The sequence below is a fragment of the Dromiciops gliroides genome, chromosome 1 (assembly GCF_019393635.1).
Source record: "Dromiciops gliroides isolate mDroGli1 chromosome 1, mDroGli1.pri, whole genome shotgun sequence".
Lineage (NCBI taxonomy): Eukaryota > Metazoa > Chordata > Mammalia > Microbiotheria > Microbiotheriidae > Dromiciops > Dromiciops gliroides.
Window position 1 is genome coordinate 710,696,627 of NC_057861.1, and position 144,179 is coordinate 710,840,805.

The window sequence follows — 144,179 nt, forward strand, 5'->3', positions numbered from 1 at the left end:
GACCCTGGGCAAGTCACTTAACCCTAATTGCCCTGCAAAAAACCAAAACAAACAAACACCTCCCCCCAAAGAAAAGAAAAGACAGATGGGGAGAGCAGAGGAAGGCAGGCAGGGAGAGAGAAAGGAAGACAGATGGGGAGAAAAGAGGGTAGCAAATGTTTTAAAAAGAAAAGTGGGATTGAGAGATGAAGACTGAGATAGATGGGGAGAGAGGAAAGTGGAGATGGGGAAACAGGAGATAGAGATGGAGAGACCAACATGGGGAGGGAGACAAATAGAAATGGGGAGATATGGAGAGGAAACATTGGGAGGGAGAGGGACAGTGGGAAAAGGAAACAGTTGGAAAGAGGGAGGGGAACATGGGGAAGGAAATAGGGAAAAATGGGGAGGGAAACGAGCAGAGGGAAAGACAATGAAATAGGAAACTAAAACGGAAATGGATGAGGAAGCAGGGAAAAACTTATTTGGGGAGTGAAGAGGGAGACAGGGATGGGAGAGAAGCAGATGGGGAGAAAGGAAAACAGATGGAGAAAGCAACACGGAGAAAGAAAGGGACAACAGGTATGGATAATAGAGAGGGACATATGAGAAGGGACAGGGAATTGGATGGGGAGAAAGGGAGGGAGCATCATATGGGGATGACAGATATGAAGAGATGGAGGTAGGGATAGGGAAAGTGACTATTACTGAGAAGAGGGGCAAGCTTACCCCCAAAGGGCTGAAAAAATCCCAATGTTGCAACTGAAGAATGAGGATATTAAGCCCCCTGTAAACCCCACTAGTCAGAATGGAATCATTTGCTTGGGCCTGGGCTGTGGTTGGGGATGGGTGGGCGTACAAACTATCCATCCTCCCCAGAAACCATCATTGTGCCTCCCTGGGCCTTTCCTCTCCAAATACTTTGGGACAGGATTTTGCTGGAAATCCAACCCTAACAGGCTGGAGTAGGGGACAGGGAACTGAGTTGGGGTTGTTTCCTTTTGCTGAGAGAGTAGTGAGGAAGGGAGAATGGTGAGCTTCATCAGAGGACAGAACTCCTGACAAAGCTGAGCCCTGTGCAGAAGAGGGAGTTTGGCTCCCCAGGAGACAGAGCTGCAGGGAAAGAAATAATGGCGGTCCAGCCTCTCTGAAGTTACAGCTCAGGGCTGTTCCCCTGGGAGACATGAGCCAACTGAGAAGCCTTAGGAATGGGTTTGAGGGTAGGGGAGCCTTAAGAACAGTAGGCTCCCATGGAACATTGCAGTTACACATAGCCCAGGGGACACAAGTGATACTTTCAGGATCACTGGTTAGATCGGACAGCTGGTGCTTTGGTCAGTGTTATCTAAGTGTATTCGGGGCTGAAGCCCATCTAGATCCCTCTTCCTTGGCAGTCCATAAGCATGAAAGAAGTTGTTGGAGTACTGGAAGAGGAAAGGGTAGGCTCGGTTGGGCTGATTCATTTATAGAGGAACGAGGGGATAGGAGCACAAGGGAACTCTGTCCAGTGTCTAGACTAAGGAAGACTAAAGGGACAGCTGGACCTTGGGCTCCAACGAATGAATGAATACCTGAAAAAGCATTTATTAATCGCTTACTGTGGGCAAAGTATTGGGCTAAGCGCTGGTGACAAAAAGAGAAAAGGAAGACCTGTTTTTAAGAAGCCCACATTCTAATAGAGGGAGACCACGCATATAGGAAGTTTGAGCTGTAAATCACATGAAAAGGTCCTTTGTCCTAAGGGGTACGAGCACCAATACAGATGGTAATGCAATTTCTTCAATAGAGTCTTCTAGGCACATGAGCAGTATAGGGTGGTGCTCATATCTGGAGGAGTGTTTGGAGTTCCAGAGACAACCCTGGAAGCCTCTCCCTTTTGATTGGGAAGGGCCTATTAATCCCAACCCTAAGCCAGAGGTTCTTAATGCAGGGTCCTTGGACTCATGGACAAATTCCAGGGGCGGGGGGAATCTAATGAACTTGGATGGGAAAAAAATCTTTATTTTCACTAACCTCTAACTGAAATTTAGCATTTCCTTTGATTATTTGGAAACATGATTCTGAGAAAGATTCCATAGGCTTCACCAGACTGGCAAAGGGGTCCGTGGGTTAAGAACCCCTGGCCTGAACAGAGGCACCCCAAATTTCCCCAACTCCTCTACCCTGGCCCAGAAAGACTCTGGGAACAGGCAGTGGCAACTACACCCCAAGCCCAGGAAGCTGCCCAGCCTCTTGTACATGCCTAGGTAAGGTTTCCCAAGTCAAGGGGATACGTATTTACCCTGAATTGTGAATTCTCAGAGGGACTGACTTTAGTGGAGAAAAATTCCATTTTTTGGAGACCCAGTGGAAAAGGCTACTCAATCAGGGGGAATGACAGATTCTAAGTTTCAGGTAGAGCCTTGAAAACTCCTCACAGGCCATCTATTGGGATTCATGGCCTGGTGATAGTGGAAGCCAGAGACCTGGAGAAGGGTCCAGGCTTTCATGTTAATAGAGGAAGGAGGGATGGTGTTGGTTGTGTATCAGAACTCAACAGGTTTCTGTAGGGTAGTGCCCTCCTTCTTATGGGATTGGAGTGACTCTTGGGGAAGTGAAGACAAGAATGTCCTTTCTACAAAAGCCATGTCTAGTCAATATCTCAACCAAGTTGGCCCTCCCTCAGTTGCCACCCTCCCTCCTGGCCTGGGGTTCCTGCCAGGTAGAGTGAGGGTGGGAGGGGGGAGCTCCACTTCCCAAACAGCTGGATGCTTTGTCCCCAGTGGTGGTGGTGGTGAGGGTCCTGTGCCATCTGTTGTTAGGCTAGCTTGGTCTTGTGAATATTTCATCAGTCAGTACAGTTCGAGTGTATCTTCACTCTTCATTGTTAGACATGGCAATCTCAGTTTTGGTCCTGGAGCCCCTTTGATGCTGGATTTTAGCTTCAGTGCAGGTGGAATGGTGTTCAATAAAGGAATTTATATCACCAGTTCTGACTGCTTCCTATGATTCAACACTGGCTCCCAGACAGCCCATCGAGCCATGGAATGGTATGCTAGGTGGGTTTTCTCGGGAACTCACAGTACTTCCCCTTGGGAAACCAGCCTACTTTTACAGCTCCCAGTGCCTGGCCATCTTTACATTGGTGCTGGCAAAAACCTACCTTTTCATTATACATTAGAGTCACAAAACTATTCCTGCTCCTTGACTAGGTGATCCTACTTCTAGGACTTTCTCCCAAGGAAGTTATTGACAGAAAAGTGACCTAACCATGCACAAATACTCTGAGGCAATATTTGTGATATGAAGAAACTAGAAATAATCATTATATCTAATGGCAACTAAGCTAACTCAGACCATCTGTGGCATATGAATGTCATGGGATGTTCCATATTTGATCCATAAGAAATTACAAGAGAGTCTGAATGGATAGAAGGTTTGGCCTTGTATGGTGGAGTGGAAAGAGCACCAACTGTGCAATTAGGGGACCCAAGTTCAAATCCCACTTCCGATGCTTGTTATCCGTGTGATGTGGGGTGAGTCCTTTGACCTTGATGGGCTTATAAAATGAGGGGGCTGGACAAGCTAGACTTTAAGGTCTGTTCTAGTTCTAAGTAAGAAAGACCTAGGTTAAAGTCTTGTTTCTGACATAGAGACTGTGTAGCCTTGGGCATGACCCTTAACTTCTCAGTGACACTCTATAAGTTATTGATTGAGATGATAACTGGATCTATTGGGATAGGAAACTCTAGTAAGGAAATTCTCTCCACCAATGCAAATTGCACCTCTTCAAATTAGTCTTAGAGAGTTGCCTAAAGTACTGAGGGGCTAAATTTCCAATTTGTATTGGCGCATGGAATTTATACATAATCATCAATGAAATGGCCAGGCCTCCCACTCTCCCCCAATAATCCTCTGACCCCCAAACATGGAGAATACAATGAAACATATGGAGACTTAAAAGAAGTGTTGAGGACTGAAGGAAACAGCATCAGGGTGATAACACATACCCACTGGAGACAGGTATATCCACAGTGATAGGGTGGGGACAACAGTGGGAAAAGCACAGAGTTCAGAAAGGGAACATGCAAATCAGTGGCATTTTTATTAGTCTCCTATTAAAGGTTAAGGACACATTAAGAAAAACTCCTCCAAACTGCAAATATATATATATATATATATATATATATATATATATATATATATATATATATATATATATATATATATATATATTTTTTTTTTTTTTTTTTCAGGGCAATGGGGGTTAAGTGACTTGCTCAGGGTCACATAGCTAGTAAGTGTCAAGTATCTGAGGCCGGATTTGAACTCAGGGACTCCTGAATCCAGGGCCGATGCTTTATCCACTGCGCCACCTAGCCGCCCCCCAAATAATGTTTTTGATCTTTTCCCATTCTTTTGCATTGATCTGAATGCTTGGTTTTGTTCTTCCTGCCTAACTTGTAGATTCTCGAAGGGAAAAAAAAAATCAGCTGTCATGCCTGAGACAGGTATGTAGGTCTTGATATTTTAGAGATGAAGAGACTGAGGCACAGAAAGAGGGGAGTGCTCCAAATGGCTCTGGTTATAAGTAGCAGATGTGGAATTTGGACATGCATTATCTGACTAAATCCAGAGAGTACATTTTTAAGCTATGATTCCAGGTGCTGTTGCTGTTGCTGTTGCTGTGCTTTGAGAAACAACAACAGTGTTGCTATTGCTTGCAAGTCTGGAGATGCATGGGACAGTTTGACTTCACCACATTGCCATAAAATACTGAAATTGCCAGAGTTGTTATATTTGTATTTGGAGTATTTCCCATTTGTCCACTGCTGAAAGAATAGGTTTTTTGACCTTTGGCTTGTGAAAAAGTTCAAGAGGCTAGCAGAAGTACTATTGGGCCAAGTCCTACCTTGATTAATCAAGCACAGGATTAAGAATCCTACAATAATAGGATTTAGAGCTGGATGGGATCTTGGTCGGGGGCGGGGGGGGGAGGGGGGGGGTTTCATCTAGTTAGGTAAAGAAAACTGAGGCCCAGAAGGAAGACAGTGACTTGAGCAAGGTCACATAAGCATTAAGTAGAAGAGCTGGAATGTGAACCCAGGTTTCTTGACTCCTTCCCATTATATCCTGTTCCCTCTGTTGGTTGTGTTCCCTAAGCCTTTGAATAATTATACTTTTCCAAAAACTATTCTCTTAGCCTTAGATGTTGAAGGTTAGCTTATGGTTTTCTCCCTTAAATTCCCCTTATTATGATTTTTTTAGGTAATTAGGGTTAGGTAACTAGCCCAGGGTCACACAGCTAGTAAGTCTCTGAGGCTGAATTTGAACTCAGGTCTTCTTGACTCTCATCCTGGAGTCCATTGTGTCACCTAGCTGCCCCTCTCCCCACTTATTTTTCAAATCAAATCCAAACAGTAGAAAAAATTCCCTGTAGCTAATCCCAGAAGGGGCTAGCTTTGGGTTTAAAGCATATTTAACTATTACACAAGAGGAAATAGCTTAATGAAAAGAGTTGTACTTTTGGCTCATACATTTGGAGCTAGGTGTTTGGGGCCTTAGAGGTATTCTAGTTGAACTCCCTCATTTTACAGATGAGGGAATTGAGGCCCAGAAGTTAAATGGTTGGCTCAGATAGAGCCAAGTCCAAATTCCAAATCTATCATTCTTTCCCTTGCCTCAATTTGGGTTGGAACTTTGTCTTTGCCACTCAGAATAAACTATGTGACCATAGTCAAGTAGGTACTTATCTGTGAAATGAGGGCATTGGATTAGATGGTTGTAGGGTCCCCTCCAGCTTTAATGTTAAATGGTTAATGAGAATTTAACTGGAGATTCCAAGGCACAATCTCTCAGCTCCATTATCCTCATCTGGAAAATGGGTATAATGCTCATAGCATATAAATGTCAAATCTTATATGAGACAATGATACAAAAGTACTTAGCTACTGTGGTAAAAAAATATGAAAGTTTTTTAACAGTCGGTTAGGATAACTGAAAGACGCCAGGTTTTTTTTAAGGACCACCCTTTTGGGGAGGAGACCAACGGCATGAGCTACGCACGCCAGTCCGCCTGCTGCGCATGTCAGACTGCCTGCTACGCACTCGACTTCTGGGGTGCGAGCTTAAAAGGCAAGGAGAGAACGGAAGTGGAGCTTTTTCCTGCTCTGCTGGTCTCCTGACTGCGCTGCACAGACGGTCTCTCTCTCTCTCCAAAGGTGGCCTTCGGTTTTGGTGAGTTTTTATAAGGAATATAGACTAAGCTTAGACTTAAGACGATTTGTATTGTGTTTCTACTTTCCTATCCTTCTAATCAACATCACCTTGTGACTACCATAACAATAAAAGGTCTATCTAGAAAACCAAAAGCTTCTTCCATTTACTAGTCTGGGAGATAAATTAAGGGAAAGGTTAAGTAGGGGAGATTTATGATCTAATACCAATTTTAAATCTCACACTACTTTTAAGGTAGCTCTAGGCTCCTACAGGTGCTCTTCTGCTGTGACTGTAGTAATAAAAAGTTCTGCGGGGGCAGCTAGGTGGAGCAGTGAACAAAGCACTGGCCCTGGATTCAGGAGTACCTGAGTTCAAATTCGACCTCAGACACGTGACACTTTACTAGCTGTGTGACCCTGGGCAAGTCACTTAACCCTTATTACCCCCTCTCCTCCCAAAAAAAGTTCTGCTAAGAAGCCAATCTGAGGAAGCAGTAATGTGTTACCAAGGTGATTTTCCCACAGTAATCCCAGGTAGTATTCTACTCTGGCACGGGGAAGTCTCACAAGTATATAGATGAGCAGATGGATACACGATCCCAGGCCCAACCAAGTTCTCCTATTCCTTTGTCTTTTTAGTAGATCGGGATGAATTCTGGTTTAAGGATTTGACGTTACAGAGGCTTCATTCAACTTAGGTTGATGGGGAAAAAAAGCCAACACAGCCATGTCATATGGGTGTCTTTTTCTTCATAAAGATCTACTGAATTGGAGACCAATTTGGACTTCTGTAAAATAAAATATACTCCCTGTCCCAACCTCATCTATTGTACTGGATACAGCTGACCACATTGTCCTCTTAAGTCCTCTCTTCTCTCCAGGTTTCTGTGCCCCCTCTCCTGCTTTGTCTCCTACCTTATTGCTCTTTATCCTCCTTGGCTGGCTCCCCACCCACACACACCTGCCCCTAACCAAGGCCGTTCCTTAAGGTTTTATTCTGAGCCCATTTCTCCATCTATACTTTGTAACTTCATCATCTCTCATGGGTTTAACTCATCTTTTATGTAAATGACTCTCACAAGTATAGGATATATCCAGCCCATCTCTTCCCTAAGCTTCAGTCCTGCATCATCAACTGCCTCTGACTTATTGGACAAACTGCATGTCTTGGAGACATCTTAAACTCAATCAAGGGGGTGGCTAGGTGGCGCAGTGGATAGAGCGCCAGCCCTGGACTCAGGAGGACCTGAGTTCAAATCTGACCTCAGACACTTGACATTAGCTGTGTGACGTTGGGCAATTGCCTAACAAAGGAATAAATAAACTCAATCAAGTCCAAAGAGACCCATTATCTTTCTCTTCAAACCCATTCCTCTTCCAAGCCTCCCTTGTTTCTTCTGCTCACAATCCTTCCCGTATTTTAGGGTTTGGAGTTTTGTCATTATCTTTGACTCCTACATAGCCGATCAGTTGACAGAGCTCCCCCCCCCCCCGCCCCTTCATGACATCTCTTCCATGATTCCTCTCCCTTCACACCTTAGTTCAGACCCTTCATTGCTTCAGCTAGATCATGACAAAAGCCTTCTAAATGGTCTCTCCCTGCTTCAACTCTTACTACTTGGATCCAGAGCCTCCAAATAATTTTCCTTAAGAGTAGATCTGACTACATGTCCCTTACTCAAATGACACTAGTGGCTTCTTTCTTATTGCCTCTAGAATAAAACACAAAAAGTCTCCTGCTGAGCAAAGCTTTACACGACCTGACCCCAACTCACTTTTCCAGTCTCAATGGATGTTATTCCCCCACACTGCCATCTAGACAGACTGGCTGCCTTCTTTGTTCCTCACTAATAACACTCCCATCTCCTGTCCTCCAGGTCTTCGCTGTGGCTATCCCCAACGCCTTACCTGGGCCTTACTGTCCCTTTCTTCTTTTATGGGGCAGCTCAGGTGCCATAAAGTTTTTCCAGATGCCCCATTGCTAGTATTCTCCTTCCTGAACTACCTGGGCCACGTTATATATATGTGTGCATGTGTACATGTATGTATTTGTCATCACATTTATGCTATTTTTTTAGATCTCCCATTAGAATGTCTGTTCACTCCCTGTAGGGGCTTTCTTTCTACTTGTATCTCCAGTCCCTAACACCATGCCTGGAACATCAAAAGCACTTCTCACTCATTGGCTAGTTGCTCTGCCTATCTTAGAGCCTTGTTGTCAACAAATGAGATTCTAGACATGAAGGCACTAAGTTCTAATGATTCTGTGGTTCTTACACCTCTGCCTCACAATGCATGAAGTGAAAGGGTCTTATTTTTTTTGGAGAGGGAGAGGGTTCCTGCTATACCTGATGGGCATTCAAATACCTATTAATACTTTGTCTCCAGTTACATTTCAAGACTTCAGAGGGCAGAGATGGCATCTTCTTCACCTAAGACATGATAACCACTCATTAAATCTTTAAGGAAACAATGTTTAGAACAAGGTGCTAATTAATTAGGTCACATGTTCCATAGCTGTGTGAGCCAGTTAAGTTTTCTTCTAACACAACAGCATACACCCAAACCCCACCATGTTTCATCACTATATATCCCTAGGTCGAAATAGGGTCTGATCAGTGCAAATCTATTTCTACTCATGGGAAAACTCTCACTTCCTCAATGGGCCAGTCTCACTTTTGCCATAGGAAGGACAGCATTATTATAAACAGGTTAGAGTGTGTCACACTGAGAAGAAATAAATTTTTAACTTTTTGATTATCAAGGTAAGTATTTTATTATAAAAATTATTACATCTCTTGTGAAAGTTCAAATGTTACAGCAAGGTGTAAACACTCCACTTGAGAAAGAAGTGACACTTCTTCCCTTCCAAGAGTTCTTTCCCCCCCACCCCCCTCCCCATCCCCCAGGAGGTCTGGTCTCTACAGCACCCTGCCCACACAGAGTGGCTGGGGCTTCTGCATGTGCCAGGCAGGTTGAAGGCAGCCTGCCAACTATGCTCTCTCCTCTGCTCACGATGAAGAGGAGAATGTAAACCCCAGCCCAAACGGAGAGGCATTTACACACATTTTATATAATATACAAAGAAACCAGCATCCCAGGTGACATGATTCTCATTCCCAATGCTCTCCCAGACTGATGGGCTCTTGTAGGGGAATGACCTACTTTGTTGTTTCAATTAAAAAAAAAAATCTCCCCCTTTTTTGAGCAAACACCTGATTTCAATTTTGGAAATAGTGAAATTTTGTAACAGTCACACACAAAAAGAGAAGACTGTGCATATGATAGTTGTGGAGAAGGGGAAGAGAAAAAGAAAGTGGAAGAGAGGTGGGGAGGGAGGTGGGGAGGAAATATGGAGGGAGACTCACAGTATTATCCTGTCCAAAAGAAAAGAAGGTCCACTGCAGCACCAGGGATTATACCTGTTGTATATTAGCTAAACCTACTATGGTTATAACTGAATATAAAATTAGATAAATAAAAACACGCCAGATATTACCGTAAACAAGTGAAAGAAATAAGCTAGCAACTGTATGGAATTTAACGATTGTGCTCCCCACGCAGGCTGGCTCCAGAGCTCCCCCAGGTGTGTACAGCAGGCACAAAGCCTCAATGGGGGCATCCAGATTGCTCACATGCTGGCCCCAGACAGCACTGAGCACGTCTGGGTCTGTATGCAGCCTCACAGGGGCACCCTGCCCCTACCATTAAAAACTCCCCCAAAGAAATGCATGATGCCCACACACAATCCAAGGGCTGGCAGTGACAGCCCTGCCGTCACAAATGCACAGTACCCATTCAGGGATGTGTCCTACTGTGCAACCTCCCAGTTACACAAATGCACTGAATGTGACAGCTAATTCCAGATCCTCTCAGACATGGGGGACAGGAAAAATTAAAATTCAGATGATCCCCAAACCATATTGAATTCCAGCCTTCTTCCTGATAAAATTTATTAAGACCTGTTATGTAGTAACACAACTGGCTGATCAGATCTGAATTCTCTTTCCACCCATTGGAGATGTTAATGAAATAAGAATGGCTAAGAGGGGGATCAAGGGGAGAGAGGTGGACAGCAGCAGAGAGTGGATAATCAACCCTTGAATAATCCAGAGCTGGCTGTAGCCTCATCTTTAGAGGAGACATCCCTTAATCACAACACATGCTCCAAGTCCCGCCCCTCCCTCCCCAACTACCCATGTCTTGGTGACTCTAGGATAAAAGAAAGGAAGCATTTTGTTTTCTGTTGACAAACCTTGGCTAGATTTGTTGGTGACTGGAATGGTCATTTAAGGGAGGAATGCCCACCTTCCATTGAGTGTTTGAGAACCTGACCCTATTCAGATGGCTGTGAATTTTGTTCCCCCTTATTTTTTTTCCCATAATTGTTTTCAAATTAAAAAAGATAACCTCACTGCAAAAGTGACTACAGGTTATGGGCACAATGGGAGATGGAGGCTTGACACAAGTCATTGCACTTAGAACCGTTATTAACTGAAACACCATTGGCTTTTCAACATTGTACCCTAAAGAGCAGGGAGAAACTTCTTTACAGTCTCCACTTTAGACAAGATTTACATCTTCCTCCAAGGCTAGAGGCCAATAATGCTCACAAGTCTTGTTCTCATCATCCAGACCCAATCCTCTGGCACCCTACATTCCCCTCCACAGCAACATGCCCGGCCCAGGATCCAGAGGCCATTGGAAGCAGCTATGGGCTCATTTAGTTCAGTCTGCCCAAATCCAGAAGCCCTAGGAAAGTCCTGTCTGAGTTTTGACTCCAGACCCTTGCAGCTGCTGTAGTCTGTATGGATGCACTCCCCCACTACCACGGTGTGGGTAATGCTGTGAAGTGGAAACTGTGGATACCCTGGAGGCCTGGAAGGCAGCTGACTGTCCAGAGCTGGGCAGGTTGATAGTCCGTAAGTCTGATGGCAACGACCTAGAATTTTGGGGGAAGGATGTGGAACTCCAAGTTCCTGTGCTGGACTGAGAAACAGAGTCTGAGGGGAGAGAGTCTGAAGGGCCTTGCAGGGGAGGACTAGCAGCAGCAGAGGGGCAGCTCCTCTTCTGGACACTGCTGCTTCCAGAATGTGGCTGGTTATTGAAATACCCTGGTGTCACGGTAAAGAGTCCCAGTGAGTCTGTGGGTGCGGAGTGGGCAGGGCTGGAATAGGACGTAGAAGAAAGGGAGGATTCCGAGGAACTGTGGGATGGAGTATTTCCAGACCTCAGTGCTGCAGTGCGATAACTGTATCCTGGAGATTGAGTGGGGTGTCCTTTGTAGGGGGAAGAACTCTGTTGAAGGAGGCTCTGTGACTCTGTCCGTGGACTGTCACATTGTAGGAGCTGGAAGGAGAAAATCAGAGGAAAAGTATGAGGAATGAACAGGTATTGTATCAAAAAAAGAAAAAAAAATACTTTAACAGAAGAAAAAATTTACCAGCCCATGCTAGCTAACTTATTAACATGCTCTCAAGGGTGCCACAGATACTGAAAAATGTATGCTATTGGTATATTTTTACTTTGCTTATTACATAAATTTACTACCTTAAATATGTATTTCTAAAGCTGCTCTAATGTAGAATGATTTTTCATGTGATTTCATGCGATCACATGAAGTCATCTCAGTACCTGCAGATGGTAACCACTTGATGAATGTTCCCTAAGAAACTTGCCTAGGCCTATAATATAGTCCCCAGTGGCAAGTCCCTACTTACCTGGTAGCTATATCGGGAAGGGCTATAAACAGCCGATCCTTTGGAGAGAGCAGAGCTTGTGATCTCTGGGCCTTCTCCCTCTGCAGGATCTGCAAGGTAGAGCAGACAACTTCAACTTGGCTTCTTGGAGTGATCATACAAGCAGCCTCTTTTACGGACATGAAATGGACTAGTCTACCTTTGGGGAAGTTCAATATCAGAAAAACCGGTAACCAGGGGATGAACTTGGGGCCATGGCAATGTCTAAGACACAGGTTGGGGGGGGAGGGGGGGAGGAGAAGGAGAATGACTAGGATTTCTTCTGATGAAGGGAGGATTCACTCTGGTAGAGTCATGGGGCCCAGAACTGTCTTCTGCTTTAACGTGTTTTGAAAGTGTGCATTTGTTCCAATGTGAGTGATATATTAGGTAACATTCTGAACATGACTTGAATTCTAAGTTTGCTTCTTGATTTCTCCTTCAAGAATGGAGAAAATGGAACCACTTTACAAGCTGCAACCATTCCGATTCCCACATCTATAAGCAAAAGTTAGGCTCTGTCAAAGTAAAGTGTCACATTTACTATGCATCTTCTGGTGAAGTGGGAGCTGTAGGTGGAGAAGGGCTGGTCTGCATCAGTCATTCTCTTCTGCTATGACCTCCAAGGGACTTTGCAAGTGGGTGGGAGCAGGCCAAAGAGCACCTGGAAGCCAAGGGCACTGCTACTATTTATTTATTGCTCGTATTTATTTCTTAACCATTTAAAAAGTATAAAACTTTGCTACTGTTTTTATTAAGTTCCTCTTTTTTTCAGTGTCCCTAAGTTTTTGAGTGTTGTGCTCCTAACTCCATTTTCCCATAAGCCCCATTGTTTCAGTATGTAATTTTGCACAGTGTGGCACTTTTTGGGAGTGCATGTCACCTGGTAGCAAAACTGACTATTATGTGTCATGTTTCCAGGTTCTCTTGGATAACATTATCCCATTCATGCCTCATAGCTTAAACCTGTGAGGGGGCACAGTACAAGAATAATTTTCTTCCTGCTTTTACTTACGAAGAAACTGAGAATTAGAGAAGTTCAGTGAATTGCTTAAAATCACTCAGATAGGGAATAGAAGCGCTAGGACTTGAATTCCAAATCTTGCGGTCTTTCTGGGATCCTCTGCTGCCTCAACAGGTCATAAACATTTGCTTACCCATTAAAGCCTTTCTTTGGATCCCCAGCACTGAGCAAGCAGGTTGCTTGGTAACAGAAGCACTTATGTTTGTTGACTGACTGAAATCAGCTCATTCTACCTACCTGCTGCTCTCAGAGTGAGTAGAATATGGGAGGAAGGCAATAATCAGTGGTTAACTCAGGGCTTGTACAACAAATGTTTGTTCTGACTCCCTTGCCCTTCTTTGTTTATGGAGAAGGATTTCCAGCTTTTTGAGGAGGACAAAATAAACTTAAATAGTCAAAACTCAAACTCAGTAGCAAACTAGAAGAGTAAAACTGAAAAGGCATGGTGTGTCAGAGGCAACTCCAATCTGATTAATTTAAACAAGCTGTAAATGCAAAAAAAAAAAAAAAGGTGAATCAAATAAAACAGAAACTGAACCATAATCTTCATTTCTTGAAAAAAAAAAGTAATCAATGATCATAACTAGATCAAAAGAGCCTAGAAACCTCCTCAGCCAATAGATACTTGATCTGACCAGAGAGAGAGAGGACCCAAAGGCAACACTGGGTAAAAACATAAATTTGTTTGTAAATTACAGAGAAAAACAGGCTTAGAGAAAGCATGGGCAGATACCCAGCTAGCAGTGTTTCCTGAGTTGAAGGAGGACACTGGACAGTTGACAATAGACAAGAAATGTAAAGATTCTTAAACAAAATAAAGTCTCCCTGTACACCCCCCCCCCAATTAATAACAATGAAACCATCATGTTTGGGTTTAACACCCCAGCCCTGGCATGGGATGTATGAGGATAAATCATCATTGCCCAACAGGGGGCAGCCTCAAGGTAAAGAAGATGTGCATTTTGGAACACAGATGGTATGTGTTATAAGAATTGTGTGGGTTGTCCGCCCCACTCCCCATCGAGGGGGGTTGGTGTTTGACTGAAAGAGGGAAGCTAGGAACAGAGTTAGCCTGTCTTCCCCCCAAAACAGGGGGAGAGGGAGGGCTATGAAAACATTTATTAAAAGTGCATGGGGGGGTGGCAGCTAGGTGGCGCAGTGGATAAATCACCGGCCTTGGATTCAGGAGTACCTGAGTTCAAATCTGGCCTCAGACACTTGACACTTACTAGCTGTGTGACCCCGGGCAAGTCACTTAACCCCAATTGCCTCACTAAAAAAAAAAAAAAGTGCATGGGGTGGCACAGTGGATAAAGCACTGGCCTTGGATTCAGTAGGACCTGAGTTCAAATCCAACCTCAGACATGTAACACTTACTAGCTGTGTGACCCTGGGCAAGTCACTAAACACTCATTGGCCTGCCAAACAACAACAACAACAACAAAACCCAAAAAACAAAAAGAAAGAAAGAAAGAAAAATAAAAATTAAAAAAAAAGAAAAATGCATGGCAGGGGCAGCTAGGTGGCGCAGTGGATAAAGCACCAACCCTGGATTCAGGAGGACCTGAGTTCAAATCTAACCTCAGGCACTTGACACTTACTAGCTGTGTGACCCTGGACAAGTCACTAAACCCTCATTCCTCCCCCCTCCCCCCCCCCCCCCCCCCCCTCCCCACCAAATGCATGGCAGAAGGAAGTTCAGAAGGAAACAAAGATAAGCAGGACTACTTTGGAAGAAAACCCCTTGATTTATTACATACTTTTTAAAAAAGCAAGCTGTATAAAATAGAAATCTGTGGTGTTTTTTTTTCTGTTATATTTAATATAGGAAAATGTTCTTTTTTTGGAATGTTTATGACATGGAAGAAAACAAATAAAGGAAGAGTAGGTGTACTAGAGCAATATACAGGGGAAAGATCTTGGCTCTATTCTCAAGATATACAAAGTTGAAAGAATACTAAAATATGGGAGAAAAAATATTACCTCCCCGAAGGTGATTAAGAGGTGATCAATAACCACTACAAACCCATATGCCAACTTTCCCATCTCTACAAAACTTATGCTATAGACAATAAGGTCCTACAGATGCTACCTGTTAATGACGATAGAATTTATATAGCACTTTAAGGTTTACAAAAGATTTTACAGTTGAGGAAACTGAAGCAGACAGAAGTTAAGGGACCTGCTTAGGGGCCTAATAAGTGTCTAAGATCAAATTTGATCTCAGGTCTTCTGGACTCCAGGCCCAATCCTTGACGCCATGGCACCATCACTTACCTGTTCATTTTTTTCTAGGTGCATTAAGCCCCAGAACACTGCAAGGGTTCCTAAATAAAATCCATAATCATTAAAAGGAGGTTGGTCTAACCAGGGCTGTGCTAGTAAATGTGAAACATATGCACTACACACTTTTAGGTATAATTGGCCGTAACATTTTCCTCCATCACTTTCTTACATCTGGACAATTAACACAACAATAAACCAAGCACTCATTTATAGTTTCTGGGGTATATGCATGATGAAAATGTAAACATTGGGTCTCATGAATCAGTTTGAGCTGGCTCCAGCATAGCTATGGGCCTAACCATCCACAAAGTTTTGAAAAACCAAGTGGATGAAAATGCCCATTGTCCAGACTTTGATACGCAGTTAGATGGACAACTTTTAGGGCTAATCCATCAGTATATACTTTGGACAAATACTACAAATGGATAATAAGCTAGGAGGAAGAGAGAGGGCCAGATGATCATAGAAGCTGGGCTTCTCTTTAAAATAAAGATTCATCTTTTTAACAGTATTATTTTTTTCATGGTGCTATATGGCTCAAAGTCATATAATGTCACGACAACTTCTGAAGAATTCAAAACCGAAGGTCATGTCTCCCAAGGGGGAATGACATATGGTACTACACAGCAATAGTGGTATAAGGGATATCATCACAGAAACCTATGATGGAAAGAGGGGCGAGTCATGTAACCCTAATGAAGGATAATCATGGGAAAGCCCACTGTTTACCACTGTCTCTTGGTATTCTTAAAATGTCAAGTGAACTAGAAGGTCCAATATTCTGGGTGAACCCCCACGAAGGGTTTACGAAGAGACAGAGGAGTCATATTTATGGGCGGTGATCTGCATCAATGAAGAGAATAACTGCATCCACAGAAGGTTGGCCACTCTTACCAAAGCAAACTTATAGGGAGGTATTACTTGGGCAAAGCAGAAAGATCAGAAAACCCAGTGATGCTCAAGAACTTAATGTCGGCAGCACAAAACAGGCCAATGTAAAGCTGGAAATTCAAGTGGACAGCAGATGCCTATTGCTTCTAAACTTTGGCTCCTCTTGCCTACATCATCCCTAGAAGCCATGAAAAAGGGAGGGCTTACTTTGCTCACCTGACTCTTTCTCAGCAGCATTCTCCCAGGCTGGGGAGGTCTCTTCTTTCTGTGACACCTTTACACTGCTGCTACTTCGTAGGACCTTTTTCAGAATTCCCCGTCCCTCTCGGAGACGCTCCACAGATGTGGGAACCATCCTGGGGATTTAACAAGATCATATTTAAATGACAACTGAAGAGTCCTCTGTGAACTAAACTCCCACAATATGTACAACAATAAGTATTCTCTGAATTCCTTTATTTACATTTTAAAATCATGTTCCTTGGGACCAATTTTACTAGATGTGAAATGAACACTATACACAAAGAACCAGAGTGTGATCACTTTATCCCATTCTGAAAGATAGCTTTACCCTCTGTTCCACCTAGTGGGTCCTGTGTGCACAACCATTTTCTCACCACCCTTAATTTCAATTTCTCCAAAAGTCCTTCTCTGAAGGCCCCAGCCCTCTGTGACCATTTCCCCTCTCCTGTTTGTATCACTCATAAAAAAAGAATTTGAAGCTGTAAGGGACCTTCAAAAACATTTGGCCCAGGCTGTTCTATTTCTTAGACAAAAACCATAGACCCAGAGAATAAGAGGGAATTCATCTTATCTCTCTGAACACCCACTGCTTAGCAAAGTGTTCAGCACAAAAGAAATACTCAGTAAAGTAATGACCAAAGAAATCATCAGAGTGGAACCAGGCTAAACTCATGACTTACCTTAAGAGCAAATGAGGAGAGGAAGTCATGGTGGTGGCCACGACCATTCAAGTTAAATGCTGAAGGGCAGTTTCTTGGATTCAGTGGCCTTTCTTAGGTTAGCAGTGAGGGTGAAAGCTGTGGTTTGATACCATTAGACTGACTGACTGAGAGGAGGAAGGAGGCTGCTCTCTAAGAGAAGCACTCCAGTACTTTCCAGGCAAAGTTTAGAATGCCTTTAGAAGAACTCTTCTTACAAAGAATCAAAGTAAATTCAGTCCAATACTTACCACTTACTGCTGATATTCTCTTGAGGTCTGCAGTGAGATGAGGAAGTAGTACCCCTGGGATCTGTAGGGCTTATATCATCCACTGGGGGAACAGAGGAATGGGATGGGGAGAAACCCCTGTGAGGGGAAGATGGGGCTCGGGCTAAAGATCCCTGGACACCATAGGTTTCAGTGTCAGACACTGAGCTATTGCTGCCTTGCCGAGTAGGAGTCCCTGTACACCGTACAGAGTCACCTCCCAAATTCAAAGAGTTCTCCTTGGCTTCCTGTTTCCGTTTACGGTACTCTAATAAAGACACCTGGGAAGGAGACAAAAAATAAAAACAAGGCTTTAAGTACGAGAGCTCTACTGTATCATCAGAAAAGGATGACAAACAGAAGGTTAAGAAATGTTTAAAGTGAGACTATGGTTGGGACAGCTAGGTAGCACAGCAGATAGAGCACCAGCCTGGAGTCAGGGATACCAGAGTTCAAATCCAGCCTCAGACATTTGCTAGCTGTGCGACCCTGGGCAAGTCACTTATCTCAGTTTACATGTTTTCTCAACTTTAAAATGAGCTAGATAAGGAAATGGCAAACCACTCTGGTATATTTGCCAAGAAAGCCCCAAATGGGGTCATGAAGAGTCGGGCATGATTGAAATGACTGAACAACACAACTCAAGGCTTCACACCAAAGGCACTTCAATCATGATACAGGTAGGCAAAAGTTCTGGCAACTTTCTTTGTATGAAAGCTAAAGCTCAGCCTTAAGAGACACCTCACAGGAATGATACAAGAGGAAATAAAAGATTTACTCTTTGAAGAATAATGCAAAATTAGTAAGAAGAACTATTCTGGTTATTTAGTACCTCAGGACATCAGCATGAGGATGTTCTTGTTCAATGTTTTTAAATCCAGACTATTTCTAGGTGTGTTATTAGGTCAATCATAGATATAGAAATGTAAGGGACCTTAGAGATCATGAAGTATATTACCCCATTCACCCTTTAGATAAGGAAACTAAGCCTAGGGTTCACTTTCCATATTTTATAAATGGGAGAAACTAAAGCAAACAGAGAAGCAGTTTGCTCTTTTTACTTTAGCAAGTCAGGCCAACAGATCTTGGTCTCTTATTTTTAAAAAGTATACACGTCGGGGGCAGCTAGGTGGCGCAGTGGATAAAGCACTGGCCCTGGATTCAGGAGGACCTGAATTCAAATCTGACCTCAGACACTTGACACTTACTAGCTGTGTGACCCTGGGCAAGTCATTTAACCCCAACTGCTTCCCCCCCCCCGCCCCCAAAGTATACACTTCTGCTTTGGGTTCTCTAGAAGAAACGTTGTAGCCATATATATGTGTAAATACAGAAAAGGAAAACTATCTGTTGCCTGTATTTCAGTCATAATTCTTTACTGGTGGAAGAAACATAAAATGCTTGCCTTTTTCCTTTGCGGTGGGTTCTGGGGGGCAGGCTTGACTCCATCACTGGCCTTCTCACCACAAGGTGACATTGATCCACGTGATATGTCTTTAATTAGACCGTGTTCATGTCTGCTGGAATACCCTTCTGCAGGAGAGCTACAGTACCTCCCATCAGAATTTAAAGGTTTCCTTTCTCCCACCAGGGGAGAACTTCGCAATAGTCCATCTGCTCGAGGCATAGCGTTCAAAGGTGAGAAGGCATACATTAAATTAAATTCTGTCCGAAAGGCCTGGTCTGCATTTCTTAGAAGGGTTTGTTGTCCATCTCCATTATTGCCTTGGTGGCTGCTTTCAGATGTGGGAAGGATGGAGGGCTGAGGGGCCAGGTCAGATTGACCTGGGTTGAGCAAGACTTGTCTCTCCAGGCAGTTGTTAGTGTTAGGCTCAAGGTATCCTACCTTTGCCAAATCCAGGTCTGTCCGGAGACCAAGCTGGAAAAACAGAAACCAACGAAGACATGGGGTAGGGGAGAAAGTGAGAGGGGCAGAAAAGGAAGGGGAGTAAAGGGTACAGGTGAGAAAGTAAGGCAGAAAAGATGGGGTGATGGTAGTGGAGGAAAGAAAACCATTAATGTCTGCAAAAGCTCCACATAATGACAGTTACACAGGCCAGATGTCTACTAAACCCCCAGCCTTTCCCTACACTGCTTTAAGTCTTTCCAGAGGAAAGCACTCAGGAACTAAGAATTAAAGAATTGGTCAAATGAGACTATCTCATCTGCTCAGCTTGTTGAGTTTGCTGAGTCACCTTGCAATACAATAAGGGACTTGCAGTAAAATAAGGGAATTACCTGAGCCCCATGCACGTTATAGAAGTGAGACTGGTGTCTTAAGATAACTGGCTCCTGATGTATTCATTTCTAAATTAATACTGATGGAGGCTAGGAGGGGGAAGGGCGAAGGAAAGAAGGGTGGGGGGAGAAGGAAAGGGGAGTATTTAAGTTACTAGTTCAATAAAGATGAATGGTATTAAAGACATCAACCAACCAGTACTTCCTTCAGTCATTTATCCATTCATTTTCACTGTTAACCAGGTCTGTTTTACATCCAACTTTGTGATCATTCAATTCTTAGCTTACCATCTAGGCAAACACATCAGCACACCAGAAGATCAAGAGCATAGCCCCACTATAACACACCATTCCAGAACCATCCATGCACCCAAACTGTAGCTCATCGGCTATGTCATTACTTTACAAACTATGTACTGGCTACAAATTGCCATCAAGACATACACGCTGACAGTCAATTTCCAATAATGGATCAGTTGTATAATCTCTACTGAAGGAAGACAGCATTAACTATTGATATTCCTTCTACATAGAATGGTACACCAAGACACTGCATCACTACAGCACCTAAGGGTCTTGAGCACCAAGAAAAGACAGATTTCTCCCTTTCACGTGAAGTGCCCAAACTTATCTTAACTTCCTCTCCATTAGAAAGCCACCATCTTCTCCTTTCAGAGACTATGACATGACAGATCTCTCCCACGGTTTCAATTTTGGGACGATTGTACACTTTTTCATTTATGAAGCTCTGGCACTAGAACCTTCCCATGCTCTGGCTATGGCATTACAGCTTCCAGAAACAACCAGACATGGTTGGTCTTGCTATTTACAATGCTACTTGGTAGTCAAGTCAATGAAACCACTTGGTAAAAGGGTACCAAAGTCATGGATGCCTCATCTCAATGAAGGCCTAGAGATTTATTTAGTACTTCTCTGCAGCATTTGGCACTAGCCATATCAGGTAAAGGCAGTCAGTCAGGGAGGCAGCTCAATCTAAAAGTCAGACGGCAGAATAATTATCTCGTCCTCAGAAAAATACTCAACACCCGAAACACAAGTGAATAAAAGACTTATGTTTTTCCTATGGTGCAGCAGGGACAAGCTATTTTTCACCAAACTAAGACCAGTCCCTTCCTCTCATGAGCCTGGAAAAATAAACACAAAAATAACTTTCAACTTCTGGTTCAGTTAGTTTCTCCTCTTCTAAAGCTGCCTGGGAGCTCCCTTTCCTAATTATTCCCTCTTCTCCAAGGCTCTCAGAAATTTTTCACAGGGCGATTCCTTCACTGTCCCACACGCAAACCACACAATCACTTGGCTTTCCTTGATCTACATTTGGATAATCCTGAGCAGTCACACATTCTAAGATTCATTCAACTTACTGGGAAAGATCAGCCACCCTCCAGCCCATAACCCCATTCACACTCTTCCCTTGGTCCCTCCCCACACACTCAGGTCCACACTCATGCACACTCACTCTCAGCCTCCGAGTGTGATTGAGATGGTGTGATAACTACCTCGGGTGACAGGGACTCGGGCCTATGCGCAGGGGAACTCTCAGGGGAGGATATGTTCTAGAGGAGGGAAAAGCATCTTGTTATTCATCTACTCAAAGTCAAGAAGCAAAACAAAAAAAAAAATAAAGTAAAAGCAAGCATAGATGTTAGCCATGACTTTTCTTATCAGAATGCACAGGGGAAATACTCAACCGTAGAACTCATCCCAATGGTCAATGACTTGGTCTGTTAAATGCTTCCTGGTGCCTTAGAAAGCATTTAAATAAAATCAACTGTTATTTTTTTCCATGCTATAAGTAAATATCCCAAGGGGATACTAGTTAAGAGTTAAGATTGGTACGGTTCTACAGTATGATATTTCTTTATATTCTAGATCAGAGGCTGGCAACCTATGATTTGTGAGTCATGAGGTGGAACCTGACTTAATGATTATAGGTGGCATTCTACCACTCCCCATTATCTAAACTTTCCCTTTATTTTTTTCATTTCCTTCTATCTTTCAGCTGACTATGAGGGGAGGGGGATGGAGGTTAGGAAGAATGCTGCTTAGGTCTTGGTAGCATTCTGGACTAGGGAAATTCCTGTTCTGAATAGGTATTCAGGAGAACTGCAATGGGAATGGGGAACTTCTAGCTTAGAGGTAACCTTTTTTTCTACCCAACAAGTATCTATCTATCAATCAGGTTCCCATATCACCTCTCCCAGATGTTGAAATTCACAAATATATTATTACAGATCTGAAAGAGTTCCAGCATAAGATGCAGGGCCTGATATCCTACATAGATATATTCTTAGTGCTTTACTCTGAAATGACATTTTCAGAGATAAACTTTGATTACTAGGAATAAATCCTCTCTTTTGAATGGTGAGATGGGGAGGGGAAACTAAATGGTTGCAGTAATAAGACCTAGGCTACCAGAACTGGTGAAGGGAAGAGCTGGTATAATACTGGACAGATTTTGCCCAAATGGAAAGTTGAAAAGCAGATGGAGCTGTGGGCTTGGTAGATGGTGACCAGCAGTAGAGGGAGAAATTAATAGTATTTCAGCACAAGAATCTTGATGATAGCAAAATGGAGGATGTGGGGACCTAAAATTGGGGAATTTTGGTCAAACTATTGGATGGAAGGGAGGATGTAGGCCAAAGCATTGGAGCAAAATCTGGGGAAGGGAGGAAGGAGGGAAGGTTGTAGGGATCAGGATTAGGGATAGGTGGGAGATGTTTGGCTTTTCTCTTAGTTTTTCACATTTAACTTTATTTCCTACTGTCCCTACTCTCTATTGATTCCAAGTCTTTTTGTCTTGGTCCTGAATAACTTCATTTCCCAGCCTCTCCCTCCCAACTCCAAATTATTTCACTTCCCTATTATGGCCAGTTAAGTTTATTTGTTGTATTCAATGAAGAAAACATTCATATTCCCTATTCTTTAAAATTTATAAAGTGGGAAAGTTGAAACTGATTTTCTTTCAAAAATAAGTCTCCTCACAAATAAGCTGTGGTCTGTTTTCCCCCATGGGTCGAATCCTTCAAAGAGAAAAGAATCCCTCTACCCCTGGACTAGAATATAGGAAAACATGGCAATTAGTGCAGTGACATGGAACAGGCCAGGAAGGTGAAGTGTGGCTTTACTGATAAGAAAAGCTTTAATTTTCCTTAATTAAATCAGATTTTAGAACAGTTGTTAGTGCTCTCTCCTTCCTAAAATTATTTTGTATTTGCTTATCTCTTAGTAAAATGTAAGTTCTTTGTGTACAGGGACAATTTTGGTTTTGGCTCTGTATCCCCAGCGCCTAGCACAATGATATTGAAATTCTGTTGATTCCAATACTCTGTGGTTTTTGGAGAGGTATTATATCAGTTTATAGAAACAGTTTACTAAATGTTGTTTTTGACGTTACAGTAAGAACAACATATCATAAAATTAGTTTTAGGGAGTGGGTTATAAGACTATCCTGCTTCAAACAACAGGATGTATACAAAATATTAAATTTAATTGAGATGTATGGGGAACTATGCTTCAGTTTCTAAATTCCTTCTTAATAGAGTAAATATTCGATACCACCACAAAAGATTAAATGAATAGATACAACCTAGGCTTATTTGTAGATAACAGGCCCAGCTGTTGAAGCTGTGAAGCTTTGGTGTCACTGTGTCCCAGAGTCAGAGAAAGAAAGATTCCTTTCGAGTAGTGAAAAATGGGGACAAATAGCTAAGTCGATTCTGAAAAATATATTTGGTATTAATTAAACTAAAAGTGATTTGGTTCCTATCACTACAATTGTTTCTCCCCTGGGAGAACTTTATTCTGTGAAATCTTTCTACTATGAAACTTGTAATTTGTTAACTGAAGAGTTAACTTCAACTACAAATACAAGTGAGGCCAAAATTCAAATGGACTGAATTAGAGGAATCTAGTGAAAAGTTAATTGTAGCTTACATGGCAAAATATCTGGAAAAATTAATTGCAACCAGAAATATATATGTTCAAAAGAGTCTTCTCCAAAGTGGTATCCGATGTACTCCATAAACCATTCAATCTGGGCCTAGGAAGGCTAATTCTAAGATCGCAATTTTGTGTTTAATCCACCATATTTCTGACCTGGTGTTATATGATCCACTGTGCTGCAGGCCAAGCACTCACCTAAGCTCTGGAGGGAGAGCAGAGATGCCTGTGATCAGCTAGAACACTCACTTCTAACCGAGAACACCTGGAGGAGTAAAATCTACATACAGGCAAAGCCTTGGGGGCACAGCTGAGCATGCTCAGTTAGAACAGACTTTGCTGAAAAGCAGGAAGAAATGGTGTCTTTTTAGTTTAATTATGTATGACACCTATTAAAGCAACATGCATAGATAGATGTTTAATAAATTCTACCCAGCAAACCTCTTGTCACCCAAACTGGAATACCAAGTGGTTCAGGATTTCCTCAAAGGAACTGCTGAAGTTTAAACTGATACATTTCTATCATAGACCGGGACAACAGATGATAAAAATGTATGATATTGCATGTTGATAGCTACCTGCATCCCCCTCATTTCTAAACAAGACAATGAAATGAACTATGTGAAAACACTCATGTGCCACAATGTTCCATGAAACTATAGAATGAAGCAGCAATATGAAAGTAAAAAAATAAACAAACAAAAAAAAACAACCCCGGGAAGATTCTTCCCTACTCAGTCTAATTGGAATCTTCAGATTGGTGTCAGGTGGCTGGTCTGTGGGGCTAGAGGCTTATTGTTTTTAGGGGGCACACTACAGATAAAGCAGGAAGGCTAGCATGCTCACTGCCAGCAGGACTGAAGGCTCATGAAGTGGCATGCAAAAGAAAGGCAATGGGATGGGTGGTATCACTGATCCTGTTCTGTGGGGCATGGTGGCAGTTCCCAAAATGTGAGGCTAAGAGGTGGCCTTGAGAGTTCTCACTTGCAGAGACAGTGTGAGGCAATGATTAGACACATTTGTGGAATGATTACAGCTGTTGTGGGTATAGAATGTATAGAGTCATCATGTCCGGTCCCTCCCAACACCAAACCCCAATCACCTCAAACTGCAGGGGCGTATTGCAGCGACTAGTAGCAAGAGATGGAATTGGTGAGAACACCAGGCCATATCCATTCCGACATTCCTCCTCTCCTGGCAGGGTCGAGCAGGGCACGGTAAGCTGCGGGCTCTGGGAGCTGGGAATGGAAGGGACGGGAGGCGGAGGTGTGATCGGAGACAGAGGCCTCAGTAACTTGGTAACGTTCTGCTCCATCAGATAGCGAGACTTCCATTTCTTTAATGGGCTCAGTAAGTCTGTGAAATACAAAGCTTGGATGAGAATTTGAAACTGTAGCTTAACAGGAGGATCTGCAGTAAGGCCATTAATCTCCAACCCACAATGCTTTTAAGTTCCTTTCTCCTGGTAGTCTTGTTCCATTAGTAATTCTCCCTATCAAAAAAGAAAGGCCACAAAACCTCTACTTATGTCACCCACTATAATTTTCAAAACTCTCCCAATTTCTCAGGGAAACTCCAAACCTACTCTGTCCCTACTCTGTCACTCAAGTAACAATCTCTTTCAGCCCAAACAAAAAAAGATAACTTTCTTATCAAGAGCCCATGAAACCCTTTATATATCTCAGGCAGAATAAACAGTCAATTTTTAGAAACACTTCACATTTCTTTCCCACATCAACAACTGTCACTAATTCCTACCTCACCTAAGTTCATCCCGAATGTATTTTGGCTCTTGTCTTTGTCACCTTCCTTAGTAGTTTCTTCTGTCTTTTCTGATCTTGGTAGAAAAGAAATTCTATAAACAACAATTTCCCAATTCACAAAGCCCCATAATTTTAGATTACCTCCTAGTTTTAAAAATTATCACTAAGATGTCAATAAATCCTGCAAAAAAAAAAGTCTAAAAAGAAAAAAAGGTAGACTAAACATTCCTTTGAGAATAACCCATGTTTTGTACATTAACTTTGTAATTTATTCATTTATAGCATGTCAGAATAAATTAAAAAAACACACCATTATCTGAGAATAACCCTAATCTTCTATACTTCTTGGGTAACAAAAATGTGTACAAAGTGATAAAATGACTTGTTTAATCACAGATTAAATCAAAGTTTATACCCTTACTCATAGCTAAGATCCTATACTCAAAAGGGCAATATTCTTGTTACCTAGAAAGGGTTCTACTTTAAGATAAAGTTGCTGCCTGATTCTGTTTCCCTCTTCCTGCAGACACTGGGTTCTTTTATGAAACGAAGGCTATGAGAAAAAGCCCCACCTTAGCTTCACCACCTTCCAAATTCTGCTCAGCCTCCATCTAGGTCTTTAATGGGTATATAGCTTCCTGCTTACCCAAAAGTTTTCTTTTGGCTCAATTTCAGTATTTCAAATTCTTTTCTTTTGCTCATTATACATGAAATTGTATGACTTCTCACCTCTATCCTTTCTGGCCTGCAAGAAACTCCTGCAAAAACATTCCTAAGATGAAGGTACAAGGTTAGGAATTATAGCAGGAGCTAAGCTATCATTGTTGCCCAATAATCCTCAATTTCATTCTACTTGGGGTATGTAAGGCCCTCTCACTGTGCTTCTTAATCAGCTCCAAGATGGATTTCTATATACCATAACCCTACTGGCATCTGGGCATTTAAAAGGAAAAAAGCTATTAGAGAAGAGGTCCTATCTGAATTATAATATAATTACACCTAAGTCCATCAATGTCTCAGGATCCTTTTAGCTGAAATAAACTAATGATTTCAATATTTCTTCCTAAGTTACCATTAGTTAATTATTGAAACTTTGCCCCTGGCCTATTTTCATTTAATCTGATTTCAGTAAACCTGTTATTAATGCATAGTATTACAAACATGCCCATGACTCCTCTATCCTCAAAAAACAACAACAAACAAAACCCAAAACACAACAAAGAAACCCACTTGATCCATCAATTATAGGTATCATCCTGTGGGATATCTCTCCTTCCTTTTACAGCAAGACTCCTTGAGAAAGCAAAATCTATTCACAAAAGGGACCTTCATGTTCTTTCCTCTTACTATATCTCATTTCTCACCTGGATGCTCCAATTTGGGATGTTTCTGATTGCCATCCCCCCACCATTATTGGGAAAACTTTATCAACTTGCAAGATCCCATTAGACTTTATATTCCATCCCACCACCCTGAGTCCCTCTGCCTGAAGGGTGGAACCACAGGGAGCGCTGGTCAGAACATGTCATTTCTCACTTGGCTGAACTTCTCTTGGAGTTGTGTCTTTTCTAGCATGCCCTAACACTGGATACCTTCTCTAGTACCCCCACCCCGCTCTTTTCTGCTCTCTTGTGTGTTGTCTTGCCCCATTAGATTGTAAGCTCCTTAAGGGCAGGAATTGTCCTTTTATCTCCCTTCCATATTTGTATGCTCCACCCTTAGCAGAATGCCTGGCATATGATAGGTGCTTAATAAATGTTTACTAATTCTCAACTCTGAAGTCTGACTTCCAACCTTATCATTCAACTGAAATTGCTCTCTCCAAAGTCTGTGATGGCTTGTTCTATAACCTTGTCCTCTTTGACCTTTCTGCGGTCTCTATAGCCGTCCACCCTCTTTTGGTCTTTTACCCTTTTCTCTTCTAGTTTTCTTACTATGACCACTGCTTCTTGGTCTCCTTTGCTGGGTCTTCATCCAGATCATGCTCACTAACCATGGGGGTGGTCCCTCAAGGCTCTGTCCTGGGTCCTCTTTTCTTCTCCCTCTAGATGCTTGTACTTGGTGATCTCATCGGCTCCCAGGGACTCAATTATCATCTTCATGGTGAAGATTCTCAAATTTACTTATCCAGCCCTAACCTCTCTGCTGGCCTCCAATGTCAACTGGATATTCTGAACTGGATGTCCTGTACATCTTAAAGCTCGAAACATTCCATACTGAACTCGTAATTCTGCTCCCCACCTTACCCATGAGTGTCGAAGTTACCATCATCCTCCCAGTCAGTGAGGCTTACAACATGATTGCCATCCTCAACTCTCTTCTTTCTCTTCACTGCTCATATCCAACCTGTTGCCAAGATTTAATCTCTTATATATACCCACTTCTCTTCCATGACACTGAAACCACCCTAGTGGACAGGCCTTTATTACCAGACACCTAGGATTTTGCCATGACCTACTAGCTGTTCTCCCACAAGTCTCTCTTTACTCCATTCTATCCTCTATTCAGCTACCAAAGTAATCTTCCAAAAGAGCAAGTTTGACCATGTCTCCCCCCATGCCCCCCTAAACTCCAATGGTCCCTTGTCACACCCAGGATCAAATATAAAAACCTGTTTGGCGTTCCAAGCCACCTCCCCAGGCACTCTGACTGTCCTCACTGCCATCACCTGAACAAAACATTTCATTTCCCCACTCTGGACCTTTCTCATTGGCTACTCCCTGCGCCTAGAGCTCTTTCCTTCCTCATCTGTCTACTGGCTTCTTTCAAGTCCCAGAAGCCCAGGGCCTTCCCTAGAGATTTTTTCCAGCTCACTGTCGATAATCGCCTGCTTGTCGGCCATTTGTCTGCTGTGCTCATTAGACCAGTGACTGCCTTCTGCTTTTCCTTGTGTCCCCTGTGCTTTAGCACAGTGCATGGCACAGCAAAGGCATCTAATAGTTACTGACTTGAAGAGACTACTCAGACACACCTCACTTTCACTGGGAAACATCATCATTAAAGAGCTTTAGCTCCTTTATCTTAGAATTATATCTGGAGGCAGGAAAAATGTGTAATTTCCCAATCATCTTCAGTGTCACTGATGTTCAGGCACTGAGGATGACTCTAAACTAGTTTCAAGTCTACCTCTCTTAAAACAATCTTACACTTGTTATAGAAATATAATGGAAAATGACTCATTTCTCTTGACTCAATAACACTCCCCACTCTAACACAGACACCTGAGATTCTGACTCTTTCCTCAATATTACTATTTCATAAATTTCCTTGCTCCTGTCTTAAATAAATGGGTATTCCTGGACCTATTACTTTAAATTAATCTAACCTTTTCATAACCAATTCTGCTGTTATCTGTACACTGTCTAGTTCTTGGTCTGTTGTCCTGGAAAAATTGATCCCTGACTTGAGATCTCTCTTTCTCTGAAAAGACAGATGTAAAAATAACTATTTAAGACAGCAATGTTACTTCCTTTTTTATCTTGGCTGAGCATACTTAAGTTCTTATACTAACAAACATATAAACTGCTGAAAAGTTACTAATCTGCACTGGGAGAGTATACTCAAAGGGAGGACATTCTACCCGCAGATACATAATGATGAGCAATTACTTGGCAATTTTTAGTTGCCTGAACTTGTGCAAAGTAACACAGCTAATGTTTGTCAAAGGTGGGATCTGAATCCAGGTCTTCTTGACTCCATGGCTGGTCCTCTATCCACTAATCACATGAATTCTTAACATTTAGTACTTCAAAAATCAAGATCTATGAAAAACCTTTGTTTGGCCCCATGATTTCACATTTGTTAGGAAGTCCCAGAAGAAATTCCAATGCAGAATGATAACTATTCTGCAACTTACAGTCTTCGAGTAGCCTGAAGAATTGAGGTGTTAAGTGGCTTGCCAAGAGTCACACAATCAGTATGTGTCAGAAGTGGGCCTTGAACACAGGTCTCGCTGGCTCCAAAGCAGGCTTCTCTAGCCACTATGCAATGGTACTTGGCTTCCAAAAAACAACAAACCCCATATCCTCTTAATTTTATGATTATTTATTAGAATTATGCAGACTATCTTGGTATTATGAAAGTACAAATTCTTTAGGGGGATAATAACTCTGAATTACCAGAGTTGTACAACAATTGCTATTATACCTCAGTTCTAAGGAAATCAGCATTTTCTTGATTTTAAATCAATACCTTGTCTAGTATATATTTCTGTAATTATACTCAAGCATATACCTGCATTGTCTTTGCAGATGCTAGAAGAGTTACTGTTCTCGTTGCTTTGGTATAGATGCTGAATTCTACTCTCTTGGGGTACAGACGAGGTTTGGGTCATCCCTTCTTCTAAGGCTTGCTTCATCCAGCGCTGAAATAAAAAAGTCCGGTAAATGATCAGTTATAATGCTTTTTAAAAGTATGTTTACCTATGTAAAGTATGTTAACCAGGATAACATGTTAATTAGTGAGGAATGACAATCCACAAACTCACTCAGTTTTGCAAACTAACACATTCACATCCTGTGCTTCAGCATAAACACACTGCCCAAATCAACTCCTTGGAAAAAACAAAAACCAGGAAATTGGCTTTTAGATGGTGTCTGGAATAGTAAAATCAACGGACAACTGAAGTTCTTCTCAATTTTTGTGGACTAGTGAGGCATTTTGAAATTTCCTTGAGAGCCCCTTCTCATACTGAATGCAACCAACTAAAAAACCCCAAGCACTTCTAGGTGTTGCCTGCTCCATGCTGAGAATAGCTCCTGAAGAGGGAAGGAATATGAAGGTAAGTAATTTTCCACTACAGGTACCACAACATGCTCCCACTGATTCAATTCTCATATGTAATATCCTGTGGTGTCTTTCTGACAAGTGCTACAATTGAATTATGCACGATTAATACTAATCACTAGAGGAAATAACCTTTGGCAGAAATCAAAAAGGGAATAAAGTCAAACAGAAAGGCTCTCTAAGCACCTGTAAATGTCTGTAGTGTTTATCAGTGCCTAAATTAATAGTGAAGATATGGAACATTTGGGCCAGATGTATAAGGTTAGGATAGTTAAAATTATGTATCCTGTGGAAGAGAGAAAATGTCTTACCTCTAATTTGTGTTCTCTTAAGATACACAGTTGTAGGATCTCACCACTCTGTGGCTCTCCTGCCCTAACACAAGACAGATTGGATTTTGATAAACATCACTTTCTGAGTCAAACCCTCCAAATGGGAAGAGCAAGAGTGAATTATTATAATTTTACATCTTTAGAGAACAAGAATTATAGGTAAGTAAATATTCTCTTCATCAAAATAGAGTAATTCTAACAGATCTTCACTCTTGGAGACCCAAGGCATGTTTCTGGAAAAAAACTGGTCAAGAAATGTTAATTTTGCCTTGAAAGCATCATGTAGTGTCACTGCTGTATGTCAAAAGACAAAAATAAAACTGTAAACATCAAGATGAATAGAAGTATACAAAAATAGCTCCCTAAAAGGTCATTTAATAAATATCAGGATACCATGTTGTCTGAAAAATACAGGTTATTACCTCTCTTACCTTCAAAAATCACAGAGCTAGATTGAAGTTCAAACAGTTCAAGCACATCATTGGAGAAATGAGGATATTGAAAATGAGTCCAAAGGAAGGGAGTAAGCGATTCTCGTTATTGAAGATGCCCTCTGCACAGGGTCTCATTTTTTGGAGGGAGCAGTCTGGACTCATTTGTGGTCACTATGCTTTGTCCTGATAGAAGTTTGATCTTTTTTTTCCCCTAAAATGTCAAGTGGGCTAGTCTAAAAAAATTAAAATTAGTTCTAATTTTAAGGTAACATGAAACCACTAAGACTTTAGGCAGGAAGGGGGTCCATAGCGCTCAAGTGTTAACATCTGTAGCAAACTGCTGGAGCTTTTCATAGTATTCGAGGACTCTATAAGGAATCCTTATATCAAAAAGGTTCTAACTAAATCTAAAGATTTAAAAACTTGGACTAAAAACTCTTCCAGTTGAAATGCATATTATTTCTTAAAATGTCTCAACTCCCTCTTCTGAACCACTGTAACCTTCTTTGAATTGCAAGTTGTGGCACCGATGCTTATCTATATAACCTGATGTGTTATAGACTGTTCCAAGTATGTCTATCTTGTTTTCTACCTAGATGGTCCCTCCCTGTCCTTCAGGAGCCTACATTATTATCTTACACTTTCTGGGCACTTCTCCCAACCCTGGTCCAAACACCTCAAGTAGTACTGAGCCAACCAGTAGATACTCAAATATTTGCTACTTTGAAATTATGTGAAGGTGAAAACGTAATTAAAATTAATAAGTCTTTAATGTACACTATTAAATTTTAGTTCAAAGGGCTTTGCTTCAAATAAGTAGTGTGTGTTCTAATGAATCGAGAATAATAGCTGTTCCTATTCATAACTTCTTTTTTTCAATGTTATCCCAGAGATTTACAGAGAACACAGTGGGGCATTATTGATAGGATAATGCTTTTCAAGAATCTCTATCCAAATCATAAGACCAAACTAGAAAAACGTACATTCCTACTCCCAGTTTATTTTACTAGTACTCTTTGACAGTAATATAAAGTTCAATTCTGTAAGAATATAATAATTTATATTATACTAAGTACTCTGGGGATCAAAATTATACATATGGCCTGGACCTATGTTGGGTGTATATCAACTAGTGTATCTTTTAAAAGTATTCAAAAGTTTTAGTATAATTTTTACATAAAAATCGAGGAAATGTGCTTAGGTAGCTCCTTGTGATGAATATTTTGTTAACTATCTAAAATATATACCCCTCCTCCCACTTTACCCCTTGAAAGAGTTTAGCTGATTTAAATCACCAAACAGAAGACTCAATTGAATCACTTGTTTTCCTAAAACTGGTCTTAACTGTTTGATAAAATACACATTATTCTTAACTCAGATATATGTAGATTTCATATTTAGATAGTTTAGGCTAAAAATGTATTTCAAAGCAATGGTTTATGCTGATGGTTTTTTTTTTTTTCATATTCTTTAGCAGAGGCAACTTGATACAGAGGAAAGAGCACTGGCTTTGGATTCAGGAAGATGGGAGTTTGAATTCTACCTCTTGCAGTGTGACTTTGGGCAAATCATTTAACTTCTCTGAGCCTCAGTTTCTTCTTTTTTAAAAACTGGGGAAAATAACCTCTCCCTCTCTCTGTGTAAACTATATAAATGTCAGTTATTATTATATTAAAATAATGGTGCATCCTCAAAAAAATTTTTAAATAATTTAATTTTTTCAAAACATGGAGCCACTGAATTCTGAAAAGTGGCTACACATATTCCACATAAAGCAAGACAGATGACAGGAGGATAAAGAAAACATTTAAAGATTAAAGAATTCTGGTCTAAGTGGGAATACTGTCCTTTTGCCAAGTTACAAAGATAAGAGGTAGTTATATACTCAAATGAGACAGCTCAAAGAAATGCCCCTGCCCACCATATGTGGCATGGCCACAACCATATCTTTTTAGTTTCCTCAGGTCTCCATTTAGGTAAGGAAGATGAATACAGGAATAAATGAAAGGCAAAGGGGAGCCAATATCGTAGTCAGTATAGAATCAGAGCTAGAAGGGACTCAAAGATACAATCTGGTCCAGTCTTCTCTAAGAAGGACTTGACTCTTCTCAGATAGTTGTCAATTCTTAACACGTCAGGGAAGGATATTCCATTATCTACCATGGTTATCATTTTAATACTCTCAGGAGTGCATTATACCCAGCTAAAGACATACAAAAGGAAACATTTTTCTTTATGTGCAGAAACCATACCTCACCTACTTTTTTTAGACTAAAGACCGTTTCCTAAGCCTTATCAAGCTGGCTTTAATTCCTATGCACATAGCCCTCTCAAATGCAGAACTTAAACATCTGCAATCTAGTCAGGAGCAGATAAAGGCCAAGTACATGGGCAGACTATTTCCTGGCTTCTGCCATCACATTCCTGTCAAAATATGGTGGGAAGAATGTTAAAGGCAATGGAAATTCATTAAAGTTTTGTTAGGCAAACTTTTTTTTTCTTTCTCAGATACTACAAGAAACTTATAAATATAGTCTTCCTGGTAGTCTAGATATGAGGAAGTTCCTGAGATCAAATCCCTCTTTTCTAGTTTGGTAAATACCCAATAAAAATTATTTTAAAGAAACATTCTCTGGGATTTTCTGTAAAAAGCATGCCACTATTACTTGTGCAAACACTAATGTTGCTCACGGTTACGGTGATCAACTACTGAAGTCTCTCTAAGCTGTTCAAAGAAGTACCTTCAGTTCCACTAATTTCACTTCAGAAATTTTCCCACACAAATTGATGAGTGTCACAAATACTTCAATAAAGCATGCAAGAAGGAAGGAGCCCACACTCTATGGGAGTGCTGCTAGGCTAGCAGTGGGTGCCTTTCCTCTCTCTATGATCCCTGTGCCCTCCTCCCTTTTGTATCCCACCCTCTTTTCTTATCCCTTCCCTACCCCCTTTCCCACCCCCCTTGTTCCTTCCCCACTGCCCAAATTATTTCTGCTCTGCAAGGGAGGAGGCAAGCTGTAAGTGTGGAGGGGTCAGGAAGGACCTGCCTGGAGTTGGAGGCTTCAGCACATCAAATAATTTATATGGAACATCCTCATGTATGTGATGCTATAGTTCCAGTGGAGGAGGGCAATGTGGCTGTCAGCCATGGCAGACATTGAGGAAAGCAGCCTGAATCCAGATCTGAGGATAAGAGAAAAGGGAGTTCCAGGGAACAGACTCTGCCTCCAAGGAAAAAGCTCTCCTGAAGTTCTGGTAACAGGGAAAGGGCATTAAAAGGTCACCCCTACTCTGAGCAGGCAAGAGACCTTCTTCTGAGGAAGAACTCTGGAAAATACCTAGGGCCTATGGGGAATTCACGAAGAATGTGACATAAGCAAACAGGCATCGTTGCAGTTAGAGCCAAATACAATAGGCAGAGGGGGGTGTGTGAGAGGAGGGTCTGGGGAGGGGGAGAGGTGCTCTCAATATACCCCACAGATACTGGGGAATCAACAATTCAAGTAATATAGTAAATTGCATTAAGGGAATGCCAGAAAAATAGGAATCTCACCAATTATAAATCATTTTCCCCCTCTAACCTCTATCAGATGGTAATAATGACTGAATTACTTTTAAAGGTAAGACTTCGTTTTTTATTTATAAGACTGCTATAGAGGACCTAGTTTCTCATAGTAATATAATGAAAATTCCAATCAAGACACCTCTCTCTCTCTCTCTCCCCTACCTACCCAGTCATCAACTGTTATTCACTTTCACCCAGCAATTTCAAGGGATCTCACAAAAGACAACAGCAAATACTCACAAATTTGAGCATCTAGAATGCAGTACACACTCCACCTTGGCCCCACTGATTTCTTGATGCATCAGTACTCATGGAGGGATAGCTAATTCATTATAAACCCACATGTCAAAAATATGGCTATCTGGAGAGTATGTAGTAGTCAGCAAATTAGGTAGGTCAGGATTAGCCCAAGTGAGAAAACACATGAGCCTAGACATACCTTCTTACAGGAGCTGAATGTACCATCCAGGAGAAGGGGCCTTCGACGCCTCTCAGGGATGAAGGGCGAGCCAAAGCGGATGTAGTGTTTGGGGGTGGTGCAAATTAACGGGGAATGGACAAGACCAGGCAACATGTTGAGGGTTGTTGCCAGCACAGTTGGGTCTGTGGTGATCCGTAAAGGGCACTCAACTGGGCACTCGTGCTTCTCCGCTTTATCATTCAGCCACTCTGTAACTAGATACTAAGGCAGAGAGAGAGCATTAGCAGATGCTGCAGGAGAACCAGAATCAGCAGTGCAACTTGCTTCTCATCTGAAAAAAGCAACTACAACTAAACCGTTTTTGAGCACTGTGAAATCAGTTTTCACCCAAACTTGTGAGGTAAAGCTGTGTTTACAAATTATGCTAGCTATGTTTTCCAGTCTCTTCTCCAAGTGAAACATCAAAGGGCAGCAAGATAACCTCAACACTGCATCAAAACCACTTTTCCCAAAACTTTTAAGACTAGAACAGCTTAACTTGACAAATACGCTGATCTCTACTCCCAGGTATTACAGGTTCTCTCTTTCTCATTTGAGACAGGCCTGGCCATGCCAATCTGATGACATATTTCTTACCTTTTTGGTTTTAGGGTATTTGAAAACAGCCCGGTTAACCTGGGTTCCAGCAGCCAATACTACTGCTGGGTCAGACCCTGTCAATGGCCTGCTTTCTCCTATATTGTCCACACTTCCAACTTCAGCTGGAGTCACTGAGCTGCCATTTCCTCCTTCATCCAGAAGAACTTGTGATAATTCCACCTGCTGAGAACTGGCCTGTTTCTGACGCTTTAGTCTTTGGGCTGAACTGGTTCGGTACCGAGATATTCGACTTTTGGGTCGAGGCCTAGAGGGTCTTGATGGAGTTGGCTTGATGATAGGTTTTTCGGCACCAGTAGTATCCTATGATAGCAATGTCAAGATCTTAGAAATGTATTATCAGCAGCTTCCTTCTTCTCTAAACACTTTCTTTTTCTGAGTACCCAAAGATGAAACAGAGAAACGCAGAAACACTCATTTTAAAAGAACCCTCAAGTACAACTCCCACCCCCAAATGGGGATGCACTTCAAAGCAGCCAAACAAGCAATCACTATTTAATTTCTGAAAGGGAATTAGGAAATGAGATTATGTATGTACAGCAGTGAACAAGCCTTAAAGTACTATATAAATGTTAAAGACAATTTGTTAATTTGACTGCTCATGGGTTTTTCTAAAAATAGATGAACCATTGACTGCAATTAAACTTGGGCAGCTATGTGGCACATGTTAAGATTTGCAGTTAGCAAAATCTGAGTTCAAGGCCCACCTCAGGCACCTACTATATGACCCTGGACTTAACCCCCCCCCCCCAGTCTCAGTTTCCTCACTTGTCAAATGGGTACTATAGCACCATACTTCTCCCAGAGTTGTATGGGGACAAAGTGAAATTATCTGTGAAGTACTTTGTATACCTTAAAACACTATAGAAATGTTAGTTACTATTATCAGGCCCCTCATGGAAGGGTATTTAGCAGAGAGGGCCTGGGAAGGACTGTTTGTTTCTTATTCAGGTGCAAAAATCAAGGGGTTTTGAGGCAGCGAGGTGGCACAGTGGATAGAGCACCGGCCCTGGAGTTGGGAGTACCTGAGTTCAAATCCAGCCTCAGACACTTAACACTTACTAGCTGTGTGACCCTGGGCAAGTCAGTTAACCCCAATTACCTCACTTAAAAAAAAAATCAAGGGGTTTTGTTGTTTTGCTAAAGCACAGAGTTTAAGGTTAATGGCAGGAAGGGAAAGTATGTGTTTTTTTGGTGGTTGGGTAATAAGGTCCTTATTATGATACTAAGAGATTCTGTATAAAAGCTGATAGATCTATTGGGAAAGATTTTCTGTGGCAAGGTTTCTGGTCATTACAAACAACCATTCAATTCTAGCTGGCTACCTGCCCCCACCCCCAGTGTCAGCTTCAAGTGTTGAATAAAAGGATCAAACTGCATTGTATATAGTAATGTTAAGCAAAATTATTCTTTTTATCATTATGGGACATTAGAGGTGGGTTGAAGACCTCTACATTATATTCCAATTTTCAATATTATAATGGCAAGCCCTTCAAAGACCTCGTACTTTTGCTCCTCTTACCCCTGCTTGGGCAGACCTCCGGGTATTCACCCCCATACTATTTGGGATGCCTGGGACAGCCACATTGAAAGCTGGGTTCCTGTCTTCGGGTTCAGAGCTCTCTGTTTTTGACTCTTCTAGCACAGGAGCCTCAGAGCCAGGGGTCACCTCTATGTCCAGGCGGCCCCTCTCAAGTGGCTGTTCTCGACGCCTTTTCCTTTTCTCTAAATTTTCAAACATATGCATGATTGCTTCAACCTTCCTCTCTTCTCGAGACTAGGGAAAGGAAGGGGGAACAGAGCATTAGCTAAGGACTTCAGGAAATAAGGGAGCAGAACAGGAACACTGGCTGAGATAGAAAGAACACATAAACTTGGAAGACAGGGAAAACCATCATCAAGAAAGTCAAGATGGAAATTCACATGAAACAGTATGACTAGAGTGAGAACAGGCACTGAGATGGATCATAAGGGACAAAGAAATGTGTAACCCTGATCCTCAAAGAAGTTTACATATACTTGTGAATTAAAAATATTCAGAAAGAGGGGGCAGCTAGGTGGCACAGTGGATAAAGCACTGGTCCTGGATTCAGGACGACTGGAGTTCAAATCCAGCCTCAGACACTTGATACTTACTAGCTGTGTGACCCTGGGCAAGTCACTTAACCCCCATTGCCATGCCAAAATAATAATAATAATAATAATAATAATAATTCAGACAGAAAAAAAAATCAAAAGAGAAGATGACTTTCTTAAAATTGCAAATTTCAATGAAAAAGAGGATAGGCAGATTAGAGAACACAAGTATTTCTCAACTTAAAAAGTATTTCTGAATTTGAAAGGAGACCCCACCAATGTAGCACCAAAATGTAGAAAAAGTTGATAAGGCCAAAGAAATGAAAAAGGACCTGTAAAGGGGTACTTACCCGCCTGTTAGGGCCCAGGATTCCCTGCTCATCCACAGCCTCTTCTGTCTCCTCTTCTAGCTTCTCTTCAGGATTGTCTATGTCCTTTAAGACAGAGGCTCATATTCAGTAGTATTCTTGAACAATGGACATAAGCAGTAAATTCGTTTTGGTAGTCTGAGAGCCACTAGAAACAACTTCCTGTACTTTTAATGAAAAAGGTATTGGACAGAGGGCAATATGGTTCCCAATACAATATAGCTCATTTCCTGGGGAAACAATTGAAAGGTAGTAAGTAGCCTAACTATAGATGTTCATGATATATCACCCATCTTGACATCAAGGGCACTAAGCATGACAATGCAACCCTATAGCTTTCTTTTGAAAAATAAGACTATGTGAAAACCCAGGATCCTCTTAATTTACAGGCCACACCTGTTAACAACCAATCATCATGCCAAGAACAAGGGAAATCACCTCATGATCACTGGCTCCAGTCACTCCTTCTGGAGCTTCCTCTGGCTGCTGGTTATTGCTCTCATCCAATACATCATTCTGCTGCTCCATCTCCAGCTCCTTACGACGTGCTTTCCGCCGTCTTGTCTCAGCTCCAATGGAGAGTAGGCTGAGAGGAGGGGGGGGCGGAGGATCTGCAGCAGCATTTGGATTCCGTCTCTGTATAGGGCAATTCCGATTCCCCTTGTGACATGCACAGTCCACTTTATAATTACTGCTCCAAAGAAACAAACACAAGTGCTCTCCTCAGTGTCCCTGAAAATAATTTACATTACTGGTCCATTCTCTTGAAATACTGGTAAAGGCCTCTCTTGTGGTAATCTCTGGACAAGCAGTGCCACAGAGACATTGAGGGGGTGGGGAGAGACGGCACACCGAATAGTTTCAAAATCCTGTACTCCTTTTATGTAATGGTTTGGTGTCCTCACAAGGTCAGAGGCTAGTATTAAAAGCATCTCTTAGTCTTGTTATTCAAATGCTTACACACACACACACACACACACACACACACACACACACACACACACACACACACACACACAGTTTTTAACTTTAATAGGTTAAAATTTCATTAAGAGGTTGGGGACTGTGTATATAGCTTATGCAAGTTTTGGGGTTTTAGGTACTTATTCCCCATCCATCATCACAATTTATTCTCCCAATCACTAGGCTGAAATTATTATCTAGTTACCTGAAATAATCAAGAAAGGGAAAACAAAACATACACTTACAGGGAAGGAAGATAGACCAAATATTTGATAGTATATCTTGTCAATCTATTCAATTTCAAGTCATTTAGTGTTCTACTATGTACCAGATAATAAAAAGACAAAAATAAATCAGTACCTGACCTCAAAGAGCTTATATACTACCATGTTTTTCTAACCTGGCCAGTTTGTATAACACTAAAAATGTAAGCTCTTAGTGGGCCAGTGGTCACTTTAGCAAAATTTTGAAGGTAAAGCACTTGTATGTCATAAAGGCTAATTACTGGTGATAGGTTCCCTCTTCAACTAGTAATCCATGCAACCAACCCCCAGGAGCCTCTTTTAGGAAGTTTCTATTAATATCCCTAAAGCACAATATTCTTGGCACAAGAAACACATCCTTGAACTTTGGGCTTGGAATCAGAAAACGTGAGCTCAAATCCTAGATCTGCCATTTACTACTCACTACCTATGTGACCCTGGATAATTTTTCTGGGCCTCATCCTCCTCATCTGTAAAACAAGAGGGTCAGACTCTGATTTTAAGCTCCTTTTTAATGCTAGAGCATCTTTTGCTTAGTAAAACAGTCATTTTATCACCTGAAAGCCACTGGCAAACTTATTTCCCTTAATTCTGACTAGGTAGCACAAATAACTGCACAAAAAATGCTTTTAAAAATTAATTTTAGCAGGAACATGTCAACTATGAAGAAGGGGTCAAAGAACACGGAGCAGAACGAAAAGATCTTCATCCATAAAAAGAAAACCATTGTATCAGGAGGTGTTTGGGGAGGCCTTACCAGTTACTGTATTCATAATCAAAGGCAATGGTAACTTCCGCATCCTTGGTGATAGCAGAGGCTGCATATATACACAGGTGGATCATTCCATCTGCAATCATGTGGCGTACCTTCAGAAACAAAGAATATAATCACCAAAAAAAGTCTTTGGACTCAGTGTAAAAAGGAAAACAGCCTTTAGAGGAATGATTCCCAAACTTTTAAGAACTCAGATTATTATTTTTTCATTGATTGCACAATCTTCCTCAAAATTGATGTATAGCATTAAAAACAAAACCCCAACCAAATATATTACACACGCATGGGCCAAATCTGTTTGCTAATTTGGAAAGCAGACACAGTAACACACAGTACTTATCTTTAAGGGTCATCATGAGGAACAAATGAGAATGTATACAATGCACTTTATTAACTTTAGTAAGCTATATAAATGTCAGTTACTGTTATGTATAGTATCTTGCAGTTTCAAAGCACTTATACATGTATTGATTAAATAGTTATGACAATCTTGAGGGAGGCAGATTAGTTATATTATTGTCCCCATTTAACATATACAGAAATTGAAAGCTAAGTTCTTTGTTCAAGATTATACAATTAATAAAGGAAGGCCCAACATGGCAGAGTAACCCAAGTCTCCTGAGTCCTAGTGCTACCCCACTGAAATAACTGAAGACATGTTAGAGGTCATAAAACCATGCTTGAAAATCAATGTTCTAATCTTTAAAACCACCACCATTAATACATTTATTTCACTCTCTACCATGGAACTAAAATTTATTTTGCTATAAGCAAACATTTAGTGCCCTTTGTTTCAACGAATCATCTAATAGCAAGTCTATTCCGACGATTTTATTGGCTAATGAATTCTATCTGGAAAAGTGTAGCATACAATAAGAATCAGATGTCTGAAAAGTTGTTGCTAAACTATGTCTTTGAAGCTGGATATTAACATTATCTACCATTTATTTGACTATGTTTTTCATAGCTAATTATCTCCTACTTCTTACTAATTTAGTCTCTAACAAACGTTCTACCATTTTTTGACTTAGAAAATTCCACTTGCTGTTTCTATTTTTTCTTGCTGGATAAAATTCAGTTTCTTCCTGTCAGGATGGAAACATCAGTGTTTGAGACCTCCTCAAGAAAGGTCACAGACAATAGTGTGAAACTTCCCCAGGAAAGGCCATAAACACCAATCTATAAGTACCTCCATGGTTAAGATCAGCAGGCTATTTCTGTAGTTTGTTCCGGATGGCTTTGTATTTCCATTAAAGGAAGAAAAGCCTAATCCACTGAAATCTTACCTCTGCATTTGGGGTACAGGATCGCCTGATGAACCGAGCATCATTACCAAAAGTGCGGGCATCAACACACATCTCTACACCATTGAATTTGGAGTAGAACAGCACGAAGGGGTATGGTCTAGGGACACAATGAAAATTCTTGTAATTCTTAACACAAATGCAAAGGCCACCCCATTACTCCAAATATGAAGCATATACTGACACATCCTTTGTGATGTTCTAATTTACAAAACATTGCATGCTTGTCCACTTCTTGTTAAAGAATAAAGATAAGCCCATAGCGGTGCTTAACACATAGTACATACTTAAGTGTTTCTTGGTTGATAAGGCAGGGCATATCTGCTGCAGAAAGGAGTCGCATCACTTTATATATTCAAGAATTTCCAGATTTGTTTGCACTTCCCTATAAATGGGCCTCAGCAGCTAATCTTCTCCCAAAAGCGAATATCTTATCATCTAGGATGAATTCCTTTCTAAGAATATTGGTCAATCAAACCCTTATTGGCCTTCATCATAGTTCAATGAAAGATGCTCTTACTTTTTGAAGAAATGCCCATTGACCTCAAATTGCTGCCGTAACATGACTTTCCCTCGATATTCTATTATAAGGGTATCCAATGCCAAGTCTCTTGCTGCCCTGAGGATCTTCCGGTGTTTTTGAACACGAGTAACTCTTCCCAGCTGGAGCTGAATAAAAAACAGAGTACAAACATTAGATATCAAAACAGAACAAAAAGCAGTAATATAGGAGAGGCTTTAATATTTGGGGTAAGAATAAGGCCAGTACAGGAAATGGTATCAAACAGCTTAGATTTCATCTGTTCATTACATTACTTAGCCCAATGAAGAGAAATTTTGAAAGAACTACAATGACCTTGAAATAATTCCTGTTATTTTCTAGGGAATACCTCCATCTAGTGAAGTTGCCACCTCAAAAGGCAAAAGAGAAAGAGAGAAATAAATATTTGGTTGATTTTTAATGAATTTCCTTGCATTCCTAACCATCTATTTTAAAAAAGAACTAGTATCTTCAGAAATAGTCCAAAACAGACTTATCGGTTATCTTTTCTATTTTCTGCCTAATGAGTGCCTCATTCTCAGGATATAAACTAATTATCTACATTTAACTAATAAAAGCATAGCCTCTAACAGGGTTTCCAGTTGAAATAGCAACATCCTGGTTAAAGAAGATCAATGTTTAGCTTGCTATTCTGAGACCAGTGACCAAGAAGGAAGAACTTGACATAATTGAAGGCAAAAAAAAAAAAGGACTTCTCTGCCAAGGTCAGTGCTGGGTCGTAGTTCTGCATCCCTCCACCATTTTCTTAAGAAACTCTACCCATGCAGATCCTTACCTGCATTTGGGAACCAATCACTGTATTATTACAGGCCAGTTCAGTCTTATTGATGGTGTCTAGGACAGCAGCTTTGCCCACAAATTCCTTACTGGAATTTAGATGCCGTTCAAGGAGATTTTGTACATCTGCACTGTACTGATTAGTGAAAGCTTCCTCATACTGATCAGTCCACAGTCGTATTCGATTCTCCCAGCCTTCAGTTGTATTCTCATCTAAAGCATGTGCCTCAGAGGGAGAATTCTGTAGAGAGCAAAGGTTGAGTAACATCAGGATGACAGTCCAAAGAATGAAAAAATAATACTGAATTTTTAGAAGGATAAAAAAAAAATGGTTTCAGTTGAATAGTGATTTGGTTAGGAAATGGAGTATCTCTAGGACCTTGGATAAGTCACATAGTTCTCTAGGACTTGTTTCTTAGTTTGTAAAATGATAGGATTAAAGGAGATTAACTTTCTTCTAGTGCCGTGACTTTTTTTTAAACCTCTAAACTGATGTATTGAATTTCTTTTATAGTTAAAAGCATTAGAAATGTGTTCTTCCTATAAGACAACAAATTTTTACATAAGAATCTTTAGAGAAGTTAACAATGGAGTTTCCCAAACATAAAAAGAATCAGGTTATATTTATTTTCTTAATGAAAATATTTAGAAACATAAGGCAGTACGGTTTAACAATAATTTAAGTACCCAGACTTTGAAGGATGGGGGATAGAAACCTTCTATCTTTTGACATTGTGGTAATAAATATAATTTAGCATTTTAGTGATAAAGTTCTCAACTATTGTAAGGGAACAATGCAAAATATATTTGTGCTACCGTTCCTTTCTCAAATATCAAAATATCAATGATTTGCAAGAATTATTATATTAAATGCTTCTTTGTATGCTCAACTTCAAATTCTAAGTCTCTACATATGCCCTAAATTTGAGTGAAACTGATTATTTAGCCCTTCAAAGTGTACAAGTAGGACCTTGAAGTGAATAATAACTAAAGGCTACTTCTGAAGATAAGTTTACGAAGATGGACGGGCTAGTGAGTAGCAGGGCTCAATGGTACAGACTCCTCCAAATGCCTGGGCAAAAGCAGTGGTTAGCTCACTGTCTCCCCTAAACCCAACCAGATGCAGCATAGTGGGAGTAGAAATAGCACTGGCTCTGAAAGGAACTGGGTACGTTGTTAAGAAATATCTGTTAAAAAGTTTGAATTTTGTAAAGGGCAAGATGCATGGCATACCACCGAGAGCTCAAAGTTGTCTCTAATGTGCTTAGAAAACCTATACAAGCTTGTTGGGGGTTTTACACTTTTGTCAAATTGCCACCTCTGGCTTTTGCTCTCAAAAATTGTATTGCTGTTCTACATTATCACATAAATAATCTTAAACAAGCTCCTCTTCAAATATGCTGCATATACTTATAAACAGTCAAACTTCTGTAGTCTTGGAGACACAAACACTTCTAGATTTAAAAAGGAATTGAATAATCAGGGAATCACAGTCACTTTTCAAAGCCAAAGTTCAACTAGAAATCAACTATTTCCTTAAAAGCCACAGACTTAACGAGAGAAACTAAGGTGAGAGAAAGGTCAGGTAAAATTTAGGTTAGCACATAGCCAATTCTTTTTTTTTTTCTTTTTTTGTGAGGCAATTGGGGTTTCGACTTGCCTAGGGTCATACAGCTGGTAAGCGTCAAGTGCCCGAGGCTGAATTTGAACTCAGGTCCTCCTGAATCCAGGGCCGGTGCTCTATCCACTGCCCCACCTAGTTGCCCCGTGCCAATTCTTAAAAGAATGCCTTAACATATCAAGTTATGAAAACTTTCAAATTGCTCTAGTTCTAAGTGGGCTCTCCTTTCCATTCTACCTTACCCTGTAGCACTTGTGTATGCTCTATAACCCTTATCAGATTGTAAAGCTTCATGATGACAGAGGTTTTTTATCTTTGGACTCCTTGTAGCCAGCAAAGTGTCCTGCACACAGATGGTACTTAACAAACTTTTTTTTTTTAAAAGGCAAGATTCCATTAGTGGAAAACTTTCCTTATATTTAGTCCAAATTTCCTTTATGGAAAAACTATACTAATCACCCTGTTCTCAATATGCCTTTTAACTATGCTACATAATTTCTGTTATTCAACCTCCTTGAAAAATTGTAGAGTACAGAGTTGAACATAATTTATTGGATTAAAAAAAGGGAGCACGACCTGACATTATATGGGTCTCTTAAAACCAATCTGATGTGCTATAAGCATTATAAGAGTAAGAATAATTCCTACCAACAAAATTCACCCTTATTATATCTCCCTTGATGGTGGGCTGGCCAAGAGCTTCTGTATCAACACACCAGGAAACATTTGCTCTTGATATTCAAGTCCATGATAAGGACAGAAAAGATGAGTTCCATTTTGTTTGACAGATTTTTCCCTTACTCAGAAAAACAAATGAAAGTCAATTTCACTATGGAAAAGTGTTTAGAAAGTGACTAAGGAAAAGCCACTTTGAGATGTCCAACATAGAAAAGGAACACAGTGTCAGAACACAGGATAAATTAGATGGCACCTATCTGACATGAATGGACAGTGAATTCCAAAAACCCATGACTAACCATGTAAAAAATTTAATCAAAAATCAATTTAAAAAGAAATAAACAAAAAACTACAAACCAAAGCAAGCCCACGATTGACTGTATAACATCATCAGAGAAGATGACCACTCACCTTCATCCGCAAGGACTTCCGGGATCCTTCTCGAAATGCCTATTACAAAGAGAAGAAACAAAATAAAAAACAGAACAAAACTTATTATCAAGAATGAAATATCGGTTATGTAAGAGTCTTAACATTAAGGTAAAATTTCCTAGCTTATTATTAGTGAAAAGAAATTTATCAAATACTACACTTATGAAATTGTGAAAAACAAAACTCAATTCCTTTAAATGAAGTGCAAAAGACAAATTGTCTTATAACACCAAAGTTGCTTTGATAAAAAAAGTTTATAACTATATATTTCCTATGAAAATGTTGGTGGATCACGGTAACATCACTGAGAAGGTCTTTATTGTTCACATATGGGAAGAAAAAAAGGAAAAGAAATTCAACTTCAAGGCATAATGGGAAGTGTGATAGGTGGGGATATGGATCACAGTGAGCACTGGTGGAAGAGCTAGTGGTTAATAAAGAAATTGCAAATGGGCAAAACCAGCTAGATGTGCTCCTGGGTCAACCTGTTCAAAAGACTACTGATGATTTCTCTATCACCTGAGCTATTTCAACTATATTTCTGTATATTTTTTATACCTTAATCTTTTTCGTCTTTGGTGCCGTACGACCTTTTTCTGGACTCTTTTTCCTTTTCTTAGGTTTAGTTCTTCGGACCCGGTTAACAGTCAAGGTGATACTTGTTGGTGTGTGTTGTGTTGCTGTGTACAACACAGTGGAGGGAGATAGCTCTTCATCCCAGCTTTCAGTTGCACTGCTGTCCCCACCTAAAAAACATATAGGCATCCTCAAATATTCTGTCAATATTCCCAATCCTTTCAGAATTTACTGGTACTCAAAGATAAATGTGTAACCCACATTTTCTATTCTTACCCAATCCAATAAACATTGTATTCAAATCATAAAATTTAGGTATCCTCACTGGATACATCCAGTTAATAAAGGGAGAGGGAAATATAGACATGAAATCTTAAATGAACCAAGTAAGGATAGTAGCCTTAAAGAGGATTTAATTCAACACCCAAACCTTGGGACCAACAGGATTTACAAGAATGATTCTCAGAGGCAGATTTTTTAAATCACCAAATACTTAGAGGGAAAAAATGCTTAGTCCACATCACACTTACCTGATACGTTGTCCTGTTTCCTCCGATGAAGTCTAATAACCTTCCCCCTGCTCATTCCCCTACAAAGGGAAAAAAACTTAAAGTAGTTCCTCCTCCAGTATGAAGAACATTGCAGTACATATGGTAGCAGTGTCTGTGCATGCACTACACCCGCCTGTCCCTCCCACATACCAAATGTTTCTAGGACTTAAAATTTTCATATAAAATGCAGTATCTTTAACACTATTCTCTCATTCTTTGTTTTTATTGATTCCAACCTAATATAAAGAATGTGAACCAACTTGAAGGAACCATCTATATCATGAATATAAAGAACATTTTGATTTACTCCCTTCAAAACAGAAAACTCAAATTTCAGCAAGCCAAGCTTGAATCAGGGTGGGGGGTGATGGAGGAATGTGAACTAACCTGCACTTGTCACATTTAAGAAGAAAGCCATCCTGAGAAAGTCCACAATGACACCAGGTAGGAATAGATTCCCCTTCAGAGCTCTCACTGTCTCCAGAATTTTCCTCATCAGGTGAGTGGAGGCCGTTCAACTCTGCATGAGGGATGATGGTCTGGACAGGGGGAGAAGCAGGAGGGGTCGGAGGAGGAGGGGCTCCATAGTTATGATCCTGAAAAGGAGATTTTTTGAATCAATAGTGTTCCAAACACTGGTCCCCCCTCCCCCAAATATCACATATGTTAAAATCAAGAATAAACTCGTATCCCTAAAATTGTCTCAATTAAGAAAGTGAAGAAACAAAACACTGAGGTCAACAGGTAACAGAATAAGGGGATACTGGGCTAAGGTCTAACTAGCAGCAGGACAGTGCAAGAGGGGCCCCGCATCCTGCTGCTAATAAATATTCCAAGAAAGCCCAAGTGCACAGAAGTGGGGAAGACAACAGCAGATGAGCAGTAGCAGAAACGTGTACTCACAGCGTAAGGTAGTCCTCGGTACCCATGCCTCTGAGCGGTCCCATAGTTATGAGTGGAATACACGTTCTTCTCACAAACTGCTGGACTAGCTTCCACAGATTCAGGACTGCAGAAATTTGAAAAGCAAGGCATGATAGCATAATAACTAATCCTACCCAATCAATTAATATTCCACTTCCCACTCTAACCCCTCCTCTTTCCACAACCACCAGCCCCTAGAATAGGAGAAAGAACTTAGTGAAACAAAGTAATCTGATGAACATAACCAAGCCTATAAATAATAGTGGGAGTGTTATTAACTGTGTGATGTGTGTGACATGAAGCCAGTACAGGCAGATGTCTGAAGGCAGGCACCTGGGATACAAGGTGTCCCTAATGACAAACATAAACGTACCAGCTGAGCGGGGAGTTTCCCCTAGAGAAGCCACTCTGGGCTGGTTTAGACTCAGAACTATTCTTCTTAATTGGATCTCTTAATACTTCCATGAAACCTCACATGACATTTGCAGTGAGTGAGATGATGAAAGTGCCTTCTGCACTGCCCCAGGGGCCAGGCCCTCTTCCATTCACTACCAAGACAGGATACCCTGAAGAAAGTACAGGTAAAAACAATGGCATCTTATATTTATAGCACCTCTTATCTTGAAGAACCCCCAAACACCTTCCAAAAATACGTAAGAGTAATAATTTCTCAACCATCAGTAGTGCAACCAAATTAAGGGTACAAATACTTAACAGCTGCATGGAAAGCCTATAAAACTTTTCACAATAATCAATATACTGTACTTGCAATTTGAGGTAGTCTGGGGGTAATTACCCAATTTGGCCAGGAAACTAGGATAACATCTTCTCCTTAAAGAAAGTTATTTGGGAACTTTAGTAACCAGTCTTAGAACTTCTTGTTTAATGCCTTTTGAAAGATGTTACCCCTAAACACATACCAGTTCCTCTTATTCATGCGAACTCAGGTTTCAAATTAGTAACATACAGTAAAACCACAAGTCACAACTTAAGCTCAGGAAGAACTTAATTCTAAATGAAATTAAATGAAAACCAGAAGTTTACTTTAGCATTTATGATAGAGTAAAATAGGCACAGGCGGCAACAGTTAAAGCTCAAGGCACTTTTGCAAAGAAGAAAAAAACATTTAAACCCTAACCATCATCTGGATTAGGTTTTTGGAATTCAGAAATAAGAAAGAATGCAATTTTGGTATGACTATGCACAACAGTGGTGTGCTTATAATTCATAAGTTAACTAGAGGAGCAATGAAGTAATAAAATTCACAAACAAAACACATAAGGCAAGAATAGTTCAACTTTAAGATGCAATTTTTTGGGAGAGGGAACTAGACCTGTACAGTATAGTGCATAATATTGATTTAAAGTGATAATGCAGGGTTTAGGAGGGTTTTTTGGCCATTTAGAGACATAACATATACAATAGCTTTTAAAAAGTATAAAATACAAAAGCCTTAAAAGCTGTTGACTGAGAAGGAAGGTCTGTAATTCAATGCAAGGAGACATCAGATAAAAAGTGAGGGATAAAATAAATTTATGAGGTATGTATCCAACTCACCCAATTTTATGCTCCGAAACTGTGAGAAGAGACCTTATTAATAACAGCAAAGGATAATTTCTGGGTGAAAAAGAACTTAAGACATAGGAAAGGATTCTCTGTTAGTGAAGGGCATGCATTTCATTACTGAGTATGTTTGCAAGGAGCTGGGGGATACACCAATAACGCAGGTCAGTAGTCTTAAGGAAAAGAATGATTTAGATAGACATAGCTCACTGAGAAGTAATTAACTAAGACTATCTGGAAACAAGTGGGATTAGTAATAAACCCAACAACCAAGGTGAAACCAAAATGTAAAACATGAATTAAGAGAAATTAAATAGAATTTCATTTTTATGATGGACAGAGTCAGAGAAAGGTATATTTCATAAAAAGTTAATAAATGACATTTACCAGATACACAAACATTCCATAGTGCTACACTTACTTCATGTGGGAGTTTTTGCCCCACTGAACATATGGAATGAAATATGACAATTATCTATCAGAAAAGGCATTTTTTTTGGAAGGGTAAAGGAAAAACCGCATGGAACATAAGATGCCTAAGGAGATGGAATTGCGTTGGTTGTATCTCACCCATCTCCAAAACAGGCTAAATATGAAGGTAAATACTTCATGTACGAGTCTAGGGGACAAAAATAAAATGTACATAGTGGGAGTTAATGGGCCATCCCACTGGACAACAGCTTCTAAAACACAGCATAACATCTAATACATCACTAATGCATGCTCAATATTGAGTTTTAAGTAGTTATCTTGCAACTTCAATTTCAACTGGTCAAGTATAGGTAATCTAATTTTATTCTGACAATTAAGACAACCATACATAGGTTTTTATCCAAGACATTCCTTGAAAGGTGGTCTTATATCACCCGTATTTTAAAATTAGCATTTAGCAGAAATTTAGGCCACTGAGATATTTTTATTACCCAGTCACTATGATCTAGAAGTTGATACAATTCCCTTAAGCATAATTTTATACGAGTTCAAATCCAAATAAGTATGACAAAGGCCATATTTGGAAGCTTCACTTTCCTCATCCTTCCCTAAGACAGTGCCTTTATAATATGCACCCACCTGTTCAGGCCTCGTTATTAATGCCACATCTTTAAGAACATTTGCAGTTCTCTGCTATTGTAGATCAGATCAGAAATCCAAGCAAGCTTTCTTTGCATCCATCAGACCCCAGCCCTAGAGCTGGAGAAGAGCTCAGGGGCCAAGCAATCCAAGCCCTTCATCATTTTACAGACGAGGAAGCTGAGGCTCAGCAAGGCTGAGGTGACCCGCTCAAAGTCAGCCAGGCACCAAGGGGCCGTCCCAGCGTCTCTGCCCTGTACCGTCCTGCCTCCCTAACACTGCCTCCGTGGGTTCCATGACAGTTTTCCACAATATCGCATCTTTGTTGCAGTCAGTTTTTAAATCCTAGGAGCAGGGTTTGGGTTTTTTGCTTAATTCTGTACCACATGCAAGTTACAATAGGACTTAATTTTAGGCAGTGCCTAGGAAATGTCATGGGCACAATGATACTTAATAAATATGAATTTAGCAAGGTGGTTCATTGACAACATCTATATTTTGTTGAGACAAATTTTCCACTTATTCTGTAAAGAAAATTGAACAGAATGGTTTATGATTAGTTGTTACCATAGTAACAATTCTATTAAGAGGTTATAAAGGTTAAGTTTCAGTTCATCCAAGAAGTGTGTGGACATAATGGAAGCACTTTAGTCCATAACCTATCTTGATCCCCAGGTTGGTTAAAGTGTCCCATTTACTGAGACCAAAGTATTAAAGAGGGACATGTGAACTCCTAAGGATATAGCAGTCAGGCTTCTTGCCAAATGTCTTGACAATAGTAAGTTACCACGATTTCAATTTCACAACAATGCAAGAAATATTTCTTAAATACCTATTATGTGTGAGGCATTATATAAATATTACCTAATTTCCTTGTTTATTTTCACAAGGTTTTAAAAATTGAGTTAAGACCAGAGCCTCAGAGATAAATGTTAGTAAGCACTGTTGTTTGTGACCATCCGATGTAGTAATGTGTTAACAAAAGCATGGACTAGGCTCTGACAACTTCACCTCAGAAGTAAATTAGCAGCATTTTGTGGTCTGCAACTGACTCCGTGTATTTGTGGTTCTATAGGAATAATGGCAGTGTTGAACTAAATAGATTTAAATGTCTCCTCACTCCTCTGGCTTTACAAATCCAAATAGCATGGGTTTAACAGTCTTTTTTGTAACTCCTCACAAATGCTAATAATCTCAGCTACAGATCTTAGATCTAAACTGGGGTGGGGGAGAGGTCAGAGGTTAATTATTTGCAAGGTAAATACAGTGGCCATACTTTCCATCCGTGATGCTTATCATGTAGTTAGTAGGCCAAGTATAAAAAGCTGTTTTAAAATTCCATCCCAGTTTATCACTGGGGTAAAAACCTCCTGAAATTGGAAATCTTGGCAAAAGGAATAAATAAATAAATCCCTCTATGTTTGAAAAGGAGTCTTTGGAGAGGAATCCACCCTCCCCTCAACCCAATTCCATTCTTTAGATATACAGAAATAGCCCCCAAATTAATTTCTTTCAAGTCAAGGTAAACTTATAGTCCTGGGGAGCTAGTTCTTTAAAGTACCCCACCAATGGAATTTGTTATGTAGATCAGCTGAACCAAAGGGTATAGAAAAGTGTAAGTAATATGTATAAAATGTTTTTAGCCTTAGAAAGAAAACTTATTAGCTGCTCAGGGAGTTACAGTAAAGGAGAAAGACCAGGAGGGATTGGAAAGAGAAGCAGCTAGTGGACAATCTAACATTTTAACACTCACACCACTAGGATCGTCCCTGGCCATAACCTCACTTCTAGTACTGCTGTAGAACAGATCTGGATGTCTGAGGATGAAGCAATCATCTAAGGATGAAGGAATCCTTCAGTCCTTTCAGTTTTTCACTGGACTGTCACAAACTATTCTAGTCATAGTGATCCTTTGTCTAGAAATGAAGAGAGTTCCCTCTTCTTTTCCCAAAGTAAGTAGTACTGGATTAAGGGCAGAGAAAAAGAAAAGAGGGGAATCTATGAATATGAAGAAACTGGAGTAACTCAGGAAGCAGGGGAGGGGAGGGGCAGAAGAAGGTTATAAAAGGAAAGGTGGGTAATGAAGGCCTACCTTCATATTCATTTGGCAATTAAATTCTTCATGGACTGACAGTCTATTTTAGGGACTGGGCTTTTGGTTTTCGACAAACTCTGTGAATTCCTAAAGTGGCTCACAGCTGAAAAAAAGTTTGGTACCACTGATTTTGAAGGTCCTCTTTCCAGGAGACGGTTATAAAGAACAAATAGATGATATGGCTGTCCTGTTTTCTTTCCCAGATGTCAGAAGTTGCAAGTAACCTGCCATAGATAGTCTCAATGGGTCAGTCCCTTTACCCTAAGATGATGGGAAGTACACAAGGTTTGAAGTTTTCAAGATAAATAAGAAAAAGGAAAGCAGTCTACCCCCCAACCAGAATAGGATTAAATAATCAGTTAACTCTAAAAGTAGGGTGGCATATCTGCTTTATTCCAACTTGTACCAAAAAGAAAAAAATTTACCTAGCCACCACTCCTAGGTGAGGAGAAATGGCTTATTTTCTCTCCCTCCTAAACTGCCTTTCCCCTTTTGCCCCTGTTGACATTCACAATTCCAGGGAAGTAGATTTACTTTAGAAAATCCTAGGCTTTAGTTCCGAGATCCTCCTAAAAATCTAAGCTTTCCAGGTACCTGCCTAATTTCCCAAAAAGGGGGAAATGGCACTTACTCTGAACCAGCAGCCATATCTGAGTAGGATGTATCTGGTGTGGTGACTCCCAGAGGAACTGCAATGCTCATGACGTCCAACACAGCAGTAGATGGAAATCACGGGGTCCAATTAATGGAGACTGGCCACTCTGAGAGCGGGGGTGAGCCGCAGAGCCTCAACCAACATGTCAGGGACATGAGGAATCCTGGGATAGAAGGGCAGGGCATTTCATGAATATTTCATTTTTTAAGCAGCATTAACTAAAAAACCCCAACAAAACAAAAACAACTGTAGCTTATTCCTCCTGTCCTTCCCTATTTTTTTTTAAATTAGAGATTCTAGGGGTTTTATAAATGTTTCAAGTGGGTATCTAACCTTTCTTTTCATCTTAAAGACTTTTTCCACACAGGAGAGTGCCTACACAATTGCTGAGCTGGCTCCTAAGCTCATTTTCTAGTCACTTTCCATGCTCTGTAACTATTCACTAGCCCTCAGGACCTTACTTAAAAGTTTTTAAAAGTAGCCTTTTGTGTTTGCCAGAAGAAATGTCACAACTTCACTTAGGTTCCTAATGGCTTATTGTCTTCATTCAACTCTTCACTTCTTAGCAAAAATTAAATTCAGCTTATGCTAGCAACCAATAATGTCATTTTTTCCCAAGTTAGTGTTAATTAACACACATCAATCTGCCTGTAGTTTGAATCTGATTGGAAACAGCTGTTGTTTCTTATAATTTTGTTTCTCACAGACTTCTCCCTCATATTCTCACAATTCTACTTTAATGATTCCCTGAAAGGGCAGAGGATTAATAGACTCAACTGCTAGGTCTTTTGGCTAGCCAATATTGCTGGAGTTGAATAAAAATACATAGATCACAAAATGGCACTTTTATGATAAAGAAAAAGGGCAAATTCAAAATGAAAAAGCATTAAGATAAAGAAGAAATGGAGAATGGCTGAGATGTATTGATTCCAATGAACTACTGGAATCTAGCAACATGAAGGAATAGATCTATTAAACTGAAGTAAAAGGGAGGGTGTGATATGAACCATGAATCAAAAGGAAATTAAAAGATTAAGTAAAAATGGGAATAAGATGTACTTGGTAGTGACTATGAAAAGTTCTGATTAGGTATAAAAACACGAGTTTTTCAGAATATAAAAAGTACTCTCTGCATGGCAATTAAGTTCAAGGTGAATAAGATCAAAGGTTCATAATAAGACAAAAAAGATGTAAAGAAAAGGAATCCATGCAGAAATATTGCATACGTGCAATGTGATGTATGAAAGCACTGGACTGGAAGTCATGCCATCTGAGTTTTAGCCTCAGCTCTACCATTAATTTATTTTGTGGTTTATCATTCAGCCTCTTTAGGGCCTTAGTTTTTTCATCTGAAAAATGAAGCAATTGGACAAGACATTTTCTAAGCTCCCTTTTGGCTATAAAATTTTAGAATTATAGTTTTTAGTATCACACACTGAAATGCCAAATGGCCACTGACAAGAAGACGACAAATCAACTAAACCGATTAAAACTCAGTAGATAAAAACAAAGAAATTAAAGCCACACTTAGAATAGCTGACAATTTAAATTCTTAAAACTCAAAACACAGACACTTAAACAAATGAGACTGGACAATACCAGTTTAGGAAGAAAGAAGAAAGAATCTGTCTCTATATCAAGCCAGAAAAAATTTTCTGAAAACCTTAAAAATTTCAAAGGCTTCAAAATCTTTGTGCTACTCTACCAAAGTCCCACTCTGAGAATGCCTCATCCTGGAAGAGGTGGAGGTCAGGCTTCTCAAAAGTTCCATCAGTATAACACATGCTTTGACAAGTGCAACCAATCAAAAAAGTCTTCAAGTACTGGCCCATTAACACTGTGTGTCTGTTTTCTTAGCTAAGTGGGTCAGTTAAAACTTGCCCGTCATCAAAAAGTTGGTTCCAAAGTCATGGTTTTGGGGGAGGGGAAGGCACAGATGCTCATAAATTGGTCTTTTAAGGAATGGCAGGATTGTGCTCTTAGTGGGAGGGATAGTCATATCTTAATGAATACTTTAATTATTTCTATATTAAGAAAATGGGAAAAGGCATGGCTGCTTTTGATTGTTACTTCAGAATCCTAAATTTACTATAATCAAGAAGCTGCCCCAGGCACAGGGCACAAGACAGGAGTAAAAACATTCCATTTAATTTCCCTGGATTTCCGTTGATTTGGGTTCTTAGTGGGGGGTATGCCACTGGTTCTACCTATGTTGTACTCAGTAGCAGGAAGTTGAGGCATCCAGGCAAAAAAAAGGGGGGGGGGAGCATGAAGGATTAGAGATCAAAGAAGTAGATTGGAAAGACCATCGTACTTGAAGCAAAAGACTTCCCTTTTACTCTCTTCTTCTTCACGTACTAAATGCAGCTATTTCCTCATTTGTAAAATGGGGATATTTGCACTACCTACCTGATCGGTCTAGTATAAGCTAAGGGTTCTATAACCTATAAGTGCTAAATAACTGTTAAGTATTATTATTACCATGTCACTTCTTCCTCACAGTTCATGAACAGGAAGGAGTTGATATACGTTTGTTGATGGATTTCGTCTGCTTTTGGAATGAATACATAAGCTTGTCTACAAGTAACTGTTTACTCTAACCCCAATTATCCCCCTTTTCCTACCATCATTTACAAACAGAACCTCAAACAGTTTTCCCCACCCCACCCCCACCCAATATTAGATACTGACATAGAATTTCCCACAACAGACAGTAGGCATTCTTAATATCACAGGGGTATAGCTGGGTCTTGGAAAGAGTTGATTTCTACTCTACTTAAAGATCTTGAGCCAAATTAATTCAGTCAAAGTGAAAGAGAAGCTGTCCAAGATAGATAAAACAAACAGAGGAAATTCATGACCATACCACCCTTGATCAGCACAGCAAATTTAAGAGTCATGTACTATAATTGCAGTGAAAGAAAAACCCTTGAATTTACTAAACATCTTTTCTTTCACTCAACCATGTTCTTACATGCCAAAAGAGTCATCTAGGGTCCTGGGTCAAATACAGCCCTGGTAAACCTGAACTGTTGCTGGATACTTTTCTTTTGGAGATAATTTTTCTGAAGATTGGCTTAACAGAATAAAACGGATGAGAATTTAACACTAGCAGTCAATTGTTTTTAATTTTTAAGTATTTAATGGAAATTCAGCTAATAATCAAATCTCTCCATGTTGCTCTCCAATGGAGATTCCATCTCATTTTGAAGCACTGACAGAAGAGAAGCATGTCTCCATCTTTCCTTCTACAAAAATTGTCCTAGATTATATGAGTCTCATATTCCCAAAACAAGTGAACCATAACAGATCAGCTGGGCCATTCTCATTCTAAATCATAATCTCCCACTGTGAATTAGATGAGGGACTGGTAAGTCTACACTCAAATCCCATACTTCTTTGCAACTGAGAAATGTGTGCGCTCCTATATCTTGACCTCAATTAATCAATTAACAAGCATTTAAGTGCTTCCATAGTAATGGGTACTATCAGGTGCTGGGGGAAAAAGACAAAAAATCAGACAGTCCCTGTCACCCAGGGGCTTATGTTCTATAGTAGATACACATATAATACAAAATAAACACAAAATGTATACCAAGTAAGTACAAGGTAATTTTAACGGGAGAGGTACTAACTAGCAAATGAAGGAATCAGGGAAGGCCCCATGTAGAAAGGGATGTTTGTGCTCTCTAAAATGTAATACAGGTAACAAACTTTTAGGTCATTAATAACATCTTTATTTGCAAAATCAGGCATTATAGTTACTTGAGCTTTGTAAGTAAATGAGAGATTCCCAGGATGAAACACCAGATTCAATTTCTAGAAGCCATATATATTTCAAACATTTTAGAGATACTTTGGAGAGAAGGACAGGAACGGCTATATATAATATACTCTCCTCATCAGTTACACAGGAGATTTCACTGAGGTCACTGAAAAGGCATCTGCTAAGTAGCAATATGTCAATTTAAAGGACGGGAAAAAGGAAAACCAGCCAAGGGATTTTATTTGGCTCAGTCACCTTTATATTGACCAGCAGATGTGAAGTTCCAATAATCTCTTTGCCAGTGTCCTCTGAAGATCTGGAAAAAGTTGACAGACAAATAATTAGTATTGAAAGGAATGTCACTGGTGGACATAATACTGAACCCAAGACAGTTCTTTCCAAGAAATAATATCTTTTATAGAATTTTGTTTAATTCCTCTTGGCCCTCCATTCCAGACCCACTAATGCTCTGTTTACCCTCATGCCCAACTGAGTGCTACAGATTTTTTTTGAATTCTTCAGTGTGATACCCCAAACAAAGCCTGGCACAAAGTATGAAAAAGGGAAATAGTCTTATTTGAACTGAGAAGATCGACTACTGTATGTACCCTGTTGTTGGCTGGTACATTAACAAGTTCTTTAAGTTTGAATCGTTAGTTTCATCTATATTTCCCACATTATCCTTCCTTTTATTTATCATATCCTATGGAAGTTTCCTTTGCTTAATACCCTTTTCCAAAACCCTGCTGTTTTCCTATGATCAAGTCACTGAGAGTTGACAGAAGGGACATAACTATTATTAGCATATCTACCCACCCCATCTCCCTCTACCATATTTTATCTTGCCTAACTGCAGAAGGGAGAGTGACAGAAAGCAGACTCCTGACATGGAGAAGTCCCTTGAAACTTATGATGAGTTTGTTGCTGTCTTGGTACTGGAATCAGGGTCAAAATAAGGCATCTACCAAAAGAAAAAAAAAAAAGAATGAAAGAAAAGGTGACTAGGGCTTTTAGAGAAAATAGTTGGTCCTTCCCTTCAGGATCAAAACAGGTTCACTTTTCAGTAAACCAAAAGCCCTCTAAAGAAGTGTTTCTCCAAATAATCTGCCAAATTTAACACTAGTCAGAATCATCACAATAATACCTGAGCTCCAATACAGCATATTAAAGAAGTCTTCACCAGATTTCAATTATCATGCATTACAGATGAAATATATTTTATAGATTTCCTAATCCTAAGATTGGGCAGACGCACTATACCTTAAAAATAACTATTGCCAAGAGGATAAAAAAGTATGAGAAGATCAAAAGCATAACTATCCTCAGAATTTCCAAAATAAAAAAGTAAGAATAAGCAAAAAAACACAAGGAAAAGTATCAATAGTTCAATCAGAAGGGTGTCAAAATCTCAAAATCCAAAGGCCAAAACATTTATTTTGGTGGTTACAGGCAGAATAGGTACAAGATAAGTAATTTACTGAAGCAGAAAAATGAAAATTATCAGAGGGAATAGTATCCTTTATGTGTGATAAGCAATAAAAGAAGAATAAAGGACAGAGAAAAGGAGAGAGAAAGGGAATACATGTATATATAGTAAGGGTAACATGGCTGCCGAAGAATCTGAACTTCTCATCAGCATCACTATTCCCAGAAGAATCCATTAGAATCCACATGGAGCCACAGGCAGTAGTTGTCTGATCCGGCTGTAGAACCAGCACATCTCTTAAGACTGAACACTCTTGAGGAGTCGTCATACTGGGGAAGGCAGTTATAAAGAACATGCCAGAAAATGTTGATAGTTGCCCCTGTCCTTTAGAACCAGGTTCTTCCTTATTGGCTAATTAGCCTCTGCTACTGTCATTCTGACACAACTTACTGAATGTACAAAACTCATGATCTTTCTGGCCACTCCCAGAGAAAACAAACAAAATGTGTTATAAGAGCAATTCCAACAGAGATTTCAGAGAAAGAAATTGCATCAGCCAGGTGAGCCGGAAGCAGCTGGGAGACAGAGTCCAGTGAAGAGCCAATCCAATGAAAGAAATTCAGAACAACTGTGCTTCAGTAATGCTGTGAAGAGGACTGGCAGGAAGAGGAGAGCCGCTTCAGAAAAAGATCAGGCCTCATCTGCTTCAGACTGTCTTTGTACCGGGGCTGCGGACCTTGGCCATTCTCCCAGAGATGATGCAATCCTGATGAACAAGATCTGCTGCCAGAGAAACAATTGTTAACAGCCTATGCAGACAGCAACTCAGCCAAGGAGCTATCTCAGATCAACTCTCTCCATAAACCACTTCAAAATCTAATACATATGCCCCCATAGCTCCAAATATCTATCAACTCCATTCTCCTTTAAGAAATAACAAAATATGTATTAGCTCACATAGCTGTGCACATGCATTCAGACAGACATAAGCTCCCGTAAGAGTTCTAGGTTACCACTTCATACCTTCCCTTTTAATTCCATCTATCCCCAAATATCATCAGACACATACTTCTGAAAACTCTCAGAATTTTTTTTTAAATCTGGGAACCCTATAGATCTTGATTTATTCTCTTATAAAATAAAAATTGTATAGAGAATATTTTTAACTTTATGAAGACAGAGAAGGAACTGAGTGAAGTATTTATTCTCTCATTTTCACTTACCTTCCTCACTTCTATTAAAAAGAGTGGAGGGAGGAAGTAGTTGTCTTTTTTTTTGTACAGTGGGAATCCTCTGAAATTTAAGGCTGGCTTCTATTATCTCAAAGCCAAAATAAACAATCTCACTCAAATTCGTTCATCTTGGAGATAAGTTTACATTTAGCCCAATTCCTTTATACTTAAAAAACAAAAAGGAGATCTGATTTTGAAAATGACAAACCAGAATGCCACAGAATTAAAAAAAAATTAAGGTAATTATAGTCCTCTTTTAATACAGACAGAAAAAAGGTACATTTCAGAAAGGCTTTCAGTGAAGTTTGAAACAAAAAGGGGATTCTGGTTAACTCATTTACCCAGAATTTCCAAAGCAACTGGTGCTAATGAAGATTTTAGCACTATTCATTTAGATTGAATATAGTTTAACAAAGCACTTATCTATACTTAATTTTTCCCCTTTTGATTGACTATGTAAAGCATAATGAGTTTATGGAGTGAGGGAAATGTTACACAAAAATATTTGTGTGAGGGGCAGCTAGGTGGTACAGTGGATAGAGCACTGGCCCTGGATTCAGGAGGACCTGAGTTCAAATCTGCCCGCAGACACTTGACACTTACTAGCTGTGTGACCCTGGGCAAGTCACTTAACCCCCATTGCCCCCCCCCCCAAAGATTTAGATGGCTCCTGGTCCTTCAAGCATCAGTAAAGAAAGGAACAGGTTGCTTTCCTCATCATCTGCCAAATGACTATAAATATGATTTTAAATATCTTTTTTCCTCACTCTGAATTTTATAGTAATCTTTGAGGTGATAGGGAAAAGGGGTAGAAAGAGGAGACAGGATGGGGAAAAGGACACGGGAAGATCAAGAAATAATAAGGGAAGAAGGGAAACTAGGTGCTAGATAATAGAAGGTTACTTTAGGAACATATGGTAATTTTTTAGAAACAAAGGGTTGTTGCAGAAGAGAGGAGATGGATTTAGAAAAAGAGAGACTTCAAGGAGAACAAGGAAAGACAAGTATTACCTGAAACCAGGGAAAGTTTAGTAACAAGCTTGGACAAGGTGAGTCAGAATGGATCTAAAGTGAAAAGTGGAAGTAAGTATGGGTAGAAGTGAAATCAATAAAATGAAATGTGTTAGGTATTGTGCTAAGAACCAGAGACACAAATACAAACAAAACGGACCTCAAGAAGCTGACATTCTAACAGGGAAAGAAAACACATATACAAAAGCAATAATTAGAAGGGGCTAGAAGGTGTTGTGCAAAGTAGAAGGTCCCCTCAAAGTGGTGTGGTTTGGCAATGCCTAGGAAATTGCATATGGCACCCCACTCTCCCATCCCTGCTGGCATGTGCGCACCCTGAACTATGGCAGAATATGAAAGCTCACTAATCAGAGCCCAGTTCTCAGGGGTAGGGAAAAGGAAGATTAAATACTAAAAGGACCAGAATACTGTATCTGGAAGCACTAAGCTGTGACACGAGGAGCTTTTATTTATTTTTTAATTCATAAAGCAAAGAAAGAAATAGAATGAAAAATTTATTTCTAAGTAAAATCATAATAAATTTTTTGTGTCAATTTATGTGCCTGGTCTTTCTAGTGTTAAAATGGGCTGGGTGGAAAGAACAGAGTAAATTTAAGCCACAGTCCAGCTTTGTTCACATCCCTTTCCCCCACTCCCTACCTCATTTCTCTGTCTCCATTAACTTACTACTCCCTTGTCTGCATCTCACTTTCTCTCCAGTTGCTACCCAAATTTGGCACAATAAGCTTAGTAAAACAAAGTTTAAAAAAAAAGCTTCTAAACTGTCTAGGAATAGTTGGAATAATTTCAGCTTTAAAAAAGTCTAATTTTAGCTGATAGTTATCACCTTTCCTAAGAAATGTTTTTTATCAAAAGCAAACCTAAATGTCAAAAACACAGGTAATAAATAAGAAAAACAAAGTTGTAGATAAAAATTTATAAGGTGGATTAGAAAAATCCTTAAATAATGTTGACAGGAAGGGGGAAAAACATTTAAAATTCTTTGAAAAAATAAGTATATTGGCTACTAACCCATAAGACAAACCATTCACTATCCCTGAAGCCTAAATTTTTGGAAATAAGTAATTTTGGTTAATATTACATTTAGGTGACAACCTTTTAACGATTTATATTATCATTTATCTAACAAAACTACATTAACCCTACACCAAGATAATCATTCTACCTCAGCTTCTGACCTTCCAACTCAAATAAGGCCTAGTATATGAGGTAACTTTCTACTGATCATCCTAAAAAACTGCACAGGTAACAACAAAACCCCAAGTGCCTTCCGACTTTTAGTTGCCTACAAGCTCATTTTCTTTCAGTCACTTTGTCCCACAGAAGTGTATTCTGAGGGATTTAACAGCTGAACACTTGTTGAGCACTACGTTAAATCTGACAAGAAAGCACTAATTCCTTTATTTATTTTTTTAACAGCTACAGCTCCAAGTCAAACTTCATTGTCAGGCCAAAATAAAATTTAAAAATTTGCTAAAGTTACTATACTATTTCATGAGCAAATATCTTTCTTGATTTTTTGCTTCATTTAGTCAACAAATATTTTTATTGATCAATACCGTCAACAATTACAGTGCTATGTGTTAAGGAATAAGAAGGCAGAAAAGATTAATTCTTTTTTTGGAGGGTGGGGGTGGGTATGCAGGGCAATGAGGGTTAAGTGACTTGCCCAGGGTCACACAGCTAGTAAGTGTCAAGTGTCTGAGGCCAGATTGAACTCAGGTCCTCCTGAATCCAGGGCTGGTGTTTTATCCACTGAGCCACCTAGTTGCCCCAGGAAAGATTAATTCTTGCCATATTAAAGGGAATTTCCCCTCCTACTTATGTAGTTTATATAAGGGGTTTGTATATGACAAAATATGTGTATATAAATACATATAAAAGTAAATTCATATGAAAACAGTGCAAAACTGGTGCATTTGGGTTTTTTGTCCTTTTTCTTTTTTTCAACAACAAAGATAAAAGCAGACTTTTAATATTCTGCAGTTAATTCTGAGGAAACATACATTACCAATAATGCAGCAAAGACTCCTTTCTTAAATTCCTGAAAAGATTTTACTAGGAATTTTGTAATGTCAAGAGACAACTGATAATATAGACAATACTAAGAACACATAAATCAATAACTTGATTATAGAGGTTTCTCCTCACCTGGCAGACTAAGAATTTCACTCAGCAGAAAAAGAATTCAAAATTTACCAAAGTGATACTGAACAATGTATGCTATAAGACTTTTGAGAGAAAGAAAGCTAACTTTCCCTCTAAGTCTTTAGAATGACAAGTGAGTTTACACTGTCTTCTATTTCTACCATCTGTCAGGCACTGCACCTCAATGCTTATGAAGACTCTTCCAATAGTCAACTTCAAAATAATTCTATAATAATCTCCACTTTATAATTTCTAATGATGTCTGTATAATCCTTTCAAGATCACTTGTATTGGGGAAAAAATATTACAGGCTAGCTAGATACAACAGCTTTTTAAATTTTAAATTTCTGCAGGCTGAAGCCTGCAAAATAAAGCAGACAAAAACAACATTCTAGAACCAAAGCCTTTCCCCCAGCTGTCCCAGGAGAATTGTTTTTCTTTTAATACATTCCTTTAATGAAAACTAGTTTGCACCAAATCCTACATTTTCTCTTTCTGAAATGGGAGAAAAACACACCACAAAACAAATTTATTCACCTATAATCTAGTTGGCTGCTGAAAGATTCTAGATGAAAACTAGGTAAATTATCTGGAAAAACTTTGAATTTCAATTCCAAAGAGGTTCTGTAAGCACGGTCCTAGCAGCTCTGCCTTAAAAGAATCTAATATTATGTCTCACCGTCAGTTACTTGAGGACAAAGAAACTGCATTAAACCAAAATCCATAAAAGGCTTATCTATACTATTTCCCAGTTCAATTTTTCAATTCAACTTTACACAGACAGACAGACAGACAGACAGACACACACACACTCTCTCTCTCCCCTATTATGTACAAGGTGTTGTCTACTGAGGGATAAGGATGGAATGTTGAGTTAATCTATGCCATACTCACTTACTGCTCAAACTTGCACACTTTGTGGACCCTGAAGAAGCACCTAGTAAATCAACAGCTTAAGCACAGATATCTAGAATCAAAGACAATTCCTGTCAATTCTTCTTTTGATCTTTTTCCTGGATTATTTCCCCCTCCATTCTTTCTACCAACATGGGCAGGCCCTTTCCCATTCTAAATTTATGACCTTCAATGACTGTTCCAAGTTCCTAACTCTTGGCTTTTTGTTTTTGGACTCTTCAATCCATTTTGTATTCTGCTTCCAGCTAGAAGCCTACTTAGCCCTACAGACTACTTTGTTGGAGTTGTGCCTCACTCTTTGTGACCCCTTTTGGGTTTTCTCGGCGAAGACAGTCAAGTAGTTTGCCATTTCCTTCTCCGGCTCATTTTACAGATGAGGAAGCTGAGGCAGGCAGAAATTAAGTGACTTGCCCAGGGTCACACAAATAATAAGTGTCTAAGGCCAAATTTGAACTCAGGAAGTCTTCCAGACTCTGGGAGACTTTATAAGCCATCCAACGGCTCTAAAAGACTACCACATAAACCCAAACTTCTCCAAGATATCACAGTTCTCTTATTAACTAGTGTAGCTTATCTTACACTGTATGTCTCTCCTCCTGGTCTTTGTTCCTCCTATCCTTATAGGACTAATCCCAATCCTATTTTCTTCCAGGCTAGGTCAAGACTTACTTTCTCCACAAAACCTTTTTCAGATGAATCTAACTCATAATTTTTCTTCCTTTATTCTGAATATAAATACCAAAAACTTGACAACTATAAGGTTAATTTATAACCTTAACTAATTCCTCCATACAAAGTGATCATCTGCTTTCCTGTCTGGTGAAATCTCAGAAGAACAAGCTTTGATGGGAGCACAGGAACTCAGCAAGAAAGGAAAATGTCCAGAAGCTAAGGGGGGAATAGGTGCTGTTAAATATAGAAAATCTTCTCTGCAGAGTTTTTTTTTTTTAATTTTTTAGTGAGGCAATTGGGGTTAAGTGACTTGCCCAGGGTCACACAGCTAGTAAGTGTTAAGTGTCTGAGGCTGGATTTGAACTCAGGTACTCCTGACTCCAGGGCCGGTGCTCTATCCACTGCGACACCTAGCTGCCCCTCTGCAGAGTTTTAAAAACGAAGTAGACACTAATTTGCCAAGTAATCTTATCTATTCTCCAAAATACAGGGATTTGCACTAATTAAGCCAATCCTTCCTAGTGCTATAATTAAGTATTCGAACATGTAAACCGTCAACAAAATTGCTGGGGAAAATCGCTTCATACTGTGCCTTAACATAGATGCTTAAATACCAGCCAGGTCAGATATAATGAAAGTTTGAGCCTGGGCAAGCTTTCTGCATCTTTCATTCTTAAAGATCACCCATAGTCCAATATCCAACACTAGGAGGAAAGTGATCACTTCTACTACATAATTCCTTTTAACACTAGAAGGACCAGGCCATCAACTAATGTAATTTGGGGGTGGAGGGAGAGAATTGATCTTAAGTGGTTTGCCCAGGGTCACACACAGTTACTAAATGTTTGAGATCACATTTGAACTCAGGTCCTCTTGACTCCAGGGACAAATGCACTTCAACACCTAGCTGCACCAACTCATGCAACTTAAAAAACAATTGTATTATACTCTCTCCTTTAAGTACTTGAAATACAAATAATTACAAACATATTGTAGTTTTACTCTGAAATAAAAATTTTCATCCTATTTTCTTTGCCTTATGAATGAAGAAAAAATGTAGTGTAGCAGATTGTTCCTTTGAGGTATTCTTAAATCCCAGTCTTATTGTTAACAAAATAAGCTTACTGTCATTTTTTTTTAAGTGAGGCAATTGGGGTTAAGTGACTTGCTCAGGGTCACACAGCTAGTAAGTGTTAAGTGTCTGAGGCTGGATTTGAACTCAGGTACTCCTGACTCCAGGGCCAGTGCTCTATCCACTGCACCACCTAGCTGCCCCTTACTGTCATTTTGAATGAATAACATAGGACAAAAATTAAGGTGGTACTCCCATTTTATTTTTTATTGGTCAGCTCTAGCACACTGTAATTTGAGATCCGTATTTTGAATGTTATAACCAACTCTGAAATTTAAAGAATGAAAATGATCAAAGTATGGAAGCCAACATTTTATACTTGAAGGACTAGAATGTAAAATACCCTGAAGGGCCAATTTGGGTGAACTGAGAGGGCATTTAAAAAATTTCATAATACAAAGAAAATAAAGATAGGGTAAACATTTTTATTTCAAAGTAAAAAGTACAATATCTACTTGTAATTATTTGTATGTAAACTGTGTTTACACACATAGGAGAAAGGATAGTGAATTAATAGTAAAATTTTTTAAAATTGTGAGTCAATTAATGGATTTAGTCCTTCTGGTGTTAAAGTAACTGAAGCAAAGTAGGTACCCATTAACTGGGGAATAGCTAAATAAACTGTGGTTAGAAATAAATACAACAGATTATTACTAAGTTTTTTAAAAAAAAGATAAAAACGAATTCAGAGAAATATGGGAACTTTTTTTTTTTTTGCCAGGGCTATGGGGGTTAAGTGACTTGCCCAGGGTCACACAGCTAATAAGTGTCAAGTGTCTGGGGCCAGATTTGATTTGAACTCCGGTCCTCCTGAATCCAGGGCCAGTGCTTTATCCACTGCGACACCTAGCAGCCCCAATATGGGAACCTTTATGAACTTATATAAAGTGAAGCAGAACCAAAATACCCCTGTATATTACAATGACTAAAACAAAGTAAAATCTAACCCCATTCTTAACTCTGTGTAATTATAACCAAATGTGGCCCTGAAGAGATAAGAAAACATTTTTTTCTCTTCTATGCAGAGGTGAGGGACTATGGTTATGGATCAGCATGGCATGAATTGTTAGACACAGTTACTGTGTTTATTAATTTTGCTAAATCACCCCCCCCAATTATAGGGGATAGCTCTCTGGGTGTATGGGAAAAGGATATATTTGGAAATGAAGATATTTTTAAAAAGATATTAGAAACAGCTGTGTCCTTTGATCTCTGGATTGTAGCTCATCTTGTAATTGGGTCTTTCTGTCCAGAGAATACATTATTTCTGTGGAATTTTGCTGTATCTGAATATTCCTATTTATCCAGGACATTCTGAATTTTGATCCCCTTTTCTTTGCTTCAAGTACCTCTATACTAACCCATTCACTATCTACCTTCTTAACTTCTATCTAGGGGAGTTCCATTTGATATTACTTTCTCTTTCACTGTTTTGTCTGGAAAGACTTTTATTGTTAACAAACTGTTCTTTAAATTAGCCTCCCAACCCTTGCAATTGCTTTGTATATATGTGGTCATATTGTTTGCTCTCAATAGAATATATGCTCCTTGATGGCAGTAACTGTTCTTTGTATAAGCTGGGTTGGCAAACTACTGCCTGTGGACCAAATCCGGCAGCTGCCTGTTTTTGTACAGCCCACAAGCTAAGAATGGTTTTGACACTGTTAAACTGCATTTTAAAACAAACAAAAAAAATCTTAGCTCAGAGGCTATACAAAAACAGGTGGTGGCTCCTAGACCATGGCTTGCTGAGTCCTGTGCTTAGAAAAGTGGGTGGCCCATAGTGGGCACTAAATAAATTTTTTAACTAAATTATCTCTCAGATATAACTGATGAATTCATAGATTTCTTTTGGTCTACTATATCATTAACAACACCCAGGTCCAGGAGTGAACACCTTTGCAAAACGCCAAAAGGAATGACCATTAATCACTTAAATACCTAAGTAAGATCCTCCAATAAGAAGCTATTGTACATCCATCAGTTCAGTCTGGGCAGTGTTAAGATTTGTGCAAACTGTGACTAAACTGGGTAACAACTTAGTAGAGGTGTCAAAAATGGAACCTCTAAATCTAGGAATGAAAGAAAAGAACCTGGGGGCGGGGGGGAATATGAGTTAAATAGCCACTTTCTATACTTTCAATGGTCGTACTGGGAGAGGAAAAAAAGCAGAGTGATACTATTAATTTTGGCTCCTTAAACAGTCTAAGATGAAGTGTTATTTTTCCTGACTGTACCAAATCAAGAACTGCAATCAATTCTTCCAGACTGGATGCTGAACCTACTCTTTCTTTTTCTTAAAAAAAAATTTTTTTTGAACCTACTTTTTCAATGTTTGCTTCTACTGCTTCCAGAATAATTTTTCTTACACATGGATCTGGTCAGGTGAAACCTGTTTTTAAAAATCTCCAGTGGCTCATTATTGTACCCTAAGTAAAGTTCAAATTCCTCTGGCACTTAAGGCCCTGCATAATCTGTTGCTAACCTCCCTTTCTAATTGTCTTGAAACTGGCAAAGTTGGTTTCTGGAACCTAAGGGTAAGACTATACATTGCTTTCTCATAAATTTCATCTTATTTGATTAGGCCCAATATTGTAGCCAGTGGAGACTTTCATCACAGCTCTGTGACATCTTTTTTGTTTGTTTGTTTTTGTGAGGCAGTTGGGGGTTAAGTGACTTGCCCAGGGTCACACAGCCAGTAAGTGTCAAGGGTCTGAGGCCAGATTTGAACTCGGGTACTCCTGAATCCAAGGCCAGTGCTCTTGGCACTGTGCCACCTAGCTGCCCCTCTGTAACATCTTTAACTTTGCTAAGAATTCTATTTATATCTTTATCCAAATGACAGATAACAGTGTTAAATGACATGAGCCATATAGATTACACTAGAGTTCCCCTTCCAAGCTGAAACAATCATTAAAGAATCCATCATCATTAACTCTGTTTGGAAGGCTTTAGTAGGCTGCTCAAAGAAGCAATGTTTCATCTAACTATCTTATGTGAAGGTTTATAAATTATTTTTGCTTCTTGTGCCATCAGTCCAGTATATGTTAAAAACTTTTGCACACAGAAAGTTAGAAACATTACATAATAATGGCAGGAACCAATATTTAATTGTAGGAGTTACTGTTCTTTCTACTATTTTTGTAAAAAATGAGAATTACTTTAGGCCATCTGGCAACTTTGAGATATCCCATTATTAACTTTATTAATTTTCTTAAGTTTTCTTTTTTTTTGGGGGGGGGACCCCAACTCTCTAACTCAGCAAGTAGTCTTAAACATTTGTAAGTGTATTAAGTGATTACCAGAAGTATCCCAGGCACTAATTTTCAGGAGCTTAGTTTTGCTACTTATGTGTTCTTTCTATTTTTCCCTAAACAAGAAAAAATACTTAAATTCCCATACCTAAAACTTAATTCCCAGACCATGTTTCATTCATTGAGGAAAAAAAGGGCTTTGATCAAGTAATTCCAGCAAATTCTTCCTGTTGGGTAGTTTAATAGAGTAGTTAGTCACTATATACTAATTTTTCTGGGCTCAATTAATTGTTTGGGAAAGGTGGAAGGAAATATTTGTGACTCATCATCTGTGGGGGTCTTTTAAGAGTGGACGAATTGCTGAAGAGTTAGGTGGGGGTGGGTTTGTAATTCCCCTTTCTACCCAAGCAGCCTATCTTTACAACTCTTATCTAGAGACAGATAAGGACTTGGTTACTTTTTGCTTCCTTTCACAAATAAAGTCCTTTATGATTCTCAATTCATATCAGTCTTTGAAATGGCAAAGGAAAAGTACAAAGGGAATCTAATTACAGATATTGGTAATCTATGAGCGGAAGACATACAGAGTGGGGCTGAAGAGGTAAATCTCTAAATACTCTGGTTGTAGGGACAAAAGAGAGACCAATTTTCTTGTTATTTCCATAAAGCTCAATGAAAGAGGAGGTTGAATATGTCTTGGGTTGGAGTGTTCAGGTAGTCCTAAATAGTATAATTTCCCAATACCTTGATAAGGGTATCTCAGACTCTGATTTTACAAAGTCAGTCTGGAATACAAAGATTACATCATTAAATAGAGAGGGAAGAATCAATATATAGAGGTACACTTACAAGCAATTAGAATAAAATTTCAGTTTCAAGGGACCTTAAGAATCAAGTTTATTTGTTCTTAAAAATAGTCTTAAACTTTCAATTTTACAAGCAACACTGAATACCAAATCTCACTTTGTAAGACGTTTTGCCACAATTTTCATTCTCCATTTATGTAAACCAGTATTTTCTTGAGATAGTTTCAGATCACACAAGGTTGTCTTCAGTCTTCTCATTTCTCTTCCATGGTTTAAATTAAGATCACTGAACTCATAATCTTACCTCCAAATCTGCCCTTTCATGAAACACTCATTTCTTTCTACTGCTCTTCCAAGCTTCAAGTCTAGGGTTGAAAGAATATCCTGGGGGCAGCTAGGTGGTGGGGTGGTTAAAGCACCAGCCCTGGATTCAGGAGGACCTGAGTTCAAATTTGACCCCAGACACTTGACTTACTAGCTGTGTGACCCTGAGCAAGTCACTTAACCCTTATTGCCCCACCAAAAAAGAAGATCCTGGCTCAAAATAAAATAAAATAAAATAAAAACTAATCCTGGCATTTAAAATGCTCTGCAGTCTGGCTGTGGAATACCTTTCTAGTACTGTCAAAACCTTTTTTCCTTTAATTTCTTGTTCTAGCTACATCAGACTATTCACTCTCAGACTGAATTCTGCCCTTTCCTCCCTCCTTTGTCTTTCTGAAAGCTTTCTTCAATGCCTAGAATGGTGTCCTCCCATGTCTCCATCTGTAGCAATATTTTCCCCTTCCCTCAAAGGCCCCAGGTCAGCGATTTCCTACTGGACAATCTCACCCTGGAGATTATACGATCATTCTTTTTAGCAGGTTCGGACTTGATTTGCATTATTTTACTTCTAAAGCCTAGTATGCAATAGGTATTCAATGTTTCATTAATATAATATTTGTATTTTTTGTCTCTCATACTCAAAACTAGGTTTGAGGCCATATTTCATTGCCAGAATCCTGGTTAACACATTTGCTTCCTTGTCTCTTTAGACTTTCTGACACCACTCTATCCCCATGGACAAGGGTACAAAAATACTGACTCTAAAACTCTAAATGCATGATCTTTTAAATACCCCATCCTGAGAAAGCCCACTGTGCATCAAACATCATTGGGTATATTCAATGAATAATAATAGAAAAGAAGTCAATTTTTGGACACATGATTGAGCATGTCTAATCTTCGATGTTTGTTGTTTCACAAAGGTGAATACACTCTATGTAAGCAACCAATTTTTAGACAGCAAAGCAAATGGGTTTACTAGATATGATTGTCTGCCATTATAACTTTTTCCTTCTTGGAACTCCATGATTCTGAGAATTTGATCTAGTCTAACCACCTCATTTTATAGATGAGAACTGTGGCTCAGAGAGGTCATGATCTGCCCAAAGATAAATATCAAGTGTTGAGGCTAGGACTCGAAGAATGAGAATGAGAAATTTATTACTGTAGTTTTTCTGGAACACAAAGGTAGATGGATCTTGAAAACCCAAAGCTCACTCACACACACACACACACATAATTTTGCTTGATAAAAAGGACATTTGTTTTATCGAGGCATCTCCATCTTGTTCATCTTTCTCTTTTCTTGACATAATTCCAATAATCATTTCCTTAAATGAACAGAATTCAAACTAATATAAGATTAAACTTCGAACTCATAAAAAATGTTACGGGCTCTTTAGTTTGCTAACTTCAAGCTCCTGTGGATACTCCTGGAATGCAGAAACTTTGGGAGAAGAATTTATGCCCATACAGCACTTTAAAGTTTGGAAGGCTGTCTACCACATTTGATCCTCACAACAACCTTGGAAGATAGATGCAATTACTCTACTATTCTACCCAGCTGCCCAACTTGCCATACCACTTCAAATAGGTTACAACTCTTTTCCTCCAACCTGACCTGATTAAAATGTGTATTCAGTCTATAAGCAGTGCTATTTTTCAGTGCATAACTGAATATTATTTCCTTTTTCATTTTAGGAGTGATGTCTACATTTGGACCAAAACACAAACTAGAATGAGTGTCTAGAATTTAAACTTATAGAAATGATAATGGGAGAACTTGTTCATTTTATATAATTTACTGCTTAGAATTTAGCAATTTTTAAGATATTAAAATTTCACAGGCATTTTGGAACCCTGATTTTTACTGAAGACTAAAAATTCAATCTTCTTTCCCATAACTCATTTTGTCAGCATTTATAATAACTAAAGAGAAATTTAAAAAGAATTTTAAAAATTTAAATTTTTAAAGAAAAATTAACAGTTGAAAGAAAACATATTATCATTCTTCCATGGAATCAATGATAAAGTTTCAGCATTGCAGTGAACCACTCAAGAAATAATTTTATTGTGGAATTCTTAAAAACAAAGTCACTCCAGTAAACTGCTTAGTTGATTTAAGGACCTAGACTCAACAGTAAAATCTTTTTCTTTTGGAGGTAGAGAAATGGTCTTGAAATTAATAACTTCATGGTAGATTAGAATTCATTCAGTTTACAAATGAAAGCTATATTATTAGTCTATGAACATACATATGAACAAGTAAGTACATATTTGGTATAGGAAATGGTGAATAAATCAAACTTTTTGGAATAGTGATTTACATCAAATCTACACTGACTGACAAGTTTTTGGAGCTACCAATAGAAAGGTATAATGGAGAAAGTACTTGACTTGAGTCAGAAGACATGAATTTAATCCTGCTTGAAACAATTCCTACCTGTGTGATCATGTAAAGCACAACCTCTAAGAATCAATCCTTCATTTACAAAATGGAGATAGTAATACTTTCACTACTTTATGGGACTGTCAGGAGAAGCACTTGGTAAATCTTAACTGTTACATAAATATGTTGGTATCCCAAGACATGGAATAAAACCTACAGGTCCAGAAACAGCTTTACTAACTTCATAGTAGCAGAATAATCCTGGACTTAAGAACATTTTACAAATGAAAAGTAAGTTGCTAGGAGAAAAAAAAATGTCAAGGAGAATAATACTCTGAAAAAAATACCCAATTTACTATGGAGATTACCTTAATTACTTTTCCCCCTTCTCCCCGAAAGTATTCAATAGAGTTAGGTAGAAATTTTCTTTTGATAGGAATGGGTTTTTAGTTCATAGTAAAGGGAAAAAGGTGTAAAAAACTTCACAAAGCCACAGAATTTGAGACCTAACAAGGACCAATTCTTACTTTTTAAAATGATGAAGAAACTGCTAAGGAGAAAGGATAAATGACTTGATTGAGGTTATGTACACCCATTTCATAAAGTGATTAATACTTCTTTTTTTTAGAAAGACAAGCTTTGATTTTACATGTTGTTTTTTTTTTGGTGAGGCAACTGGGGTTAAGTGACTTGCCCAGGGTCACACAGCTAGTAAGTGTCAAGTGTTTGAGGCTGGATTTGAACTCAGGTCCTCCTGAATGCAGGGCCACTGCTCTATCCATTGTGCCACCTAGCTACCCCTTTTACATGCATTTTCATACTTTTCTACAATAATTTTTAAAGATAAAATCAGGTACTTAACTTCAATCCTGATTCCCTCAAAGTATGAACTGAATAATGGACTCTCCATGATGGGGTCTGAAGCTGGCACAGCCAGTCCTCTCTCTTAGCTGACCCTCAAATGCATTACTAACATATGTTGGCCTCTAAACATTGCTGCTAGCAATATTTATAGTCTTAGTAGCTGGGAATTAACTAGAAAAGGATGGGGTGAAAGTATTTGGGCCAGGTCATCCTGGGCTGACATGCCTTATGCAAATTAGCCAACTTTAGATCCTATCTGTGATACCTTGACAATGTTTTCATCTTTGGAGCTTTGTGAACCATTAATAATATTTATTCAATGTTTCTATAACTATTTCAATATAATTACATTTATTTTAATTTAGTAAGTAACTTTCCATCAACTGAACAAAATAGGAATATAAATTTATACATAGAAGTAAAAACATTTGGACTCATCAACATTTTCTACGAAGCTCTATAATAAGCACTGGTTCTAGATTTTTGCCCCAGCCCACATCTCCTTTACTGACAACTTTGAGAAAAAGGCTCTAAGTGTAAAAAAATAAAACATTCCTACCAGGTTCAGAATAAATAACAGACAAGGGTCTTCTACATTTAAGTTTTGCTCTCTCTTTTTAAAAGCAGTTAATCTTTGTTCTTTAGGCCCTATGATTCCTATTGTATGAATCGAACAAATCATAAACATTTAGGAGACCACAAAACAATTCAGTGTAAAAATATTTCTTAAAACGACTACTCCTTTATTCCATTTGACTGACGACAGATTCTACCCTGACACAATTAGACTAGAGAACAAACTTAAATAACCATACCCACACTGCATATTTCCTATTCTCTGTTGGGTTTCCTTATAGAAAACTAAAGTCAATTCTTAATTGTTGCTATAAAGTAGAGAGGATGGCATAGAAAGTCATTTTAACTAATAGGTTGTCTCAGTTTTTTTCTTAATAAAATCTTCCTAGGTTCCTAAGAATGTTTAAATAGTTGATTATTTAACCACATATGTATATATCATATATTAGCTATCTCAAAACACAAGTCAGTGCTGCAGGGGAAAAGGCAGACTTTTCAACATAGGACTCAGAAAACACAATTCCATTCAAATACAAGATAAAGAATATCTAGGGAGGTGAAAGTCCAAAAGAACAGTTCTGTGGGACATAATAAATTACAAACTGAACACGTCATTATGATTACTTAAATGCTGAAATGAGATTAGCTTCTTAACTAGAGCATTAGTTTCCAATAAGTAATTTTTGTACTGGGCAGCTAGGTGGCACAGTAGGTAGATAAAGTGCCAGGCTCTACTAGAGACAGGAAGATTCATCTTCCTGAGTTTAAATCTGGCCTCAGATGCTTCTAGCTGTGTGACCCTGGGCAAGTCACTTAACCCTGCCTGCCTCAGTTTTCTTCATCTGCAAAATGAGCCGGAGAAGGAAATGGCAAACCACTCCAGCTTCTTTGCAAAGAAAAACCCCAAGTGGGGTCACAAAGAGTCTGACATGACTAAAAAATAACAATCTTTGTACTACACCCCCATGAAGACAAGGTCTTCAACTGGGTTTCACAGGTGCATAGAGCTAGAGCTGGATGAAATTCCTGTGTCCCTGCTTCCAGGTTATCTAATCTGATTCTCTCATTTTCTAGATTAGGGAATGGAGTCTCCTGGAGGTTAATCGACTTACCCAAGATCACATAGAAATTAATTTAATTGGCAGAGCGATTATGAGTCCTCCAATTCAAACCTGGGCTAATAGTATGAGGAACTGGAGGGGATTAATAGTGATAAAAGGAGAGCAATAAAATTGACCAAAAAAAGAAAAAAAAAAAGAGGGGGTATCTGAGAGAAGGGAGGATAGCCAAAGGAAATGACACTGTGAACAACCTGAGGGGAAAAAAAGGCTTAAGAATAATTATCCTCAAATAAATAATGATGGCTAATGGCCAATCACTAATCTCATCTCAATTAATATACAGAAATATAGGTAAAGGCATAACAAAAGCTTTTCTGAGTATAAGAGGTATGAAAATTAATACAGGTCCACAGACTTCGGGACTGATCATACTGCGGGTGAATAAAAATACTCATAAAAATCTAAAGCATGAGCTATAGCCTATTGGAGTTTTTCTATAACAATACCAATAATATTCATTTTGGCATCTAATCTTGATAACGAATATGTGAATAGGTGATGAAAATTGAATGCATAAGAATCCTTCCCCAACCCTGTTAAGACACTGGGATTCATTGAGAACATGAAGTTGTAAAATCTCTCATACTAGGAAATCTTTAGAACAAATCCTTTATAGATAAGTATGCATATGAACCCACACACCCACATCCACACCCATGATTAACATGTTTACTAGCCACTCTACTTTTCTTCTGTCCTCTCATTTTTTTGTTTACAATTTCTTTTTATTTGTAGCAGTAAGAAGGTAGGACTGTAAAGGAAAAGATTGGTGGTGGGGTTCACTGATCCATCTTAATTTTAGACTGCTGCTCCTACAACAAAGGTTGTTGATTAACTCCTATAGTCAGTAGAAGCTTTGAAAGTTAAAAAATAATACTTGGTTGGGAGGGAAATTTCAGTCCTTCCAGTTATTATAGCCCTTAAAGACATCATAGGTGATGATCCCCAAATTCCAGTTTGTGCCAAGAACTTTTCCAAGGCTTTAGGCAAGGTTTAGACAACAATGGGTTCCAGTATTTCCAATGGAGAAGGATGTTCTCCCCTGTCCATATGGGATGTAGATTTCTGCCAGGTGAGATGACTAGCCAGAATGGTTTTGTTCAGTGGTTTCAGTTGTGTCTGTCTCTTTGTGATCCCTTTTGGAGTTTTCTTGACAAAGATACTGGAGTGGTTTCTAATTCCTTCTCCAACTCATTTTACAGATGAGGAAACCGAGGCAAGCAGAGTTAAGTGACTTGCCCATGGTCACAGGGCTGGTGTCTGAGGCCAGACTTGAACTCTGGAAAGTTTTCCAGACTCCAGGTCTGATGCTATATTAATTTTTTTGGTACCCAGAATGATTTAAGGATGATCCTATTTAGATGGTAGGGAATGGAGTACATGATTTCCAAGGTAATCCTGCAAATATTTGTAGTTATCATCTATGTGAAAGGACTATGAAACTACACTGAAATTCTTAGTAATATAAAAAGATGCTATTTTCATTTTAATGAAGGAAAAAATGGAGAAGCTACTTAACTTACAGCAGGAATATCCAGGAATATTAGAACCTCAGGTACTCACATTCAGGTCAAAATATAAATGCAATCAATTTTGATGCTTGGCACTAATATAGCACTCTACCAATTTCCCTACGTATGCACATATAATGTGAACATCACTACACTCATATCAGAGAGGAAAATGCCACAAAAGCTAAGCAATTTACTCACTAACACAACATACATTAATGGCAGACAATCTTCTGGTTAGTCAATTACGCCAGAATATCTCTATTTAACACAATTTTGCAGATAGCTAATAATAATTTTATTCATTTAACTTCTGATTAAGTTTATTGGAAAGTAGAAAGACTGAATAACTTATTTTACAACTAGTTTAATGGTATGAAATAAATTTTTATATAGGTGTGCCTCAATTTACCAAGAGCTTGGTTTTGGGGGGGAAAATGTATAAGGGGAGTTTTCCATTTAAATAAATTTTGCAAAAAAATAATATTTTAGAAAGGTAAGCAACAGTCTAATATCTATAAGTATGCATTTCTTGTATTTTGGGTTTTCTTAAAGCTAAAGCACGGGGCAGCTAGGTGGCGCAGTGGATAAAGCACTGGTCCTGGATTCAGGAGTACCTGAGTTCAAATCCAGCCTCAGACACTTGACACTTACTAGCTGTGTGACCCTGGACAAGTCACTTAACCCCCATTGCCCACCAAAAACAAAAAACAAAAAACAAAAAACAAAAATTGTCACTCGGGGCAGCTAGGTGGCGCAGTGGATAGAGCACCGGCCCTAGATTCAGGACTATCTGAGTTCAAATCCAGCCTCAGACACTTAACACTTACTAGCTGTGTGACCCTGGGCAAGTCACTTAACCCCAATTGCCTCACTAAAAAAAAAAAAAAAGCTAACGCACACATTAAACAAACAAACCCTGAAGATACTGTTCAGCAGTCTAAACCAGTTAGGGTTTAGATGAAAGCAGATTTCTCTACATGGGTCACAAATCTTGGGAATGCTGGGGGTGATTTAGGCATACCTTTGCTTAAAGGCACAGTGATGGACCAGATTTCTTCCAACCCCATGATTCTTTGTATTGTGATAAGTAGGCTACAAATATACTACCTTCAATTTTGGGCTGAGACGCAACAAGTCAAAAGAGGCTGGGCCTGACCTAAAAAAATAAAATGGATGAGTAATCTTCTCTAGGAAAGGGTGATGAAAATGAAACAATAACTGTTCCTCTCAGTGATCCAACACTGAAATGTTGGAAGATGTTCAGTTCATTGATTTAAAGTAAAACCGGAACCTAACAATATGTAACTTTTTCACAAAGGGAAACAAATTAGCCTACATGTTCTGGTCCCAATCCCAACTAATGACATTGTATGTCTCTATATCTCCCGTAAGTTTCATTTGGACACAGTATTCCTTTCCATTTCCTAATGAAAATTGAACTGAGAATTGCCAGAGAGCAGTCGGTTTAGTACTGATGTTACATTTAGTTGGAATGAAGGGTGGGGATTTGGTTTTACCTCAATCTGTAGTGGACTATAGTTTTATTTTTTCCTTGGACAGAAAATTTTATCATACTACCACATGCTCCCAGACAATTTTGGGGTTAATAGTACACAGTTGGCACAAATTCAGTGCTCAAGTAGGAAACTGCAAATGATTTCTTTAATTGTATGCCAAGTTGAATAATCTCCCAGGGAAAAGAACCTCCTCCTCCTGCCCCTCCCCCATCAGCATCGCCTCCCTGCTGTGCAAAGAGCCCTTTGTCCAGCCCTGCACTTATCTAGCTGTTTGGCCATATTGACAGGCCTACTGGAGGCATAATAAGGGAGCTAGTCTGACATCAGCAGCTGGCAGTTTGAAACAAAAATCTTCCTATCCCACTTTCAGCAAACCCTGCCATAGTGGTGTTTGGTTCCCCTCATGGTGTCCAAATCTCTTCTTCCTGTTTTATCTCAGTTTCCAAATACAGTAGGATAGGAGCTAGATATATACCCACCAACCCATAGTATGGGGGTGGGAATGTAGGAGTTAGCAGAAGAGATCAAAGCCTTGACTCTCAGCTATAAACCAGTTCAGTTATTTAACTCTCAAAATCTTTTATAATTTTGTGCTTCCAAGTTTAGGCAAATGGGAAACAACAGGTAGGGTATAGTGTGTGTGTGTGTGTGTGTGTGTGTGTGTGTGTGTGTGTGTTGAAAAGGACTAAGGAACAGATTCCATTACCTCAGTTACTTCCCCAAGGCTCCTTCTCTCTTTGAATTTGACTGTGGTTTGGGGAGGGCAAACTGGGCAAAAAGATTACAGTTTCAGGTATCGAGGAAACTGGCCAATAATCCAAGAATTTTACAATGATAGAACATCACTACATTTCTCCAATGAGAAGAAAAGTCTTTTTGTCTTCATTTCAAAGATAGTGGATTGACTCAATCAGGTATTCTGAAAGCCAAACAAATGATGGAAAAACTGAGTGGACAAGTTGAGATTACATATTCTTTAGTCAGTAACTGACGTGTAGTAAAATGGATTGAGGTTTAACATCATTATATCTTATAAATCCACTGAGAAAATATAAAACTGAGTTTGTTGAAAATAATTTAAAGCTCTTGTCAGAAGAGCAAAATTCTCTTAAGTATCAAATCTCAATAAAGGTGCTAAGAATAATTTTTATAAGAACCCAAATGATAGGAAAAATCGTACATGGACAACAGATGTAATATGACAATACTGTAGAACCCAGAGTATATACACCTCTCTTTCCACTATTCCAACATAAGCTTCTCTATACCATGTGAGTCTCCTTAAGGGAAGAGAGAATAAATTGAGACTGAATTCAATACTAAAAACTTTAATAGTCACTTTACCTCATAATATGGACTTCTCTGAAGAAGGCCATCTAAACTTTCTAACGAAAAAATTATACTTATTTGCAAGAAGCAATCATCTTCATGTAACTGGAGTGTTTAATTTTCTATCAAACTCCAAGTTTTATTTATTATTACCAAGTTTTACTATGAAGTTTACTTTCTTTTGGGTCAAGTTTCAGTCAAAATTATTGCTTAATGGCTGTTAAAAAAATGCCTTGCTAGAAGGATGAAGCCCATCAAAAAAGTTTTAGTTACTAACATCTGAAAATAAATTATTATTTTAAAAAATTAACTAGTAGGGAGGGCTTTCATCTTCAAATTAAGCTGAGAGCCACCAAATTTGAAACCTAATTTATGAGACAAATGTATCCTGTTCATGATCTTTCTACATAGATATTTTCAGTGACCTTTGATGGTCTATAATTGTGAACTAATGTTTCATAAATCACTTCAAATGCAAATGGGATGACAATGTGGAAAGTTCATTCTCTACTTGAGTATTGCTTTGGTATTTTTCTCAAAGGCAAGAAAAAAAATAAATGGCTATTCATTTCTCTAAAAAAAGTAGGTTACAGCAACATGGAAGTAATACTTAACTGCCAACTGTGGATGCAAGGTGTGTATATATACATATACATATATATATATATATATGGTTCTAAGGTTTGAAAAAACTTTAAAACTGTGTATAATGTATATTTGAAGATAACAGACCCTTTACCTATGCACGTTTCTAAGATTCTTTTATTAGATTACAGTGTGGTTCAAACAACAGGCCAATACAAGTGAAAAAGCACATTTATTTGATATGGCATCTTTTACATTACAAAGTATTTAAAAAAAACCAGTTACAGTACAAAGTACTAGAAGAATCTAAAAATATTCTTTTAAAAGGTTCTCTCATTAGTCTGCTTGGATGCTTGGTCACTGGCTGGCAGAAAACATAATTCACATTTGTGAACATCAAAAACTCATTTTCATTCATCTTGGTTCCCTGCCACCAATATTGGAGTCACCACTATACATCATAAATATTTGTTTGTGGGACTGAAATACATTCACATGAATTCAAACAAAAATTTTTTAAATTACAGTATCACTGATTTTAATACGTGAGCTCAAATTTTAAAAATAACATGCCACCACTAGCCTCTGCTAATTATTATATTTAGTAGGTTGCAGTTCATTTGAGTAGTGGTTCTTATCCAATTGTACCACCATACTTAGCAGACTGCTCTGGTGAAGAGAAGCTGGGATGGGGGGTGGGGGGTCCGCACCATAAGTTGCTCTGATGCAGTCTTCTCAGGTGTCCAGTACTAGACAGACACTTCCTGCATATTCCTTCTGGTCTGTCCCATCTCTTCCTAGATGGGTCCAGGTGTATCATGGTCAAGGACTGTATCCTTGTAATGTCAGAAGACTAAATATACCCAATGAGACAATTATAGTCAAAATTCTCTAGTAGACATATTTATCTACATTTGTTAGTCTGTATAAACAATTCAAGTAAAAAAGGGTATTTGGTATATTAATCACCACTTGGAAAGAGGTAATTTCTATTAGTTTATCCTCTTAAGATTCCAAAGTCTGGGTTAACAACGTGTTACTCTATAATCTGCAAATGGAAAAATCCCTGAATAGCATGGTATGATACTTGTATTCACTCTACAGGGCAGAAATTTTATTCAATAAAGATAATAAGGCCTAGTTAATGGATGGAAAGAAAAACATAAGGAGAGCACGTGGTTGTATGATTAACTGGAAGGAATGGAGAAAAAGAACGTGAGTAGTTAGGAAAAAGGGCTACCTTTACATTCCCCCCCCCTTCCCTTCCTCCCCAAGGAACAACAACAATTCTCCCTACTCTGGTTTCTCAGGGGCTCAAAAAAAGTACAAACGAAATACCTGGGATTTTTCAGTAACAATCTAAAATAGTTCTCTATGGATACCAGAAAACTCAGTAAGATTCATTTTTTACCAACTACTGATATAAATGAGTGAAAGGTTATGAATTGTTAATTTTCCTCCCTGTATGGATACAAAAATTTTTAGCAAACCAGATTACCAGTAAAAACTCCCAAGAAACCAGGGTTCCTTCTCAGTAGAACCAGCCATCTCCTAAGTGCAGTTCCCTGCAGCCAACAGCATTAATGGACGCTGCACTGCTGTCCTTCCCTGGAGACAGCAGCCAGCACTACTCAAGCTTCTCACGTAGCAACCAGAGCTCCAGAGCCAGCAGCTGCTGCTGCCTTGTATACTCACCCCTGAGATCCAACCCAAAGGAACAACCCTCTTCTCTCTTCACCCCACCCCCACTCCTTACACACTTTCCTCCCCATCAGTGCTCCTTGCCAAGCAGACTGGAATGATACTCCCAGAAAGAAACCCCAAGGTTCCATCTTTTAGTTATTATTAGAAGATCTTTATTAGAAAACCAAGATTTATGTAAACCCAATTTAAAAAATTATTTTTAAACAAAATTAATGTTGGAATAAAACTGCCTTTCAGAGCAACATTTTTTTCAAGCATGTTAAAATCCTGAGTGTATGTTTGTTGCTCAAGTTACAGACTCTTGTGCCATGTTCTACAAAAGGAAATCATATCATAATTCATTCTTCTGCCCACATTGACAGCCTAAGTCAAGCTTAAACACTCCAATCTTGACCAGAACCCTGAAAGGCAGCTATCTTCTAAATGAAATTGGAACAGCCTTATTTTAAAAAATTATTATTTCTGATTCTCCAAGGACTGCAAACACCAGACTATGAAGCTACTACTACATAGTATATTCTTAAAAGCTCAAATTTCCCACGATTAAAAAAAAATCACCATTTAGCATTTTTCCTTTACTGACACGCAAACATTAATCATTACAAATTCATTTATGGGATCAAAATTCTCACCAAAGACGCTTAACTTGGCATCTGGGTTCCCAATCAATTGACAAAAATTTTCTGAAACATTTACCCAACAAACAAGGATGGGGATCTGGCGACACAGAGTGAATATGACCTTGCCCGCAATTGTATGTCATGAAAAACAACTTGTTTCAGTCAAGCGCTGAAGGAAATTGAGGGAGTAGCTGGGGAGACACCCAGACCTGTGAACACATTCACTGCAAGTGAAAATGGAAGAGACGGACTAGAGTATAGGCAAACCTCAAATGGGGCCTGGAGCTCTAGGCGAGAAATGAGTTATTAGCGAACACATTGCACAAGTGATATGAGAAAGCAGAAAATGCAGGTCCAGCACGCACCCCCGCCCCAGACCAGCAGGGCCGGCTGCAGCATCAGGACCGGGGGAAAGAGACGCCCCCTCCCCTCCCCTGGAGAGAAGTGAGATCGTCAAAGGAGCCGAGGAATAGATTAGCATAGAAGGGGGTTTTCCCACAGTTCAACTTTCCCTCTCATCCAACGATCCTCCCAATCCCGATTTCTGCTCCCACCTCGAGCCACCCGCTCCTCACCTCGTTCCTAACACATGGAAAAAGAATGCCTAAATCACACGTTACTGTGCCATAAAAAAAGGGGGGGGGGAGAAGGAAAGAAATGAGAAAACGTCCCTAAAACGATGGCCCTCCACGCCCAAGGCAGGAAAAACGACACGAGCTGGCCGCGCTCCAGCCTGGAATCCTACAAAACCCAAGCCCTCGGCTCCCTCCTCGGAGATGCGAGGAGCAGGCCGCGGGAAGTCCAGGAATGTGCACGGGGGGAGGGGTGGCGAGAGGGCCCGGAGGAGGCCGCGGCTTCCCTGTGGGAAAGGAAGCAGCCATCGGAGATGGGAGCCGACACACGGAGGAGGAGAGGGTGGCAGAGCCAGGCCCCGGGGGCATAGCCCGGTGACCGCGGAGCGGGCGGCACGGAGCGCAGCCCGGGCACGCTCGGGGGCACCCGGGGCGGGGGACCCCCGGGACCCTCCCCGGGCGGGGGAGGGGGAGCTGGGGGGGAGGGGCGGGAAGGGTCCCGACCCGGTCCAGGAGGCATCCTAGGGCCGGGGGGCGCTCCTGGGGGGAGGGGTGCGGGGGTGGCGGGCGGCGAGGGAGGGAAGCATCCTCCGAGGCTTCCTGCGACGCGCGGCTCAGGCCCCGAGCTCGGAGGAGGGCAGGCCCGGGGATGGGGGAGGGGGTGGTGACCCCACGCGAGCCAGGCCTCTTTTCGTCAGACCCCTTACCTGTGTCCCTCCCAGGCGCGGGGGCCCGGGCCCGGGCCCGGGCTGCGGTGTGCAGCACTGCTGGGGAGAGCAGGACTCGAGCTAGGCCCAGCGAGGCGCCGCGGTGTTTCCTGGCCGGGGATGGCCCGAGCCTGTGAGGTGGGGGTGGGGGTAGGGGCAGAAAGGCGGAGCGAACCGAGGGCGGGCGCGCGGGTGGGGAGGGGGGGGGGGAATAGGGGAGGGAATGTGGGCGGACTGGCGGGGCGGCTGCTGCTGCTGTTGCTGCTGCGCGAGAGTCTGTGAGAAAGCTGGCGGGCGGCGGCCGCCCCTCCCCCAGTGGCGGCGGCGGCGGCGGCGGCGGCGGCGGCAGCGGCGGCGGCAGCGGCAGCAGCTCACTCAGCCCGCTGCCCGAGCGGAAACGCCACTGACCGCACGGGGATCCCCGGCACTGGCGCCAGGGGCACCCGGGACACGCCCCCTCCCGCCGCGCCATTGGCCTCCACGCCCAGCGCTCCGCACCCATTGGTCACGCGGCCGCCAATCAGAAGGAGCCGCTGGGGTCGCCTGCAGAAGAGGCTGTGCGCGGGGGCACCGGCTCGTCAGAGAGCCAGCTGCTAGGTAGGGGAGCGGAACTCTTCAGGGGGTGTGGGGTTGGCCGGTTGATGGGGGAGATGGATGAAGCTGTTAGAGGTGGAGGAGATGGAAATCTTAGTGTTTCGCTCAACGGAAACTGAAAGGCTGGGCCTGTCTGCTGCGCTGGAGGGGGAGGGAGAAGCTGAAGGGAGCGGATTAAAGCAAGACCAGAGCCCTGCCATGGCTCCCGCAGCGGGAGGAGCTCTTCTGGCCCGCCTCCTTCTCGTTGATTGGGCACCTCGCCTCCCGCCGCGTGTGAAAACACAAATGGCGCTTGCTGGTTGGAGTGAAGCTCCTGTCAGTTACGGCCTCGAGAGTACGCCGCTGCCTAGGCGATCGGACTGCCCCATGGGCGGGGTAGGTAGGTCGGGGAGGGGGAAGGGCGACCTAGAGGGGGACGTGAAGGTGCCTCCCGCTTCTCCCGCCTCGCTGCGGCCGGGAGGGGGTGGGCCTGGAGTGCGTTGGTCTGGAGAGCATCTCGGGTGTCTCCGCCCTTTTCCGAAAGAGTTCGGTTACCCGCCGCCTGGGCGGTCGCGGGGGCTGATTGGGTGTCGGAGCTGGGAACCTGCTCGGCTATTGGCTCCGACTTGAGCGAGCGAAACCACTGCGCTCGGCGGCGGGGGCCGCGGGAGGCCCTCCTGCCCCGCGGCGCCCGCGGTGGTAGGGTCTCAGCCCAGCGCCGCAGTGTCTGGCTCGTCGCCGCTGCGCAACGTGGCAGGAAGAGGGGCGCGGGGAGGGGGGGGTTCTGGGGAAGACTCCTGGGTGGCGGCGGCCGCCGCTGTGGAGCCGGGGGAGGAGGCGGAGGGTGAAGAGGACGCGGGGACACCGCCGGCCCCTGAGAACCAAGCAGGGCTTGGCTGCCCGAAGCCCCAGATTCCCAGGCCTCGAGGGTCACGCTTGGCTTGAAGGGCGTGAAAACTCCAGGTGGTGCAATGCGGGTTGGGGGGGGGGGGGTTCTAGTCATCTTGCGGCCCCTTCCAGGAGCGGGGAATAAAGGGAGTGGACGGGGCTGGCTTCCGAGGGGCCCGTTGTAGAGGGCTGCGCCCTTTCAGCCGAATCTCCCGCGACACCCCGATGGGGAGGCGCCCCAGTTGCACTTTGCCAAGCTCCTGAGGACGTGAGGTCGCGCAGAATCCAGACTATGCAGGCGTCTCCATTTTTTACTTCCTTTGTTAGATAAATACGTGCGCATTAGCTCCCCGGATGGGGCAGAGATTGGTCCGGGGTGTTGACCGTCACTTAAGCACGCATAAGTTTTAAAACTAACCCCAAGAACTCATAGAATTGAGCAGGCACATATAAAAAGTGAAAAATGGCGATAAGAAAAAAGATTGTCTAAATTCCACTAAATGGGACATACCCCTCCCTCGAAATACTTTACCATGTACTGTAGCTTCATTTTCCCCAGTTTTTTTTTCTTTTTCCTGGGAACAAAGGCTTCTAAAGAGATTGAGGAAGGAAACAATAAGGGACATTCCCTTTTGCAATTTACTGCTGAATTCTCCTAAGTCACCTCTGTACCCCACCCCACTCCCCATAGGCATGTCCCACACTGACATCTCCCTAAAACTAGAATATACATGTAGTCTCTGGCACTTGTCAGACGGGCACACCTTAAAAAGACACCATTTTGAAAATCTAGTATGTCTTCCCCACCCCCATCGAGTGACCAAATAGCCATCTTCCTTTATTACCTTAGGGCCTAAAGAGTACCAAAAAAGCTTTCCCCTGGGGCTTAAACTTCTTAATCTTCGCTACTGTTTCTGTACAGGTGCTGCTGCTAATGTAATTTTTCTTGCTGCAATTTCAGAAGCCTAAAATGGCTTCCCACTGTTACTTGTTTTAGAACAGATTCCTTAATTCCTAAGGCCTAAGGAGAAGCAATACATGAGGTGCAAAGTGGATAGAAGGCCAGTCTCAGAGTAAGGTCCAATCTGACTTAGCACTGACTTCATGACAAGTCACTTAACCTCTCAGTTCTACCATATAACTCAGAGACAATAAATTACAGGTGATTTGCTTATCTTTATGGTTAGAACTAGTTTTCACCCCAGAAGTTCCCCTCAACCCTTAAAGTCACTCTCTCCCCTTCTTTCAGATGCCCAGCACCACTCTACCTCTGGTCTTTTTTCTCCTCAAAATTTCTCCATTCCTTCTCAACATTTTTGGTGATAAACTTATTTCTGTGTTCCCTTTATCTGATTTTCCAAGTCTTGTTTTTTAATTGACCTTTTTATCTAAACTTGACCTTTCCTGGTATTTGGCAAGCTCTGTCCTCAAGGTGTATCCTACTTCCTTCCCTAAAGTTTCCTAGATTGGATGGAAGATAAAGAGATAGCTGGAATTGGCCAACATATTTTACCCCTTAGAACAAAATTTTTAAAATGTTAAATACTATGATTTACAGCCAAGAATAAATAAAAATCAATAAACATTCGTTTACTAAGTTGAGCATTTGTAAATCATGTAATAGTATTACCCTTTCACTTTGAAATAAGATTAATAAAACTCTTTTTTGGTTTTTTGCGGGGCAATGAGGGTTAAGTGACTTGCCCAGGATCACATGGCTAGTGTCAAGTGTCTGAGACTGGATTTGAACTCAGGTCCTCCAGAATATGAGGCCAGTGCTTTATCCACTGCGCCACAGCTGCCCCCAGATTAATAAAACTATTCTGGCAACTTTTTAAATAATTAAGAACTCCTTGGAATTATGCCTTCTTTCCAGGGACACAGTCCTGCCCCACAATAAGATTGCTTCTTCAACTGGAGAAGAAAAATTTGTCACGGACTTCTAATTTAAGTTTTTGGGAAAGAGCTATGGAAATCCCTTCTTAAATGAATTCCTTTCTTTTTAGACTCCTGTTGATTCGATTAAGATGTCATTTAAAATTCTTCTAAGAATCAGAAAATTGTGAGATGCCATGTAAGAACATTATAGGTTGATATTTATTGCTTTTGTCCAAAGACCTTTGGAAATGGAATATATTAATATAGCCTTAATTTTTTTTTTCCTGGACCAGGGCTTCTTAAACTTTTAACATTCTCAACTCCTTTTCACTCTGAGAAATTTTTATGTTACCCTGGGTATATAGATATGTGAAATAGGTTATACAAATCAAACATTTATTGCCAAATTTTTCATGACTCTATATGGGGTCGAGACCCACAGTTTAAGCAACTTTAGTCTAGACAAACAGCACACAAGTGATACAGATTTCAACTGAAAACAGGTCTGAATAAATCTGGTATGTGATTTTGTTTACATTTTTGCATTTTGTTTTGCTGCATATAGTCATGTTCAATAACTATTTGATATGTTACAAATTTAATTTCAAGTAAATAGACCTGAGCAGGTACTGCTTGTTTATGGTACTCCCTTTTTTATCTTCTGTTAACTAATGAAGAGTATAGCATTACAACAATCTACATAACAAAATCAGGCTATTTATGGGACAGGTCCAGTCCTAGGATCATACTTAGGCTAAGCTTATTGCCCTTTTCATTCTTCCTTGAATGTTTCCATTGCTCTCAATTGCAGGTTCCCTTTTTACTAAGCCTTTATACAAATTAAATTAAAGCTTTTATCTAGGCTTTTGCTTCAGGGAGGTTTGTGGGTCCATCAGAATTAGCCCTACCTGTATGGTCCAACCAGGCCACCTCATCTTAGCCTGTCCAAAGCAGCAAGGAGCAGCAACATCTGGATCTTTTATACCTCAGGCCCCAGAACGAAGCATTAGGTAAACTAAATATTACAGATCTAGATTTCTTCTTAGCCCCTTGGGCAGGACCTGCCTTAACTCCACCTAACAGTGCTGACCTTATTCTCATCCAGTGTTTTGCCATCCTCTATGTGGACAGCCTTACCAGCAGCCTCTTTGCAGTGGACCAAGTGTGTCTTTGGGTGTGTTCTGAAGTGGCACCTTCAGTAATCTTTAGTTAGTCCCCAGCTTGCCAGTTTCTGCAGCACCACCCCCAAGCTTCCCCACCAAATGCTGCATGAGTAGTCAGTATTTCCCTCCACAGTATCTGCAAAGGCCTCCCTCCTCACAGTTCCCTCAGTCTGCTGTTTACCCACAGGGTGAAGAGGGCAGTGGACCATGGCAAGAACATTGAATTTTAATTTAGAGGACCTAGATTTACATCTCCATGTGGACTTGGATAAATCTTTGCACCTCTCTGGACCTTATCCTCATCTTTAAAATGACAGTTGAACTAGACAGTTCTCTGAGGTTCCTTCCAGCTCTGATCTATTATCCTATAATCCAAGTCCTGGGGCTAAAACCACCAATTATATATATTTTTTTAAATTTAAAATTTTACAAAGAAAATGAAATCCCTTTCCAAAGTTTACAATCTAATACAGATAAAGCATGCATAAAATAAGATTGTAATGCAAATTAGAATGTTTTGATTAGATAATGTCTCTTACAGACCTATAATTTCATGACCTTCCAGATCTATAATATTAGTGGAGGATATTTGGCATTATAATTAACTGTTGGCTAATTATCAAACTGAAAGGCAAATTACTCAGTTCTCTGGGATCAACCAACTATGGGTAAGACTTGGGTAAGGTTGTTTATGGTCAGTCTGTGGTCTTGTACTATGTGATCACCATTTATAGTGCTTCAGCTTGGCAGATTCAGAAAGTCAGTTGAACATAAAAATATTGGGTTCTAGTGAACTTTAGTACAACCTGAATGCTAGAACCTTGGTGGTTAAGTAGCACTGGTAATAGGGGAATCGATCCAGATAGCTAGTTGGTTTGAAATCTAAGATGGATTTTGTCTTTAAACATGTATTGAGATAGTACGCTGGGTACCATAAGTAAAAATATTTAATTGTAAATTAGGAGCTCTGGAGCATGGGAGAAGGGATCATAATGAAGATCATTTGTGCTTTCTGAAAGACACATGAACTGAATATAGGCAAAGAGATTGGTAAAACTGATGGGTGATAACTGAGGTGAAGCCTGGTACTCAGCAAGAACAGTAGCAGATGTGGTCCATTACCAACAATTGTTCCATCATTTGGGAAGAAGGCATATGGAGGATGTATATTTTTCCTACTTGTGCTTGTCTTTTAAGTTATGGTGGCTTAAATCCAAGGCATTTCTCCTATATCATCAAACTAAACTAGATGAAATTTTTTATTGTAAAATTGTGTTCTAGACTGTTCTCTGCCATATCCCTACTATAACAATAATTCACATTTATGTAGTGTACCTTTACAGCTCAGTTCAAATGCCATCTTTTTTTTTTCTTCAAATGCCATTTTCTTAGTCTTTCTTTGATCCATTCCTCCCTCTCCTACCCCCTTGAAAGTGCTCTTCTCTCCAGAAAAATACTTTGTTTTCATTCTGTATGTTACTTTGTCTTCACTTACTATATTCAGGAACTCCCAATAGAAGTTCCTTGAGGACCCCAGACCCTTTCCCCCCCCTCAATTCCAGCACTTCATACAGTGCTTAGAACATACTAGTTGTTACAAGAATGCTTTACTTTCACAACACTAATTTTATGGGGACAAGGAAACTGAAGTTCAGAGAGACCATTTATTTGCCTATGATCTCACGGCTGCTAGTCAATGTCTGGGGCCGGATTTGAATTCCTATCCTTTGACTTTAGGGCCAGTGCACTTTCCCATTACAATACTTTTACCTATTTCTTGTTAAATCTATAATGGAGACCTCAAATAAAGTCAACAGTCATAACTTATTTACTTCATATCTATCCCTCCTTTGTCATTCAATTTGTAGTTTTTTGGCAATTAAAGAGAGCATGCTTTTCTTATTAGATATTTTATAGAGTACTGAAAACATTTTCAAAGTGCTTGGAATTTACATTTTTGCCTGTATTCTTGATTTTGGCATTAGAGATCTCAAGATTGTGCTTTTCCATATCTGACCTTAACTCAATTTTCAAGTTCCTACTCTCATGGCAGTAAAGTTGCTTGAGCATTTTACCATCTCAAAGGTTTAGTTTCTAAGAAACTCCAGCCTGAGCCCAATAGCATTGGCAATTTATCTTGCACAGTAGTACAGGCTGAATGAGGGTTTTCATCTCTCTAAAATCTGTTGACTCCTCGATGAAGATTAAAAAAAAGATAAAGTCTAGCTATAAGTTAGAAATTAGGATGAAAACTCATGACTGTACTCTTTATATTATAATAATAACTAATTACAGCTCAAGACACATGAGGGTAGCACTCAGACTCTGGAAAGATAAAATCCAAACCTCCTCCTTTTGCAGATGGGGAAATTGAGGCCCCAATTTATGATGCAGCAGAGCTGGGACTTAGGGTTGCAAGTTATTTGCAAAATGTACATTCTGGTCAAGAGGCAGCAATTAAAGGGGAGGTGGAAAAAACAATCAAAATTAAAATGGAAATGTAAAACTTAGAACAAGCTGAAATTTAAGCTTTGACAAGAAATGCTATTAGGATCATACAGTGGTACACAGTGGATTGGCAGCTAAGGGAGTTCTTTTGGGGGTGGGCCGAGGTTTAGGGGAGGAGGATCTACATCTACCCCATCCTTTAAAATTTTTGTCCTTAAAAGGAAGCAATTCGGTCAGAAAGAAGAAAAAGAGTAACTCTAGAAAGTCCTAATTTAGACAGTGCAATTGGTATGAAAATGATGTTGACCAGGTCAGCAAAGTCATGGGCTTAGATTCATCCTAAATTATGCCAGGCTTATCAAGGAAGGGCACTATATAATATCTGCAAACTTGCCCTTGACTGACTTGATTTGTAATTTGGATGAATCGATTACTCTTTCATTTATTTACTTATTAGGTGGGAATACCATCACCAAGTTATAGGAATTATTTTAGCCCTACTAGATTGCCTGCTGATCCATGTCATGGATGCAAACTATCCCAAGATAAGTACTTAACAAAAAGCCTTCAGTGAATATTACTGCACCCATAGCATCCTTTAAAAACTGGAAACCATCTCAGAAGAGTTGTTAGAAATTTAGACCTTGAACAAACTGAATGGCACTTTTGTTATTTTTTGGCCTTAAAGCTCCTTATCTAATGAGCTTTCAGCTCCTTCTGGAGGGGTGAGTGCCTCAGTTCTGGGACAAGGCCATGAGAACAAGCCCAATAAGTTTGCAAAGTCAGCCATGGGTGACTCACTCTCCGCCTCCTTATCTTTCTCCTTTGCCCCATCAACCAACTGCAATGCTCAAAGATCCCATAACCTAGATCTGGGAGTGGAGACAACAGGTGGCAGCTTGTTTTTCTCTAGAACCTGTGGGAAGCAGAGAGAATTGTTGAAACCTCACTGACCCAAGTCAGGAAGTTCTTTATGAAAAAGGAAAAGATGTGAAGCAAACCATTTTTGTGTCTGTAGCTCCAAGAGTTGATTTGACAAGAATGCTCTCTTCAGACAACTATTGATATTGCCTACTTCAAAAGGAATACCCTAAAATTTGAGGTTTAAGGCTGTAAGGAAAATCCAATAAATCTCATTTGGGAATTAGAATGCTTTTTTTCCTTAAGTGTGAATGTTAATTTATATCAAAATTACTCATTTAGTCAAGAGTTTGCTGATAAAGGGAACCTAAGAAAATGAGTGCAAAGAGATTACTTCTTCATGTATCCCCTGGAAGTAAAATAAAGAGCATTAATTCACAAACTCAATTTCACCAAGGTAAGATAGAGAACATGGTCTGCATATTTTTAAATTAATGCTTAAAGAAATACTGGCCTGAAAAAGAAGGACCAGTACTCCTCCCTGCTCCATCCCTCCCCCCTTCTCTTTATCCTCATTCTTCAGCATCTCTCCACATTACTTGACATTGCTAACTATATTTTCCTTCCACCCTTTTTGACTACTAGTTTTTCTTTTTTCTTTTCCTACCACTGACTACAGGTGTTTCCAAGGAAATCCTTGATCCTTCATGCTTTGTTTTGGTGAACTTTTTCTTTCCCCTGGTTTCAGCTATCCCCATTTAAAGAATCTCTTGCATTCTTTAGGATGTGAGACTTAGATGCCAATAGTCACCTAAAATGGCCAAAACCATCTTTATTCCTAAACCAACAATTTTCTTTTTCAGTTAGCCCATTTTAATCAATTGATGCTACCATCCATCCAATCATCTAGACTTGAAACTTTTGTATGCTCAACTCCTTTCTCTTTTATACCAACAGATCACCAAATTCTGCCTTCTTTTTCAATGTCCCTTACACAAATGTGTTCCTTGCCATTTTGACTAACCTGGTCTAAGCCCCAATTTATCATGTAATACCACTACCACTCAAACAGCTTTATGTGGTCTCTGGGCCTTCTGATTTTTCTGTCCTTCAGATACATTTTATACATCCCTTTGAGAATGCTTCCTTAAATACCAATTTCTTTCATTATTTTAACCAAGTTCTAAACTATTAGAAGAAATGACATCCCCTTTAAAATCTGAAAGAGGAAGTATAGTATAGAAAAAAAGGAAAGAAATATTCCACATTTTCAATAGATGACTGAGGTGATATGATAGTTATATAACCTCAAGTACTTAGTGCTGTCATATGGGAAACATGAGTAGATATATTCAGTGTTACCCCAGAAAGCAGAACTCAGATATGTAAGTAGTTAGAGGAAAACAGATTCCTGCTGAACATAAAGAAAGGTTCCCTTGTGTCCATCAGTTTATTCAAGTAGAAACAGTATTTTAAGAACCTCATTTAAGACTATTGTTTTGCATGACTTCACATATATCATCGGTGTCAAATTGCTTGCCTTCACAAGGAGGGGGGGAAGGGTGGGAGAATTTGAAACTCAAAATTTTTTTACATGACTGTTAAAAGATTTTTTTACCTGTAATTGGGAAATAATTAACACAATAAATAAAAATATTGAAAAAAGACCATAGTAATAAACTTATTACCTTCAAAATATTTTAAAATATGCAAATAACAAAAAAGCTGGAGTATGTCCAAAGGAGGGGTGTGTGTCTGTCTGTCTCTATTGGAGGAGAACCTGAAGCTATTTAATCCTGAGAAGACAAAGAGCTGAGAGTGAAAGCTGTCTTTTTGAGAATCTTGATGGGCTGTCATCATGTGGAATATTAGATTTGTTGGCTTGGTCCCAGAGGGCAGAACTAGGAGAGGCAAGAGTTCCTGTCAATGGAAATAAATTTTTCCTGATAATTAGTTGTCCTAAAGTAGAATGGGCTGCCTCAAAAAAGTAACTCATTTTCTATTATTGTGGATCATCTAGAAAATAACTATTGAAATAAATTGATCCGGGATAATTCCAAAGAAGTTATAATGAAAAATGGTATTCACCTCCAGAGAAAAAACAGAATGTAGATCAATATACTTTTAAAAATTTTATTATTCTTTGGGATTTTTTTTTGGGGGGGGGGTCTGTGCTCTCTCCTGCAACAAAACTAATATGGAAATGTTTTGCATGACTACACACACATAATCTATCAAATTGCTTGCCCTCGTGGGGAGGGGGGAGACAATATGGAAATCAAAATTTTTGTTTACATGTAATTAAGAAAAACTTTAGCTGGGGGAGGGGAGGGGCAGACAAGACATTTCCAGTTTATTTCCAGTTCTTAGCTAACTCTATGCTAAACAAGCCCCAAGTCAAACATATCAATCTACCTATTCAAGGACTGGTTCTGATGACACCCAGTTATCAAAAATGAGTTTTAAAAAAACAACAAAAAAACAAATAGCAAAACAGTACATACAACCACCATAGAAATGTTAACAGAACTAAATGTTATAAAATTAAAATAATAAATTTAGTCTTAAAAAATTGAGAAAACATCTCATTTGCTGGCAAAGGGGAAGAGGGACTACGGGTGTGCAGCAGTGCATAAAATATCAGGCATTTTAGATACTGGTATGACACATTGGAAAAAAAGTTGTGTAGAAATGAGAATAAAAATTTTTTAAAAAAAATTTAATGCCTCCTCCATTATTCATTAAACATTAGGTACTTACTAGGTACCAGGCATCGAAATCTTGTGTGATCACTGGTGACATTTCTATGTTGTTCCTTTTTAATGCACTTACATGTATTATAAGGAGCTAGGTGGCACAGTGGATAGAGTGCTGTGTTCAAATATGACCTCAGATACTTATTAGCCGTGTGACCCCGAGCAAGTCACTTAACCCTGTTTGCCTCCATTTCTTTATCTGTAAAATGAACTGGAGAAGGAAATCGCAAACCATTCCAGTATCTTTGCCAAGAAAACCCCAATGAAGGTTACGTAGAGCTGGAGATGACCGAACAACATGTTGAAGCCAGGGGAAAAATTTTAAGTGATTGTGATTACAAAAGTGCCTTGTGATGGCAGTGGCTGGTTGATCTCGTGACCTATAAGATGTAACCCACAATTCTAAAAAACAAAGGATATCTTTAATATCACTAATCTTTATTTTGTTAGTCTTAAAATATCAGGGACCTCCCCCATCCAAACTGCCCCCCAATACAATACTGTATAATAAAGCCTCGACCAATGTCAACAGAAATTACTTTGCAGTTCCTTATTGAATGCTTTTGAAAAGCTCACGTTTAAGATAAGGCTAAATATAATTTTATTTTGTATTTTGTCATCTTGGGGAGGAACAATTTTCTTCCTAAAAGGACAATTCTTTATCACTCTCATTTCTCTTTCCATTTTTTCCTCTACTTCTAATTTTATCTTCAAAGTACTTTTTGAGGGCCTCTATGGCCTGAGAGCAATTCATATTTTTCTTGGTCTCTTTAGATACAGGGACACTGATGTTGATGAGCCTGTGCCCCTCCCCCACCTGGGCCACAGCTACTCAAGCTTACCTCCTGGTTTTCAGCAGGGGTGAAAAACTCAAGTTCTGCCTCAGCACCCTCACTAGACTGAGATTAGTTCCAGATGACACTGGTGCTTCTTCAGCTGATTCAGAAGCTGGGGGGGGGGGGGTGTCTCCTTCTCTGGTGAGGCCTTCCTGGGACTGGATCTGTGTCAGGGTGACTGGGGTTGGGCTCCACTCCTGTCTCAGCACAGCAACTCCCTCCTCCTGACCTTCTGAGACATCCTTGGTTAGAAGATGATTTCAGCACATCGTTCTGTGGGTTTTGCTGCTCCAGGCATTGTCCTATGGCATTATTTGGATGTTTTTTGGAGCGATTGGTCATGAGTTCAAGAGCTCACTGCCTTTTCAGGACAATTCTTTACAAAGCCCTTTTCCAGTTAAGTCTCAGGTGAATTACAAGTCACATTTCAATTCAAACAATATAAGTAAGTATCTCATTATACTGAATATTTCTCAAATTAAATGAGACTACATAGAGGTTAACTATTTTACAGATATTTTTGTTGTAATGGTGTTTGTCTTTAAGATTAGATTAGACTAATCAGACAAAATTTATGTATTTGCCCACAAGCTCAACCGATATATGCAGATAGTATATCTTTATGCTGCTTGCACTTCTGTGGCTGGTACTACTTTGGTATGAATTTCAAATGATAATGTTAATAACTCTGTCAGAATTTTATGTTTAATCTGTGTCAAGGAAACAACTCCGTTTAGGCTTGGACTCTGATAACTCTAAAATCTAATGTAAGACAATGCTTATTTCCAAATGAAGATAAGCAAGTCTACAGTCATCAGCCATATGACTAACTTGAATTGTCTAAAAGCAAGAAATGATTCCCTTGCCCCCATGTGAGACATCAAAATCAGATAAATAAAACTTTATTACAGTAACACTGCAGTAAACATTAAATTGAATGCTTCTGCAAACTGGAAAAAAAACCAACTGAATTAACAAACTGACTTACACCAACCTTCTTTGTTCTGACCAAGTATATGGTCCATGGGGAGGATTCACTACCCCATCCTTTTCAAGTGGGAGGCATTCAATTGTACAGACTTGTGTAGAATGCAATGAGAGATACATGCCAACATAAATACTGCTCATTATGGAGAAAAGGCAAACAAAGAACTCCCAAATTAAAGCTTTTTCCCAACACAATGTGATCATAATGTTATTACTTTCCTTCTTTAAAGTGACAAAAATGGTTTCCAGTGTCAAACAGATCCTGACAAAATGACATATTTGTTTGCCTCATTAACTTTGGTATCTGTACAGCTCAAGTATGAAGTTATTTAAAAACAAAATTAGTCTTAATAATCTGACCTGGTCCCATGACTTAATTCATCTATTAAAATGACATCTTTGTTATAAAATTGAAATGGTTTAGCACAAGTTAATCAGCACCTTTTCAAAACAATCTTTGAAATTACCCAGGTGAACAGCATAATATATTATACTTCATTTTGTAAGGCAGATGGCAACTTTCCCTAAATGTCCTGTGACTTTTGCATTCTTCTTGTTCTAGGGTAGTATGTGTATATTGTCTGAAAATGAATTGATGTTTAGTTGAGGTAACAAGAAAGAATGAGTGTCACTTAAAGTAAGGCTATTTCTTCAATGAAATAGAAAGTGAGGCACTCTTAATAGGCATCTTCTCAAGAACTACAATGTAAAATCTGTCCTGTGGAGGTAGTCCTAAAATATAAAATGCTCTAAACACAGAGAAAAGCATTTAAGCAATCTTTATAAACATCTTAAGGCTATTTTAGGAGAAATACAAGTTATACAGCCATTTCTTGGTTCACTGGGAAAATGTAACTTAAGTTTACCCAAGGAATCAAGTTCCTTCTGAGTGCTAGGGATGTCTTTTCTATCAAAATATTCACCTGCTACATTCCTGTTATATGAATATCTTCAGACCAGTTTGGATGCAGGGCCAAACTAGACTTTTGTTACTATTTCTGTGTGTTTTACATCCATTTCCTCATGCTGCCTCAGACATTTTCAGTGGTGGGAGGCACATTAAACATCATTTTCAAAGACATGAAGGAAAAGCCAGTCTTCATCTTCTGTATCTTCAAGATGTTTCTTTTTCATGCTCTAGTTCTGAAGGCTCAATGAACACTTGACCAGTACGTTTGAGAAGATAAACTGCAGCATGAAGACCCCCTATGTTCACCCAGACAGTATGTACCTTCCGCCATACATGCCCCATTCTGGATAATGCCTGTTTAAACACAGAAAACACTTCATTAGATTAGCAATGCCCTTGCAATCCAAAGGTGCTGCTAGGTCCCATCTGGGAAAATTCAAACAAACAAATAAAAGCCATTCCATCTAAGATAACCAAACTAGGAACACTCCTCCAATCCGGCTTTAACCAAAATGTTTTCCTGCTTATATCTAAGGACCCACAGGTGAACAATTTGAAGAACATTACCTTGGCAAAGCATTTCCTGTCCTGAGTAAGTAGCACAGCCCTGCCTGTCCCAGGTCTACAGACCCGGCTCATCTCCTGGAGACAAGATGGATAGAGGTTCCAGTTTCTCTTCTTAGATCCTATCCTACAAAACAGTTAAGGTTAAGGACCAGCATTCCACTTCACAACAGATTAAAATAAATAGTCTGTACTAAAAGTGATGAGAAGTCACTGCCCTAAGACTAAGCAAAGCAGGAGCCAGAGCCATCTTACATGCTAACCTAACTACCAGAGTACTTAGAAATTGGCATGAATTCCGAAACTTTTGTATTTTTTTAAAATGATGACTTGGAGATGAATATGTAACAGCTGTATAACAATGCACTAATGAATGTAATGAGCAATCAGAACAAGGGAGTCTCAGAAGCTAAATGATGGAAAGATACCATTAATTCAGAAGCAGAGGGCAAAGCAAAAATTATCATTTGGACCAAGAAGTCCTGACTGTGTGTATGTGACATACAACAATGCACATTCTACAATTTATTCTGTACAGCTCCTTTCATGAACTCTACTCTGCCACAACCGACAGACAAAAGATGGAGGGAATTCCTATACAATGAGAATTTAAGAGAATGTGAGGCACAGCTCCTTTTCTATTTTTTCTTTTAATCATCATTGCTTTTTCTATCACAATGAAGCCTCTTTCTTTGCTCTTTTTACAGTAGGAGCCATGTTTTAAAGCTGCAAAATGTTATAAGGCAGCTAAGTGGGTTAGTGGATGTGCTTATCCTAGAGTCACTTAACCTCTGTTTGCCTCAATTTCTTCATGTGTATGACAGAGATAATAACACCTATCTCCCAGGGTGTTTATGAGGACTAAATGAAATCTTTGTAAAGCACTTTGGAAACCTTAAAGCACCATGTAAATGCTAGTTATTATCTCCACTAGTGTCAACAACTCTTAATGATCTTTAGTTGCTTTCCTCATTATCTTTAAAATGATGAAGAGAATACCTGTCTTAAATTTAATTTCCCCATGTGGCCTGAGAGAAGGAATGTTTATAATCTTCCTAAATTTCTGAATCATAATCTGAGAGCATACAATTTTATACAAGAATATAATATTACAGCACCTTACAAATGGAGATCATTTAACATCTTGAGCTTAAGTGCAAAAGGGATTGTCTCTTTGGCTTTTCTTTGATTTGGAACAAGTCTTGGGATCCCTTGAAATATTGCTGTATTAAATGAGACTCAAGTGTCAGCATCAGAAACTATCTTTCAGTTTATACAGTCAATAAATTCCTGCTTTACTGAAACAAAGTAAATGAAATGGGTGACTCTATCACATCACTATTTTTTTTTTTTTGGTGGGGCAATGGGGGTTAAGTGACTTGCCCAGGGTTACACAGCTGGTAAGTGTCAAGTGTCTGAGGCTGGATTTGAACTCAGGTCCTCCTGAATCCAGGGCCGGTGCTTTATCCACTTTGCCACCTAGCTGCCCCAAATCACTATTATTTATATGAAAAAGAGCTCTACTGACCAACTGTGCTGAGAATGCCTATTTTTTTTTCTGTTGTGGCTGTGAACTAATACAAGAAAAATAAAAGCAAACCATTTCCCTTTAGATATGTGGGTGCTTACCATAAGAACTGAACACAAAGCTCAGCAACATTTATATTTATTTCTGAAATCCTACCTTTTTCCAAATGGCATATCTGTGACAATAATATCCACAGAACCAGTTCTCAAAGGCAGATTGCAGATATCCCACTGAATAGCATCTATGGGCAGGCCCCAGAATGCTTTGCTGTGGGATGAAATGAAAGATCCTTTAAAACAGCTGAATAGGAAATTCAAAATTTAAACTGGATTCTCATGTAGCATATTTATTGTGTTTGTAGAGAACCATGTTAGAAGTAATTTTTTTTCAATAAACAGCTGCTAAGTTACTTAGTTTGGTTTTATTTTTACCTTTCTTTAACTTGACTCTTTGTCAGTAACGACAAGATGTTATTTGCTGCTCTTTTCACAGCCAGGGGATTATTGTCACCAGCAATATGATAACAATTAGGCCATTCAGCAGCCCCCTAAAAACCAAAAGCAAATATTGTAAATTCATAAATGGAAAAGAAATGTGTTAAAGGATAAGCATTTAACATTCTAGTTATATTCTTCCACAAACAAAGCATTATTCTTTAGTAGGAATAAAACTTTTTAATTCCCCTTCAGCTTAATTACACCAAATACATCCTATATCTATTGATGGTGATGGAAAAGTTTACATTATCCAAGTATTTGAAAAAGTCACTGTGCCATGCCATTTTTTGTAGGGTTTGTTAATGCTAACTTAAAAAAACTGTAAGAATTTCTCTTTAAGTAAAAAGTCAAATCAGAAAAATATGATTACCATATTATGTTTAACCAATGGTTAAGGACATGTCACCTTCTAGGAAATCAACTTCAGAAGCAAGGTGTGTGCAGTAAACTGCCCTGAAATTAAAAATGAGTCTGACATTGAATAGCAGGGGAAACCACATTAATATTACCCTGTTCTGCAAGGTTCCTTGCCTTTTCTTCCTAGTTTTTGAGCAGGTTAATTTAAATTCAACGTTAGATGCATTTAATGAGCACCCACTACGTATATAAAGCACTGTGCTACATGGTAGGGATATAAATACAAAAATGAAAAACAGTCTTTAAAAAGCTTTCTACTGTCTGGTAATGGGCTAGATAGAACACTAAAAATTCAGGAGATCACAAAAGGTCTTCTGTAGGAAATGACATATAAGGTGAACCTTTGAAGAAGCTAGGGATTCTAAGAGACAGAGTATAAAGAGAGTATATTCCAGGCATGGAGACAATCTGGGCAAAGGAAAAGAGGTCATGGGATGCTGAGTTTAAAGAACATCAAATATAGGGCAATTTGGCCAGATTACAAATGTATAAAAGGCAATGATGTGAAATAAATCTTGAAAGGTAGGGTATAAAAGGCTTTTAAATACTAAAGTAAAGATTTTGTATTGTATTCTTTTTTTTTTTTTAGTGAGGCAATTGGGGTTAAGTGACTTGCCCAGGGTCACACAGCTAGTAAGTGTTAAGTGTCTGAGGCTGGATTTGAACTCAGGTACTCCTGACTCCAGGGCCGGTGCTCTATCCACTGCGCCACCTAGCTGCCCCTTGTATTGTATTCTAAAGGCAATAAGAAGTTATTGAAAATTTCTGAGCAGGAGAGTGATGTCAAATCTGTGCTTTAGAAGAGTATTTTTTGCGGCTATGTGGAAGATGGAAGGGATTATCTTTCTGAGATGAAACACTTCCTCCTTTATTTTATGGTAACTTCATTTTTCAAGGACCTTTTATTGTGGCATATTTTATACAGTTTGATGTAAAAAATGTCTAAAGGGTTTCTCCTTGACTCATAGACATCCCTTCAAAGAACTTAATAAAGTGTGACCCTTCTGGCTGAAATCATGCCAACTTTTTCAATAAATAGATTATGCTTATGTGTTCAATTATTTTGCTCATTGCTAACAATTCTATCTAAGATATATATGTGTGAGGTTAATCCTCAGGGACTCTTCTGGAATCCTTATTATGAATAGGACTCATGCTGGCAATTTACCAATTCTCTGGCACAGTAGTTAAACTAGCTTTATATGTTTTGGCCAATAGTGCTACAATTTCTATCCAGAGCTTCTTTCAAACTATAGATTTGAGCCTCCCAGTTTTGTTGACTTATTTATATTCAAATATAATAGCCAAAAAAGTATGTGTGGTGACATTGTAAATAGAAAAGCAAGGAAAAAATTACCTTTCTGATCTATGGATAGGGAAAAGGATCCATATTAACGAAAATATTTATAGAAGCTTTGTGTGTGTGTGAGAGAGAGAGATAGCAAAGAAATGAAAGTAATAAGGTGGTGCTTATCTACTGGGGAATAGCTAAACGTTATGTTACATGAATATAATGTGACATACTGTGACATAAGAAATGATGAAAGGTATGCTTTCAAACCTGGGAAGACTTGTATGAACTGATGCAGATGAAAAACAGCAAAATAAGAACAATTTATAAAACAACACTAAAAAAAAAGAACTTCTAAATACTAAAGTGAAGAATTTGTATTGTATCCTAAAGGCAAGAAGAAATTATTGAATATTCCTGAGCAGAAAAGTGATATCATCAAATCTATAATTTAGGAAGAAGATTTTAAAAATTAAAAACTCTAACACAATGACCAAAGTGATTCTTCACCAGTGTTGTCAAACTCAAATAGAAATGGGGGCCATTATACCGGACTTAAAAATTTCTGGGAGCACATACTGACTTTTAAAAAATTATTCTTTTAAATATTTCCCAATTTTATTTTAACCTGGTTCTGACTATAGTCAAGGACCACTTCTGGTCAGACACCTTTATTCTAGAGGACCAATGGAACACATTAACCATCCACTCAACCTCTTGGCAGGCAGAGGGGACATATACTTGGGGCATAACGAAACAGTTTTTCAACTAGGCTAATACAAAAATGTTTTGACTATGGATTTATGTAACAAGGATTTCCCCCCCCTTTTTTTGCAATGGGGGTGGGGGTGGGAAGGGAGAGAAAATTGACCTGTTAATTAAAAAAAATAAAATTTAATTGAAAAAAGTGTAAGAATCTTATGTATTTACCACTATTTAATTCAAAAGCTAGATAAAAGTTATTACCTCTATTGGTATGGCACCTGTTCCACACATTGGATCTACTATTATGTCAGTGGGCTGAGGAGAACAGAGCCTAGGAAAAAAAAGCAAACAATCTAAGGGAACAGAATTTTTGAAAATCAGGGACTTTATAAAATGAACTGTGAAAAGCAACAGCATCAATACACTAACACTACCAATTCCTTTTCTAAAAAAAAAAAAGCAAAGGCTCCAAATTCATTAAGACATTTATAGTAATATTCCTGTGATATCAAAGAATCAGAAACCATGTGGATGCTCATCACTTGGGGAACTGTGATATTTAAATATAATGGAATACCACTGTGTTGAGATAAACAATGAACATAATACTGAGAAGCATGGAAAGACATACATGAACTGATATAAAGTGAAGTAAGCAGAACCAGGGAAGAGTATTCATGATGCCTTGTAACAATGAAAATGAAAAGAACAACCACTTTAAAACAATCAAAACGCAAAACTTTAAAGAATAAACTGGCTTGAAAGAAGAGATATGGGAAGACACTTGCCCTCTGTCAGATTTTTTAATGTTGATTATTTTTGCATTTTTTTCTTAAAAAAAAACAACATTGAAAAGAGATAGCTTTCTGGGAGGGGAAGGACAGATACAGGAAAAACAAAATATATCAATTATAATATATTATGGGCGCAGCTAGGTGGCAAAGTGGATAGAGCACCGGCCCTGGAGTCAGGAGTACCTGAGTTCAAATCTGGCCTCAGACACTTAACACTTACTAGCTGTGTGACCCTGGGCAAGTCACTTAACCCCAATATCTTTGTATTTAAACAAATACAAAGTGGGTTTAGGAGAAAACATTGAGACTTTCTCAATGAACTTTGTAAAACACACATAAAAGACAAAGAAAACTCTTGAAAACAATAAAAATCTTAAGGATATATTTTTAGAATAATGAAGCAAATTTAAAATTCTAGAATAATGAATTAATATTCAAGATTCAACAGTGTCTCTTGGACAAGGTTTTCATTTAAATATCCAGGACAGGATGAGGATGGTAGAGGGCCTTGAGTCCCAGTCAGTTGAGGGACCTGAAGATATTTACTTAGTAAAAAAGAAGATTCAGAGGGGGCATGATAGTTGTCTTCAAGTATGTGAAGGGTTGTCAGAGGAGGAGGGTTAGCCTTGTTCTGTCTGCCCTCAGGTCAGAATGAGGAACAATGGGTGGAAATTGCAAAGACATAAATTTGGAGCTAATGTCACGAAAAACTTCTAACAATCAGATATGTCCAAGTGGTATGGCTTGTTCAAAGACATGATGAGCTCCCCCTTCTTGAGATGTTCCCTACATAGCCATTTGTCTGGTATTTTATAGTGGGGATTCCTTTCATGCGTGGGTTACACTATACAACTATGGTTCACTTCCAATTCCCAAATCCTATGATCCTGTGACTTTAAATAAATTATCTATGTGCCCTGATTTTAACAGGAGATAGTTTATATATTTGCCAGTTGACTTTTTGTTGAGTAAAGCTTAAGCAGAAGCAGTAGATGAGCTGATGTGATTAGAAATCTGTCAAGTAACCACACCTGGCAGAACACAGTTGAAAATTTACAACTGTCAAAGAATCAACAAATTATGCATCAGGGGTATGAGAATGAAGGTGTCTTTCCTGAGCAAATGACCTGATTTTTCTATTGCACATGCCAAGATCAAATCATGAGGAATTGTGTAGAGAGACATGGGCCTCAGTTCTCTAATCGTGGAATTAATCTATGAAAAGGTGAAAAAAGCAACCAAATATAAAGAGAGGAAAAAGGAAAGGGGTTTCCTATAGGGAGACAGAAAGATAGAATTGACATTCTGAAAATTGACATGTCCCATATGGAAATGTAGTTAATTAAATAGCTTGCTCTACTAATCTCAAAGGACCCATAAGGTTCGTGAAGATCAAATGAGGTAGTAAGTGAAAACACTTTGAAAAGTAGAAGTTACTACGCAAATGAAAATTATAATTAATTCTTTCATCATGATCTACTGTCTATAAAGCACTCTAAATGCAGTGCTAGCTCAGTAGTTATCACAGAAGTTAAGTCTCTGCTTACATTATTACTGCATTAAAATGGAAATATCTACAATAATTTCAAATAAAGTTTATAGTCCTATGCCAATTTTCCAAAAATCAAATAGGCAATCTTACTCAGTATCTAGATAGATGTGGAAAAATATATTATTCTTATCTTATGAGGAAAGTGGTTCACTGACTTACTAAGAATCATAGGTAGTAAATGCTAGCTACTATTATAGCAGGGTTATATTATACTATGACTATAATAATCCCCTCCTAAAGTCCTCTTTTGAGGCTTCACTGTGATAGGGCAGCAACCATGAATTCTAAAGGCCAAAACAGTGAAATACAAATTCTCACAAGTTCTCTCAAATTGAAAGGACTTAGTGAATGAACAAACGGTATGTTTGTTGGCCCAGAATCACCTAAAGCTCAGAGGCTCTACAAAGTGATAACTGTGAACTGCTTTAGTGCAGTGTACTCACATGAAGAATTCATTAATGATTCCAGCCCAAGCTGTCACCCAGTTTGGATGTCAAACCCACTCTCTTACCTGAGCATACCATAAGCAAGAGTGGACCTTAGAGTTGTAGGACCAAAATGTGTAATATTTCTTCGATGGAGACTCTCTTCTGTTAATGCAATGCCCACAACTATTTCATTATTATGAACATTCAAGAGAACCTAGGATAAAGTTCAACCAGATAAATAGGATTGTAGGCATGTTCAAACTGTATACATCACTGACACAAGTCCATGCTTCAAATCTCCATAACTTGATTTATCTGGAATAACTAGAAAACTTATGAAACATATTTCTGCCCCTTATATTAATAGAGCTAAAAGTATGTAAAGGGACCACTCATAATATTAGTAAACAAAATTTTGGAGAACTATGTTGTAAATTTTTGAGCCTAAAAGGACACCACCTCAAAATAATCTTACTCTAGATGATATTTTCTCTCCAGAGTGTAAGCGTTTCTATTTGCAATTTGCAGCAGCACCATGGAAGAGGTAGGTCAATTAAACCAAACTCTCTGTTTTATACACCCATGGACTCTACCCACTAAAGAAGGTTCTTATAACAGCCTAACCTACAGTGGGACCTTACTCTTTGGTTCTTTCAATGTCATCACAAATCAATTAACTCCTTAGACAGCAAAAGAACAATAGAATCATAGCTGGGAAGAATCTAAAGGCCCACCTCCCTTCATCCCTCCATAATGTTAGTCCCTTCTATAATATCTCTGGAAAGCTTCATGTTGAATACATCCAGTGACGGAAACCCACTGGCCTCATATGACAACTCACTCTACATTAAAAAGGCATTCCTTTTATTGAGCTGTGATAGTAATAGCTCATGGTGCCTTCCATATTCCAAGAGGTAAGCAGTAACAACAGTAACTACTTATGTTTATCTAAATAAATGAAATATATGCTTTTACAGACGGAAGTGAGCCTCAGAAATCATTTTCTCACACCCACACAGCAAGGAAGTAACAGAAGTTACATTTGAATACAGGTCTACTGTTCAAATCCAGTTTTCTTCCCACTATATCTCATGCTGTCTTAACTTCTATGAATCAGACCTTTTTTGTTCTCTAAATCTACAAAAATCAAGTCTTCCTCAAATATGTGAAGTAACTATCATGTTCCCAGGAAGCTTTTGTGGTTGCAGGTTACAAACAGTACTTAGTTTCCCATATATTACATGCCTTTGACACCATCCAGACTGTCACCCATTCCAGGACATCTTTCCAAATTAGCAATGTGTCTCTTTAGATATGACAAACAAAACTGAGCAGCACACCTTCAAAACATGGTTTGACCACTGTATAGTGAGACTATTACTTTCCCTGTTCTGAATACTGTACTTTTATTAACGTAGCCTAAGATTACATTCACTTTTGAGGCACTAACATCACACTTTTGATTCTTACTTATAGAGTTGATTTTTTAAATTAAATTAATTTCTACAAAATGTTATTTTAATAGTTTTGGCTCAGCATTCCAGTCTGTTGAGCATGTTCAGGATTCTGATTTGGTCCTTCAATGGTACTTATGTTTCAACTACAAATTTGATAAGCAGGTCATTTATGTTTTCATTCAAATTATCGATGACAATAATAGCTGGCATTTATGTGGTGCTTTTTTGTTTACAAAATACTTTACATATATTATCTGATTTTAACCTTCCTAACAGCCATGTGAGATCAATAATGCAAGTAGGACCACCTTCATTGACAAAGAAGGAAACTAAAGCTTGAGGCAGTGAAATTAATGCCCATCATCATACAGATAATAAAAGGTAGAACCTGGACTTGAACCAGGCCCTCTCATCCAGTTGTGTCAATATAGGAGACAAACTGACATAGTTGGAAATACTACATTATAAATTAAGAGTTAGGAAGTTCTTTCTTTCCAGACCTAGCTGTCACTAATTGTGATAACTCTGGGCCTCAGTCTTTTCTAATGAAAAAAGGATTTGAACTAGATGCCCTTTATGGTCCCTTCCAAACAATTCTATGATTCAAGAACCCTGAATCTTTTAAATAGCCACAACCCTAAGGGTCCTTTGCTATACATACACAAAAAATGTAAAGAGATAGGTTGTACCTCCACATCAAAGTTGGTCATGTCAGCCTTCCATTTGAAATAATCCTGAACAGCTCCCCCAAAATCTCTTGCTGCTTCATTGGATGTAAAGCTATGGTTTTCGCCTGCCCTGTTGCATGTGACTCGGAATTTGAGCACTTGAGATTCAGGTTCCTCTTTGGGGTTCTCATTAACTCCTTTTTCTTTCTCAATGGCAGAGGGTAATTCTGATACTTTTTTACTGTAAGCTAATATGGGGGTTTCAGCAAAGGTGCCATCTTGGTTTTCAATGGTTTCTAAGACATCCTCCATAGTATAATTGGTGATCTGCTTCTCAGCTCCCATGTCTCCTTGTCCATCATCCAGCATTTCTTTGTTCACAGTATTTTGCTGAGTTAATTTTTTGCGTTTTGTCTTTTTTTTCTTAAAGTTGGTATTGATTTTCCATACTTTTAAAGGGTCTGACCAAGGAAGCTTCCCAGCCAAATCTTCAAAATCCTTTAAAACATCTTCCTTTAAAAAATAAAAACCAAAATGCAGGCATTTCTCAGGTACTTCCATTTAAACAACAATTAAGCACTTCCAAGCATCATGGGAAACATAAAATAATCACTGTTCTCAGAAAGCTTATAGTCCTTGGGAAAACAAGATCCACTTACATGAAATAACACATGGTAGCAGATGATTAATGGCCATATGAATGCCATTGATAGTGTTCTAGGAATTCAGGAGTGATTAATGCTGGCTGGGGTAAGAGGGAAAGCTTTCTTTGGAAGATGTGAATTTGGATGGGTCATGAAGGATAGAATAGGACCTGATAGTTTTCTTTTTTGTGGGGCAATGGGGGCTAAGTGACTTGCCCAGGGTCACACAGCTGGTAAGTGTCAAGTGTCTGAGGCCGGATTTGAACTCAGATCCTCCTGAATCCAGGGCCGATGCTTTATCCACTGTGCCACCTAGCCGTCCCAACCTGATAGTTTTAATTTTAGAAACATGAAATCATTTGGATCATCTAAATTTTTGTAATGTATCTAAAGAATAAACTATCGTGAAGTTCTAAGCAAGAGGGCCAAGAAAAGAGTGGCAAATAGTGAATGAGGGAGAAAAAGGAGAGGAAGGAAAAAGGAAAGAAGGGAGGGAAGAAGAACTCTCCATAGAGTAGTTGCCACAGGAAAAAAGATAGCAGAGAATAAGCTCCCTGTTCTCTCCTGAGTATGACATACCTTTGCCCTACTTCCTGATCCACAAAGTGGAAGCTAGCAACTAGAGAAACAGAAAGTTGCTGGAATGACTTAGCAAATGTGATGGTCCCACACTAAAGACTTTCTCTAGCAACCCTAGTATTTGTTGCTGCTTTTCAGTCCCCCTTATTGTCGATTCAAGCAGACTTCTGGAACCCTTAGCAGGCTGATATTCATGAGTTCACCAAGATCCAGTGCTCTAGGCAAGAGAAGTCAGCCAGCTTTCCCTCTGGAGAGAAAGACCAGCTGTAAGGCCTGCTTGAGCACTATCTGGGAACAAAGAGAGTTATGTTTTTTCTCACAAGAAAACTGAGTTCCCCCTCAACATCTCAAAAACAGCTACAAATATAATAGCAAGGAAGCTAAACAACATGAATTCAAAGAGAGCAAATAAATTCCCGCAAGGAAGTCTTAATAGGAAAAAAAGCGCAGAGAAGCTGAGAAAAAAAATGAACAAGCAAAGAAACTAATACAATGAAGAAATACTATCAAGTAAGATAATTCGGCTAATACAAGAGAAGAAAAAAATTCAAAAACAACTACACTAGAAGCCCCCCAAAAGTGAATGGAATAGCCACCAGAACTCTAAGGAAGTTCTGATAGAATAAGATAATGAAATTGCAGTCCTTAATAAAAAACTAAAAGGAAAACTGGCACTTTTGAACAGAAGCCTAAAGCACCTAATGTAGTTGTGAACTCCTAGGGAAAAAATTTACAAAAATTATAGAATTAGAAAATTCAATGATAGATCAAAAAATATTTGAATACGATCAAAGGATTAACAAAATTGGAACAAGTTGTCAGTAACTTATGGTTTGGTAAATTTTAGTTCTCAGTATTTCCAAAAAAAAGGGCAAGCTATCCAAATTCATTACCTGAATAATTAAAAACAGTAGAATTCCATTATTAGTTGTAATGATTGGAATGACGCCTCCACATTTAGAATCTTAAATTACACATAGTATAAAACACTGTCAATTCAGGACCATCTTCAAGATATACCTTGTTACCATGATACATCACTATGTATACAGAGAACATGATTTACCTGTTGTATAAACAGGTTTTAATTGTTTTAAGTAAAATTCACAAGGTTAAGATTTTTGGAATTTTTGGCAGTCACAGAATACTTTTCCCTTCTATAGTTCTGAAATTTTATCTCGATCCTGATCTGTTGTCCCTTTTCTAATCCAATTTAGAACCTTCCCTTTAGTTAAATATGAGGCAGTTCTCTAAATTAGCCAAGTGCTTCATAGGAAATACAGTGAACTCAGTATAAATCACAACATAACCCAATCTATTTCCTAAGGGTCTAAAGCAATTTGTTTTTATTTTTTATAAACTTTACTAAAAGTTGACTTTTGGAACAGAACTGTCAGTAAACCTCAACCTTTTGAATATAATTTAAAAGTCCCCATAATGATCCCACATGTGATGTCACTGAATATATGAACTGAAAAAGACTCCGTGGAGACAATAATTTACTTTGGAAAGCTCACCTTAGTTTCTTTGAATCGATAATCTCTAAACTCCTGAACAACAACAAATAAATTATCAACTGATCTTAGACCATGAACCTGAAAAAAAAAAAAGATAGGTTTTAGGTTAATTTCTCTGAGGCGGCTTATTTATCCAACTAACGTTTGCTGTGTGCCTACTAAGTGCAATGTAATACTGGGCAAACAAAGGCAGCTATGAAGCCTCCTTTCATGGAATTTAATCTAGTGGGGAAAAGATAAACTTATACAAATAAGTTTCATATATAGCATAATGTGAAAATTCATTAGTAAGAAAAGTTCCAAGTGTTATGGAAGCTATATTCCAAGTGTTATGGAAGCTATAAACTGAGCTAAACTGTCAACATCGATAAGCTATTACTTCAAGGCAAGTACTGCCTATGCAACTCAATATATGGGTTGGGATTTTTTTGGAATAGATGCTGCCAAGAAGTTCATCAGCCTATAGCATAAGTTGAAACAAGCTTCTCAGAATTTAACTAGACTAGTTCTCAGACAGTGCAGAAATGCAATCCAAGTCCATACTTGAAACCTTTGTAGTTTGGTAGGACCTGCCAGAGCTTGCATTTCAATGCCACTGCCTTTGAATTCAATCACCTTCATGACATGAAACACTAGATGAGGACAATTTAATAGAGGAACTATATCACTAGTTAAATATAAACGGGTTTGGTGATTGTAAAGCTATCTTCATATCCTTTAACAAAAACTTTAAAATACAACCAACCTACTTTCTAATTCCTTGGTTACCAACCTGCTTCTACCTTTCCCCAAGGGAAGGGGAGGGTAGAATTTGGCAGTGGTAGGTAGCTTGAAGACTAAGAATAAAAGGTCTGGTTGGAGAAGTCAGGGACATGGCCTTATTCTCTTCAGTCACCTACACCAATATGCAGCTTTATGAACTCATGTCCATTGTGATTCACAATTATTTCTTTCATTTCTTTCTCCTTTTATACCTCAGAGATAATAGTTGTAGTCAGGATACAGATGAATTCTTGGGTACTATGCTGGACATCTAGAAATTTTTTTAGTCTTCTGACTCATTTTGAAAACACAATACAGTGGGGAAAATATTGGAGTCAGAATAAGACTGAATAAGATTGAATCCTAATTCTGCTACTCATTTGTGACATTGGACAAAGTGATCATCCTTTTGGGTCTCAGTTTTCTTATGTGTGAAATTAATGAGTCAGATCTCTAATGCTTACTGCCTGTGACCCTGGACAAATAACTTATTTCTACTGGTCTGTTTCCTCATTTTAAAAATGAGGCAATAGGACTAGCTGGCCTCTAAGGTCCTTTCTAGTTCTAGGTCTATAATCTTATGATTTAGATGAAGGGACTTCCCAGTTTTATATCCATGAGACTATTAATTTCCTTTTTAAAAATCAGCATTTAATTTTGAGGGCAGCTAGGTGTCACAGTGGATAGAGCCCTTGGAATTAGGGAGATTCATCTTCATGAGTTTGAATCCAGCCTCAGACACTTACTAGTTCTATGACCCTAAGCAACTCAGTTACTCCATTTATCTCAGTTTCCTCATCTGCAAAAATGAGCTGGAGAAGGAAATGGCAAACCACTCCACCCCAAATGGGATCACAAAGAGTCCAACATGACTGAACACCACCACAAAATTATGGGGGAGGCCTAGATTTGTGATTAAAGAACTTCAAACCAGCAATTCTTTCTCAACTTATAGTGTTAAGGAAATCAACTGGGGGCATTCAGAAGTCAGTCACAAGAATACTTGTCCAGGGTCACATGGTCAGCATATGTCAGAAGTAGGACAAGGCTCCAGGGCACATCCTCTATCCATTTACATTACTGTCTTTCAAAGAAATAATTTAAAACAGATGACACAGAACATAAGCAGGATGGCTGACTGGAATACACATTAGTTCAAAATAATATTTTAAGTAGTCTATGTGCAAACCTTAGACAGACTCTCCACTGAAATGTCAAAGTAGATCTTGCCTCTGTCTTTGCTGATTCTGGACTGGGAGCCCAGTTTCTCCCTAACTTCATCTGCAGCTGTCTGCTCAAAGCCAGTTGGCACAGTGGCTCCAATAGTAACACAGAGATACTCCGGGATGTCACCGGGGGAATTTTCTACATTTTCTTTGGCAGGCTTCTGTTTCTCGGCAAGGCTCACTTCACTGAGCTGGTCAGAAGCCCCTTCAACTTCAGACATGCTGGCACCTCTTCAAACTGTCAATACGGCTCCTCACCAGCTGTACTGAAAGGAAAAACATTCTCTAAAGCAAAGCTTATTAAACTGGGGGTCCAGATCCCATATGGGGTTGCACGGAATGTGGGGGTGGCAAAAAAAATTGGCAGTAAATGTTTGATTTGTATACCTACTTTATATACTTCTATACCCAGGGTCGTGTAAAAATTTTTCGGCCAAAAAAGGGGTCCCAAATGAAAAAAGTTTAGGAAGCCCTGGTCTGACCAGAGGCTACGCACACAACGGTATCGGGTGAAGTAGTTTCGTGGGGCCAACACTATAGGCAACACACTAGAGATGGGGTGGAACAAGAGGAACAAAGTCTCGGGGGCGGGGTGGGGTGGGAAGGAGACACGTGGGCAAGGCCGCCTAACCAGATCGGCGGTTGGTGTTTTGTTTTGTTTTTTGTTTTGTTTTGTTAAACACAGGGTGTATAACGGCAGAATTATCCCTGCCTGCAAATAGTGAGGTGGGGCGGGCAGGGTCCAGGCGTAAAAAGAATCACAACGGCTACTCGCTCCTCCGTAGCACCTGGGGTTGGGCTAGGTGACCGCCGAGATCTCCGGCCCGCCCCCGAAGCGTGGGAGGCCAGACGGGGGCGGGGAGAGCGGCTCGGCTGGCCCCGATCTCCTCCGGACCAACGGGCTCCCCGCGCCCCCCCCGCCCCGCACCGTCCTTCCCGGAGGAGGGAAGTCGGACGCGGAGGCGAGGCCACACCGGCCATTCTCTGCTCCCTCCCTCTTCTCTTCTACGGAGCTGCACGCGCTCGTGGGCACCACGCGGCAGTCGCGGCCGCGTCATGCGGGAGGAGCGAGGCCGACTGGCGTGGGAACCCGCAGCCTAGGCGCCCCAACGGCTCGGCTTCCTTCCCTCCTTCCGTTCCTCCCGTCCCGGCGCTAGCTCCACCTCTTCCCAGCCCCGCTATTCCCGTTACCGGCTGGTGGCGCCTAACACCCAACGACCCTCGGCGAACTCCTTCCGGCTAGGCAGCGCGTGAGCCGAAGCATTTCCGGGTCACGACACCGGCCGCTGCCCCGGAAACGGAAGTTTCGGGTTTCCCTGCAGTTTCCGAATTCTTCCTGCTGCCAGGCCAGGCTCCTGCGGTGTAGCTGCTTTTCAAGGTTGCTGTGCTTCCTGGAGGCTCGCAGTCCAGAGGAAGCGCCCCGCCGCGCGCTCTCGCCCGTTCTCGGGGTCTACTGGGCTCAGGAATCTTCTCCATGACCTCCAGGAGGCTTGGAGGAGGGGAGCCCTCCACCTTTGGGGAATCCCCGCTCGCTAAGAAGTTTTCCCTGACGTCGACCCAAATTTGCTTCTTGCAGTTTCCACCCTTTGCTTTGTTCTCGGGCCAAAAAGAACAAGCCCAACCGTTCTTCCGCATGGCGGCCATCCAAATTCTTCAAGTCAGAACATTTATTAAGTGCTTACTATGTGCCAGGCCCTGAGTTAGGCTCAGGGGATGCAAATACAAACGAGCCAGATCGTCCCTGCCCGCAGAATGGGGTGGGGTGGGGAGGGGGGGGTGCCAAGGAAGGGGGGACGGGCCTGGAGGTACGGGACGCGATAAGGCCGAGCTCGGCTCTGGGGCTTGGGCCTCCCCACGCCTTTTCCTGGATCCAGTGACACCGGCCTCGGGAATGACGCTCCAGTCTCTTGGCTCCCTCCTTTTGTCCCCCCTGCAGGAAACCCTTCCCTACCCTTGCTTCTGGTGCCTTCACTTAGGCGATTATTAACTGTTTACCCTGGGATTGCGCGCTTCTCTCTTGTTTGTTGTCTCTCCCGGCCTGGAACTAAGACCCTGCGCCACTCCTGGGGGCAGAGCCACCCAAGCTCTGTTTTGTTTGAACTCGTTCCTTGCTCCCACACTCCCTCCCATGACTACTCCTCACCCTGGAATGTCTCCCTGAAGCGCAGGCTGGATCTGGGACCTGGGACTGGATAGGGAGCAAGAGTCACCAGTGGGTGCCTGATTCTGCATCTTGCACAAGTCAGGGCCCTCCTGTATGGGTCCAGCACCTTCTGGCTGTGGCGGGCAGGCTTGGTTCTCTTTGCATTCCTATGCATTGTAATGCTGTGTGGCTCCGCAGACCCCAGTCTGGCTCCCTCTTGCTGACCTGGGCTTTTTTCTTGGATTTCCCAGTCAGGACTTGGCCGGCTGTTGAATTTTCTAGATCTTTGTGGAGGAGTTATGTTAGGGGAGCTGGGCCAGACTTGTTACTACTCTGCCATCCTGGCTCCCCCACCTCTCCCTATTTACTGGTTTCTTACCTACTGCTTTCAAACACACCAAAGTCTTCCTCATCTTCATAAAACCTTCCCTAGACCCCGTTGTTCAGTCATTTCAATCATGTCCGACTCTTCACGACCCCATTCGGGGTTTTCTTGGCAGAGATGGTGAAGTGGTTGGCATTTCCTTCTCCAGCTCATTTTTGCAAATGAGAAAAGTGAAGCAAACTGGGTTAAGTGACTTGACTAGGGTCACACAGGGGTTAAGTGACTTGCCCAGGGTCACACAGCTAGTAAGTGTCAAGTGTCTGAGGCCAGATTTGAACTCAGGTCCTCCTGACTCCAGGGCCGGTGCTCTATCCACTTCGACACCTAGCTGCCCCTACTAATGATTTCTTAATGGACAAATCAGATGGTCACTTTCCAGTCGTTGTGTAGCTCAACGGATCCGTTGCACTTGACACTGTTAACCATTCTCTCCTCCCGGGTACTCTCTCCAATTTGCACTTTGCAAACATCTTTATTATTATTATTTTCACAACACTATTTCCTGATTCTCTTCCTACTTTTAACTAATTGCTTCTCAGTCTTTGACCATTTTTAGATGTTAATGATACAACTTGCTTGATTGCTGGTTTTGTTTTTGTTTAGAGGAAGAGGGTATTTGATAGAAAGGATGCTCCCATTCATTATTTAAGGCATAACTAAAATGTAACTTCTTCCAGGTAAATCTTTTTGGACTTAGAAGTAGGAGGAAGCTATTTCTACAATCCTACTCATAAAATATTTAGGTTAACTTTTATGTGCTTGTATTTGTCATATGTATATATGTGTGTGTGTGTGGTTTTGTGTACATGCTGTATCCCCCATTAGAATGCAAACCTGATTGAGAGTAGGGGCTGTTTTGCTTTTTGTCTTTATATCTCCAGCACTTAGCCTTATCCCTGGCTCAGGAAATGCTTGTTGATTGATTGGTTGAGTCTGTTATTCTCCAGAACTAGTAGATCCAGCTGTACTTTGCACCAGTAGCTGTTGGCTATTGTAGTGAAAATAGGTTTTCTATTGTTTGGCCTGAAAAAGATAAGATTTGTTCACTTTCCAAAGCTCTTTTACAACTGAAACCTGTTTTTAAAAATCCAAGAAATCCTCTTTTCTAATATAGTCCCTTTGAGATCTTGTTCATAGAATTAATAAAATTATAGAGAATTTTCAAGAGAGTATATGAGAATTTTATTACTTACATTTCCTTTTAATAAGCAACTTCCATTAAGGAGAAGCAGTGTAGTACAGGGAAAAGAACACTGCTTCAGTAGTTTGATGACCTGGATTCAAATCTTGCCTCAGTTGTTTACCTCTTGTATGTCCTTGGTGATGTCGCTTTGGGCCAGAGTTTCCTCAGCTCTGGTATGAGTGAGTTGGGTAGACTGGCTTGTAACATCCCTCTGTGCTCCAAATCTACTATATGGTGATCTCAAGGTGCAGTTCCTTCACTTTGAAAGGAGGGATATCCTCACTCAACTCATACTACAAAGTAGGCCCATTTCTAGCCAGAAGGTGCTGCTGTAATGAAACATATCTGCCACCTAGTGGTCACTTGCACTAGTTATGCCAAGAACTTGTATTTGTATTGTACCAATGTAAGGGAAAGAGTATAGTATATATAGATTTATACAGGAAACTCCCGAGTCCCACTCCCTCTCTTTTTGCCCACTGCTGTCTGCAGCTATTCTGAGCCAAGATAAGCCCTTCCTGTTAAAAGCTAGATTAATGGCCACTTTCATCGTTTGGAGACAAAAGCTTTGTTGCTGTGATTAGTAATTTGACTCTGTGGCTCCTTTGGGGGTTTTCTTGGCAAAGATACCGGAGTGGGTTGCCATTTCTTTCTCCAGCTCATTTTACAGATGAAGAAACTGAGGCAAACAGTAAAGTGACTTGCCCAGGGTCTCACAGCCAATAAGTGTCTGAGGCCAGAATTGAACCTATGAAGATGAGTCTGATTTCAGGTCAAGCACTCAATACACTGTACCACTTAGCTGCCTAATTAAAAGCTAGGAAGTTTTAAAAAGAGATATAAAGATTATATTTGATAGAGGCTCTATATATTTATAAGAACTGAAATGTAAGACTGGAGAAAAAAATGCCGTCAGCTATGTAAAACTTGGCATTTGCTGTGTCTTTATTAGAATCAGGGAGGAGAAACAGCCAGTCTTGGAGAGGGTGCCAGGAGCTATATCTTCAGGAGAAAAAGGAATTTCAATGTTCATTAGAAGATGGAACCAGAGCAAGAGATCCAGGACCATAGGATCACACATTTAGAGATGAGAAAGGGGGCAGCTAGGTGGTGCAGTGGATAAAGCACCGGCCCTGGATTCAGGAGGACCTGAGTTCAAATCCGGCCTCAGACACTTGACACTTGCTAGCTGTGTGACCCTGGGCAAGTCACTTAACCCTCATTACCCTGCAAAAGAAAAAGGCCTTTTTAGAAATGAAAAAGGCCTTAGAAGTCATTTAGTGTAACAACTTTGTTTTCCAAATCAAGAAACAGGCTCAGAGAAATGAAATGACCTACCTAAGAACACGAAAATGGAAGAACTTAGGTACTTGACTCTAAACCAAGGAGTCTTTCCAGGGAGGGATAATGTGAGGGAAGGCAGTAGTTTCAGTCATCACCCAGGTGGTTCTGTTCCCTGGCATCCCACATGTGGGTCCCCAGGTTAGGTGGCTTACTTACCAAGAGTAGAGGTTAAGGTGACAAGGTATTCCAAAAGAGGAACATAAGCAAAGAAGGGCGTAATGGCCTAGCACCATAGGAAATGGGAGCCTGGCCAGAAAGGGGAGCAGCCAGGTAGAGTGGCTGGCGGGGGGCCGGGGGTAGGGCAGAGTATGGGGAGAATGAGAGATCATGACCAATTCCTACCGCTCTTCCCATGTCTACATGTTGTTACTAGTTTTGACTCGGCCTTTAGGGCTAAGGTTGCTGACCCTTGACTCAGATGCACAAATGTACTCTAACCTGGGTTATCTGAAGTTTATAGTTGACCTTAAATGCTGTTCTGTAGAATCACATACTGTCAATGTTGGAAGAGACTTTTAGAGGCTCAAGTCACCACCACATGTGGCCCATTTCACTTGTGAATAGCTCTGGAATTTTCTTCATCTTTTAGCGATGGCTTTAAAATGTGCCCCCTGAGGATAAGCAGAACCTGCTTGTTCCATGTTAACAGCTCTTCAGATACTTAAAAACAGATACTCTGGGGGGCAGCTAGGTGGCGCAGTGGATAGAGCACTGGCCCTGGAGTCAGGAGTACTTGAGTTCAAATCCGGCCTCAGACACTTAACACTTACTAGCTGTGTGACCCTGGGCAAGTCACTTAACCCCAATTGCCTCACTAAAAAAACAAAAAACCAAAAAAAACCCAGATACCCTATTCCCCAGTAGGTCTTCTCTTCTTTAAGTTAAACCAGTTCATTTCCTTCAATGGATCCTTGTGGGCATGTTGCTACATGGCAGATATTCTAGGATGTATTGAGAGGTTTGTTGTTGTCGTTGGGTATAAAATAAAAGATAAAATGTCCTATATAGCATCCCGGTATACCTGTCTGTTTCCATAGGAGCTGATTCCATTATACCAAGGATGTGTGAGTAGGACCCACTCAGTAAAATGCATAGGTTCAGGGAAGAGGTGAGGTCTTCCAGAAGGAGGTGGCTCAGAACCATTCCAGCTGGATGAAGGCTACCCAGAGAGAAGTAGCACTGAAGGGGGATGGTCTCTGAGAACTAGAGAGAGATCTGTAGATTAGGACCAGAATAGTGGCTAGCAAGTGGTTAACTTCATACTGAGTTTGTCACTAAAAACTTGGGGTTTTTTTCTCCCCTCCCACTGCCAATTATTGTCTGGTCATGCTCCTCCCATCTTGTGTTTGTGAGCATAATTTTTTAAACTATGTAGGATTTTTTTTTGTTGTTATTGAATTTGACCTTTTTGGATTTTATACCATACTCTGTCCTATCTAGATTTTCTAGATCCTGTCTATCAACGTGTTAGCTTTAATGGGAGGCCTGGAAGCTGAGAGGACCAAGAAAGGCCCTTTGCAGAAGGTGGCCAGTAATAACAACTGACAGTTATGCATGTTGCATTTTACAAATATCATTTTGTTTGAGCCTTAACAACAGTTCTTTGAAATAAGTAGTAAGGGTATCATTATCCTGATTTTTACAGGTGAAGAAACTGAGGCAGAGAAGTACAGTTAAAAAGGAGGCAATGGTAACTCAAGTCTCCCTGACTCTAGGTCTGGCTCTATATGCCTTTCAGCTTTATGTCATGTATAGATTTGAGCACGCAATTATCTTAGTCATTGAAAAAAATACTAAACAGAATGGGGCCACAAACAGCTCTTTTAATCATTCCAAGTCTACATTGTGCCATTAATAATTTCAGTCTACTTCCAGTCATTCAACCAATTCTAAATCCACCTAATTTAGATAGATATAGTATATATATATATATATGTGTGTGTGTGTGTGTGTGTATAATGTCTGTGTATATAAATATATATCTTTATACATAAAATTATCTAGCATTTGTTTCTCTATCTTGTCCATAAGAATAGAAATGCTTGACTGAGATCCAGGCAATCTATACAGCATTTGGGGCAGCTAGGTGGCACAGTAGATAGAGCAACAGCCCTGGAGTCAGGAGTACCTGAGTTCAAATCTGGCCTCAGATGCTTGACACTTACTAGCTGTGTGACCCTGGGCAAGTCACTTAACCTCAATTGCCTCACCCCCCCAAAAAAATCTATACAGCATTTATAGGCTTAAAAGTAAGTCTCTTCAGTTCTGAAGTACCTATCATATGCAAGGCAAAGGAAGTGAAAATAGTTTGTTTTGACCTGTTCTTGATGAAGCCAAATTGACTCTTAGTGATCATTTATTCACTTTCTAGATTAGAAGTTTGCAAACTATTTCCTTAATAATATATTCTGGAATTTAGTCAACCTCGATGATCTATAGTGTGCATGCAGTATATCCAATCTTGCATTTTTTGAAAATTCAGTAATTCTGAAGCATTTCTCCTGTACTAAATATATAGTATATAGAGTGCTGGATCTGGAATCAGATAGACTTAGGTTCACATTTTACCTTGAATATTCCTAACTATACTTGACCTCTCAGCCTCAGTTTCTTGTAAAATTAGGATAATTATACCTGTATTACTCATTTCAAAGAATTGTTTTTAAGGTTCAAACAAGATAACATATGTAAAATGTTATATGATTGTCAGTTGTTATTACTGGCCACCTTCTGCAGGAGACCTTTCTTGGTCCCCTGAGCTGCAGTCCTCCCTGTCCAAGGTTACCTAGAGTCTGCCTTGTGTGTGTTTTGTATATACTAATAGATGTATATGTTGTCTTCCATTGTAAAATGTAAGCTTGAGATTAGGAGCTGTTTCATATTTGTCTTTGTATCTTCAGTGCCTAAACAAAACATAGCAGATGCTTAATAATGCTTGAGGATTGATTGATTTTTTTCAAAGATTGTTGACAGCTCAGTCATTTCATCTACCAGTTCTCTGATTACTTTGGGTTCATACAAGAAAAGAGATCTAAATTCATCAAAGTGAGGTCTGTACTCTCTCCTAGGCCTGGTATCACTGATTATTTTAATCACATGTAGATTATAGACAGAGGAGCCAGCTTGTTAAATTGTATCTTAGAATATGTCAGACTGTATGTGGTTGTGAGTGTTTGTGGCTGTACACATGATGGTGCATGTTAGAAATTAACAGTTGTCCTTGGCGATAGGAAGCAGAATCAAGCAGGAATGACAGCTGTGAGGGAAAAATTCATTCTCTTCTCAATAATTCTCAGGAACTCAGCAGCGAGGTGACAAAGGCTTTATTTTCTTCTCATGAGAAGGAGGCACCCTAGTGTGCAGCTAGTGGGTGCCCAGAAAGGGGGCTCGCAGGCCCTGTTTTATACCCTAGTCCCTAACGCAAATGGACCTTCCCCTTTTTCATCACTGGTCGGGGTTACAATCTACGCGCAAAAACTAGCTAATCGGAACGCAGTATTCCCACCCCTCTTCCTTGTATGGGCATAACTCAGGACTGGACCTTATACTTCCTTATATGGACAGAACTCTGGAGAGGACCTAATTGAGACCAGGGCTCCTTGAACCATGTGACCTTGCTAACCTGAGGGGGAGGAGGGGATCTGAGACCTCTGAGACCTTTGTCCTACAAACAGGTCAGGGCAGTAAGACTGACTGTTATATCCACATTGAGAGGAGACAATTACCCATTTCTCACAACAGCCAATTTCCTTTTCCCCTCTTTCTCCATAAGGAAATGGAAAAGTACCACACAAGTAAAATGGCTCTTTCATTGCTGATGACATTAAGGAATCCCTGTTTAAATACAAGCTAGGCTCCTGAAAATCAGATTCCCATCTTTCACTAAAAGCTGTTCAACAAGGTAAGACTTAGGCATTTTAGGATCAAATATCCTAGGAAAGATAAATAAATTGCTGTAACCCATTGCCAAAGGCAACATGACAGTATTTTCCACTGAGCAACTACGACCCTATTTAGGTCCAACTCTTTCTGCCTTGTCTTCCCTACAACTATTGCACTCAAATCAGTGAATTATAGCCAATGGATTATATTATTCTGTGAACTTTATAACTGAATAAAGTACTGAAATTTGTTTATTTATAAAGCAGTAGTTTATTAAAGTATTGACTGAGCTAAATGTTGTTAAAACCTCACTGTTTTCTTCAGAGCCATATGGATGCAGTGGCAAGATATAAATCAGGATGACTGGAGGTGGCCCCTCATGTTTAAAGGCAATTGGGGTTAAGTGACTTGCCTAGGGTCACACAGCTAGTAAGTGGCTGAGATTTGAACTCAGGTCCTCCCAACTTCAGAGCTAGTGTTCTATCCACTATGCCACCTAGCTGCTCCTATGAGTGGACAAATTAATAAAAAACGTTTATAGTTGCAGCCAGATGTTTTTTTTTTGGTGGGGCAATGAGGGTTAAGTGACTTGCCCAGGGTCACACAGCTAGTAAGTGTTAAGTGTCTGAGGCTGGATTTGAACTCAGGTCCCCCTGACTCCAGGGCTGGTGCTCTATCTACTGTGCCACCTAGCTGCCCCCAGATACTTTTAAAAAAATGTTGCCAATAAAACTCTGTTTGGAAATTCTTTTTTAAAAAATCATTAAAGTATTTTATTATTTTCCAGTTACATGTAAAGATAATTTTCAATATTTGTTTTCATAAAATTTTTAGTTCCAAATTTTTCTACTTCCCTTCCCCCTCCCTAAGACAAAAAGCAATCTGATATAGGTTATATATGTACAATCACATTAAACATATTTCCACATTAGTCATGTTGTGAAAGAAGAATCAGAACAAAAGGGAAAAACCTCCAAAAAGAAAAAAACACCTAACAGTTGAAATGGTATAGTTCAATCTGCATTCAGAATCTGCAATTCTTTTTTCTGGCTATGGAGAACATTTTCCATTATGAGTCCTTTGGAATTGTTTTGGATCTTTGTATTGCTGAGAAGAGCTAAGTCTATCACAGTTGATCATCACACAGTGTTGCTGTTACTGTATGCAATGTTCTCCTGGTTCTGCTCACTTCACTCAGCAAGCCAGATACTTTCAGAATTTATCATATTTTCATGGAAACTTAACCAAAAGGTAATAGAAAGGGAAAATGTAACATATTTGATTTATTTTTTACCCATTACCTACTGCTGCCCCTACCTTCCCACATTGGCCACCATTCTAGGATCAAAGACCCTTTGAATCCTTTCCTTATTCCATATAAACTGCTCAACACTGGAGTGAATCTAGATGCAGAACCAACTTGACTAAGCGTTAGAAGGTGAATATTTCAAACGTTCTTCACCCCCAACAATCAGCTAGATTAAAAGATTCCATTGACTTCTATCTCCACCATCAAACAGACTCTCCCCCAACCACAGGGGCTGATAATCAAATCAACGTTACCACTTTTCCTGATACTGTGAAGGGCATGCTAATCTATTCCCCTATGGCTCTGCTCAAAATCTATGATCCTGTGTTTTGTGTTGCTTAGATCAAAGCTCCCTTTTTTGTGCTCCACTTCTATATACCCATTCACATTGATTCCATTCCTCCCATGTCCCCATCCAACTCAATTCCACCCTTCCTGGTACTTTGTTGGTCAGTCATTCAGTCATGTCTGACTTTTTGTGATCCCATAGACTGTCTTCCACTATCTTCTGAATTCTGTCCAAGCTCAGATTCATTACTTGTTCATGGGGTTTTCTTGGCAGAGTTACTAGTGGTTTTCTACCTTTTCTCCGGATATTGCTGCCCTGAGTTTATTCTTCTGATTCTCATGTGTCCTACAATGATTGCTGCCTTTGAAAGCTCTGTCTTATGGTCTGGTATCAAAGGATGGGGCCTACTTTGCTGGGGTGGTTGAACCACAGCTATCACTAGTAATTCTGGAACCTAGGTTGAGCAGCATAGAATGCTTCAACTTTTTAAGACCAAAGTAAGGGGGCAGACCCAGGGAGAGATCTATTTTATGACACAAGGTCCCATTTGGGGGAAACGAGACCCTAGGACATACTACATTGCAGTGAACATTTATTAAATTCTTACTTATGTGCCAGGCCCCGTGTTAAGCCCTGGTAATACAGATAAGAAAAAGAAAGAGAATTCCTGTCTTCAAGGAGCTTACAATTTAACAGGAGAAAACAACACACAAGGGGGAGCTGGAAGGGGGAGGAGGGAGAAGATATGGGCATGAGAACAGTGGAATCCAATCCAAAGAGTGCATCTGGTAAGAAATGGAGAGTTAGCTGGCCTTCTGCACCGTTTTTAAATGGAGGCTTTGGGAGGAATTTTTGTTGTGAGGCTCCCAAGGGAACTGATGAGGTACAGATATCCAAACCGAAGAAATCTCCATAGTATGAGTTTTCTGGGCTGGAGCTTTTTTTTGGGGGAGGGTGTTAGAGGGGAAGAGGGCACACAGGATAATGATGGTGCAGTTAAATCCAGAGTACAGCTAGTAGGAAATGACAACCCAAATGGTACACAATGCGGCTGCTATTGAGAAGGGGAGTAGGAGGGCAGGCCAGGAAGGACCTCATCTGGGGTACAACAGGCATGGCCCTGTGTACAGGGAGCACAATGTCTGATGGCTTGATTTTCACTACTCTCTTTAACTAAGAATTAAACCGAGTTTATTTCTGTCTCCTGGAGAGGTGTAAGCACAAGGGACTTGAAACTGGAGAAACGGTACTAAATAAGATGAAGATAGTAAATATTAGAGAAGGAATAAATCAAGGGTGATCATCACACCAGGAAGTTTTGAGTGAGACTCCTAGCCCATTGTTGGTCCTTGACATTCTACTAGTTTAAATTAGATTAATACATGGGCAGCTAGGTGGCGCAGTGGATAAAGCACCGGCCCTGGATTCAGGAGTACCTGAGTTCAAATTTGGCCTCAAACACTTGACACTTACTAGCTGTGTGACCCTGGGCAAGTCACTTAACCCTCATTGCCCAGCCAAAAAAAAAAAAGATTAATACAGCCCTAACATAAAAATGTTTGCATCATATCTCTCCTTTTCTTTGCATCCTGTGAGAAACAAAGAGGGAATAGTGTGTTCTTCTCAGAGAAACCATATCTTGGTCATATATTTTGTTATTTCCTTAGTGTCTAGCTTACATCCTGTCATTGTGTAACTTCAGGGACATGCTGACTATACCATAAATCTTGCCGTGCCCCCCCCACCCCCCCATGAGCTCTGATCACGAGCTGATCAGAGCTATAGATCGTGCTGTTTTCTGATTGGATTAGATGTCATGTATAGATTGTACGTCCTGATGACCAGCCAGTGGGAGTCGGACAGGGGTGGGAAGGGGTATTGCATTAGGAACGTATAATAATACTTGTTTCTAAACTTGGGCACGCACACTTATCATACACAGGTGTGTGCCCTTTTTCCCTGACTCCAGGTATTTATTTTGAGGAAGTGGTCTTTTGTCCCACTCAGTCCTAATAGCCCTGTCACATCTGACTCTTATTTCAGTATACACAGTATAAAAAGACAACGCATTAGGCTATCACATGTTCTTTCCTTTGGAAACAATAGACAGTAATAAGGAAATGTTACACCAAGCCTCTATGTGAATGATTTAAAACCAGAAATCAAGACTATGAATGGATGAATAAACCAAGCATTTATCAAGTGCCTACCTTGGACTGTGTTCGCTTCTGCACTTCGTCAGGGATAGAAAAACAAAAATGAAGGGTTATTCCCCTCAGGCAGAAACAACGGTACATATATAAGCAAATGCAAATATGCATAGAAGATAAATGCAAAGTTCAAAGCTCCCTTCTCTGCTCCCCACTTCTGGATACCCATTCCTACCAGTCCCCATCCAGCTCTGTTCCATCCTTCGAGTGTAATCCCTGCCCTGTTATTAACAAACCGCTCTCATATTAGACTTGTGCCACACTGCCTCTCCCCCAAATTATTTTGCATATAATTTGCATTTAATTTTCTGTGTCATGTTTCCTTCTGATGGAATGTATACTCCCTAAGGACAGATACTGTTGGATTTTGGTCTTCAGGGTGGAGGGGGCACTAACGATGGTCCTCTAGGAAGTGGTACTTGAGCTGAGGTTTGAAGAAAGCTAGGAATTCTGAAAATAGAAGGCATTCCAAGGATAGGCCCAGGCAGGACTTAAAGACTAGAGGAGTAATTAGGCCTTAGGTCAGTACCTGGTAGGTTCTTAAAACAGTGACTATGCTGAGTAGATACTAATAGAATCCATGAGAGTCAAATGCATTTACATATCTCTTGATGGGAATGACCATCCAGGAAACTACAGGCATTTTCTCAACCCTGGCTGTATGAAATTAGCTAAAAACCCTTTTGTTGGTGGAGGATTGTGTAATATGGGTTGTATTCAGTAGAGGGTACTGTTGGCATGTAATAATTCAGGCCACAGAGCTTGTCTTGTGGTTCAACAAATGCCTTGTGTAGACTAGAATGGAGAAAGAGTCAGACATTTATTATTTCTCCATCTGCTGGTTGTTCAGTGACTTTGCTCCTCTGCTCTCTCCAGCTTCCAGGGCTATGGTCTTTAAGTTACTGGAGGTGGATCTTTTGGGCTGATAAAGGAAGGCTCATTCAAGCAAATGTTGGCTTGGCTAAGGGAGATGATACTACTCTTGCTATATGATTGGGTAGAACCCTTGTGCCCTTGTCCCTTTCATCTATCCCACCTCTTCCTGATTGCTTCTGTCTCCTCCCTCTCTTGCATTTTTAGCTTCTTCCTCCCTGCCTTTACGCTTGGCCCCCCTAGCAGGAAAACCTTCATTTGCTACTGTGGCCACCTCTAGGCTATTTCTTTCCTCTCCAAATAGGCTTCATGCTGTGTCCTCACCACCCATTTCCTCTGAGACACCCTTAGCATATTTGTGGTTCACCCTTCACATCACATTCACATTAAATCAGATGAACACAGTTTAGTCCCAGCAATGTTTCCATCTTACTCCTGCTTCAGCCCTTATTTCATATGACCACATTCAGCCCTTGTTTGAGTATACCCAATGCAAGTTGACAATCTGGTAGGAGATTGTTCTTCCCTCCAGTCACATTTAATATATGGGATGAAAGATGATGCACAAAGACTGCTCCTCCAGTCATGGAGAAAGACAAGGGTTATCAGAGACAAACCTAAAAACACTGCTATAGCTTCTTACTTTACCTTGTTCCCTTCTTAACACTTGTGAAATCTGACTTCCATACTTAGTCCCCGGTGATCTCCCACTCAGTGGCCTTTTCTCAGTCTCCTGGATTTCTTCATGGTATTTATCATTGTTACTCAGTGGAAATCCTTTTTGAACCTTTTGCTCTCTTTGCCTTTTAGAACACCATATTGTTCTTTTCTTTTTCCAATATCCCCAATGACTTCTTTTCTATTTTTTAGGACCCCTTCTTTCTTTCATTCCCCAATTAAGAGTCTTTCCCAAGCTTTAGCCTTCCTTTTGCTATACAGTCTCTTTCCTACTGAGATGATGTAGTCTTGCCTATTGCTTTATATATCGCTATGTTCCCAAATCTCCATCTTTATTTAGGATTACAAAATAATTTCTTTTTTTGCAGTCCGAAGCTTTTAAAAAATTATATTTTATTTTCCAATGAAGATTCTCTTCTCCCTACCACCTTCCTCCCCCATACTCCTTTCTCTCCCCTTCATTGAGAAAGCAAGAAAAACAAAACTCCTATTAAAACATATAGCAATGGGGCAGCTAGATGGCGCAGTGATAGAGTGCCGGCCCTGGAGTCAGGAGTGCCTGGGTTCAGGTCCGGCCTCAGACACTTAACACTTGCTGGCTGTGTGACCCTGGGCAAGTCACTTAACCCCAATTGCCTCACTAAAAAAAACCCCAAAAAACCCTATATAGCAAATACATTCCCAAATTGTCTTTGTCCAGAAAAAATGTCTCAGTTTGCACTTTGAGTTCATCACCTCTTTTTTTTTTTTTTTTTTTGGTAAGACAATTGGGGTCAAGTGACTTGCCCAGGGTCACACAGCTAGTAAGTGTCAAGTGTCTGAGGTCGCATTTGAACTCAGGTCCTCCTGAATCCAGGGCTGGTGCTTTTATCCACTGTGCCACCTAGCTGCCCCTCATCACCTCTTTATCAAAAGATAGGCAGCTTTTTTCATCAAGAGTCCTTTGTAATTGTGGTTGGTCATTTTGTTGATTTATTTTTCCTCAAAGTTGTTTGTCTTTATAACATTATTGCTATTGTATAACTATCCACTTTACTCTATATCGGTTCATACAAATCTTTATAGATTTCTCCAAAATTGTCCCCATCATCATTTCTTATAGCACAATAGTATTCTACCATATTCACATGCCATAACTTGTTCGGCCATCCCCCATTTGATGGGCACCCCTCAATTTCCAATTCTCTGCCCCCACAAATAGAGATATTATAAATATTTTTACACATGTGGATATAATCATATGATTTTTGTTACTTTTGTTATGAATATAATCAATTTTGTTCATTGTTTTCCCTATATTAAACCATCCCTACACTCCAGGTATAAATTCCACTTGGTCACAGTGTATAATCTTTGTCATATATTGTTGTAGTCTCCTAGCTAGTATTTTATCTAGGATTTTTGCATCCATATTCATTAATAAAATTAGTCTATCAGTATTTTTCTTTCTTTCTTTCTTTTTGCAGGGCAATGAAGGTTAAGTGACTTACCCAGGGTCACACAGCTAGTAGGTGTCAAGTATCTGAGGTCAGATTTGAACTCAGGTCCTCCTGAATCTAGGCAGGGCCAGTGCCTTATCCACTGCGCCATGTAGTTGTCCCCTATAAAATTAGTCTATAGCTTTCTTTTTTCTGAATTTCTATTTAAAAATTTTAAAAATTTCTTTACTTTTTCATTTTAAACTTAAATGCAAAATGAGAAAAGAAAAAAAAACCCTTTTCATGGATATAGCAGAACATAAGAGGGTATTCAATAGAAAACAATACATTCCATTTCAAGAAAACCTATGTAATAAATACTACATATTGTTTTCAAAACTACCCAGATTTTCTGTGCTTTCTTCTAGGTTTTTCTTTGTTCTCTCCTTTGCACTTTTTATTTTCTATTTTCCCCTCCCTCCCTCCCCCCACCAGAAGGCTATAATTAAACATTTGCCTACATATCTATAAACATACACACATGTGCTCTCACACACGTATATACATAATACATATGTAAGAACATACCATGTACATTTCTATTAGTTCTTTTTCTGGAAGTGGATAGCATCTTCCTTCATAGGTCCAAGTTTTTCTAAATCAATCAGCTCATCATTTCTTATATCATGGTAGTATTCTGTCACAATCATATGCACACAGCTTATTTAGCTATTTCCTAATTGAAGGGCATCTATCACTTTAGCCTATCTGATAGGTGTAAGATTGATGTGGGATGGAATTAGGGGTCAAATTGATCGTGAGTCATTCCAAAAGAATTACAAGACTTGGTGATTCAGTATCCCAAGTTTTATTGCAAGACTGTTGACCATAGGGAGAGAACCAAAAGAAATATAGAAAGGTATCTCTCAAACAAGGAAAGTAAAGATAGTTATATTTATAGTATGGATAAATTGATTATCTGTCTCATTATAATAATCTCCACTTTAGGGAGGTACAGGGGAGGGCCTATCCTAATTTGGAGTTCCTGGGGTCCTAAGCCAACCTCCAAGGTGGGTACCTTTTTCTGTGGGGGTGTGTTTTTGAGGTTTACATGTCATAACGTGAATCTGGGGATAAATTTGACCTTTTCTGCGCATGTCTCTTTCTGATTCCCATGTGTAGTTTCAAAACATCTTCATTTATCTTTTTTTTTTTAATTGAGGCAATTGGGGTTAAGTGACTTGCCCAGAGTCACACAGCTAGTAAGTGTTAAGTGTCTGAGGCTGGATTTGAACTCAGGTACTCCTGACTCCAGGGCCAGTGCTCTATCCACTGTGCCACCTAGCTGCCCCCATTTATCATTTATTTCTAATCTAAATTTTCTATAGCTTGTCATTTAGTCTAAGGTCTTCATAGCCTCTCTCTCTCTCTGTTCCCATTATGAGTATTGATTTATGTGGGTAAGAGAACTTAGCATCCTGACTTGTAAGTTATCCATTAATTGGGGTCTGAATCCCTTTTAGGGCTCATGCTTGGGTCTTAGATTTTTCTGTTAACCCTGTTTTGCCTCCTACATCAAGATGAGATCTCAAAGTTGGTTTAATTTACATTTCTCTAATCAATAATGATTTAGAACACTTTTCGTATGATCATATATAGTTTGATTTCTTTATTGAAAAACTGTCTGTTCATATCTCTTGACCATTTATTAATTGGAGTATGACTTGTATTCTTAAAAATTTGATAGTTCTTTATGTCTTTGAGGAATGAGACCTAAACAATATTGAATAATATTGATGACACATAATGTAGTTTCCCCATTTTTCTCTTTTAATTAAATCTATTTTAGCTTTAACTTTGAAATTATGATTACTATGCCTGCTTTTTTCTAAAAACATAGTAAATTTTACTCCAGCTCTTTATTTTAACTCTGTGTGTATCTCTAATTTTTATTTTGTTTCCCAAAAGGGACATATTGTTGAATTCAAATTTTTTAATCCATTCTACTGTTTCCATTTTATGGGTAAATTCATCCCTATCCTCTCCTTTTTACCCTATCCTTTCCCATTCATCTAATTTACATCTACCTGCTACCTTGTCCTCCTATTCTACCCATCCTCTAAAGAGTCCCTCCACCTTTCACCTTAATCTAAATTTCTCTCTTATCCCCTCTCCTCCTAATTCTTAATATAGTCACCCTTTTAAAGTCCCTCCTATTTCTCTCTAAATTTAGAAGACATTTGTACTCTTTTTGTTTGTTTGTTTTGGTTTTTTGGTTTTTTGCAGGACAATGAGGGTTAAGTGACTTGCCAGAGGTCACACAGCTAGTTAAGTGTCAAATGTCTGAGGCCGAATTTGAACTCAGGTACTCCTGAATCCAGGGCTGGTGCTTTATCTACTACGCCACCTAGCTGCCCCCATTTGTACTCTTTTAATGTATACTATATATTGTTCCCTTTTTAACCCATTCCCTATGAGAGTAAGGTTCCAGCAGTACCAGCCCTCCATCCCCACTTGCTTCTTCCGTATCAGTTCTTCCTTTAATGCCTCATTTGTATAAGATCATTATTCCTTTTTATCTCTTCTGTTTTATTTTTGTTTTTAAGTTTTATTTTTTAGAATCACCCCATCATACTCAGTGCAGCCCAAGCCTTTCTTTCAAACTACCCAAATAATGATGACTGCAATAAGAATACTGTTATGGGGAAATTGGATGGGTTTGGGGTAGGGGTCCTTAGGAATTCCTCTTTAAAGAATGACACCCTCTTGCACACAAATCCAATTAGAATAAAATAATAGTTTATTTAGGTGCTAGGGAAAGGAAACCAAGAGAGAAATCCTTGGACATCTTCTCATAGGGAGAAAGCATGGCACAGAGGTGTGGCTCTCTGAGATACCTATCTCCACGAGCAGAAAACAGGCAGATACTTTTATAGAGGGCTGATGGTGGTCTGAGGTGATTGTCTGACCGTGGAAAGTTTCCATATTGGGGGAGGACCATCCCCCACTGGTGGTGGCTGGGGGAGTTGGGTGAGGGGTGACTGTGGATCTCTCAAGCCATCTCTCTCCTCCTCATTCCACCAAGGCAGCAGCCACACCTAATCTTATCTTCCCAGGGGTGGGGGAGGCTGGAATGAAGGGTGTCAGTCCTGATCCTTTTGATTTACCCCAGAAAACTTCTGGGGTATCCCAGTGTTAAGGGCTAAAATTCTAGCTAAACTGTCTAAAATATCTAGTGAGTGGTTGCCAATAAATTATAAGCTTTAGCAAGAGTTAGACTTTTAAGCATTTATTAAGAAGAATAAGAATTTGATAAAGAGAGAAGAAAGGCCTAGATTCCTATCTATTAAAGGGAGAGCACATTTCTAGCTCCGCTCTCCACCAGAGTCCAAAGGAAAGAAGCGCGAGACTGAGCGCCAGTCTCTTCCTTCCTCCTCCCACTAGCCCGCGTCACTTCCTGACATCAAAGAAAAGACTCCTGGTCTTGCCCTCAAAGACCTTTGCTTCATGGTCGGAAGTCTTCTACAGTAAGTCTCTAGCAGGTGGCGTCATTCCAATCGTTACACCAGCCCATTCAAATGAGGTACCCTAGCCCATAACAATACTGATGACATTTTCACATACAAGAAGTAAACAGTTTGATCCTATTGAGTCCCTTATAATTGGTCTTTAATGTTTACCTTATACTTCTCTTGGATCTTATATGCTGAATTTTCCCATTAAGTTATGCTCTTTTTGTCATAAATACCTGAAAATCTTTCAATTCATTAAATGTCCATTTTTTTCATTCAGAATTATACTTAACTTTGTTGGGTAAGTTATCCTTGTTGTAACCCTAGCTCTTATGAAAAATAGTATTCCAAGACCCACAGTCCTTCAATGTAGAAGCTGCTAGGTCTTGTGTAATCCTGATTGTAGCTCTGTGGTATTTAATTTTTTTTCTTGGTGTTTGCTATATTTTCTCTGCTGCCTACAAATATGTCTGTGTCTCTCCAATATTAAAAAACACCTTACTTGGACCATTTTTGCTAGCAATCATCATATTTTGATACTTCATTTAGAGGCTACATTTCTTGAGAAAGCCATTTACAACTGGCACCTCCACTTGCTCCCTCTTACTCTCTTCCAAACCCCCTGAAGTCTGACTTCTGCATTATTCAACAGAAACTGATCTCTCCAAAGGTTCCAGTTTTCTCTTAATTGCCAAATCCTTTCTTAGTCCTCATCCTTCTTGCCGTATCTGCAACACTGGGCACCTCTGACTCCCTTCTCCTCTTGGATTCCCTCTCTTCTCTATTTTTTCTTGGATTTCCTTCCCCCTCAATGACCACTCCTCAGTCTCTTTTGCTTCATCTTCATCCATCTCATTACTCCTAATTGTGGGGACCAATTTTTAATTGGGGAGTGTTAGCTAAGCGGCTCGCTGCAATATTGGGGCAAGGAAGGAGACTGGCAGCCTCCCTCAAAACAGAACAGGATTTATTTTAACAAGAATGAACTTTTAAAAAAAACCACAAACAGGATCAGTAGGATCAAGGGAAAGTAAATAAAATGGGGAAAGGGAAATTATACAACCTGAAAAAATACCACCGACCAGGAATCAGCTGAGAATACACAGCCCCGCTCCTGTCTCCTTCCAGCTTCCAGCTAGAATGGCGACTTCTCCCTGTTCTCCGAAACCCCACACAGCCCCCAATCAATTGTCTGGCTGCTCTGACAGTCACATGATTGCCCTCACTAGGCTTCCAATCATTATAATTTTGCCAGGCCCATGTAGGCGTCAGCGAGTGGTGATGACGTGAGGTGCCAGCGCCATGGCAACGGCTACAACCAGTGGGTGGAGCACGGTGCGGTTTGCGGAGCCCCAGGCCAGTGTACACCGAGGCATAAAAACCTCAAATAACAATTCTTTATATTCCCCCTTTGTTTTGTCAAGAAACATGGGGTGTTTCCTTGATGGAACAATAAATAATGAACAATAAACAATAAATAAATTTTTAAAACTAACAGAATATCATAACTAATGCTAACAAATGATATACTAATAATAATATAGGAAAGGGAAAATACATACTACAGAAGATGTATATAGTAACAGAAGGAAAAACAAAAATGTTCATTTAAAGTCCTTAAAATCTTGTCTTTGGGGCAGCTAGGTGGCACAGTGGATAGAGCACCGGCCCTGGATTCAGGAGGACCTGAGTTCAAATCCGGCCTCAGACACTTAACACTTACTAGCTGTGTGACCCTGGGCAAGTCACTTAACCCCAATTGCCTCACTAAAAAACAAAACAAAAAAACCAAAACAAAACAGATATAGCTTCCTAGTCAGCTAGATACAAAAGAACCAGATCACGAGGAGGAGCATCAGCACCAGGACCAACACCAGCCTGAGGAAGCTTCTTCATTCAGCTAAATCAATGCTAGACCCAGGCTGAATATCCTTCCTGTCTTGAGGCTAAATAACCTTCCTTTGGTCAAGTTTTTAGATAGACTATGAATGCCTTCTCCTCTAAGACTACCTTCCATCTACTTTATATTGGATTTATGTGCAAGTCTTCCTGACTTGTACAAGATTTATGTGCAAATAATCTTCCTTATTAGAATGTAAGAGCCTTGAGGGCAGAAAGTGTTTTTGCCTTGTCTTTAACACAGCAGAGTGCTTAATAAATGCTTCTTGTCATTGTTGTTCTTTGATCTTTTTTCAGTTGTGCGGGGCAGCTAGGTGACACAGTGGCCCTGGAGTCAGGAAGACTTGAGTTCAAATCTCACTTCAGCCGCTTACCAGCTCTGTGACCCTGGGTAAGTCACTGAACCCCTTCTCTTTGGCTCCTCTTAGAAACTGGGCAGCCCGAGGGACCTTCTCTACCATTCCCCTCCGTGCCCCACAACCATCTAGCCCAGTATCCAGAATCTCCTCCTCCCTTTTTCAGCTTCCTTTTATATGTGATCTTTCCCTATTAGAATGTAAACTACTTGAGGACTGGGCTTATCTTTCTGATTCTGTTTGTATTCTGCAAACTACGTTAGTTATTATTGCCCCTGTTTCTACTGGGGAAGGAACCTTCCATGTCTGCTTTTTTAGGGTTTAACCATTAACATTAAAACATTAAAGATGAGATTTTCTAAAGCACTTAGCACATAGTAGGTGCTGTATCAATGCTACCTACTATGATGATGATGACTACTTAAGTGTTCTCAGAGGCTTGTTCTGCTTCTTTTAAAATAATAATGCAACTTTGGGGGGGATCCTTGTTCAGGAACAGATTTGTTTAGATAGCCTCGGAGGGTTTGTGATCTTAAGGCCTACATTAAGCAGTGGGGCCCAGATGAGGTTGCTTTGGCCACCTTGTGCAGAAGAAGGTAGGGGATTGAAGTTTTTAGGCCCACTGCCCACAGTGGGTAAATGAGCTCTGTAAAGAGACATGCCTCTGCCATTGTGGAATGGGTGCATGGCCATAGCATTGTTTAAAAACAAACCACACTTTTTTTTTTCTTTCCAATGGTGTTGCTACAAAATGACACCTTGTCACATTTCCCCATCAAACAGCTGATTATTCCTAATTATTTTTTTAATTTCCCCATGTGTACTTCAGGGGCTGCCCCTTAATGTTCCAGTTGTGACTATTACTTGCTGGAGAGTCTGTGTTGGGTTAAAAACAGATGCCGTTGAATTCTCTTCTCTCTATGCCACTCCTCCTCCCACCCTTAAGGGACGTTGTTTGCTTTTCCTCCTTTATCTCTGAATTGGAGAGAGCCCAACATCCACATCTGTGAGAAATGGAGGAAACAGGGAATTGCTGGGTAACCCGATCCTGACTGAGAGAGAAACTCTTTCATTGTGTTAAATATCAGAGAAATGGAGAAGAGTCATGTGAGTCTCTGCTATGCTATTTGTGTGTCAGAGGAGGGAAGAAAGGAAAGCGAAAAGTATCAGGGAAAAGAGAAAAAGCAATTAGACAGGGGCCAAGTGATTGGAATCAGTAAAGGAAACCGGCCAAGAAATATGAGAACCACAGAGGAAGGAAAGTCAAAGTGGGAACAGTGATGATAGCCTTGAAAAGGGAGTAAGGCTAGGTGACCTGCTGAGATGGGGAGGACAGTGGAAGGATATTATTCTCTTCCTTGTGAAAAAAGTATTCTCTCATCACAAGAGGAATGGGACCTAAAATGTTTTTGTAGCTTCTGTTTTTAAAATAAAATCGAGTTCTATAATTTTATCTTAGAGTTTCCCAATCCTTTGGGAATTTTGACGTTTTATTATTGTTCTGTTCCTTGACACTTTCCCCATTCTTAAGGTATCAGCTGAAATTTACATAGCCCTTTGTGGTCTACAGAATGCCCTGTCTACATTATTTATGCACCTTACCACAGTTATGCAAAAGAGGTATCATGACCATTTTATAGATGAGGAAACCAAGGCTCCAAGTAGTTTAGTCACTTGTCCATGACACTTATTTAGTGTCAGACAAAGAATGTGAACCTAGGTCTCTCACTCTTACCACTATGCCACATTTTTGCTAAGGGATTCTTTACAATTTTATATAACAATGTATGGGTTTTTGTTTTTTTTCAGGGCAATGAGGGTTAAGTGACTTGCCCAGGGTCACACAGCTACATGTCAAGTGTCTGAGGCTGGATTTGAACTTGGGTCCTCCTGAATCCAGAACCGGTGCTTTATCTACTGTGTCACCTAGCTGCCCCCCTAACAATGTATTTTTAATGTAGAAACTGCTAGATCTTGTTCTTTCCTGACCGGAGTTCCACAGTACTTGAATTCTTTCTTTTTGGCAGCTTGCAATATTTTCTCCTTGGCCTGAGAGCTCTGGAATTTGGCTATAATATTCCTAGGAGTTTTCTTTTTGGGATCTCTTTCAGGAGGTGATTGGTGGATTCTTTCAATTTCTATTTTACCTTCTGTTTCTAGAATGTCAGGGCAATTTTCCCCGACAATTTCTTGGAAGATGATGTCTAAGCTTTTTCCTTGATCATGATTTTCAGGTAGACCAATAATTTTCAAATTATCCCACCTGGTTCAATTTTCCAGGTCGGCATATTTTCCAAGAAGATAGTTCACATTGTTCTCTATTTTTTTATTCATTTGGATTTGCTTTATTGTGTCTTGGTTTCTGATAAAGTCACTAGCTTCCATTTGTTCAATCCTAATTCTTAGGCAATTATTTTCATCAGAGAGCTTTTGTACCTCCTTTTCCATTTGGTCAATTTGGCTTTTCAAGCTATTGACTTTTTTCTCATGTCTTTCCTGCATCACCCTAATTTCTCTTTCCATTTTTTCCTCTTTATCTTCAAAGTCCTTTTTGAGCACCTTTATGGCCTGAGACAAATTCATATTTTTTCTTGGAAGCTTTAGATCTTGGGCCCTGACATTGACATTTTCCTCTGAGGGTGCACCTTGATCTTCCTTGTCACTAAAGAAACTTTCTATGATCATTACCTTTCTCTGTCTGCTCATCTTGCCTTTCTTTTACTTGACTTTTAGCTCCTGAAAGTGGGGCACTGTTTCCAGGCTGCACTATCCCAAGATTCAGAAGGTCCCAGGTGGTATGATTTAAGGAGGAGCAGGTTCTTCACTCACCTAGCCTGTTCCCTGGTCTGTAGATGACTCCAGGCCAACTTGCTAATCAACCAGCTTTGTGTGTTGTGGTTGTCAGCTCCCATGAGCCTGTGCCCCTCCCCTATGTGGGCCACTGCTACTCAAGCCTACCTCCTGGTTCCCAGCAGTGGTGAAGAACCCAAGTTCTGCCTCAGTACCAACATAGAACCCCTGTAATCTCTTCCCTGCCAAAGGCTCAGCCCTCTCATCAGACTGTGAGCTTAGTTCCAGATCACACTGGTGTTTCACCTGATTCAGAGGCTCTGGGGGGTCTCTTTCTCTGATGAGGCCTTCCTGGGACTGGATCTGTGTCAGGGTGACTGTGGGGTTGGGCTCCACTCCTGTCTCAGCACAGCAACTCCCTCCTTCTGACCTTCTGAGACATCCTTGGTTAGAAGATGATTTCAATACATTCTTCTGTGGGTTTTGCTGCTCCAGGAATTGTCCTGTGGAATTATTTGGATGTTTTTTGGAGCAATCATGTCATGAGTTCGAGAGTTCACTGCCTTTCCTCTGCCATCTTGGTTCTACCCCAGAAGCCCAACAATGTATTTTTTTTTTTAGTGAGGCAATTGGGGTTAAGTGACTTGCCCAGGGTCACACAGCTAGTAAGTGTTAAGTGTCTGAGGCTGGATTTGAACTCAGGTCCTCCTGACTCCAGGGCCGGTGCTCTATCCACTGCACCACCTAGCTGCCCCCCAAAAATGTATTTTTAAAACTTAAAGTAAATCAACATTTTCTTTACAGAATTTTGTGACATTTTCATTAAATGGTATGATATCCCGTGGCATAAGACCAGGCCAAGATTCTCTGCCTGAGCTTTGCACAATGCGGGGAAGCTCCCTACATTCAGCTATATAGGCTCTGCTGTGTCAGTGTGGATATAAACCATGGTGGCTTGTAGTTTACATCAGCTTTGGAAATTCAGGTCACTTTAAATGATTGGGGAGACATTTCTCCCTTTTTTTTATGGGACAATGGTTGGGGTGGGAGGAAAGTGGTATAATATAAAGAATCCCATCAAAGAAATGTATGACCAGGGGAAAAAATGATGAGCCAATGATGTAGAGTGATGTATAATTGATGAGAGGATGAATATGTGGGAAAGCATTGTTAAGTGCTTACTTCGTGCCAAACACTATGCTAAATGGTGGAGGTACAAGAGGAAGAAGACTGTTTCTGCCTTCTAGGAGCTCACACTCCAATCACAAATATAAGAGAGGCTGATTCAGGGCCAAAAAAAGATCTTGAGGTCCTAAGGGAGCAGTTGCAGAGAGGAATCCCAAATTACTAATGTCATGATAATTTGAGGAAGGCCCTGAGCCCTTTGGGCCAGACTCCTATACAGATTTACAGAAGTGGTTGAGAGTTACACTGGATAAATAGGCATGGATGTTTGTGATCAACATCAACTGGGGCCACAGTTCACTTCAAAGAGATAGTTCCTTGGCAGTGTTGGAATATTAGAAATCTCCTGGTGACTAAAGGGTACTTCCCCTAGCCCCACCATTGAGCGAGGGGCTGAATCACATACAATTATGGATCAGTCACAGAGTGAGGTGCTGGGTGGGCAAGTGTGCCATTGACTGTAATAAAAAGTCAGAGTAGTGACTTACAGAGATTATCCACTATTTTGTAGCGTTATCCGTGTCTCTTCTCTCCTGTGTTAGCATGGGCCATGGAGACAAAAGATTCACTACAACAAAAGATTTTTCTACAGGCCCACATCATTTTGTTTTATTATTCTATCCCCTTTAGTGGTGACCTTGGTAAATACATACATACATGCAAGAATATACACACATACATGAATAGAGCTGACATTTACCTAAGAGATCATCTGGTTCAATTTTCCAACCCCCTCAATTTATAGGTAAATTTTTCCTCTGTCTGGAGAAAATTCTTTTGAATGTCCTCGGTAGGGGCATAACTTTATCCTTTGATTTTTTGAAATAGCTACAAGTCATTTGGAGCGAAGGCTGGTGGACAATTAGGTCAGACATTACTATCACAGGTCTAGAATGAAGTTGGGACTGTAAAGCAAGGAGCTTTATTTCCTTCTTTTATGTTCTAAATTTTAGAGAGATAACTACATGGCATGGTGGATAGCACTCAACTTGCAGTCAGGAAAACCTTAATTCAAATCTAGCCTCAGCCACTGACTGTGTGATCCTGAGCAAGTCAGCATCAGTTTTCACATCTGTAAAATGAGAGTAAGAGCACCTACCCCATAGAGTTGTTATGAAGATTACCTGAGTTAACATCTATCTATCTATCTAGATATCTATATCTATATCTATATCTATAGTGCTTAGCTAACAAAAAGTGATACATAAGTGATAGCTATTAAAACTAAATGGCCCTGGGGCAGCTAGGTGGCGCAGTGGATAGAACACCAGCCCTGGATTCAGGAGGACCTGAGTTCAAATTTGGCCTCAGACACTTGACACTTATTAGCTGTGTGACCCTGGGCAAGTCACTTAACCCCAATTGCCTCACCAAAACGAAACAAAACAAACAAAAAAACTAAATGGCCCCTAGAGATTGCTTCCAAAGAGGAACTCTCAATTTGTGGGACCAAGGCATTCTCATGGGAACTTTGGCATCATCTGTGACTCCACTGATGCTTAGAGGGTTACTTGTGTAGCGCCTCCTCTAAAGCTTTTTTCCCCTACCCCAGCTCAGCCGATGTGATAACACATGATTCAGTTTGAATGTCTAATAAGATCTGACCATGTCTGTGATCTTTTTGTGAGGTATGAACTTGTTTGATTGAGCCAAGAAAGCATCATGGTGATTGCTAACCAGATAAACTATCTATACTTCTGGGGCCTTCAAACAGAGGGATTTCAGCAGTCAGGATCAAATAAGAGAATACTTGTAAAGTGCTTAGCTCAGCGCTGGATGCATGGTAGGCTCTTCGTAAATGGTGATTCCCTTCCCTTCACCTTGGGCAAGTTATTTCTCTGGATTTTACTTTTTTTAAAGTTGTAAAATGTAAGGTTGAATTGGATGACCTTTAAGGTCTATTCTGGTTCTAAATCCCACGGTTTTGATGGTTTTTGGTTTTTTGGTGGTTTTTTTTTTGCTTTGCCCACTGTGGTCTGACATCATACACTGCATTATATGTTCCTCCAGAGTACTTCCATTGGTCAACATTCCTATTTATACTCAATATTTATTTCCACGCTTCAGTGGATATTTGATTTTTATTGATGCAAGGACTCTTTGCATTGGTGTAGATTGCAACCCATTTACACTTTCTCATCCACTATAATTCTTGTCCATGGCCTCAATCAAGGCTTAAAGGCCTTCCTCTAGATCTTCCTTACATTTCGAGACTAACGTGTCCTGTCCATTAATATTACCCTTTGTTCTTATTGGTCTATCTCTTTTTCCAATCATACATTTCCTAGATGAGATACTTTGCTACACTTATTGTGCATAAGTCTCTGTTGAAAAAAATGCAGCAGCCTACTATACCCTAGATGTAAAAAATAAATAGGTTTTTTTTGCAGGGGGGGGGTGGGGTTGGGCAATGAGAGTTAAGTGATTTGCTCAAGGTCACACAGCTACTAAGTGTCAAGTGTCTGAGGCCAGATTTGAACTCAGGTCCTCCTTACTCCAGGGCTAGTGCTCTATCCACTGTGCCACCTAGCTGCCCTCAGTAAATAGTTTTAATAATTTATACTTTAGCAATATTTCTTTTCTTTTCTTTTGGAGGGCAAGCAAATACTTCATCTATCGTTCATTCATTCATTCATTCATCAAACGTTTACTCTAAGTACCTATCATCTTTCAAGGTATTCTGTTCAGGCCTTTAAGACAGAGAGAACACTGGCAGAGTCTCTGCCTTGAAGAAATATATGGCATGTTCACTAAGAAGAATTGTAAGAGATAGGGAATTATTGGGACAAAAGAGAGTCTAGAAGTATTCTAGAAAGAGGAAGAGAACACTTAAAATTGAATGAATTGGATAAGGCTGGTAGGACATGGCACCTAAGTGGAGTCTTGAAGGAGGATAAGATTTTTGAAAGGTGTAGGCAAGGGTCAAAGACTATACAAAAGTATGAAGGGAGGTAAGAGATGACACATTGACTTCAGGAAATAACTGAAGTCCAGTTTGACTGATATAAAGAGTGCACAAAGGAATATAGTGTGAAATAAGACTAGGAAGGTAGGCTGAAGCCAGATTATTCGGTATTACTTCAAACCAATATCAGAATCTGTTCAAATGATTAATCTGGAGTCCAACTGCTTCTAACTTGATTTGTATCTCCTTGCCTGAGACCTTATTCCTCAGATATGGCTGTGGCTTTTTTCCTGAAGTAGATCTTTCCATTTTGAACACCATGGTCTGGGCAGTTTTCCTCCAAGCACCCCATACATTGAATTCCCTAACAGCTTTTCCTACAATCAGCTTAATGTGTTTATTGAATAATTCAATCAATCTAATCCACATTTATTAAATGCTTACTATGTGCCAGGGGGTGTAGAGTATGTTTAGGGAAGACTAATACCTCTGGTGTGAGGGCTACTTTTCACCTTTGGCATCTACATGATCCACCTAACTCTCACCTGCGACTCTAAGAAGCTGTTACATGTGCAGTGGCGACACCCCGGTAACTGAAGAGTCTTAAACCCATCGGCGAGTTTCGAGGGTGTCTACCCCAAGCATGTGGAATGGGTGGATGAGAACAATTTGTTCCAGTGGCCTTGAAGACAGCTGAAGTGGGCACTGTCCATCCACTGCATCTTGAGCCATCACCAGTCATCTTGACTCTGTCCTGTCACTGCACTGTGACAGCTCTGGAAGAGAGAGTGAGGTCAATGACTTTGTGCAACTCTGCCTCACGTAAGACCAATTTATTCACGAGTCAAAAGACATTGCCCATACTATTTTACCATTTTTCAGTGGAGTGAAACAAGGCTGTGTGCTTGCTCCCATGCTTTTTAGCATGATATTTTCACCCATGTTGTCAAGTGCCTTAAAGGAGAATGAACATGGCATCAAGGTCAGTTATTGCACTGACGGTAAGTTCTTCAACTTGAAAAGACTACAAGCCAAGACTAAAGTGGAGGGAAGTGTTTGTGCATGATTTTCTGTTTGCAGATGCTTGTGCACTCAATACAGCCTTCGAAGCTGAGATACAACAAAATATGGACCAATCCTCTGTTGTTTGTGATAATTTTGGTCTAACAATTAATACCAAGAAAACACAGGTGCTTCATCAGCTAGCACCACACCATCCATATGTGGAACCATCAGTTGCAGCAAATGGAGAAGTTTTGAATACTGTGGGTAAGTTTATTTACCTTGGCAGTATACTTTTTCAAGGATGTACACACTGGTAATGAGGTTGATGCACACTTTGCCAGAGCTAGCTCAGCATTTGGGTGGCTCCGAAGGAAAGTATAGGAGAGAAGAGGTATTAAACTGACTATCAAACAGAAGGTCTGCAGAGCCTTTGTTCTGACCTCATTGTTGTATGCCTGTGAAACCTGGGCAGTATACCAGCACCATGCCAGGAACTGAATTGCTTCCATTTGAATTGCCTTAGGAAGAGTCCAAAGATCATCTGGCAGCATAAGATACCAGACACTGAGGTCCTCTATCAAGCTAAACTGCCAAGCATTCAAACTCTACTGCAGAGAGCACAACTCTGGTGGGCTAGCCACGTGGTTCGAATACCAAATGTATGCTTGCCTAAAAGACAAGCATATTATGGGGAACTCATAGAAGGCAAGCACTCACGTAGTGGTCAGAAGAAGCAATAGAATGACATTCTCAAGGTCTCTCTTTAGAACTTTGGAATTGATTGTATGACATGGGAGACACTGGCACAGGGCCATCCAGCATGCTGTGTCCTCATCAGAGAAAATGCTGTGCTCTGTGAGGAAAGAATTGAAGTAACTCAAAAGAACTCGAGATGCGCAAATTTAGAGAGTCCAACCCAAATGTTCACATGGGTTATTTGTGCCTGACCTGTGGTAGAGCATCCTGAGCTCATACTGGTCTGGTCAGCCACAGTTAGACACACTGTAACTTGACTCTAATATAGTGATGTCATTTTGGTCCTCTTTGAGAACAAAGGACAACAACAAACTATGTGCCAAATGCCATGCTCTGTTGAATAATATACGGAATAATTTAGAGCTGGAAGATTCTATCTAGTCCAATTCTTTCATTTTGTCAATGAATAACTGAGGCCCCCAATGATTTCATGACTTGGCCAAGGTCATACAGATAGTAAGTGGCAGAACTAGTCCTCTGACTTCAAATCTAGTGTCCTTGAAGGTGATGCAGGCATGGGAAATAAGGATCGTGATGATAATGGTTCACACGATGACTACTTATCCTTTGAAAGGGAATTTCTTTAAAATAATCCTTTGAGCTATGTTTGAGTGTGTTATTATCCCATTTTTACATGTTACCCATTGCCCAAGTGATGACCCTTTCCCACAAAGGACCCTTGCTTTGAAAGGACATGGACTAAATTCAGTCCAGAGGGAGCTTGAACCCAAAGAAGGGAAGTCAGGCTTTTCTTGAATTCTCTGGTTCATTATGCTTCTACTTTAGAGTATAGCCTGGGTGGGCAGATATGAGAATCTCTTTTTTTGTTTGTTTGTTTTTTTACAAGGCAATTGGGTTGAGAATCTCTTTAAATAAAGCCTAGATATTGATCATGTCTTTCCCAGTGGGATTATCAGAGTCCTTCTAGAAAAATTACTCAATGTTCAAAGTAGTAATATCAGGTAAAGGACAGCTATTTATTTCTTCCACTACTAAGGAAATGCTTACAACACAAAAAAGTATGTGTATATTAACCCATCACCTCAACTGTACTCTCTCCTATGCTATAGGAAAATTTCCTAGGAGGCTTGTGAGACTGCTGACTTTACATTCACTTCAGATCAATGCTGTTCCAATAGCAACTTGGTCTATACCTTCCAGTGAGTCAAATGTGCTTGGCTCTGCTTGCTGGTGAGCACCATCTTCTCTGAGAAGGGCACAGTTATAGGGAGCATCTATTGGGAAATCAGCACCCTATTTAATAACTCGACCATGAAATCATGAGTTAGCCACTAAGGCTGGAAATATCCATTTTAAAGGATTGTTCTTTAATAAACTGTGCTCAGGGAAAGAAACACAAGACAGAAGAGGCATCCAGTGACCCGAGGTCTTGTCTTAGGCTCCCCAGACAAGCCCATGTCCTCACTGCCGTGAATGCCAAGTAACATGCTCAAAAGAGAATCGGGGACTTTTGTTTTCTCTTTTAAAAGCCTATTGAGTGGGTGACTCCCTCTGGCTCAGTCACCAACTATTTTTGATGCAGCTCCTCCTATTCTTCCCTACTCATACCCCAAACACAGGGACCAAGGGACCAACCAGGAGCTGCTGTATCTGGATATTCTCCACTAAGAGGTCAGAAAAGTACATGGGGTTTGTGGGAAGGGACAAGGCCACAGGTCCATCCCCAGACATACTCCATGGAATGGCTTCTCTTCCCATACATACACATGAGGAGATTCTACTTCAGAGAGATTGAGTTGCTTGTCTTGCCTAGTAAGTGGTAATGATAGGCCTTTAACTCACACCCTTTGACTCTAAGTTTAAGTCTCTTTCAATGGCAAAGGAATCATTGACAATAGTATATATTTTATACTTACTAGAATATGAGTTTGAGTTCTTTCTCTCAAATGAATAATGTATAGAAAGTTCTTTGCAAACTTGAAGGTACTATATAAATGACAGTTGCTATTTTTATTTTGGTGGGGCAGGAACTTTGTTTAATATAATTTTGTATCTCATGTGACATCTAGGGCAATATTTTGCCCGTCATGGATGCTTAATAAGTATTTGGTGAATGCATGAAATATATAGCTCATCTTAGAGAAATTAAAGTAATAAAGTCATATAGTACATATCTTTCTTTAATTAATATACTGCAAGTATATCGAGATGATTCTCATGAACCTTAAGTGAAGAAGTGAAGATGAAAAATATTGGGTTTAATGGAAGGAACACAAGAGGAGTTATGAAGCATTTTTTTGTTGTTGAACTCCTCAGGGTGCAGAGATCCCCTGCCACCAATATTAATAATAATGATTATTTTTAAAGGCTTTGAGGTTTGAAAAGTGCTTTCCATAGGTAATGGAGGTTTGGCACATACACGGAATGTCCTCTGAGGAGATGCTGTGACTCCACATGGAGGGCATTAGGCAGTCGCTTCTGGGAAAATAGTGATAATGTGGAAGAGAAACAGACTGGAGCATGTGCAGAACTTTTGGAATTGGCACTACTCATCTGACCACCTGTTGAAGTGGAGGCTCTTTGACAAGCTCTGGAGGAATCCAAAAAGGCCTGTCAGCTTCAGCCATGGTCTCTTCACTTCATTTGATTTTGGGAGATCTCAGTAACTCCATCACTCATGGCATTTGGAGAAGGGAATGAAGTCTCAACTTTGGGAATTTTGAAAGGTTGGTAGAACAGACTGTAGGAATCTGGGAGTCAGAGTCCAGACTAGGTTTCTCAGCCGCTGAAATAAATATCAGAGATCTTTGAGGGTGACCAGCAGAAGGATTCATCAGGAAGTCATACAATACCTGGACATGAATGTGGGACCAATACTATGTGGAAACTAAGGTAGGTGGTGAGGGAAGAGGCCCAGAGGTTTTGGAGTTCTGGCTATATCTTTGAAGTAAATATTTTTTGTGTAAAAGCTACTGATATGAAATGGTTAAACAAAACTGGGTGGTGGTGGTGCTGGTCACTGGCCCCCAATAATGGGGGAGAATGTAGCTGGTAGGGATTCAAGCCAATGACAAATTGCCTTAAGCCCCTCAGGGTACCCTGGTACCCTGCTGAAGGGAGATGTAGCTGGCTTCTCCCTGAGAGAGTGAACCAGAGCATACAAGATGCACATACATGATCTCCTTTGAGCATCACAACAATCCTATTCAATCCAGTTATATGTTTCAC

The 144,179-nt window shown here is 39.9% G+C and overlaps 2 protein-coding genes across 10 annotated transcripts; both read right to left on the minus strand.

Moving 5' to 3' along the window:
- Nucleotides 1–8,925: 8,925 nt before the first annotated feature.
- On the minus strand, nucleotides 8,926–83,275 carry SETD5 (SET domain containing 5). Of its 8 annotated transcripts, none has more exons than XM_044003770.1 (26): nucleotides 82,940–83,274; nucleotides 56,756–56,816; nucleotides 52,711–52,897; nucleotides 47,724–47,916; nucleotides 47,330–47,435; nucleotides 46,814–47,022; nucleotides 46,406–46,464; nucleotides 45,858–46,045; nucleotides 45,279–45,317; nucleotides 42,567–42,809; nucleotides 41,750–41,898; nucleotides 41,212–41,329; nucleotides 39,908–40,017; nucleotides 38,363–38,618; nucleotides 37,907–37,990; nucleotides 37,003–37,257; nucleotides 35,460–35,783; nucleotides 34,842–35,084; nucleotides 29,520–29,649; nucleotides 24,626–24,879; nucleotides 21,081–21,137; nucleotides 18,731–19,204; nucleotides 17,308–17,606; nucleotides 16,332–16,471; nucleotides 11,897–11,985; nucleotides 8,927–11,525 (listed from the first exon to the last, which is right to left on the minus strand). In XM_044003770.1, exons 4-26 carry the CDS (start codon nucleotides 47,813–47,815, stop codon nucleotides 10,929–10,931), a joined length of 4,515 nt encoding a protein of 1,504 aa, XP_043859705.1. In that variant the 5' UTR covers nucleotides 47,816–47,916; nucleotides 52,711–52,897; nucleotides 56,756–56,816; nucleotides 82,940–83,274; the 3' UTR covers nucleotides 8,927–10,928. The 8 variants fall into 8 exon arrangements, with proteins under 8 accessions (XP_043859722.1, XP_043859730.1, XP_043859705.1 ...); XM_044003778.1 differs by having other exon boundaries at nucleotides 8,928–11,525; nucleotides 38,363–38,615; nucleotides 82,940–83,273; XM_044003787.1 differs by lacking the exon at nucleotides 47,724–47,916 and having other exon boundaries at nucleotides 8,926–11,525; nucleotides 82,940–83,275.
- An 11,952-nt stretch (nucleotides 83,276–95,227) lies between these two features.
- Nucleotides 95,228–112,124, minus strand: THUMPD3 (THUMP domain containing 3). 2 transcript variants are annotated; one of them, XM_044003844.1, is made up of 10 exons: nucleotides 112,060–112,124; nucleotides 110,832–111,134; nucleotides 108,881–108,958; nucleotides 106,162–106,653; nucleotides 104,099–104,229; nucleotides 101,503–101,572; nucleotides 98,763–98,878; nucleotides 98,488–98,598; nucleotides 96,807–96,930; nucleotides 95,228–96,593 (listed from the first exon to the last, which is right to left on the minus strand). In XM_044003844.1, exons 2-10 carry the CDS (start codon nucleotides 111,087–111,089, stop codon nucleotides 96,444–96,446), a joined length of 1,530 nt encoding a protein of 509 aa, XP_043859779.1. In that variant the 5' UTR covers nucleotides 111,090–111,134; nucleotides 112,060–112,124; the 3' UTR covers nucleotides 95,228–96,443. The 2 variants fall into 2 exon arrangements, with proteins under 2 accessions (XP_043859779.1, XP_043859788.1); XM_044003853.1 differs by having other exon boundaries at nucleotides 110,832–111,129; nucleotides 112,060–112,109.
- Nucleotides 112,125–144,179: the final 32,055 nt, after the last annotated feature.

Bases quoted from the DNA above. Each gene is read 5' to 3' on its own strand.
- SETD5 (XM_044003770.1), bottom strand. From the start codon at position 47,815: ATGGAAGTATTAAGAGATCCAATTAAGAAGAATAGTTCTGAGTCTAAA. The intron at 37,258-37,906 runs GTAAGTACCCCT...TCCTTTCCCTAG, and splicing joins TCCTGGGCCCTAACAGGCGG to TCTCGAGAAGAGAGGAAGGT. The intron at 29,650-34,841 runs GTATGTCTAGGC...TTTTTATTTCAG, and splicing joins CATTCAGCTCCTGTAAGAAG to CGCTGGATGAAGCAAGCCTT.
- THUMPD3 (XM_044003844.1), bottom strand. From the start codon at position 111,089: ATGTCTGAAGTTGAAGGGGCTTCTGACCAGCTCAGTGAAGTGAGCCTT. The intron at 108,959-110,831 runs GTTTGCACATAG...TTTTTTTTTCAG, and splicing joins CAGTGGAGAGTCTGTCTAAG to GTTCATGGTCTAAGATCAGT. The intron at 96,594-96,806 runs GTAATGTTCTTC...GTGTTTAAACAG, and splicing joins ACAGGAAATGCTTTGCCAAG to GCATTATCCAGAATGGGGCA.